The following is a 138,910-nucleotide window of genomic DNA, read 5'->3' as shown; positions in this document are numbered from 1 at the left end:
GCTGTATCGGTGCAGTTATGGGAACTGTGTCTGCACGCAAACGCAATTCCAGTTGAAACAGACAGGTCATGTCACTTTTTAGAAAACCAAACAGAAAATTTCGGCAGCGTCTACACCACAGTGACTCGGAGGAAGAGACCGGGCACGACTGCGTGATCAACGTCGCTGACAGGCAGCCCGCAAACGCACCGTCGAGCTTGTCTAAACCGCACGACAAGTCCAATGAAGACAAAACGGAGGCCAAAGGACCTTCGTCACTACTAAGTTTCGGGGACGACGATGAAGGTAGGCAACCCTTTCGTTACTAAACGTTCTTCGTGTTTCGTGCCGCAGATAATGTTTACACCAATACATGCAATAAAATTGCGCAGAGACGGAGGTCTTTAAAGTCAAGAAGTCCAGCTACAGCCGCAGGCTCACGAAACAACTTGAAAGAGAGAAAAGGAAAAAACTCAAGGAAGCTCAAAAGCCTGACAAACCAGAGGATGTCAAGCCGGAGGAAATCAAACCGGAGGAACCGCCTGCTGAAGGAGCAGATGAACTCGAAATTAAGATTAAGGTATTTAAGTATTTCTAGTAACATCTAGTTTTTTGGAATACTGAAGGGGCACTGTCTTGCAGAACACATTTAAGATCCTCAACTCGGAAGAAATCCGACAGCTCGCTGGCAGCACCGACGATGATAGCGATGGTGAACAGGGTGGTGGGATCAAGTTCCGCAAGTACAAGAACGTCATCCAAAGTTTGTTCACTTTTTTTTTTTTTTTTTCCCCGGGTGTTTCGACGTCATCTGGTAACGAGTGTGCAGATTAAGTATTCAGGGCCGTGGTCAAAATGGGTAATAAGCCAAAATAATATAAGATGAAATACTACATCTCTTCAGAACTGTATAAAAAAATATATGTCTAAACTTTTGTCAGCAAATTATATGATCTGCCTTAAAATTATTTCGAAATTTATTAGGTTCTAAGTTTGCTTGTGCAAGCTGAGAAAGTTTAAAAAAACAACTCTCCTCTATAATGTGGCAACGGCCTATTATGCCATTCTCTTCAGCTGTCATGCGATCAGTCGCTTTGAAATAGTAACACCTTATCAGGTTATTTCATTTTTGTTTTTGCTGTATTACAAATGTAGTACTTTATCTTGCCAAGCCTCGTAAAATGTTCTAAACAGTTCAACGCGTGTCTACATTTTTATTTAGGCAGGAACCCAGCTATTCGGCAACGTCAGACCACTTCTAAATTTAACGTGTTTGCATGCTCATGTCGTATCTCCTTCAGGCGGCGTTATCCCGGATGCGGCGACTATTTATGCCCTGAAGAAACAGCGGCAGATGGCACGGGAACAAGGAGATTTCATTCCGCTAGAAGAGGAACATGCAGAGTCGCGTCTGCCAAGGTGACCATTCACGACATGCACCCTGTGTTCACACGAGCGACATTCCCAAAAGTACTCCAGCGGAAGATGAGCAAAACGTCGTCGAGCATGTCTTTTTCGAGCTCTTAAAACCCTGGAGAATGTCTGTGGGTGCAGCCCACAACATACTAGATTATAACGGCCATGGCATAGGCAACGCTTCCCAGCGCCGCATTTGGAAGTTAGTGGTGGCGCTACTGATCGGCCCGTTTATTGCTTCCTCAATTTCTGCAATACTTTGTACTTCAGCTTACCTTAGTATTTTTGTACAATGGGTGAATGCCCCACGGGAGATGCATCTTTCTAAATTTGATTATCATCATCATTTTCATAGCAGCTGTTGCTGTCGTCTGCTACAGTACACGATCAAAATTCAAATTTCCATTGTCCAATCACGGCGTAAATCTTGCGGGCCGACGAGTAGCGCCCCCTGGGAGATCGTGCGGACTGGCTCCTCATAGGGGTTGCCGACTGTGGCGCGGTCGTTATAATCTAGTATGTCGTGGTGCAGCCACGAGGTATTCTGTAGCAGACGACGAGGCTTGATGGTGTCGTCTGCTAGGTAAACAGTACGCAACTTGCAATATTCCAGCGATGTTGCGAATGCTCCACGTAACACGCTGCAGAACTTTTGCGGACATGTTGCTCCCGTGAATACACAGACAATGTGAACATGAAACATTTCACATGTAGGGACGACAATCAGAGTGACGACGAGGAGGAAGGTAGGATTAGCTTCACGGTCAACACGGCAGCCATCGAGAAGCAGCGGGCAAGGGAAGCGCTCGAGCAAGCGCAAGAAGGTACGCTCGTGGCACACTGTACATTGTTGGAAAGTTGTCAAGGTCGTGGACATTCATTACACATTTCATTCCGATGTTTGCAGACCGAGAGTCATTTGTCTGAAGCTTTATCGGAATTTTTTGCGAGCATTATCGTCATGTGGAGAAAAAAAACAAAAAGTCGAGCGCAATCTCACCCCACGGATTTTCTGTGGCCTGACTCACGCAAAAGCAACAATCTTTTCGTTCATTTTCATCTCAACACAGACAGGTGGCGCCAGCATGCAGGATTAGTGCATAATGTTAGCATCCCGCATTGCAGAGCCGTGTATGCCAAAGGGAGTCTGGCCATTAATGGAACATGCCTATACCTGGAGCTCCACCCACTTTTTGACCTCTCTGGCCAATCACTAGCCAAAATACAGTTCGCTATTAACCCCAGGCTATCCAAGCTATATATTACCTGTATTAACTGGGTGCCGACATTTTCGGGAAACTGGATTGGATTAGATTGAATAGGATATCCCCTGACGACCTAGCAACATAATGGATTTTGCGTCCACTTTTAACGGCGCCATCTGGATGGCGAGGGGCACGCCGGGAAGACGCAGAATAGCAGAAGGCAGAAGTAGCAGAAGCAGAAGTGCTTGCTAGCAGAACTGATTGGCCGGCAGAACCGCTAGTTGGAACAGACTGCCTGTATTATACGTATTTTAACTATGAAACATAACAAGACTGAACCAAGAACGGGCAAAGGTGTGTATATGAATAAAAGTATGTCATAAAATGAAAATTTTTGGCCATTTGCAGCGTTTTTCTTGCTATTTGCCTGTGATCGCTGTTGTTACTAGGCCTAACAAGGACGACGAAACATATTATTTTCAGGTAAACATCGACACTGGAGCGTAATTTAAAGGTGATTTGCAAGATAATTGCAACAGAATGTACACTTACGGAATAAAATTGACGTAATTTGTGAAAAAAAATTGTCATGAAATCCTCGCTTCGCCGTTCCAAGCTATGCCGCCATTTTCGGGAAAATTTTGGTGTCATGGCGGCCCTCATAGAAAACAGCAGCCAATGAAAAACGCTCAATTTGATTGACAGGTCGAGCCCCATTTTTAGGCTCCTCCTAATGGCCAGACTCCCTTTGGCATACACGGCACTGCCGCATTGTTATTGTCAGTGCCCCCTGTGTGTGGCAATAATAACAAGGCACGGACACTAAAAAAGATGGCATTTTGTGCGCGATACAGGCTGTGAAAATGCATTGGGTGAGACATTGCTTGATATTTAATTTTTTGTCTCCACATGACCGTAACACTTGTAAAAAATCCCAGCTGAACTTCAGACAAATGACTATCGGCCTGCAAATGTTCATGCGGGATAAACACACCCTTCTATTTTTACGAGGCGATCAAAATGTGTAGTAACCTGTACCCACCAAAGTTAGTGAGATATGCACCCTCGAATGCCTTTCATCAAGCTCTGACATCACAGGAGCCTTGGCCATTCTTATTAGTCTTATTGGTTGTCGTAAGCATGTGAGATCTCGCTCTGTTTATGGTGGGAGTCCGCTACCCCACTTTTGAAGTTGCCTCCTCGGATATCATTGCTGGTTCAGTTTTGGTGACACCGATGTTTTATTAATCTGTTCGCCCCCCTTTTTGGTGAGAAACCTGGAATGTGATGCAATTTCTACATAGCTGCAGATAACTAGGGATGCCACCAGGCCGGTATTATACCGGCACGGCCTGTTATTTGGTCGCTCTGCCGGTTGCCGGTATTTCTGGCTTAAGACCTTTCATAGTGGCTTTTGCTGGGTTTTCCCTTCAACCTTTCACTACAGCTTGAATAAATCGAGAGCACAGACCCAACTACGCAGTCACCAGTCGCTTTCTTAGTTATTCATTATTATTATCATTGTTATTCATTAAGTCTTGTGTTCGGAGGGTTGGCAAGAGCAGTGTTTGTGCAAAGCTGTTGGTGGCTGTGTCGAGCCAGCTAGAACTTAGGCCGTATACAGCCGTCATGGGATCTCCGCCTGCAAAGTAGGGTTTGTCTGCGTCGATGCGTTTTTCAAAGTAAGTGGCAGTCCAATCCGGTTGCTCCAATACGATCCAGTGTAGCGTTCATGCTTGTTTATACATAGCAATTTCTAACATCAGTGATCCAGCCACACACAGGAACATGTTTCCTCGTATTATCTTGAGCGAGCACACTCGCTCTTTCTTTCTTTCTCTGTGTGTGTGTGTGTGCTTGTCCACACCTCACCCACTTTCCCTTGAGCATTTCCTCCTTTCCCTCTATTCTACCTCCTCTCCCTCAGCCGGTATTTTTCGCTACGAAAGGTGGCAACCCTACGGGTAGCCGCCGTCTTTTTTTTGTCTGTTCTTCAAAACATGGAGTGAAGTCTCACAAAACCATTTCAATGACTCCTGAGCAAAACTATTGCAGACAACACAGACGGGGAGAACGAAGACGGGGCTGAGCTGGAGCGCTGGGAGCGGGAACAGATGAAAAAAGGAGTCAGCACTGCTCCTGTAGGCCATATTTTTTTTTTCTTTCTTCCCTTTCTTGTATCGTGCCACTGTCACTTCATAAGTGCTACGGTGCAGGTGATCGTCCCAGACCAGAACAGCTGCGAGATGCCTGCCTACTTTACGTCGCCCGCGGAAGAGGTCAGAGAGGTGGTCAACAGAAAGGACCTCTCCACCGAGGCCATCGTGAAAAGAGTCACAGACAGGTTAGGGGGCGCTGTCGTTGTGTGTTCTTTATGGTAGTCGGGCTCTCTCGAATGGGAGAGGTCCGCATGGTTCTGGGCGTGGGACTCACTGTGGCGATTACTTTTATTTTGTGTGTGTTTCGTTTTATTGTTGAATTTAGTTTGACCCTAGACTGTGCTGTAATGCCAAAATGTCACATGAAAATTCTTGAAGCATCGGCAATGTAAACGACCGGAAGGGTGTAAATTTCTGCCTACAGTTCTGAACTGAGGTAGTTAATACGTACTAAGATCGTAACAGGCTAACAGCATGCAAGACAAGGACAAAAACAGGTCGTGTGTCTCCGTTCTCCTTTCGTCCTTGTCTTGTGCTCTGTTACAATGTTTAATCTTTGTACCGTAATTTCACGCGTATTAGCCGCACTGCAGATAAGCCGCAGGATGCATTTTTAGGAACGTTTTGAAATTTTTATGGCAGATAAGCTGTGAGTAATACGACACAACTGATTTGTGCGACGAAGGAGACTGTAGAGAAGGCCATAAACCCTGTGGTCCATACTTCAGGGTCGGCATAGTGTGCAACAAAGGAGACCAGCTCTGTAGAGTTCTACAAAGATCGGATTGTGTGCTTGTTGGGCTTTTTTCATGGATCGCTGGGTCAGTGATCTTCCAGAAGATGTTGATCACTGTCCGACTTTCGTTAAAGCTGCTTGGGGTGCATCGGCAGGGCAGCGCTGTTCCAGAGACGCTGTCGGCCCTTTCGTTAAAACCGGCGTATGGGGAAAATACCAGCAAAAAAATTGTCATCAGATAAGCCACACCGGTGGATAAGCCATAGAGCACCCGTGAGAAAAGAAAAAAAACTCGCGCATAAGCCGCGGCTAATACGCGTGAAATTATGGTAAAATATGCGTAAAACGAACGGAAAATTTGTCGAGGGGGGCTCGCGGTGCTACTTTACTGTTCATCTACTACAGTCGCCGACCGATTTTTCGGACCCCGATTTTTCGGACGTGCTCGATTATTCGGACTCGTTCGCGGAACGGCCGCGGGTCCCATAGAGTTGATGTATAAGAACGTCCAAAATTTCGGACGCCGTGCAGCTCTGTCGCTCGATATTTCGGACCCTGTTTGCCCAACCCGCGAATTTCTCTCTTGGGGTGACGGAAAATATTGGTATCATCGGAAATTCGTATCAAAAGAAATCAACCAACTAAATATTGAAGCAAAAAAAAATAGGCAGTGATGATTGTTCATTTTCCATTCCTCTGAGTAGAAGAGGTCTGTCGTAGCGCTTTTCAGTCTTCGTTTTTGGCCACGCACGCGAGTCGCGCGACAGCGCTGTAAAGCGAGCTTCACCTAAAGCACGCATGCGTTAGGTGAAGCCGACTTGCGGACTTGATGACGGCGGTGTCTCTGACTGTGTACATTGACGAAATGTCGCTTCGGGAAATAGAAGCTGATGTTACCAGGCAGAGCTGGGAGCGCGTTCGGAAAGCATCGACAAATTTTCCAGCCTATTAGGGCTTAGTAAAGCTTATTTTGAAGCGAAATTCGTTTTTTTGGACTGCTCGATTATTCGGACTTTTGCGCGATCCCCGCATAGTCCGAAAAATCGGACGGCGACTGTACTCCCATCTCGAGCATAATTGAGGTTGGTTAAACGGACACCACTGAAAACTAATTGTAGCGGTCGATTGTAGGCTGGAGACTGTGCAGGAGTCCCTGGCTGCCCACGAGCGCCGCAAGAATACCATACTCTCAGATGTTGATGAGTCCCAGCGTATCAGGGAGCAGCTGGAAACCGAACTTCCGCAGCTGGCAACACGTTTCCAGTTCTTCCAGGAAATGCGCACCTACGTGGACGACCTCGTCGGCTGTCTCGACTCCAAGGTACTGGATCATGCTTTCAGACCGGATTCCAGTTTCCAGGGCCCAACAGGCCGTTGACTTCCACTGCGGAGTACTACTATGGCTAAAGCCCCTGGTTTTCTGCTGTGGTAAATTCAAAGTTCCGCGGCACCGACTCGTAAGTTCCGCAGTTTCCTGTAGCAAGGAGTCAACGGCTGCTTGGAAGGGGGAAACATTTCGTTTTCCGGGATAATGTGGGAACAAAAAGTATTTTATAAAATCAGATTCAGAGCACACTTGTGGCTCAGCATACAAACGTGATATCTTGCGTTTTCCTCTGATACGGTCTGTCGCCTGCAGTCATTTTATACCTGCTGAAAGATCTCTCAGCATCTACAGAGTTTATAGGAACTAGAAAACTAAACTCAACTCTCAGTCTCCCTTGGGCGGTTGTTGTCGTTACATTTCCTTTCGTCGTGGCTCATCCGCCCGTTGAAGAGCTGACATTATCAGTGGTGTCAAACATTGCAGACGTGGCTGAATGGGTTTAACCTACAAACAGTCACTACAATATACGTCCGCTCCAATCTGTAATCAGTACGTTAGAATTACATTGGATCCTTTATTAATGACCAAAAAGAGCCTTACTAGCTTCATTCTAAACATGGACTAATCACTTTATCCTCATTGTGCATTTAATTTTGTTACCTCGTTACTTCGTTATTTTGTAATTTGTTACTTTGTATATTGTTATCTTGTGTTATTACTTTGTCATTTTGTACTGCTGCTGTGCGGTGTACATTGGGAGAGGAGCCTTAGTCAAGCCTCCTTGGCTTTTTGCTTCCGCTTCCAACCAAAAGGAAAATAAAATATTGAATTGAATTAAATTGAAGATGTCTTTAAATTGTTACATAGTTCTGTAAGATATGAAATATTCTGCAAAAAACAGACAGTACTGAGGAGAGCAACAGGTTACATGGGACGAGGCCAGTTCCGCAAAATTTTGCAAAAAGCTAGGGCCTCTGGGGCCTCTTGGTGTACCATCCTTCTGACCCTGAGACCTGTATGCCTACAGTGCCTAAGGCGATTCCCTACTGATGGCCGTGCCTGAGCATACTCTCTGTTCAAATGCTTTTCGAAGGCCATTGGTGAATCTTCTTCCTGGACGTTTTTCGCAGATGCCCATAATACTGGCCCTGGAAGGTCGCATGCTGTCCCTGCTGTGTCAGCAGACGGAGGGTCTACTCCATAGGCGGCACCAGGACATCAAGGACCAGTCGGAGGAGATGTCCCTCGCAAGTTAGTACTATTACCAGTCGTTGTGCTGCCCGTTAGAGCTATATTCGAAAGTGGAGCTTAAAAAAAATCCCTTCTTTTGCATGATTTCTTCAGATGGCACAGGGCCCCATGAAAAATTTTCCAATAAAACTTGCAGTCAGTTGTTCATCACTGAGTATTATATAGCCAGCAGTTTCGCTGTCCCATAGACACTGTCGGCAGTTTCTAAAGGCTTTGCTTCATGAACATCAAGCATGAAGGCTACAGAACTTCAGTGAAACTTGTTGATTATGGACAAATCATAAAACAGTTCTCAGTCACGCACACACACTAAATAAATATTACTCTACTCAAAACCAATCCATGGCTCCAGACTGGTCCTTCCAATCCTATAATCCAATCCTATCAGAACTAACATTGGTCACAAAAAAAAGGGGGCATATTGCTGACCTTGGCCTGTTTGAAACTCTCATAATTCATTCAGCAATGTGTCATACAAGCCACAAATGATGCACGTTGAATTTTTAAAAAATTGTTTTGTTTTTTGTTGTTGTTTTTTTCAGTCAAGAACATGAGCCTGCCTCCGAACGACACCCGCAACCGTAGAGCAGCAGAACGAGAAGGGCGACGGTGAGCACCTGGCAACAGTTCCCCTATACCTTTTATGACACATAAGTATTTTCCTTCCAGAGTTCGTCGGCGCAAGGTCCGAGAGTCACAAAAAGGGACCATGCCACACTATGAAGGGATGTCTACAGATGATGAGGAACCAGATGCCTGTCTTGTTGCTCTATCAAAGGAAAAAGGTGACTTCACTTTGTAGGTTGTGCCAGCTTTTTTGTCATTAGGAACATCTGATGGAGAAGACTATCCGAAACAGTTATTATTCTCATTTTTTGAATAGAAACTAGCAAGCCTTCACAAATTTTGGTCTCACTCAAGACTTTGTCAAGTCGCAGCCTGCTAGCTTTAACTGCGTCTGGGAGTGAGATTTTTGCCGAAGTTTGCACTTCAAATCTGCTTAGCAGTATGAAAACGTGGCGTGTCCTAGCATCAGGACTTATATAATATGTGCCACACATGTCATCTGGCACCAACGCTTGTGCAGAGCCCTGTAAAGAAATTGGTGATGCATCGTCTCATGCAAAGCCAAGCCAAGCCAATGGAAGATTTTGAGTGTCATGATTCCCAAAGCCGCCATACTGGAGCGTTATGCAAGTTATGGAGCGTTATGGAGCATTGACCTGAAATTTTCATCAAACGTTTCATGTTAAGCTCGCTGCATAAGAACGCTTCAAGCTGAGCATAGTTTCTGAATTCCACTGACGCTCTTTCCAAGGCATCTGCAAGTCAAGTAGAGATCAAGTCACATCTACGAATTCAGAGGTTAACGTCTTTTGCACATATTTTTTAATACATCTGCTCCGGTGTGAATATAGTAGAAGTACGGAAAAAATGGAAATACAGATTTTTTTTTCCCCTTTTATAATGAACTCCTTTAATACCCGGGTCACGCGGGGAGCCTAAATGGTCATTTAAACCAACGGCCATTGGACATTGTGTTAGCACCACCTAGTGTATAACGTGTCAACCTCTCAAGGAACGTTAGATCCATTGCTCCTTGAGAGGTTGACACCTTACACACTGCGTGGCGCTAACACGCATGGTTAATGTCCGTTAGCTTAAATGACCGTTGGGACTCCTGTATTGTAGTTGTAACTGAAAGATATGCCATTCCAGAATCGATACTGGACGACACGAGGCACGTCTTCGACGACGTCGTGGAGGACTTCAGCAGCGTGACCGCGCTGAAGCTGAAGTTCGAGAGGTGGAAGATAGAGGAGCCCGACAGCTACGAGCGTGCCTACGTGAACCTCTGCCTGGTGAAGCTCCTGGCACCGTACGTCCGTCTGCAGCTGGTGTCCTGGAACCCGCTGGAAGGCGTCCTGGAAGGGAGTGCCTGGTACGAAGCCCTCCTCTTCTACGGGGAGCCAGTGGCCAAGGACCCCGACCTGTGCCTCATCCCCCGCATCATGGAGAGGGTCCTCGTCCCCAAGCTGTCCGCGTTTGCGGAGAAGGTGTGGGACCCCATGTCCGGGAAGCAGACGTTGAATCTGGTGCGGGTGGCCAAGAAGCTGCTCGAAGACTACCCGAACGTCGGTGGGCAGAGCCCACATGTTCAGGTGGGTACATCTTGCCAGTACTTGGGTACATCTCGACATTGTCATGCATACGTACGACTGGGCCCAACCGCATTTGCGGGTTTCCGTATTCCTCCGAGATCGGGATTAGAACGGGAAAGTGACGACTGGATCAGCGAATCCAACAATCGTAGGCTAGGATTTGAGCTTCAGGAATCCCAATCCCAGTGCCCAAAATGGCGAATCGAATCTTTCTAATCCACCAACCACGTTTGTTCCTTTCTCTTTCAAGTCGGCACTCCGGAGTCCGTCGAAAGCCACATCGACCGACTGGTGTATTCTTTTTAATTTCTTTTTCTTTTTTTTCTTTTTTACACTGCTCTGCACTGAAGGCGTTCAGGCAGGAACTGTTACGTTACAAGTTCAAAAGTACTGTGGTTTTACCTTTGATTGTTGCTATAGCTTTACGGAAATATACATTTTCTCTCGAAACTGAGCTAATATGCGTCTTTCTTTTTTGTTAAACAAATATGTGATATTCTGCTTCAAAACGCTTTCAGTAGAAGTTATTTCTGAGTTTTTTACACTCTTTTTAAAGAAAGGATTCGAAAAAAGTTCGTAAGATTCGTGGATTCAAAGAACCTTCCTTGGATTCAGATTCGCAATATTGTTGATTCGTCCCATCTCTAGATTAAAATATCGTTTAGCGCGGAAAGTTGGGCAAGTTGGTACGCACTGAACGCAATACAACGGAAGAACGCGGACAAGAAGGAGCCAGACAATGCAGGCGCTGACTACCAACCAAAGAACAAACTCCAGTTGTTAGTCCGCGAACCGCAGGAAAACGAAGGGAAATGAGAAGATAACGATGGAATCGGTGATGGAAGTGCTACGCCAAACTGTGCTAATCACGGGGTGCTGCGTCATCCTGCGCCGTAGAGGTGTTCTTGCTGCATTTGCGCAAAAGCGCAGAGCAGGCGACTGCTTCGATGATGCACCTACTCGATGATGCAACGGCCTCCGTTCCGAAAGCGGGTCGCTGAATAAATGCAAATCGCTGAATGTGCCGTGCTCAACGTTTTCCCGGTGCCCGTATTGGTGCTGAAGCAGCACTTCGCCTGTCTAGATTTTCAAGGGGGTTTCGGGTTTTACCCGAAGCGACAGTGATGCAAAATCGGGGGGTAAAATCGGGTTTTACCGAGTTTAACCGTAAACCACGAGGCCCCAAATATACGTAGCCCTAAACGTTCTCCTGCCGTCAGAATATGCGTGAATCTCTTACTACTACTCCTACTGCTGAAACTGCTCTTTCTGCTTACGTTTTGCACCTAGAATAAGAAGCCCCTTTTTCTTGCAGAAATTTTTGTCCAAAGTGGCCGCCAGGATCCAGAAAGCCATAGACGAAGACGTCTTCATTCCGCTTTACCCCAAAGAGTAAGTGCGATGGCCGCAGGAAAACCGTGGTGCACCGTAACACCTACTCAGGACAGCGTCCTGTTTCGTCCAGTCCGTCACCATTCCGAGGGCAGCTTCGGTCAAGGTCACGCGGTGTCGTGTTTTAAAAGGGAGTCTGGCCATTAGGAGGAGCCTAAAAAAAGAGGCTCGACCTGTCAATCAAACTTGGGCGCATTTTATTGGTTGCCGTTTTCCATGGGGGGGCTGCCATGACACCAAAATTTTCTCCAAAATGGAGGACGGTGCTTGGAACAGCGAAGCGGAGATTTCGTGACCAAAAAAAAATTCACCGACTACTTTAACTTCATACTGTGAGTACATATCCTCGTGTACACATCTCCAAAGATCCGCTCCGCCATCATTATTTACGCGAAAATGGGATGTTTCATGGCTAACATTAGGCCTAGTTAAGAGCGTGGCGAGGGGGGAAAGGAGGGGAGCAAACTATTTCTAGAGAAGGTGGTGTTCTTCTACACGTTTTAACAGGGTTTAAACTGGGGGTTTAGACCTACAAAATGAGGCACAGGTGCAGCAGTGTTATGTAAATGTGCCTTTCTGGTACCTTTGTGTCTGCATATTATGGCAGTTCCATGAATAATAGTCGTATAACCTCGCTAATTTGACCTTACGTAATTCGAAATTCTGGTTAATTTGGAGGATTGGTGCAGTCCTGTCTTCGCTTTCCTTCAAGTTTTGCTGCAGTTGTTCATCAAGTAAATATATTTTCGCGGATAAAAGTAAATGACAAGCCCACGAGTTAAGGTAAAGAGAATGGCTATTAACTGGTTAGAAGCATGAATAATTTAATTATGAGACTTTAGGGTGCAGTAGTGTGCACTTCTTCGTGTGCCCAAGTTCGCTGGATTCGAACGCCCGCTTAGGTCAAATTTTTTTTCGCCATCGAGACGACTTCTAGTTAACTAGGTTCTACTGCATTATAACCTATCCGCTGCTCATGCTTGTGTTCGTTTCCAGGGTTCTGGATAACAGGTCCGGGGCACCATCAGCATTCTTCCACAGGCAGTTCTGGTCCTGCATGAAGGTAAAGCGTGAACCTCTGTTTTGTCTCTGTATTTATTATTCTCTGGTCTCTTCGTGACAGTTGATGAAGAACATCATGTCGTGGTACGGTGTTTTGGCGGAGGATCCTCTCAAGGAGCTGACCCTATGTAGCCTTCTCAACCGATACCTCATCATGGCCCTGCATAACTGCATTGGACATCGGGATACGGTGGAAAAGTGTAAAATGGTAAGCGTATGAGAGTGCCTGGACACGAGGCGCGACGTCCCTGTAAATGTCCAGCAGCAAAGATGCATTGGTCTGCTATACTTTGTCTGGGGAGCTGATAATAGCCAGAACGTTTTGTCCTAGGACTAGACCCAGTAAAACACATTTTTTACCTCCTGTTTCGAATCACCGCCACTTCGGGTGAAACTCAAAAAAAAAAAAACAAGAACCAAACTTTTCAAAGCTCAAACTCACCCACTTATGCAGGCACACGTGAGTGCTAAATATGCTTTACGTTCAGGACTGCCACATTGTGCTCTTCTTTCACTTTTTTTCTTTTGGGTCATAATGGCTTTCAGTGAAGAATTCCTCACTGAAAGCCATTCCATGTTCTAAAAAAACCCTTAAATGCGCGCATGTGTTCAGATATCCATCACTGAATTTTGCCATGCAAGTGAGCCAAAACAAACTTCGATGAGGTAGAGTATTGCCCCTGGTGATGAAACTTGCCATTCACCATCTTGTAATAAAGTTGTTGTTGTTCACATGCACATTTAATGTTTTTTTAAAACATGGAATGGCTTTCAATGAGGAATATTTCCCATTCTGCTATCTCGCTTTTGCGCGAAATCCCCCAATTAAAGAGTTAATTAATGAATTTTAGGTAATTATCGATCCTGTAGTAACATACTTTCTTCGAGAGAATGTTCGCCTGGCCATATAACCCAACTGCAAAAACGGCATCTATTTTGCCCTGCTAGTTTTTTAAATAAAAATTCAAGTTTAAATAAAAATTCAAATTTAAATAAAAATTCTGCTTTTAAATAAAAATTCAAATTTAAATAAAAATTCTGCTTTTAAATAAAAATTTGCTGCTACTTTCGTAACAAATAAAAAAGAACACCCTGTATGTAGTGGTAAAGGGTGTGGCATCCTCCACTCCAAGGGCTGCTGAGTGGGATAGCAGATCATATAAGGATAACACATCAAACTTGACCAGTAGTAGTGTTGTTGTTGTCGTAGCATTTTTTTTTTCTGGAAGCGGGGGTGTTGGCAACATTGCTGCTCTTTCCCAGGTCGTATCAATCCTGCCCACGTCGTGGATTCGAGGGGGCCTTCCGCAGTTAGATTTCTTCATCCGTTTCCTGAAGCTGTACGAGCAGCACCTCAAGAAACTATGCTCCAGCGGACAGCCCTCGGAGCTGAACAGCCACGTAAAGTGAGTTCTTGGTTGCTTTCGCGCAGTCGTCATTAACGGCGCTGTTTTGATACAGGGACAGCCTACAAGAGGTCACCACCATCCTGGGATCGTTCACTGTGACTCGTTCCTCCGACAAATAAAATGCAAGTTCTCGTTATCAGGAGGGCTTGTGGGTTACGAAAGCAAACTACTCCGCGGTCACTGAATTAAAGGGACGATCGCATCCGTTTCAGTACATTTCAAAACTATAGCGTCATTTTATTCCTCTTGGACCACAGACCACAGCATCCAAAAAAAAGCACCACGCAAAAAAGTGGCGTAGTTTGGCTGTTATTCTGTGGAGTACACGACTAGAGCAGACGACGGATGCGGATGTCGATTTCGGGTGATGCATCTGGTAATCCGAGAGAGAGAGAGCCCAGTTTCAGTGCACGCTCTACACGGGAGTACTACTGGGACAGTCATCACCCGGACCTTTCGGACGCTCTACTCTACCGCTCTTCTACGACGGTCGACGAGCTCGCTGTGCATTGTGGGTTCTGGCAGCGTTGTTGGCATCGTCGCACACTGTCGCCTGTTGCAGTTCGGACCACAAGCATAGCTCAGCGAGAAGCAAGTCACATATTTTTTTTTTGTGTGTGTGTGCGTCATTCACATTATCAACGTCAATTGAACTTTCATCGCTGCTACTTTCATAACGATCTATGCCGTCAACGGTGAACGCAACAAAGACACAGAGGCAGGTTTAAAAAAGTTTCCCGAATGCGTCACCCGAAAGCGCCATGAGAGTATTTCGGAAATACCCTCTCCGGAAAAACGAGAAAATGGCGCCCCCTAGGAACCAACAAGGGCGAGACCTCGACGAAAGGAACGCCGCGTCCGTGCAGGCGTCTCATAGAGTTGTTACGAGGCATCGAAAGGGTGCCTTTGTCCCCTGAACGCTGCCTTGTTAGTCCTCGGAGTATATCTGGAGTCCTTCGTTTTCGGGTTCTATGATTTTTCAAATTCGGTAGGGGGGAGGGGGGGGCGGAATCGGGTGCTATTTACACGCCAAAATTCCGGGAGAAATCTGGCGCTACAATCTCTGTTTGATATGTTATCGGGGAAGTTTCGGGTGAAACGAAATGCATATGATACACGCCACTGCTGCGGCACTGGGAAGAGAAACAAGAACCTTTATATTTCCACTCGGAACTGGGGCAGTGACTGACCGTGGTGTATTCAAACACTTGCAGGAGCTCCATGAAAGCTCGTCTTTGACTCCTGCAGGAGGGGATTATGAAAGGAGGATAAATGAGCATGTGTCATCTGCTGGGTATTCGCGACTCCAGCGAACTATAGGTGGCGCACGCCGAACCTGGACTCGAGGGTTGCCACTTCCACCGCTAGGTGGCTACGGCTTCGCTGGAGTCGCGAATTGCTCCTGCGGCTGTGTGCCTGCACCTGTTTCTTTGTTGCGTTCACCGTCGACTGCATGGATCGTTACGAAAGTAACAGCGATTAAGGTTCTCACAAATAGCTGTCTTTGCTGATATGATGATTCACTTTTCCCACGGTCTACCTGAAAGACACGGTGAAGGACCGCAAAGATTTTGGGTAGGTATCAGGTTTTACCCAAATTTCTGAAAACTTATTCGGAGGGGAGTGGGGGGGTGTAACTATGGTGAAAAATTGGATTTAACCCATAAACGAAGGACCCTTATTATATCCATGCACGTTGCATTCGTGGGAAAGGATCTGTGCAACAAAGATATTTCCTGGCGGACCTTTCTTGCTTCTGAGCAGAAAAAGTATTTTCGTCGAGTAACGGCATGATCCGATATGCTATCATACGATGTTTGAGATATTAAATGATGTCATTACTTGATGCAAGTAATGATATCAGACAGAAGTCCTGTGTTGGGGGCTAGGTAAGGTCTTGAAGGATTAGTGTATACTCAGAAACAAAAAAAAATAGAATAATACCTGGTACATGCAATCAGAGGCAAATCCGTACCCTCGCCTTCTCTTTTTCTTCTTTTTTTTTGGGGGGGGGGGAGGCAGTTTCTTTGTCTGAGCACGTAGGAGGGAGGGGAGAGAAGGAAATCTCACTTATAAATGACGTAGGGGCTATCGACCCCCGTTTTGGAACCGCCCTTACATGCACTATTGAATGACTGGTGGCGAATTTTAGGTTTAACATGTATGGACAGATATGTTCAACAATGTTGACTTAAAAGTAGTCCCTGTCCATTTGTACGTGAAACAGGTTTCCTCTTGGTTTGGAACGTCTTAAACGGATAGTAGCAGTACCAGCGAATATTCTTACGCAAAGTTTTTCTAACTCCCAAAAAACATTATTACATGTAGTAAAGGAAATTCATGCAGTTTAACAGGTAGAACCTGTAAAAATCTGTCTGACAAGATGGAACACTACGCAACCCGCCTGGGTACTCTGCATGTAAATTAGGGGGGCCCTATGTAAATTAGCCCCCCCTCCCTTTTTGCCCCCACACTGTGACGCCCGTCGTTTTCGGTATGTTTGAAACAACTACGCAAGTACACGTAAATGAGAGTGAAAGAAAAAAATGTTAACACTATTCGGCGACACAGTACTCCATTCAGCGTAAAGTTCTGCGCCGCCACGCCGCCGACACACCCTTCTTGAGACGCACTTTTTTTTTTTCTTTTTTTTTTTCTTTTTTTCTTTTTCACTTGCAGGAGTGGTGTCTCGCGATGATCCCGTCCTTGGACTCGACCTACTCGACGCCGGCGAGTGTGAAAAGCGTGCGCGTAGTAATCTACGTCAGCTGGAGGAGCGGAACGAAAGCAGACGACAGCGGGGAATTCCCTCGTCGGGAGCTTATTTCGAGCAGCACTTGATGAGAGCGAATGCAATGTGGAAAAAGGGGAAAAAATGCGAGAAAAGAAACTGTCGTGCATGTCCCATGTCCGGTGTATGCAACATATAGCTGCATCGCGAATTCGAACGCATCTTGAACCGCAGAAAAGAAATATTTTTTAACGTGTTGTTGCATGATTTCTTCTTTTGGAATGAATCGGTGCGCTTGTTCGGTAGGATCGTTACGAATTCAAACGAGCGCAAGGTGGCTTTCCCGTATGACACCTCTGCCGTACGAGCGGAAAGCCATCAGCACAAGTGAGTGCATAAGTTATAGTGAGCTTTAGTGCGTCGCACGGGGGATAGCGGATAAGGGTTCTACGCAGTGCGCGAAACTCTCTAGGGTTTGCGCGTGCGCAGAGCACAAGGCAACGTACGCAAAGGCGACAGCGTACGATGCAAACTCATTTTGATGAAAAAACATCACCCCTTCCATTTCCTCAGAAATTGACCTCTGAGGGGTGTGTATGTATGTATGTGTTTGTGTGGGGGGGGGGGAGTATATGTAGCCGAGTTGTATTGGGCAATCTCATAAATTTCAGAGTTGCAACCAAGGGGGCGTGGGGAAGTCCCTGTACAGCGCCGGACGTGTCAGGCTGTACCTGCAACCCCAGCAACATTGTATTCTTCCACGATTCCGCTGCTCGTCGAAGCTATCCAGCTGAACTTCGGAATTGATTTATGCCGTTCACCTCAACCTCCCGGTGGCCCCGGCTGTGCTGTCTGGGTGTCTCCTATTTTTCCCTCTCTGTTTGTAAACAAATGACGTCATTGTGTTCGACAGCGCCACCAATTTGGTAGAGTGGAACTACGAGCTCGCGCCCGAAAGGAGCCGATAGCAGCTGGAGCCGATAGCAGACGACACGTACGCTGCTGGCACACGCAGTACTGTGATATTCAGAAGGTTACGAAGTAGCAATTAAGTGGAATCATTTCCCCCTCATTATTGCAGAGCAAGTTATCGTAGAATGTACACGTAATTACACGTCCTAAGTTCACTAGGTGACTCGGCGCGTTATCTGGCATCTTTTGTGCTTTGCCATTTCAAATGACGTCACGCGCCAGGCGTCGGCCCGTCTGTCGTCTGCAACTATGTCTTTCGTGGCTATCGTGTTGTTGCAGATTTCCGCACAATCATGTCGCAGATTGTGTTCCATTACACAACTGTAACGTTTCCAAATTGACCTTGTTATGCAATACGCATTGATACCTGACAAGGTCTCCACAGACGACGAGATAAGTGTTCGGGGCAACGACGCGACATCAATAAAAGTGTTATTCACCGTGTATGTGTATGGACACATGTGCGTACGGGTATCGTTTCTAGCTACCCCATACCCAGGGTTATATGCTCTTTCTCTAACGAGGAATTTTTGAAGGAAATCTCAGTTGGCCACAGCTTCCAATGTTCGCGGTTACTGAGGATTGAGCAATATTCCAGAGACGGACAGCGTGCTTGTAGCTATCTTTTCGAGTGGAGATAAGTCACCACAGGGCGATAATCACCCCGTAACCCACTTTCGCCGCAATGCCAACCTCGAAGGCCTGAAAGAGTCGTCGTCGCCAACGTATACGATCGCGTCCAAGAGCCTCCTTCCAATGTCCTCGGAGAAAATTAAGTTGCCAACAAGAATGCAGTCGCACGTCTTCCCCTGCGCACTCTGCCATTATGATCACAGCGTCGGCACGCTTAACGTTGATGTTTAGCTGTCGTTCATATACACTGTGTCACGAGAGGTCCGCGCTAATCAGTTAGGGTAGATGCGACGGCACGGGTGTTATCCCGCGTGTATTCACACGAGCGATATTCCCCCAGGAGCGGAAGATACGAAAAGCGTCATTGTTTTCTGCTGTCAAATGAACGTCGTGTCTTCACGTACACTGCTAACCGTGGGGAATATCCTGCTACACAGCCACAAGATATTCCGTAGCAGACGACAGGAAAACACTCTGACGATGTCGTCTGCTAAAGGTGTCGTCTGCTAAATGCGCAGTACGCCACTCCCGATATTCGGCACCGTGTGAATGCTCAGCATAACACGGGGCGGCACTTGGGCTCTGTGAGCGGTGCTTTCGCTTTTTCTTCCACTAGAATATTCCGTGAGGATGTCGCTCGTGTGAATACACGGATCGTCACATATGTGCCGTCCCCTCCACACCGGAAGACTCACCTGCCGGTTTAATGAAGAGCGACCACAACGTTATTTTAATGATGATGATGGTGATTGGAAGTTTCATCGCAGCATTGTGTCGCATCCGATTAATTGATAGATTGATACGGCGTCGTGACGTCAGCTGTTTCGCACGAATCAGCACTGGCAGGCAGAATATATGCCGGTTGTCCATTAGCCGAAAGCCAGCAGGGGCGCCACTAGACGTTGAAGGACGGAACGACGGTCTCGACGTTATGAGGAAATGTAGATATCGTCCATGGCAGAGTCGACGTTATGCACGTGCGTCTTGCAACGTCACCGTCGAAGCTGGCGTCGCTTGCATATAATGAGACCCTGCTGATAATAGTCACGATGTAGTCGACGTCGACGTGTTGTCGCATATAATCGCGGTGCACGAGAGTAAACTTGGCAACGAGTAATTTAGAATGCGATTTATTTTCGGCAAATAATATTCACAATGCAGGTGATGCAGCTCGCCTTCAGACCTTTACAACAATGTTGGAGTGCGATTTAGACGGTTGTTTGCTTTCTGCCTTCCGGATCCCCAGGCGCGGTTCGTCACTTTATGTTTGCGCTTCAACACTATGTTCATTTAGTCGCCCCGTGATATGAAATATCGACCCGTTAATTAATACCTATTGGCGATCCCTGCGAGGTTAGGTGCGCAGTACCCCGCGTATGCGCGCCTCAGGTACTGACGTTCTGCACATATAGGTACACGAACTCTCAAATTACTGAAACCTAGAGGTTATCAATCGGTGGATTGTGGCAGATAATCGCACGTAGCCCATGACGCCAGTACATCAGAAGATAGAGGAAACCCTCACTTTTCAGACAACTCTCCAAGCAGCACAACATATTGGCCCAATATTGGACCGATATTGGCAATATTGGCCCAATGTTGGTCCAATCCTGGTCCAGTATTGGACCGGGATTGCCAATAATGGTCCATTATTGTGCCAAGATGTTGTGCTGCTCGGGTCGTTACAGTATGGCATAATTTAACCACTGGCCCGTCGACCTGCATTTGTTAAACTTCTACCTTGGTTGACTAAATCAATAGCTTAGAAGCACTATACGGCGTGCTTCGCAACAGTTAAACGAATTCGTTATAGCTGCGACGCCCTCCGCTCCGCTGCTCTCTTGAGCCTGTCGGCCACCGCTGCTACCAGGCCGGCGCCCTTGCCGCTGCCGTCTTCGGCCAGCATGAGCTTGAACTGCAACCAGGTCGTGTTTGAAGGTGGGTACGTGAAGGAAGGGAGGGTCTTACCGGTCGGTCCGGCGCTAGTACCGCTACGTAATCTGTCATGAGCCTGTGGAATCTCGGGTGGTGCTTGTAGAGGGACCCGTCCACGGCTATGGTCGCCGTGGGCTTGTCCATTCGTTCCAGGAGGACGGCCAGACCTGCGGTGCGGATTGTTTCCGTGAGAAAGGCCGTAAAACAGTGCATAATGTAGAAACATGATAAAGTTCGGCTTCTCTGTGCTGTAAACAGTGCTCTGTGCATTGATTTGGTATTGTTAAATTGGCAAACGGCTCACATATAGCCTTCGCTGACGTAGTCAGGGTATATAGTTTTTAAAATAAAAATAATAATAATTAGTACTAAGTTGACAAAACGGAGTGACAAGACCAATTAACGAGTTTGATAAAAGCCTAACCTAATTAACGAAGCCAAAAACGAATTATCGAGGAACAGAAACGACTGGACAAAAGACCAGCTAGGAAATTGACGCCTTCGCTGACGTAGTCAGTGTATATAATTTGAAAGATAACGAAAAAACTAATTAGTACTAAGTTGACAAAACGAAGTAACGGGACCAATTAACGAGTTTCATAAAAGCGATATAGCGCCTAACCCAATTAACGAAGCCAAAAACGAATTATCGAGAAACAGAAACGACTGGACAAAAGACCAGCTAGGAAATTGACAAAAAGGCGAAATAACAACCGAAAAAAATGTGAAATTAACAGACATAATTATCAATGAAAAAATGGCTAGGAAGCAAGCGAGCTGGTGAAGATGATGCATAATGTAAAAACCCCGAGACTATAGGGAACACGAAGGGACAGACACAAACACGAAGTCTATTTGGGACTTCGCGTTTGTGTCTGTCCCTTCGTGTTTCCTATAGTCTCGGGGTTTTTACATTATGCATAATTATCAAATTTCCAAAACCGCGGCGCTGATCAAAAACGAACCCGCAAATCGGCGACAAGATGGGCTTACAAATTTACGAAAAGATTTACAAATATAGGGAATGACGAAATTAACAAAGAGAGTTATCGCATTGACACAAACGACTGAACAGAAGCAGGACTTACAAATAGACACTAGGAGCGCGGCTCGTGAAGAAGCCACACCGCACACATAGCGAACAATGGCGATGTCGTCCTCCGTCACCCTGATGTATCCCAGACGAGCGAAAATTTCACGGGCCCGTCCTTCGCCGTCCTCCCTGTCGACGCGCGAGCACATATATAGAGAAGGATTTCCAACCGCACGAGACTCCCAGTGAACTTACGCTTCAAGATGGGAGACGTCCGCAGTCGTGAAAGTCCTCTGGGTGCGAAGCGTCTCCGAAGCTCGCCCGTCGAACAGGACCTTCTCCCTCACCAGCTTCACCAGGACGTTGCGTACCAATTCGCCCAGGAATTTGCCGGAAAATAACTTTTCAAAGCTGTGCGACATTTCTCGAGTTCTTATATGGTATCCGTGGAAACTGCCGATTACCTATACTCACGTGAAAGAGTTGACCAGGAGCGAGTTCTCGTCGACAGCCTTGTCGAAGCTGGTCTTCATGAAGTTGAGGACGCCGTTGTCGCCGAATGCGCCCCATTCTACATCGATAACAACCTAGAAAAAAAAAAAGAAGAAGAAGAAAGAAAAGACAAGACCTCGTAGTCCTGTAGGGGGGGAGAATATACAAAACGTGCCATGGTTACCTCGTGAACCCATGTCTTGTCGCCTTCCCACTTCGCTATTTTGTCAACTTTTTCCAAGTAGCAGGCGTTGCTCCCAGTTCCTGTTGGGAAAGAGCAAATACAGCTTACCGCCTGCCTATACAGGGTGTGTGCAGATAAACATGACCCGCATTTTTACATGTAACTCGTTGTCTACTTAGCCGAGGAACTTCCGGTGGCGCACGACGGCGCATTTATGCGTGCGAAATCTGTAGAAAAATTGTGGAAGCCATACCCAGCTTAAAAAATAAACGGAACAACGAAAACGTCGGCTTCCGTGCATCAGAATAGGGCAACATGGTGGACAATAGGGTGTATGTGAAAGGGCAACGTGGTGCACGTAGGAGAGTTGTGTTCAAGTACCGCTAGGGGAGCTATCGGTGCATAAATCGAAACGATGCCCCACATGGATGCTCATCGGCAGTACCCCTAGCGATGCCTGCACATAACTCTTATGCGACTGAAATGCACTACCATGCACTGTCATGACCGCCCTATTCTAATGCATGGAAGCCCATGTTTTCGCGCTCAGTTAATTTTTTTACACTGAGTGTGGCTTCCAGGATTTTTTTGTAGCTTTCGCACACATAAATACGCCGTTGTGCGCCACCGGAAGTTCCTCGGCTAAGTAGACAACGAGTTACATGTAAAAATGCGGGTCATGTTTTTCTGCACACACCCTGTATATATGTTCCCTTCCCCATCGTTCACAAGGTCGTCAGCAGAGTCGAGTAACGTTTCGGAGTTTGAAACACTGAGAGTAGAGATTCTAGCAGACGCACGTATGATCCCGTGTCGTCTGCTATATATGGGCCGATTCGGAGCACGACCTACTAGATTATAACGACCATGTCAGGCGCACCCCTTCTATGCACCGCATTTTTGGAAGGTAGCGGTGGCGCTTCTGATCATCCCAGTTATTGCTTCCTCAACTTCTACAATACTTTGTACTTCAGCTTACCTTAGTATTTCTGTACAAGCGGTGGACGTTCCACAGATGTTTCATTCTGAGGTTGATTATCATCATCATTCTACGCGTTTTCATAGGGGCTATCGCTGTCGTCTGCTACGGTAGTCGTACACACGCTTCTGCGCGTTCAGAATTCAAATTTCCATCGTCCAATCATGTTGTGCCGATCAGTAGCGCCCCTGGCGGATCGTGCGGACAGGCTCCTCATAGGGTTTTCTGATTGTGACATGGTCGTTATAATCTAGTAGGTCGTGATTCGGAGACGGTTTCCCGCAAAAGGGCCATTTCGAAACTATAGGGCCGCGAAACGAGATGCGTTTACAAAATTCCACGTCCACAAATCGATATCAGAGGATTGTTTCGAAAATTACCTAGTATCATCCCGATGGCACAATGGTGGTCCAGGAAGGCTCCTTTAACCAAGGTGCCCGTCGTATCGTTCACTACAGCCACGATGTCGACGTCCATACCCTGCGTTCACGTCCACGCTAAAATCTCTTTCTTATGCCGCGTTACTCTCACTGCTTACCCCCCTCCTGTCGATAGCTTCCTTTAGCAGCTGGACGGCATCTTTTCCGACAACGCCGGAGCAGTTGAAGCTCTTTGTCCAGGTAACGAGTATGCCCACGTTGAGCGCCTTCTGTGTCATCGGGAACGAAAAGCAGAATCCTGCAGACACAGGTCGTGCCATCATGAGGCACTCGTCGTATAACAGATGAAAGACTCAAAGCTTACCCAGAGGAAGCCGTTTGCCAAATAGTTTGTTCTCCTCCAAGAACTTGTGAATGCAGTCAGCCAGGAAATCGAATAACTGGCGATGAATTAGAATGAACGAGTCTTAATATATCTCTACCCGAAAAAACGTCATCGTGACGTTGGTAGACAGACTGAAACCAAAACAAATCGGAAGGGGAGGGCTGGGTTCCACGAATAGACACTTGTTCGCTGCCTCCTATTGAAAGAAAAGTAGGACCAAAGGTCGTGTCCCTTTCAGGGACCCCTTGTTCGCCCCTATAGCTTCGAGCGTAATTCAACTCTACCAAAATTGGTGGTACCGTGAAACACTATGACGTCATTTGTTTACAAACGGGAAGAGGTCTATTAAAGCATCTTATAGTTGTACTATATGGTATACCTTCTCTCCGGCACCCAGGCGAACGGGCTCTGGAACTGAGAAGTACTGGACATGGAAGACGGGTTCGGCAACGTCGTCCAGGACAATGTGCAGGACGCGGAAATTTGTGCCTCCTAAGTCCAGTGCAAGGAACTCGCCCTTCTCTGGTTTAGAAATAAAATAAAAAAAAAAGTATTTCAAATACGAAAGGATTAATTGAGGATGAGGACGGGAAAAAAATTGGTTCTATACAGGTTGGTACCTGTGCCGTCGGGCAGTTCTGGTAGATAAGTGTTCTCCATCTGTAGCGAAGAAGCCTTTTCAGGGTTCTTCTGCAGTCCCAGTTCCAGTTCACTGATGAACACATCTCGGATTTTGGTAATTTTGTGGGGCGAGAGGACTAGTGGTCGGACGATGTCTTCTACCTGTTGATGGGAAAAGCGGGACTTTTTTTCTTTTTTTTGCAAAGGACAACGAGATCCTACCAAAGCTGCTTTACACTATGAGTCCTTGAAGGCAAGTGCAGTCGTAAAGTGCCGTATTTTGCTGAAGAGGCAAGCCGACTTGTAGATCTCACATTTCGCGAGCAATCAAAAATTGCGCCACTCGTGGGTGTAAAAAAAAATCAAATTCGTGGTATTATATATTTTGATGGCATACGTCTTTGAGAGTTTGCAACATTTGTATAATTGGCTTGCGGTCGAGTTAGGACTGGTTACAGGAATTCTCCAAAAATAACATATTTTTGCTAGCTGAACGTGTTTTTCGATATGTATACATAGTTTCGATAAGTTCAATTATAAATATTTGCGTAACAATAATGCGAACTTCTAGAATAAGAATAATCGTATCTTGTATTCTGCATGTAGAACACTTCAATATAGTAATCACGCAAGTCAAATCAAGTAATTTGCTTCATCAAAAGTATCATCCAACGAATACGTTAGTGTATATACGTCGCTGTTGTCGCGTATTAATTATCGCCCAGTTATTACGTTATTGTACGTCGTCGTCGTAGTCTGTTAAATATCGTCCAATTCGAAATATAATTTGACGACATGTGCCGATGCTTCGAGCTTCAAGACTATAGCAATGCTCATCGTAAACGCGGGGGTCTATACTTCCTACTTCGTAGTAAGGCTACCCTGTTCCTCTTAATAAGATTGTGACAGATATATGACAATGCTCTCATTTAAAACGTGCCCGCAGCAAAGTTCCGTTCTATGAAACTATAACGCACACGACATTGCAAAATATGCCTACTAGGGGCTACCCTAGTAGCAAGATGTACTTTCGCTCCATTGCTGCTATTTTCCGACACATTATCCTCCGGCGTAGTGATGATATAGCCGTGCTATATCCGTGCACGATTATAGCAGACGACCGCGCATGCATTCGCTTGCAGACGACAAATTGAGCCTGACTGAGCCAGCTGGCAACGTGAGGCAAGTTGTTCATAAATGGCAAACGGAAGTGAGACAACCTGTGTTGTTATGATAGTTTGTATTACAGCGGGATTTGACGGACAAACAGCGTCGTGAATAAGAAGTCTCGTGCCACTGCATTATGAGGAACACTGCGGTCGTAAGTCAATGTCATCAGGTATAACGTTTTTTCTTTTTCGTCAGTTGTTTGCCACGTTTGCGAAAGTTTTTTCACACTTCGGGTGCAAAATAAATATATTTTTATACTAAAACATCATTTAGACCAATCTATATTAATATTATTGCACAGTATTAATGCGAGCGCGCTCGTCTGCAAATGTAAAAGTGGAGATCGCGGTAAAATTTACAGTTCTTCCTCAAAATCTGACGACATTCCTTCCATAAGAGAAATTTCACGTTGGAAACTTGCAAGCGGAAGCACCCGCCGACGAGAAATGTTGCTACACGAGCCGCTGCAAAGTTGCGTGAGAGTCGATCGAGCACTTTCACAAAAATATTTCCTAACATTCCGCTTTCCGCAGACGCATTTTAATCGCTTACCGTTGCCTGTTTGCTCGGGTCGTCGAGCGTGAGCTCAGGGTAATGAAAGTTTGCCTCGGACAGAGCTGACCACGACATGTCTGCGTCGCACGACACAACACACAAAGTTGTTGATTTATTTTTCTTCCCTTTGACGACGCCGCATGATTACTTGCGCCGCGTGGCGCCGCGGTTGATCAGGCTAGTGGCTCACGTTACCTGCACGGACCAATCGGAGCGCACTTGCGCTGCGCGGCTCCTCCATAAAAACAGAAGGGTGGAAAAATGAAAACGAAAGCAGACGAGAATGAAACAGACCTGGCAGACGACACGGATCAACGCGGGAAGCACCGGATTGGAAGTTCGTCTGTCGAATAGGACACGTAACTGCATTTTTACTAACTCAACTATTGCACGAATTTGTTTCTCCGATATTTTCCCGACGCTTTACCGAGATATTTCGCCAGTAAATGAGAGAAACACGCGTGACCTGCTGAATTGGCTCGGACACACGGTGTGCGCACGCAACCTTGGTATTGAAAATTATCGAAAGCGACCATGAAATTGGCGAAGGAAAACATTCGGAAAATATTTTTGTCGCGACAAGTTTCTGCTATATCTAAACTTTAGGAAAACAAGTTGGAAGATACGCAATACGCATGATTTTCAGGATTTCTTATTTCATTTAGTGGACTCATTCACCAGGTGGACCCCGCTTGTTTTATTTCATGTTTTGTGTGGTTTTTCTTCTTTTCTTTTTCTATGCCTCTTGGTCAACTTGAGATTGGAAGTCGGCCCAGGACGCATAATCTCCCCATCCCCCCTCCTTCCTGCTCAGTGGCATAGCCAGATTGGGGGTTCAAGGGGTTAAAATCCCCCACCCACCCCGAAATGGGTATAGTCCAATAGGGAGAAGGAAAACAGGGGTGAAATCCTCTCCCCGTGTAAAGTTTCCATAGAAGAAATATTTTATTGTCGACCTCACAGAGGTGGGAAACGTCACGATTGGCGCCCAGAGGTGGGCACCCTCACGAGGGCGTGCGAGGGTGAGGCTTTCCTCACCCTCACTTCACGATATTTGAGGTGAGGGCCAATTTTTCTGGTGATGTTTGAGGTGAGGTGAGGAAAATTTCAAAAAAAATTTTTGAGGTGAGGGGAGGTGAGGAAAAATTTTCAAAAAAGTTTTTGAGGTGAAGTGAGGGGAGGAAAATATTTTTAAAAAATTTGAGGTGAGGAAAATCTTTTTTAAAAATTGTGAGGCGAGGAAAACTTTCAAAAACATTTTGAGGTGAGGAAAACTATGGGAAACTTTTTTGAGGCGAGGCGAGGGAAAATTTATGAACGCGCACTTTATGAAAACTTTTCCCGCGCGTACACGGGATATCTTTCCTTCTTTCCGCAGCTTCTGTCTCTCATCTGGGCGGGGACTGCCCTCCTCTCTCGCCGCTGATCTGACGCCCGACTTTGCGCGTCATTCGCATACCCGCAACTGAACCTCAATTTTCGCGCAACTTTTACGGGTTTTCTGTGATTGACTAGGCCAAATCCTCCAGCAAGAAGAAGAAGAAAAAAAAAGAAGAACGTTACATTGACTAAGCAATTTCATGAGTTCAATTTCGAAAATGTATTTCAATGGCAAATTGATGAAACTATTTGTATTTGGTGACAAACTAAATGTCCAGAAGAAAGTTGTTTACCCCATATTTTTCCGTTAAGCCGTTTTGTTATAATGGTCAAATGACAGGTTTCGTGCCGCACCCTATATGCACTGACGCTTGAGGTATATGCATTTACATTGGCAGTCACTCAAAGCCAACGCGCATCGAATACACAATCTTCACATCGAATACACAAATAGCTTTAAACAATTGAGGTGAGGTGAGGTGAGGAAAATTTCGATTTTTTTAGGTGAGGTGAGGAAAATTTTTCAATAAAAATTGAGGTGAGGTGAGAGGAGGAGAATTTTTCAAAATTTTGAGGTGAGGTGAGGAAAATTTTTCAATAAAAAATTGAGGTGAGGTGAGGAAAAAATTTCACAATTTTTTTAGGTGAGGTGAGGGAAATTTTTCTCCCAGAAAATTGAGGTGAGGGCGAGGCTAGTGAGGACAAACGCCCACCTCTGCTGACGCCCCATGGGGGAATGTGTGCGACCGGGGCCGACTTCTAAGGGAACTGCGCTGACAGATGTCTGAAAGCGTCCGAAGAAAATACAGGAAAAAAAAAACACCAGACAGCACAGCCGGCACCGCGGGAGTCGAACCCGGGTACCTCGTCCCAGTGTCGACGACCTCTTCGTTTTTGAACATCGTATCCCCACCACCACCCCTAATAGTGCTGCTATCTGCCACTTTGAGGTCAAGAACAACAACATCATCGAATCCACCTCAGTTATGTTATGGTTAACCATAGTTATGTATGATATCCGCTCGACAATCTCAATACAAGCTCTTGAGTTAGCGAGTTAGTTCTATAAATCTGGAGAGCCTAGAGGCAGAAAGCTTAACTATATATACTGTCCCTTATGCTTATTGTTAGTGGGCTGTACCGCCATTTTCTCGAGCTCCCTGACTCACTGTCGCTGATATTGAAAAAAAAAAACAAAAAAAACAGGCAAACAAACAAACAAACAAAAACAAAACCTAAGGCATTAAAACGGACTAGAGAATTCATATTTACTATATAGAGGTGAAAAAACTAAAGTACACGTTGCGCTTCAAAATGGTAAATAAATCAAGGAAATAAACCAGGACCATGACAGTAAACAAATTAGACCAAATAGTATAAAACTGCTCGCAGGTGGTACATATATAGGCCGTGAGAAAGTTATGACGTCAGTGTTTCTTCCTTTCAGCATTTTTCATTTTCACGGTTTATTGATGGATAATTAAACGAATCGGAAATTTCCAGTTTCATTTGACGATTTGAGAGCGCCAATTACACCCTCCAACCATATCAAATAGAATAGCCAACGTAGGCAACGCACAACGTATTACTGTGTTGCCACGCTCTACCTATTATTTTTTATATTAAATCTATCTTGATGCCTGCGCGTCCAGTAGACTCGTAACAATGCATATGCGCAAGAGTCTTCCCCGTCACCGCTTTTTACTGCTCCTTGTATAAAGCAAACTGATGTGGCACCTCGTACTTGTACTGGAGCGACTGGTCCACGTACTTGTTGACCAGGATCGCGAACATGAACTGCGCCATCAAGTAAACGAGAGCCACTTCGCAGACGCGTGACCAGAAGTAACCGGTGAGGACCCGGCAAGGCATGGGCCAAGTCTGAGCCAACATGAGGTCAGTCTTCAGGGTTATCCAGAAGGCGACGCTCAACAAGAGCACGAGGCCCAAAGACGTCAACGAGTGCGACACGTCGCCGTAGACGGCCTGCATGTACGCCACCAGCGTGGACGCTATCCCCAGATGCGTGACGAGGACCCTGTTGTAGCCGTTCGGGTCGCCCAGCAGCAGCATAAAGTTCATTAGCGATAACAGCGGGCCGCCGATGCAGAGAACGACACTGGAACGAGCCCAGTCCAGCAGGTGGACGCTCCAGACGATGAGCCAGGAGAGCATGACGAGTCGACTCAGGTGTAGCACGTACACCACTCGGTAGTGGGGCCTCAGCACGGTCATGAGCTGGAACGCGCTGTAGTAGATGCAGACCCACCCGTAGACGCGAAAATAGTAGGCTTCTTCCAGCGGCATCAGCACTGGCCCCTCTTTGCTGTCCGTTTCCTCTTCCAGTCTGATCTTGCGCAACCAGAAGAAGCCGCATACTACATATAGCGCGTTCACTAGCGTATTAAACGGCATTTTGATGAATGGCGGCAAGCGGTGCGCGAAGACGCTGGGGTATTCGCCGAACATCTCGAAATCGACCTCGACGTCATAATCGTCGAAGATGCCCCACGCTGCGAGCGTGCATATGATAGCGTATCCCACGGTGACGTTGAGAACCGGCAAGAACTCGGTGAACACATGCCACATGTTTGGGGAATATTATAACGCGATAGGCACGTTTCAAGACTGCCCGATCATAGTCGGACAGATTCTAACCTTTTTCGAATATGCCGCCTTGCAGAGAGGGAGAGAGGGAAGCAACGACATCCGGGCATCTCGGTGGTAGTTGCAGACCGCACTCACGTAAACCCGTAAATAATTTTTTATTTTCAAGTACGCGCATATTCCTCATAAAAATTTAACCAGTATTTATAATTGCGTATTATGTAAAGAACCATGCACGTTTTGTGACAGTCTACCGGTTTCTGCTCAGATATTTCGCGTTGTTTATCATACGGGAATTTGCGTCTCTTCGCCAGCATTGTGGGTATGATTCAAAATGGCGGCACCCATATTGAAGTGGAAGCGGGTGACAAATACGACAGGCCCTGCTCCTCGGCCTCGTCATGGCCACCGAGCTGTCGCAATTAAAGATTTAATGATCGTCTTCGGTGGAGGTAACGAAGGAATCGTTGACGAACTCCATGTCTACAACACATGTAAGTTATGCGGAGTAGCTTCTCATACCGTGCAGCATACCAATATGGCGACCTGTATTGTCTTTGAACACACGCATGCAATCATCCGCTAAAAATGTTTATGTAGTATTGCTTCCAAGTCAGGCGGCATGGAACGCTGTTTTTACCTCTTCCGCGCACTGTGTTTATGTTATTTACACTTTTGCTGGTCGTGTTTACGCTTTTAAAAATTTACTTCGAGCATCTTTTCCAAGATGGCGGCGCCCTATAGGCGCAATGGGAAGTTTTATATCCGGCATTTTGAGCGATCAGGCAGTGTAAAGCGTTCGATACAACGGGAACTAATCGTGGGTGCAGTCGTGCAAATACTCGATTCGCCTCACGATTTCTACGACGTATACTTTTTCTACGAGACGATTATCGGTCGGTATAACAGACAGCGACCTCGGCAATATGGCGTCTGTCTGTTCGTAACATGTTCCTATCGTCAGGGCAGGCGCGCGCCAAGGAAATCTGCGCCCGACTGATTAGCTTTGACGTCTGATTCGCATACATTCCTCCCTTGGACGTTTCAGTGGGGTGCGCGCACACCATGTCTGTTGGTAGTGAGGGGTTGTTTTCGTTTGTGAGTGGCGATGTCTGCATGTAGTGTCTCCACAGGAGCATTTTTTCGTTCAAGGCGCTCCATTTTGAGAATCCTGTGGATAGGCTTAACTTGGCGCCACTTTTTCTAGCGTAGTGGTTGCTTGAAAAACAAACAAACTAGAAGTGCGGTAAACGGCAGTCTGCCCGAAAGCAAGGTCGTGTAGTGCTGATGAAGTTTTTATGAACTACAAGGCGGTTGAACAGCTTTGGCACTGGCAAATACGTACAGGCATTGAGTTGGGCGTGGTGGTCTGCTATTTCGCGACTGTTGGCAGGGCGGGCAATGGGCGCCCCGGTCTGTTGCGTCAAAAAGTCGCGCGCTGAGGAAGAAGAAACGGCTAGATCTTTCCTTAATACTTCTTTTTCACTAGACTTTATTGGGTCCTAACTTTTAAACGTAATAAAAACTAACGAAGACGTAGCTCGATTGCGATTCTAGTTGAACAGCCGTGGTAGTAGAACTTTTTCGGTTTCGGTATACCTTAACAAAAAATTGCAGACGACAGATTAAAGTTGCAGGACTAGGAGTGGCATGTCAAAATTTTATGGAGATAGTTTTCCCAATAAATTTATCGTTACTGTGTAGTAATCTGTGTCTGTTCTTTTTCTTCTGTGTCGGTTCTCTCTTTTTCTTTGTTGTCTTTCCAAAAATGAACTGAAATCACTTCGGATTGCCATGGCCCATGAAGAGAGTGTTTCTGATACACTCGATAACATCACAAGAAGAGGCTTCATAAATTATGTCACGTGCGACGCTACACAGTGAATGCAGAAGTTTCAGTTGAAATACAGGAGTGAATTTTACAAGAAGTGTGTGTTTTACAATAAAGAAGGTAGGAAATTATAGGAAGTAGCATCTTCCTGAAAATGAGATCACCATTCGTCTCTGTCCAGTTCTGACGTCATGCAAATATCCACTTTGTCAACATGAAAAAAACAATTGAGTTAAGGAGAAAGGACATTTGGGGGGGATCAGCAAATACCAGAGCTTAGTGCCCTTGCAAAAACTAAGATGTTCATGTCAAGTACGCACCAGCTTGTTTCCATACCATAATTTTATTGAAATCAATTATTTATTTTGAGGATCATACACTATGGAGCACAAATGAAATTGAAATTTCTTTCTGAGCGCAAGTGCTCGACGTCCAGTGTTCACATACACTGCTAATCGTGGGGAACGTCCTGCGACAAAGCCACAAGACATTCCGTAGCAGACGACAGGAAAGATGCCGACTGTCGTCTGCTAAGTGCGCAATGCGCCACTCCAGATATTCCGCACCGTGTGAATGCTCAGCATAACGCGGGACGGAATCTGGCCTCTGTGAGCAGTGTTTTCTCTTTTTCTTCCATTAGAATCTTCCGTGAAGACGTCGCTCGTGTGAACGTACAGCTTCCAGCGAGACTGTTTTTGTTTATTTGCAGCGACCAACCAATGGTTCGTGCCCCCCGTGAAAGGAGATATCCCTCCAGGGTGCGCCGCTTACGGCTTTGTCTGCGATGGCACCCGCCTGCTCGTCTTCGGAGGAATGGTGGAGTATGGGAAGTACTCCAATGAGTTGTACGAGCTGCAGGCCAGCCGATGGGAGTGGAAGCGACTGAAGCCACGACCCCCACGGGGGCCGCAGGGGCCCCCGTGCCCCCGTCTCGGACACAGCTTCACTCTCATCGGGAGCCGGGCGTACCTCTTTGGTGGTCTGGCCAACGACAGCGACGATCCCAAGAACAACATTCCCAGGTACGACGATGATGATGATGATGTTGAAGGGGGGTGGCCTCGACTGAGGTTTCATGATAATGTTGAAAAAATTGAAAAAAAATCTTGAAAAAATTCCTAAAATTGAAATTTTATTCGCGGTTATTATTGGAACAGAGCTCCGATTGCTTCACTCAGAACAGCAGAACACCATTCTAGAAATTTACGGTGGTCAGCGTAATGGCAGACGACGGATCTTCAGAGTACGAGAGACTAATTTCACTCTGAATATGATGCACGTGCGACTCTGTTGTCCTCCACCAAGCTTCACCCGAATCTCTGAATCCATGTCAGCTTTAATATAGCTGAGCGTTTCTGCTGCTGCTTGCATTCTGAAAGTGCCTCTGTGCTTAGCAGCCCAAAAACAATTCAAAGCTCTGCTCCGCCTGTATTTTCTCTAGTACGGGTGAATATTCCGCGACACAGGAGACGTTACTGCCTGTCCATGAGTTCCTACCTGATCACTTTGTTTAATAGCTCCAGCATGCTGTGTTCAGAAATCAGATATATGTAATAATAATAATAATAATAATTTTTTTTTTTTGTTAGTGCCCAAGAATGGCCGCTAAGGCCATGCTATTGGCGCATATAATACACATAATTCACAGTGGATACAATACAGACATAAATGCACAAATAATTATGTGCAGACATATATATAATATACAGTGGGATACTAACAGAGGTACTGTCAGGGACACTTCTAACTTTCTACTCGTTTCCGTGGCCGCGCTCCGATAAGCGCCACGCTAGCGGCCAAGGTCGCAAATAAAAAGTGGGCTCGTCCAGGGGTGGCCGGGTGCCGACAAGATATCGCATTGCCCCACGAAGGCGTTGGAAGGACTGAGTAAAAAACAATAAAGAAAAACGTAACAAGGGAAAGCAGACGCGATAACAAAGCGCGATCATCTTGCTCCTTACAAAACAGGGCACGGCAAGTGACAACAGATTAAGATAGTGATATAATTCTCTCTCAAACCGTCTGCTTTCCTTTTGTTACGTTTTTCTTTATTGTTTTTACACGTTCTTCCCAACACATTCGTGCGGAAATGCGATACCTCGTCTGCACCCGGCCACCCCCGGACGAGTCCACTTTTTATTTGCGACCTTGCCCGCTAGCGTGGCGCTTATCGGAGCGAGACCACGGAAACGAGTAGAAAGTTAGAAGTGTCCCTGACAGTACATTACAAACATAACTTGCATACGTACTTACATATTTACAGACAAATATACCAACCTTCTGAATGGCTTACGCTTTACGGGACTCTGATTTAAAATTAGCGAGCGAGCAAAGTTGACCATGTATGTGATCCATGCAGGTACCTCAATGATCTGTACACCCTTGAGCTGCGTCCCTTCTCAAGTGCCATGGCCTGGGAGATGCCCCAGGTATTTGGACAGCCTCCTCCTCCCAGGGAGTCCCACACTGCGGTCGCCTATCACACCAAGGACGGGCGACAGGCCAGGCTTATCGTGTACGGAGGCATGAGCGGATGCCGCCTGGGGGATCTCTGGCAACTGGACGTCGGTAGGCTCGTCGTTTCGTTCTTTGAGAGCCTTAAAACGGCACCGAGGCTAAGAACGTGTCTCGTGGCAGAATGAAAGAGAACAAATACAAGAGGGACAGGGTTTAAACAATTCACAGTTCGTTGCACTACGTGCTAGAGCCCCTAGCTTTCTGCAATTCCTCAAAAGTTTGCAGAGTTGACCTCGCAGAACCTGCTGTGCCCGCAGAATTGTCAGTTTTTTTTTTTGCGGAATATTCGATGTGGTGCAGAATTATTTCGGTCGATCTGCGACGTTTTCGTGGGTTATTTATTATTTATCTATTAATTTTATTATTTATTAATTAATTTAATATTTATTCATTCATTTTTATTATTATTACACTCAGAGCAGAAGCAAGCAAGGCATCGGGGTTAAACCGCGTATGAGTCGCGACTTCAACAATAAAGGCAATGAAGGCACTGATAACGCCACTTATAATGGTGTCATCAGCGTCTGTGCACTTAAACAGACGAAAGGAAATTCGAAGACAGCAACGTGCAAAGAGAGATCGTACACGGTTGACTCTAGTCTTCTTTGCAAAGATACAAAAGGCTGGAAAAGCGTGCAAGACAGCTCGGTACGCAATCTCGGGAGAATGCTGGATTTCTTTTCTTTTGCTTGTTTTGTTCTTGCGCACAGAATGCAGCCGATTTGTAAGTCCCACTTCGTGGAAGAGTAGATCTTCCACCGCAGAAAGTTAGGGGCCTCACTAAGCACGAAAGAAGCCACAGTTGCCCTTTCCCTCTTCCCTACTCCTCCAGAGGAATGACAGTAAGGGGAGGCCTCTGGTGGGTCCCCGCAAACGATTTCCCCTGACGATTGGACATACACGTCTGCGCCACCGTGTCTCGAGATGAAGAGGGAAGGCATGAATTTGCATTTTCCTTCTGGCTTAAATCTCAAACAGTGTCGCAGACGAACCCCTGTTCTGTTTGTACCGCTTCCAGAGTAATAGCATCTTTCATCCCGAGATGAGAAATGCAGTGATGGCCACTAATTACTTCTACAGTAGTGTAACTATAACTACTAACTACTTCGCGATGGAGTAGTCTAACTAGTAGTTCAACTACATTTCAGGGGAGGTAGTTAAAACTACTTCTTTAACTACTGAAATGTATTTTAACTACATCTCTAACTACTTAACGTTGTCCATCAACACCAGTCCCCTTCTACAGTGTTCTCGGACACCTAAATATGATTCACAAGCAGCGATAAAAGTGAAGATTTAGTACACATGCACGGCACAATTGCTCTACACCTCCGTTCTCATCAAACAAGTAGCTCGAGGTAAAAGTCGGAAGCACAATCGTGCCGTAAAGCTTGCGGCAAAATCGGAAGTAGTTGGCGCCTGCAGTAGCCTAACTACTGTAGTTAAGTAGTTGAACTAGTAGTTGCACGCTACATTTCGGCAAGTAGTTGATAACCACTTTTTAACTACAATCAGGTAGTTTAACTAGTAGTTTAACTACACGTAGTTAACTACTGGCCATCACTCGAGAAAATGTTTGCGCTTCGGTGCCCCTTTAAAACTTCGCTCGCGCCTCTCGTGACGTTTTTTTGCTTTCTGCGTCTTCCGCCCAGAATCCATGACGTGGGCCAAGCCCGTGGTGACCGGCGTTCCGCCGCTGCCCCGGAGCCTCCACTCCGCCACCCTGATCGGCCAGCGGATGTTTGTCTTCGGCGGGTGGGTCCCCCTGGTGATGGACGAGAACAAGGCCTCCACGCACGAGAAGGAGTGGAAGTGCACCAACACCCTGGCCTCTCTGAACCTGGAGTCCATGAGCTGGGAACAGCTGGCCATGGAAGTCTTCGAGGAAGCAGTCCCGCGCGCGCGGGCGGGGCACTGTTCCGTGGCCATCAACTCGCGCCTGTACATTTGGAGCGGTCGGGACGGCTATCGTAAGGCCTGGAATAATCAGGTGCGTACCCGCTCCGTTCCCGGGCCCGCGCTAATTCCCGCCCCGCGTAGGTGTGCTGCAAGGACCTGTGGTACCTGGAGACGGAGAAGCCTCCGGCTCCGTCCAGGGTCCAGCTCGTGCGGGCCTCCACGGCGACGTTGGAGGTCTGTTGGGGATCCGTTCCTACGGGTAAGCGTGTGTGTGTGTGTGTGTGCAGGACGTATTGGTGCTGCCCTTGCAGGAGTGCGGGCCTCTTATGACTGGTGTAACTAGTGAGACGCTTTGAGACGTCAGATTTTGAAACGAAACGACGGAATATTGTGCTGTTCGAGCGGATTTTTGTCGGCTTTGACGGTCATTTTGCCCAGCGAGATATTCTTTTGCGATGAATTCTATTAGATAAAATGGTTAAAAAGCAAGCAAGCTGGTGGCTAAGATCCATGACGAAAAAGAGACTTTGAGACTTTTTGAGACTTTGTCTTTTGTCGTCTGTTTTTGTCTTTTTCCCAGTCTCGGGTTTTCGTCATGAATTCGATTATGTTTGCTTGAGGAAAATATGCGTGTGAAGTACAGTAAACTCCCGATAACTTGGAAGTCGTAAAGACCGGAAAAAATTTGGAGTTAAGCGAACAGCGAAAATTACGTTGCCACGATGTTACCACAATGCGCTATGTTATGAAACATAATAAAAAAAGCGTTACTACAGTAATAGGGCTCGTAAACAATTCCGAAGCTATTTATTTTTTAACATCCAGCTCCCACTCCAGCCAGCTCTCACTGGCGTTGTGAAAGAAGTTTCGAACGGGAATGTTTTCGACGGCTCAACATCTGTCCTCTCCAAACACTGGAAACGCGCGTCTATTTCTGCCGCCCGCTCACGACGTCGTGTCGGGCATAACCGAGTGAGAATTGGCCCTTACCATAAGCTTGTACATACAACGAGCCATGGAAGATGCGAGCTTTCGGCACGCTACACTGAAAAAGTAATAAACAGTCGTAATACGAGGGATTTTCGGCGTGTTCAACCACCTGGTAATTGTGGCATGCTAATTTAGACGTGCTTTGAAATGGTGTCAAATATGTTCTGTGGGCAATGAAAAAAAAACAAAAAAAAACTAAGAGGGGTGGGTGAAATGCGGCGCTTAGGATTGCAAAGGTTCCCGAACTCTCATCTATGTCAAGTGCTTTCTTGGCGTCCAAACCTGCCAGATAGGAGCTGTTTTTGACGCGCACTGGACAGAAAATTTTGACCGAACCGTCGTATCCAGTACATGCATCCTACCTGTCTTACACTTCTCGTTTCTGCCTAAATGTCTTCCTTTCGTGGGCGTATCCATCCCTTTATGCGCAACGTCTGATTCTTGACAGCGGACGCCTACTTGCTGCAACTACAACGTTACGACATGCCTCCCGCAACGAGCATGGCACCCTTGGCTACAACACCAACCAGCACCCCTACGCCTGCACCTGCGCCAGCTCCAGCACCTGCACCAGCACCCACCATGCCAGCCCCGGTTGTTCGTCCACCAGTAGTGACTCCCCCGCGCGCCCCTGTCATCTTGAAGCCCCCTCCGACCACCCCTGTCGCCAGGGCCCCCGGTGAGTTGCAAGTGAGACCCGCAGCGTGCTTTGGGCATGCTCAATTTGTGCTGGGGTGTCCAGGTACTGTGACGCTGGTGAGGACAAGATCCCCTGGGGTTGCGGGTCAGCAACAGATAAGGGTCATAGCGACCACTCCGACGGGGCAACAGGTGGTGAAGACCGTCACCGGAACTCTTCCCGCAGGAGTGGTGAGTATGGCCCAGGGTGAAGAAAGCCCGTATAAGCTTCTTCGAAAGTTAAATGAACCAAGAAATGGTGGTATCTTGAAACCGTGCTTCATAGGATATTCAAAAAAGTTGCACGACATTTCCCAATTATTGTGCTCCATAAAAGATTTGTCATATACTTTGCGTAAACGATAAAGATGCAAAACTTATACCAGGTGTTTGCACTCTGAAAGCAGTTCGTGCACGACACAGCGAGCACTTTCATTTTGATTGATTTGTTAAAGGGGCACTAAAACGCAAAAACAAATTGCTCTCGAATGAAAGTCTGTGTTTCAATTACTATTGCGGTTCAGACAGAATTAGTTCACACAACGCTACCGTTAAGAAAAACTCGGTGAAAACAGAGCAGTCTTTGGCAGCGACAGATGCAACCCCCAGGATGCAGACACTGGTGGCATCCAATGAGAAAGCAGGAGAAGCGCCACCTAGCGGACTCCAGCAAAAGCACTCGATGAATGACAGTAACGGCAGACGACAGGTATATTTTGCGCTGACCTGAAACCAACGCGAAACTTCTCCTTCGTGTGCTCAAACAGCAACAGCACTGCTCGATTCCACAGGGCACATCTACAGCGGAGAAGAATATTCAACGTCTAGAAGGGGAAGAGGAAAAAGATACTATCGCAGGAGTGGCGCGAACGAAAACAACGGAGACATCGGGAAATGACACGCGAGTTAGGTTATTTGTACAATCCTTGAAGCGTGTCTCGCGGAAGAAGGCATGAAGCAGCTTGACTTGTTCGCCGGCAATCATTCTTTCCTCCGCCATTTTGAAGACCGCGACACTAGCGCTCCTACAGGTAGTTGGAGAGGCGAACAGTTTTGAGTGTAGCTTTGTCACTGATTGAAGGTTTTGAACTGCGATAATGAGTACGAAATTAATACAGCTCATAACGTAAGTTGAAGTAGAACTTGCGTTTGCATTTTAGAGCCCCTTTTTAACCATGTGGGGAAACCAGTGCACTTGTCTGGACTTTGTGACGAAACTCTCTGCCCCGCAGCAGGTGCAGCAGCAGCAACAGCCGACGTCGACCGCTCCGCAGCAGATGTCCGGAATGGCAGCCCTGGCTGCGGCTGCAGCGGCTACGCAGAAGATCACCACAGTGAGCACGGCCGCCCCGACGACCCCCCAGGGCATAAGGGTCGTTTCTCCGTCGGTGCTGGCGCAACAGGGGGTCAAGCTGAGCACCATTCAAGGTGAACGAAGGTCGCGGATAGCGTAGGGGCCGTTGTAACGTAAGTTGTCTCGAAGGTGGAACCACGCAGACCGTGAGGCTTGCCGCCCCCGGCACACTTCTCAAGACCGCGGGGAAGCAGATAATCACCGTGCAGAAGGGCAACACTGGTGCCGCTCAGCCTCAGATAGTCACTCTGGTTAAGACGACCCAGGGCGTAACGTTGGCAACAGTGAGTCTCTTTTTTTTTTTTTTTCCCACCCGTTGAGGCGTTGTGGTTCACGACTCTCGTCCGCAGATGCCCAAGGTGAGCCTGATACAAGGCAAAGGCGGGGCGGTCCAGGCACAGCAGATACAGGCAAGTCTGAACGTGTTTTCGTATGGAGCAAGCGCACGCGTGTGATGAGACACGTTTGGCTGATGGACTCACGGGGGATTATTTACGTGAATGCGTTTTCGTACATTTGTTTCCCTGCTTGCTCCAAAAATATTGATAGAGCCTGAAGTTTTAGGGTCTTACCCGATTCTTCCCCGAATTTGGAACCCAAATTGAAGGTTCACCCTTTAGGGTGAACCCCGATTTTTACCTGGAAAATTCTCACTGGGATGTCTGGAAGAATGCATTAACTTACTTGTTTGGCAGCAAATGCAGTTACATCACCGTTTGCACCAACCCATTACAGTTAGTTTGAGCAACTGAGCCCGATTTCTCCCCGAATTTAGCATACCGGGAGTTTTTTCACCCGAATTTGCGTGAATTTAGTGCACATGTTTATTTACCCGATTTTTACCCCCCGAATTTAGAAAAAAATATTTCCCGAAAACTTCAGACTCTAAATATTGACCAGGTGCACGGTAGTTTTAGGTGAAGGCACAAAGTTCATGTTGTGAATCTGTGCATCTGATCGCATTGGAATGTGTAGAGCCTGAAGTTTTGGGGAAATATTTTTTTCCTAAATTTGGCCGGTAAAAATCGTGTGAATAAATGTGTGCTTCAAATTAGTGCAAATTCAGGTAGGGAAAACTCCCAGTATGCTAAATTTGGGGAGAAATCTGGCTCAGTTACTCAAACTGATTGTACTGGTTTGGTACAAACGATGATGTAACTACATTTGCCAAATGAGTTAGTGTGCTTTCCTGCTGACTTCTCAGTGAGGGCAATTTGTCGGGTAAAAATCGGGTTTAACCCTAAAGCTTCAGGCTGTAGCAATTTTCTATGTGGGCCATGAGATCCATTAAAAGAATATACTTTAGTTTCAGTCCATCGCAACCAATGAAATCCATTCATTCCAGTCATACCAAAGGTCTATTCTCAGGTGCCGTTCCCTCTCTTTTAAAATAGAGGACTGGCGTTAAGTGAGCTCCGATTGGTTCAGTTTTTAAGCCCTGCAACATTTTTACAGCCCGTAAAAGGACGCCGTATTTACCCGATTCTAACACGTGCACCATTTTAGCAGCATCCGAGCATAAATGTAGCTAACGGTAAAGGACAGGAAACAGACGTCCGTTTGGAAGTGTCTGAAACACATCAAAATAGCCATGTACATCCTGATGTTCACCTGCTCAGCTAAGCATATCCTCAACGTCCACGGTGAGGAGAGGGGAGAAGGGCGTTAAAGAACACGGGGCTGCACTTAGGGCATCCTCTCGGATACATGTTTTAAGAGTCAGTGATGGCAAGCAATATCAAACTGCTCAACACATTCACGCTAGCGACATTGCCTGCAGAAGTGGAAGACTCGAAAAACGTCACAGCTTTCCGAGCACGAGTGCTCAACGTCCAGTATGCACGTACGCTGATAGCCGTGGGGAATATCCTGCGACACAGTCACAAGATATTCCGTAGCAGACGACGGGAAAGATGCTGACGGTGTCGTCTGCTAAGTGCGCAGTATGCCACTCCCGGTGTTCTGCACCGTGCGAATGCTCGACGTGACGTGGGACGGAACTTCGTCTCTGTGATCTGTGCTTAGGCTTTTTCTTCCGCCGGAATATTCCCCGAGCATGTCGCTCGTGCGAGTACAAAGTTAGTTGAATTCCACGGCGTCAGGCGGGGCTTCGTCGTAGGCGTTCGTAGCCCTTTTAATGGCAGCGATGTTAACGAATCTGATGCGCAGGGCAAAGGCGTGATACCTCAAGGAGCCACCATCGTGAAGCTGGTGACGACGCAGGCTGGCGGAACAAAGCCCACCGTGGTGACCGGCAGTCCGGGCGTGCAGAAAGTAATGACAACGGTGCTGCGTACAGTGCCCTCTAATCTCGTGAGTGTCGCCAAGGCAGGGGCCACGGGCACCACCACCCTCTCGCCCGCGCCTCGACAGCAGACCATCGTCATAGCGGCTCCCAAGGGACAAGGTATGTTGGGGACAGCAGTCGATGGGGGGTGTACGCAGCTGGGCGTTGAACCAAAGTTTGTCGGGTCAGACTCAGCCCCGCAGCGAGGTGTGCGTCGGTTCAAACCGGTTCATGAAAACGTCACCTGGTTCAAAACTGTTTCGCTGAATGAACCATGTGTAGTAAATCGGGCACTATAATCCCTGTTTGAGATGTCATCAGGGGAATTCTCGGGTGAAACGGAAGGCGTATGAAGCAACACCCCCCAAGCCACTGCCGTGACACTGGGATGAGACACAAGAATCCTTATATTTGCGCTCGGAACCGGGGCAGTGAGTGACCGCAGTGTTCGAACACATGCCCGAGCTCCATAAATGCTCGCCTTTGACGCCTGCAGGAGGGGGATCATAGAAGGAGGACAAGGGAGGCAGGTTAGGTTAGGTTGGGTCGGGTTGGGTTGGGTTGGGTCAGGTTAGGTATACATCTCGGCCATGTAGGTAAGGTAGGTTGTCACGAATAGCTCCCTTCGATGATATTACGATTCACTTTTCCGACGTTTTACCAAGCATGACAAGTTGAAGGACAGCGAGGATTTCCGGTACATATTAGGTTTTAGCCGAATTCTTGAAAGCTTGTTCGGAGGGGAACTATCGTGAAAAGTCGGGTTTAACGCGAAAACGAAGAGCTCTACCAATACAGTATCTATTAGAGTCCGGAAAACACTTGTTCCACGTTCGTCCGTGTTAATGGGAACGCTACTTATGCTACCGCAGATTACAGGCGGCTCTATCACAAATGAGCAGCAAAAGTCCACTCGGAGTGACGTTAAAAAATATACTGCAGTTCAGAGGACACCGGATAGGCGGTTTCAACGTTCTTGAACCGTTATTTGAACCGGTAATCTAAATTTCTTCGACCGGCTCCGTTCCGGGTCAGCTGGAAGATGGCGTCAGCAATATCGGTTTGACACTTTGGTGCCAAGGTCCTCTGACGATCGCTGGTTCATGGCATCTGTAACGCAAAGGAAAACTTTCCTTTTTTTTTTTTTCATAGCTGCAAAGACAACATCGGTGCTACCAGCTGGAGCACAGCTCAACACAGTGACTACTGCAGGAGGTGTGAAAATGATAGTGGTGTCATCCTCTGGGCTTACTGGACAACAAGCGTTCACCATCATCACAACTGCTGCACCGACACGTAAGATTTGTACTTCGGTGCACTTGAGGAGAATCTCTTCGAAATAGGCGTAATAAATGTACAAGGTGCGGAAAGGTGCAGTGCCGCGTGAAATTAAATGACGAAGCGAAAAGATGTGCTTGCACCATGCATTAGATCACAGGTTGTGAAACCACCCTTGAACAGCATTGGAAAGTCTTGTGGAGAGCCCCAGGGCCGGACCAACGTTGGCCCGGCTCACGTACTTGTAGCAGGCCGAGCCACTTGAGTTACGGTGGCGTCAAGGGGGAGGAGGTGAGCAGCTCATTGCAGAACCGGGGAAAGCAGTCTGTGCAGCTCAGTTTTTGAGAACTTGAGCATTGTAACCTGCACTGCAAGGTGTGTTAAATGCTTACAGGCCATATGAATGTTGCTCAGCAAGTTGTTCAGCTCTCGGATAACGAACGGAAATTTAGAAATGTTCATCTCTTAAACATCCATTAAAGCCTAAACTTCCTCAGCTATAATGTTGGACGCCCTTCGCATGGCGTTCTTCGAGAAAAAAGAAAAGCCGCAGAGTACCTTGTTCCGAACACCCCCCAGTCTCTCGCATTTCGGGGTGCACCGCAGCACCCTAATCGTCACTACAGCCAATATTGGTGGGAGTTAAGATAGTGACATAATTTAATAATAATTTTAATTAGGTAACGCATCGTTACCTAATTAGCCAAGTATCTAATTAATTAGGCCCAATGAAAAATTAGTACTATACACGGCTGCTAACACCATTCACGTAGAGCGCTCCATCTTTCTTTCGTAAATCCTGGCGCACATTGGTTGAGACACATTTTTTAATTTTTGTATATTATTTTATTTTTATTTTTATTTATGTAGTTTTGTAGGCACGGTACTTTATCGCAGCAACCCTGTGCGACCCCGCGAGTCTGATGATGTGTGTGCCGCGTTGTTTCAGGAACTCAGATGAGTAGTAGCGTATCATCACCCATCACCATCACCATGCCGAGCACCCGGACGCTGCCGGCCAAGGGCACCATTCAGCTTCAGGGGGCGGGCGCCCAGCAGGTGGTGGCGCTGCCAGCGCAGGGCCTCCTGCCCAGCGGAGCCATCACCATCCAGAGCAAGCCGGGCACATCGCCCGCGCAGAAGGTCCTCACCATCGTGACCACCACGGCGGGGCCGCGGACGGCGGGCATCACGCGGCTCGTGCAGAGTGGCCAGCAGCAGCAGCAGGTGACCGTGGTGAGCACCCAGGCGCTGAGCGGCCTGCCCATCTCGGCCACGTCCACGGCGGGGGCCAAGGTGATGATAATGGCCAACCAGAGCGGGACGCAGGCCGGCGGTGTGACGTACGCCACCATACCAGCGTCAGCACTTCGGCTCGTAGAAGCGGCGGGTAAGGGGGTCTGTTTCCTCCGTTATCTCTAGAGCCCGAAGGTCTTTGGGGAAATTTTTTTTTTCGAATTCGGGGGGGGGGTAAGCATTGGCGGTGTAATTGTTTTGCTGCCAAACAAGCTAGTGTTTCAGTGAGGGCATTTTGCTGGGTAAAACTTGGGTTTCACCCTAAAGAGGCCACTTCACTTTGGGGCGCAAATTCGGGGGAAGAATCGCGTTGTACCCTAAAACTTCAGGATCTAAGTATCTTTGTGTACAAGCTTTTTTCTTTCTTTTGTCAGATACAAGAGGCCTGTTGAGAGTGTCCCTCAACTTGAAATTACGACTCAACCTTCTCTTTCTAATGTTAGCTAGTGTTTCTGGAATTCACCTTGCAACCTAACGTTATTGAAAAAGAAGAACCGCGGAAGGCAGTGTAGATGTTTTAATCACCTTAACAGGAGTCATGGAAAGATTTACTTTTACTGTACCCACTAATTTACTATATAACTAAGGTCCCTGGTTGTGTGCTGCGACAAATTCAAAATTCTGCGGCACCGACTCGTAAATTCCGCGATTTTCATGCGGCTAGCAGGGAACGGCTGCTTGCAATGGGGAAACACCTTATTTTCTCGGATAATATGGGAACAAAAATATTTTATAAAATTGCAGATTGAAAGCACTGTTGTGGCTCAGCATTACATACATGATATCTCGTGTTCTCCTCTAACAAAAACGGAACTTCTGTCACCTGCAATGATTTTATATCTGCTGAAAGATCTTTCAGCATCTACAGAGTTTATAGGAAGATTATAGGAGATTATAGGAAGGAGCTTACAATACATGCCCTGTGGAAGTTACAGGACATCCCTTTTTTTTTTTTTTTCTCTCTGTTGTAGGCATTATTTAGAAGTCTTTAAAGGCAAACTCCAGGCATCAAATCGAAGTCCCCCACTGCCACCGTTAAACTGCACACGGGAGGGGCGCCGCCCCTTCCTCAGGCGAAGTATGCACAATAAACTTGAGCTAACGTTATCTTAAGCTAACTACAATCTGTCTGTGCTGGTCCTGCAGCATGATCAGTTTCGTAAAGCAGGCTTCACCTCATGCAGGGAAGCTTTAGGTGAAGCCCACTTTCGGGAGGTGTCGTTCGTATTCGGCGAACGGTCTATGGTTGATTCGTCGAACGGCGGATAGTTGGAAATCCGAATATTGGGTATTTGATTCGCGAATGAAATACTTCGAATGATTGATGTCTGATTCGAATTCGAGAACTCGAATATCCGCACACCCCTAAAAATAAGGGATTCCGTGAAATTCTGTGCCAAACGAAGGATTCCGCGATGTTTTGCAGAATCGCGGGAAACCCGGGGCCCTATATACAGGGTGTATGCTATAAAAGGTCAGTGACATTTTCGCGCGTGACACTATATCTATTTGAGAGACGGACTTGTGCTGCCATACAGTGAATCACTTATGCCAGAGAAACCTACGAAAAAATTGTGGTTACCATTCACTGCGTAATAAGGTAAACACGGCCACGGAAACTTTCGTCTTCATGTGTTTCCTATGCGCAATACCGATGGATGGAGGTGAAAGTTTGCATGGTCATATTTATTTTGTTACACAATGCTAGGTAACCACAATCGTTTCGTAGGTTCCTCTAGCATAAATGATTCACTTTGAGGCAGAGAAAGTCTTTTCGTGATAGAGGTATAGCATCAAGGAGGTATCACTTTTTGCACGAAAATGTGACTGACGTTTTATAGCATACACCCTGTATATAACCAACAAGGCTTAATGAAGACATTAGTTGTCCATTCGCTCCGCCCAACGTAACTTCTACCTTTTGAACTCCCCGTACGTGCGCAACCGTCATGGTGGTTACAATGTCGAACGCTTTTTTTTCAGGCATGGAAAGCAGCAGCGGAGGGGAAACAGAAGAGCAGACCATAGCCGTGGAAGAAGCAGCAGTTCTGGAGGGAGACCTTCAGGCATAAGCCCCGCACTCCCTCTCCCACAGTACCTTTTTTTTTTTTTTTTTAAATATGTTGAATTTGCGCATCATCTCTTTTAGTTGTTAACACATCCGTCATTGTCTTGTCAGGAAGTTATTTGTATATATGATTCTGGCCGCATGTAAATAAAGGTATTGCATTTCCCCTCATCTATATCGGTGTCTCTACGGATCACTCATTTATAGGGTCAGTCAGCTGAACTTATGCGTGGATGGGACACTTCACTCCAAGACGCGTTTTGGAGTAACTGTAATTAATCGGTTTATCGGTAAGTAATGGTAAATGGAGTAACGGTGTTCTGAGGTTCCTCCATGATTATGTTGTTTTATAGAGTGTTTCCCGAAAGGCATGCTCGGGAATTTTGATGCGACCAGGGACTTTCCAGCACCCCTAAGATCCCAAAGAGAGATCTTGAACCCCTGCCTGCGAGAAGAAAAAACCAGGAAAGCTGTAAATATGGATGTCGTACCACACCCACCCCTCCAAGACGAAAATCGTGAGACTACCCCCTGGTAACCCATCAAATGTGTATTGTTTTGGAATTAGAACCTTAAAGTGCTGACAAGCAAAGGAATGCCAAATCAATGAACTTTTTTCACAACGCTCTGCGCATGCTCTATGACTCTGGCGGCGACGAAGGAGGTTCCCTACACATTCAATAGATGGCGCCAGCTGTGCTTTGACGCGCGCGCGATTGTGTTTTGCTGTACAGCCGACAACAAGGGCCTGTTGCTGAGATGATGGTATTCGGCTTTGCGTCACGTGGATCATGACTTTTTGACAGCCAGGGCTAAACCACCATAAAATGCGTCGCGGCCGAACTGGCGTTGTTGTTCCAGAGGAAAGTCGAGAATAGTCTTGCAGCTTTTCGCGAACGCCACCTGGCAACACTGAGCGAATTCTGCTAAAACTATCATGGCGGTTTTGCAGGCTTAGCGCGTTTTATTTGTACGAAGTTTATTGACGTTTTTCGATAATCATGGAATACATCAACTTTCCCGAAAACAGTAAGTACTTCGTTTAATATGTTCGACAGTATGGTTTGAGGTTCCTAGTATCCGTCGTCCAAGCATCACTTTCGTCGTATGTATTGTCAGTGAAGTTTAGGAGGGAAATTATCATATAACCCTTTCGGTAGTGACGACTGCTATTCGTTCAAGATATGCTCAGATGTGCAACATATGCACGAATACGTGCCAAACTAAGGGGGGAAACTCGTGCAAACGGCGGAAAATGTTATTACTGTGTTTGTGAACGCGTACATTTCGTCTCCAAGTAATCTGTCGCGCTAAACGTCTTGTGCAGGTATCTTACAGTCCGAGCTTGCTTTTATGTTACTTTATTATAGCTACTGAGTAACTGTAAATCTTGTACCGTCAGCCGATCCAGCAGGGTCGCAAGAAGAGCCCCAGCAGGAAATGTCCGAAGAGGCACAACCAGAACAGGATGCACCCCTGCTAGCAAACACACCCTTGCAAGACGAACCCACGCAGGACGATATCCCACAGGACGAACTCCCGGCGGACGAAGCCCCACAGGAACAGCCTCCTCAGGAAGAAGCCCTGCAGGACGAAGCCCCCCAAGATGTAGTCCCCGAGGAGAAACCCCTCGAAGAAGAACCCCCACAGGAAGAGCTGCCGCAGGATGAAGCCCTGCAGGAAGAACCTCCGCCGGACGAACCCCAGCAGGCAGAGTTGCCGAAGGAGGAACCACCGCAGGAGGAAGATCATCCCGCAGAGGGCGCTGTGCCAGACACCGACATTCCGCAGGACGCCGGGCAGGACCAGGCTGTTCCGGAGCAGGATCCCATGCAGGAGGCTGCAGAGGACACCCACAACGCCCTGCAGGATTCGTCGCAGGAAGCCATGGACACGACGGAGCCACCAGAGGACGAGGCCATGGCGACCGAGGCGCCCGTAACTGCGGCGGCCACAGAAAACACAGGTGCAGCGATTTTTCCTTTTTCCCGCGTGGGATCTGGGTCTACACAATTTTTGCTTTCTCTCACAGACTCGTTGGCCACCCTGGCGTCGGCGGCCATGTCGGCAGTGACGCCCACACCCAGCGCAAACACCAATGGGATAGCGCCTATCAAAGTGGAAGAGAAGAAACCAGTAAGTGGCAGGGGCACCGCTGGATGTGTGCAGACAGTGTTGCCGGATCTCATTCAGTTCAACTAAGTTTCATCCTTAGGATGTGGAGATGACAAGTTCCCATCCCCAAAGTTCGTCCGATCTCGTGTTTGCCCGAGCATCTGCAACTGCGGAAGCAAACGCTGATCTTTAGATTTTAGTTTATTTAATATTTAGGCGCTTTTCTGGTGAGATTATTAGACCGAGCGGATTGTTGGCCAATTCCGGACATAGTACGTGTTTCGCAGACCGGTTTCTGAACGCGATCGTCCCTTTAAGTTCGTGAAAGAGGTCGGGAGAGCTGATTATGTTTTGAGCTCGTGTCGAGCACAGTTTTGAGGCGCGCACAATTAATGTTCGGCTGCAGTTGAATGTGTCGTGTTCAATTCAGGTGGAGGCTAAAGTGGTGGTTCCAGCCAAGCGTGATGGACTCTGGTACGATGTGGGCATCTTCAAGGAGACTTCATCGCTCGTCTCCCACTTCTTCTTGCCTTCGGAGCAGCTGGAGCGCAAAGATGACGTGAGTTTTGCTCAGCTAGTTTCGTATCGGGAATAATGCTAGCGTATGCGGGTATGGGGCAGGTACATAAATACCAGTGATGGCCAGTAGTTAACTACATGTAGTTAAACTACTAGTTAAACTACCTGATTGTAGTTAAAAAGTAGTTATCAACTACTTGCAGAAATGTAGTGGCAGCTACTAGTTAAACTACTATTTCGAGTAGTTAACTACAGTAGTTAGGTTACTGCAGGGGCCAACTACTTCCGATTTTTCCGCAAGCTTTACGGCAGGATTGTGCTTCCGACTTTTACCTTGAGCTGTTTGTTTGATGAGAACGGAGGTGCAGAGCAATTGTGCCGTGCATGTGTACTAAATCTTCACTTTTATCACTGCTTGTGATTCATGTTTAGGTGTCCAAGAACACTATAGAATGGGATTGGTGTTGATGGACAACGTTAAGTAGTTATAAATGTAGTTAAAATACATTGCACTAGTTAAAGAAGTAGTTTAAACTACCTCCCCTGAAAAGTAGTTGAACTACTAGTTAAACTACTCCATTGCAACGTACTTAGTAGTTATAGTTAAACAACTGTAGAAGTAGTTAGTGGCCATCACTGATAAATACATACATGAGCTAAGATCAAAGCTCTCTTTTATTCACTTAGTAAAACTTTTTTTTTGCCTGATAAAGTAGTGGTCATAGGCGGAGGGGGGATAACACCGTTGATGGCCGTTGCATTGGGTAGCCCCTGCAACCCGTCTACATGGGGGAAAACGTGAACGTGTTTAGCGTGCAGATTCAGGTCTGCACCTCGTTGTGCCTCATAGTGATAGTAGCTCTCATTGATAATGAAGTTTTCCGGTGCACTACAATGATAAAATTGACCTAAACATTGACATAGCGTAACCCGTAATTATAACTAGGGCCCGACTTATTACAGTTGTACCACATCACACCCCATGTTTACCCCCCCCCCCCCCCCATTCAATTCAGCAAAAGCAGGGTTTAACCAGATATATCCCCAAAAATTACTGGACCAGGGGATCCGAAGTCATTCGCAACCAACATGGAACTTTGAAACTTTTGACTTTTGAAACTGTTGTAAATGCATAAATGTGATCATACAAACTGTCGAATCACATTCCCTGTCGCCTCTTATATGCGTGGACTAAATATTGATCATGATGGCAGTTGATGTTCCGAGGCTGGAACACATAGAAGGGACAGCCGGCTAACCTTTTCGGTGACTTCCTTCTTTCTTCGTAAATACGTGTATTGATATTCTGTGTCTGCCAATGTGTCGTGCGTTATGCCGTGCGTTATGCCGACGAAGGTCGATTACACCCGAATCGTTGAAACAAAATATAGCCAAATATTCACCCCCACCCACCCACCTGATACTGCTGGAAAATATGACGCGAAAATGTCAGGCCCCAATTTTAAGCTAGGGCCTGATCTTTTCGGGTTTTATTCTTTCAGCAAAATCAGGGGGGTTAAATATCGGGTTATATTTTGCTTCAATAGTTCGGGTGTAATCGGGTTGAACTGCACCTGATTCAGCCCAATTCTGGTTGAATCACGTTGAATCAGGTGTAAATCTTCGGTTTACAAGACATAAAAGTGGCAGCAGGGTCTCTGGTTTGACAGTCTCTGTGAGCCTATTTATGCATTTACAACACTGTTTCAAAAGTTCTGCGTTACTTACGATGACTTTGGATCCCCCTGGTCCACCAGTTTTCGGGGAAATATCGGGTTAAACCCCGTTTTTCCCGATTTGAATCAGGGGGGTAAATATCGGATGTGATCGAGTATAACCCTAAAAAGTCAGGCCCTATAAAAAAAAGCATTGTCCCCGTGTGACACCGCGGATGCAAAAAAAAACACGAGATCTCGTTGCAGGACGTAGACGTGGTGTCTGTGCCGGACCACTCCATGCTGCAGAAGCAGGAGCTGCTCCCCGGCACGGCCTACAAGTTCCGGGTCGCCGCCATCAACGCGTGCGGCCGCGGGCCCTGGTCCGAGGTGTCCGCGTTCAAGACCTGCCTGCCGGGCTACCCCGGGGCCCCCTCGGCCATCAAGATCAGCAAGGGCCCCGACGGGGCGCACCTCTCGTGGGAGGCCCCCCAGGGGAGCGCGGGGGACGTGACGGAGTACTCCGTGTACCTCGCGGTCCGGTCGGCCACCACGGGGGAGGGGGGGATGGGCCCGGCCAAGACGGTCACCTCCAACCCGTCGCAGCTGGCTTTCGTGCGCGTCTACTGCGGCCCCCAGGCGGCGTGCACGGTGCCGTCTGCCTCCCTGGCGTCGGCGCACGTCGACACCACCAGCAAGCCCGCCATCATCTTTCGGATCGCCGCGCGCAACGACAAGGGCTACGGGCCGGCCACCCAGGTCCGATGGCTGCAGGGTAAGTAGGGCTCTTTGTTTTTGGGGTGTTACGATTTCTTTTTTTTTTCAAATTGGGAGGGGAAAATCGGGTGTAATTTACGAAATTCGGGGAGAAATCGGGCGATACGATCCGTTTGGTGTGTCATCGGGGAATTCTCGGGTGAAATGGAAGGCGTATGAATCAGGGTGTGTAGCAACCTGGAAAATGGGAAATTGTCCGGGAGTTTGGCCAAAAAGCAGCCGAAGTCGGGGGGCAAATCGCAGACAAGTGCTGTGATGAATCGCGTGTGCCTACCGCCGGTTGAGCGGCGATGCCGCAGCAACATTGCCGCGAGTAGCAGTTTGCCAATACGTCAAGCTCTGAGGCAGAAAAGTGAGGGTGGCCCCTCGCTAATATACTTAATAAATTGTCTGTTTGATGAGGGGTCTGTATCAAAACGTACAAGCAGGCACCAAGTTCCGTTTGAAAGGTGTTGAGCCACAAATACAGGCAAAAGGCTGCCGGTATCATCTTCCTACCGGCAACCGGCAGAGCGAGCAAATAACCGGCCGTGCCGGTATAATACCGGCCCGGTGGCAACCCTATTCACCGCCCGGGTTTTCTCCCAGTCTGTTTCCCGATTTCCTTGTCCCACACGTGACCTAAGCACTAGAGTAAGCATCGAACCGAGGTCGTACGGAGTGACCTTTTTTGAAAGGGCAACTAGTTGCAGTGCTGACAACAATATGGGACGCAAGCGAAAGCTGCCCTGCGGCTACGTCGAGGAATACTCAGATTTCGAGGAGTTCACATCGGCCCGCGATCGCGATGGAGAGGTTGTCGTACGTAAGTACTGCCGCATAACAGTGAGCACTACACGCGGAAAAGGTGCGTTTGGAATTGCGGAACACCTCAGAGTCGTACGAAATGTATCATTAAGCTCATGTCTTTTTAGCGTTGAAGCGATAAATGTGACTACTGCGTTTTTTTCTGTACAACTGCGTGAGTCGTCAGGTTTTCTCCAAATTTTGCATATTAACTGAGCTGTAAATCATACACTCCGAAAAACTCTGTTTTTGGAAAAAAACCATGAACTCCGAAAAACATCCTCCGGTAACGCCCAGAAATGAACTCCAAAAACCCGGAACCCTAGTTATATAATGTAGGTCGTGGTTCATACGTGCACAGTTCCTACGACTGCCACTGGGTGGAGACACTAATGGCGGTGCCCATTCGTTGTTTCGCGTTTTTGTGTATATCTAGGTGGCGTTGACATCACTTGTGAAACAGAGCCATTTATAGGGAGAGTTTGGCCATTCTTTGATCTTATGCCGCCTCGTGGGTGGAGTCGTCGTTGTGCCGCCCAAAAAGTCTTAATCCAAGCAGAATCCGCTTATTAGCCATCTGGTGCGCGCCATATTGGTGCTGTCCGTCAGCTTTGTTATCGCAATGAATGTAATCTACAGGAAGAACCGGTTTATGACCCACAGCCGCCTGTGATAAGCTGGGGGCTTTGTTGCCAAACTGAAAGAGTTCAAGGACGAAGGGCTTTCGGAGGACAATGTACGCACGTGTCTTTCCGCCTTCCATCGTAAACAACGATCAGCATCAACGTGGCGTCGGCGACCGGCTGACAACGGGACAACAATAGAGCACGGTGAGGGAGGTGGCTCAGCCGTGACGTTGCAATGACGCGCTTTGAGTTAGGCTCCTCCTAATGGCCAAACTCTCCCTATAAACGGCTCTGTTGCGAAAGTCGTCGCGTCGTGCCTGACTAAAGCAACTCATGAGACACGTATTTCAGATGGGATGAACGCCACACCTGGCCGCGGAAACATTGGAGCCAAGAGGCCCGGCGACGGGTGAGATGCGCGCCGTTTTCCTCCCATCGCTCAGGCTAACTCCTCCTCCTCCCATTACAGGAAAGTTGGCTCCTCCAAAAAGGTGAAGAATGAAGAGACTTGAATGGCCCGTTGGATCTGAAGTTTTCCACCCTCTCCAGAACCGGCAATTTCATCTTTATTCATATACATTGTTTTGTTTTCCCAACCGAACATGTCTGCACACTGTACAGCAACCATTTGACGAGAATGTCGTGTTGACAAATAAACCCACCCCCATTACGAGATGTTGCGGCCTCTTGGGGGCTCTATCGGTAGAGCATGAAGTTTTGGGGTTTAACCCGACTGTTCCCCAAATTTGCACCCCGAATTGAAGGTTGCTTCCTAGGGTGAAACCCGATTTTCACCCGGTAAATTTCCCACACTGATATGTCTGTAGGAATGCGTACTATCTTATACCCCTGTCACACGGGCATTTCGATCCTTCTCGAATCCGATCTGCATTGAACTTCCCGAGCACGCTCGAGTTTTGACGCTGCTACACGGCCACTTTCAATGCGCATTGAATGGTTGACATGTGCAAATGAATAAACGGAACTCATTAATTTCGCGTTTCCTATATAACAGCGATATTAGTGGTAATTTATCGTATACCGATGTAAGCATCATTTGTAGCTTCGCGCGTATGTCCGTCTTAAGTTATGACAGTTCACCGGGGTCGAGGATGCAAATGGCGTCCGTCGATCCGTCTTGAAATTCTCAATCCTGTTATGGGAACTGTCTTGAGTCAAGGAGGATCAAAGTTCGATCCTGCTTGGAAGCGGCCGTGTAGCACCATCCGATCTGCATTGGGTTCAAGCAGGTTCGGTCGAGCAGGATTGAAAATGCCCGTGTGACAGGGGTATTAGTTACATTTTTCACACGGTAACTTAACTTGTAACGAGTTCTTTTTGACGGGTAACTTGTCGATCTATGATTGGAGTTGGCCACGAGCGATCTGTTCACACTGCGGTATTGAGAATAGTTATTTAATGGCAATGAACTGCAGTTTCGGAGAACTATCTGCCAGCCCCCTCGAGCACGCCTATGCAGAACTCTGAGAATAGTATGTTCCGCGAATTACTTTAGCAAGGGGTCAGCGGCTGCTTGAAGCGGGAAGCACTTTATTTTATTGGATAATGTGGGTACAAAAGCTATTTCATAAACTTACAGATTGAAAGCACTGTTGTGGCTCAGCATTACATGATATCTTGAACGTGCTTTGTTATGTCAGATTATAAGCCGCTGGGCGTCAGGCGGGAAAACCAGTGGAAGTCTATTGCGGCCCGTGGTCACTCTGAAAGGCGAGACAAGTAGGAAGTTCCCTGATTGGCCAGCTGGAATGCATAAAGTTGCATTTTTATTGGTCCTGTCAATTTGACCTGCAATGTGTGTGGCCAGTGCTATGTGAACTATCTCAAACTGTGCGTTCTATGGGGAGCTACTGCCACATCACTCTCGATTTTTTGGACTCCCGTCTTCGATTGGGCGAAGTGGACTGTGAAGAACTGTATCAAATTCTTGAGTCCTGAAAGCTGAGCACCTGGGAACAGTGGGTCCTAATAGTAGGTTATCTTCATGGGGATCAACGAAGCTTTGGTTGCACATTTAATACCCCTGTCACACGGGCAGTCTTCAATGATCATTGAAACCAATGACCACTGAAAATGCCTGTAGTGACACCAAGCGTGTGACGCGTCAACTTCCCAAAAGGGTATTGGATTCAATGTTCCCCGACAGGTTAACACGTTACACGCAAGGTGGCGCTACACGCGTTTTCAATGACGATTGGTTTCAATGATCATTGAAGAAGCCGTGCTGTGCCGACAAAATATGCCAGACAACCGGGCAAGTAAATACTTCCGTGACCCCTGCCAAACCGAGTCACGCAGCTAATTGGACGGAGGAGTGACTCCACAACACCCTCGACTTCCACGAAAAGCGCGTGCGTTCTGCACTTTGCTGTTCCGGATTTTGTGCTCGCTTTAGTCACAGCTGGACATGCCAAGCTGGATATTATTCGCTGGGTCACTGGACTGCATAAAAAGGCCGGGTCGGGCTCGATAAAGTCGACCCGTGCAGAGCGAAGTTCAGCACACGTGTTTCGATCTTATGATGATCTACGTTTGTAAGGCCGGAGCCTTCCATTGCTAAGCGGCTAATATCAGCTCAGTGGCCGTCGGCGGCCTCTGCGATTCCTCATCGTCATCGGTGCTATCCGCTTCGTTGCCACCACCAGCAGCAATGCCCGCATCAGTCGGACCCGCCATAGCTTCGACAGCATCGTCGACATCGGCGTAGTTGTTAGCACTCACATTTCGGGGAGCGATGTCCGGAAACTCCGACAGGTCATGAAGCGTCCACGTGCACGACAGGCTGCCGAACGAACGACATATCGCTTGTCGCTTCTCACTTCGCCTTCTTACACCCAACACCGTGTGTGTGCTCCCCGTGCTCCTTCCGTTCACCAACTCCCACCCTCCGTTGCCTACGAGTGTTCGGAAGAAGCCGCCTTTTGCAGGGGTCGACATTCGATATAACGGGTGTTCCGAGGTGCGGAACTTCGATAAAACCGCATGTAACTTTCGAGGGGATAATTTTGATCGGCCGATATATCGGCAGAAATTTGAAATATGCGAGTGATAATGGGGGCGATCGTCCCCCCCCCCCCCGAAAAAAAAAATAAAAAAAAACGTTATGCATTGGTTTTCTCTCTCTTCCCTCCCCCACTACGCGCTCCGACAAAGAAACCGCCTCTCCCCCCCCCCCCCGAAAAATATTCGTATTCCGGTTCGTATATGGTCCGAAATTCGAAAAATATTCCGGTTCATATATGGTCTCTTTGCCTCACTGGCAGGACCCGACGGACTTACAATCCGTTCTCGGTCTGGGAAGTCCTATGCATATTGTTGATGAGGAGCCATTCAAGATCGAACACCATTAAGATGGACTCTACGACGTTCATGTGCACGAGGTGAGAGACCTCGGCCATCGGACGCAAGTTCACCGGATGCCACCAGCGCATGCGCCGCCGCACTGTTTCCAAAAACAGAGGAAGACGTCGTAGCCGACAAGAACCAGCAGGAAAACTTGCGGTCGTTGACGGAGACACCTCCTTGCGCAACAGTTAAGCAACGCACGCAAGGACGCTGCAACTACAGACAGTGCCGTCATATTGTTGCCAGGAGAAAACACGTAGTGGTTTGTATCGATGGCGTCCGCTACGATCATGGTCGTCCATGCAGATGCGAAAGCGCGCCTTGTTAATTTTTTTAATGTAAGACAGGCGTAATGGCGAGCAAATCATTCGAAACCTCCTGACAACATTTGGTGGCATCACTGCAAAATCGAGGAGACATGCCGTGTGTTCACAACGAGCGACATTCCCAACTCCAACGGAAAGTGCGTCAAAGTCAAACGTCATAGCTGTCTGTTGTCACGTCAGCGTGAGTGCTCGACGTCATGCATTTTCGTGCTCTTCTAGCCCTTAATTAACTATTGGGAATCGGCTGTAGCTCAGCCACAAAATATTCCGAAGCAGGCACGACAGAGCCGATACACGAGCGACATCCTCAACGAACACTGCTCACGGAGCTGAAAGTTCCGTCCCGTGTTATGTTGAGCATTCACACGATGCCGGAATATCGAGAGTGGCGTACTGCTCACGTAGCAGAAGACATTTAGCAGATGGCACCGTAAGCGTCTTTTCCTGTCGTCTGCTACGGAAGATCTTGTGGCTGTGTCGCAAGATATTCCCCGCCATTAACTGTATACGAGAAGTCACGTAACAGCAAAAAAAAAAAAAAAAAAAAGAAAAGCGCGGGACTCTCGCTGTAGTTTTCTGGGGAATGTCGCTCTTGTGAATTGTGAATATGTGGATCGCGTCGTCTGCTATCTGTGCAGTTCTCGATATTCCGGCGCCGTGCGAATGCTCCACATAAGGCGCAGCGGACTTCCGCCGATGAGCAGGGTCTTTTCTTTGTGTGTGTGTGTGTTTTTTCCACGTATGAGTACACGTTATATTAATCCCCAATGTGCTGGTCAGAGGACGCGCACATTCGTTTGCAGACGACAAGCCATCCCGTCTTTTATAGGCACACAAGCCGTTGCAAGCCTTTGGACCTATGGGTATAGCTGGCAATTTTTTATGGGGACGTCGTGCTTTTTAGCTCTGGCGTTGCTTCACCCGTTTTCCCAGAAAACTGAAGGTGTTATAGGCTTCTTGGCTATATCATACCTTCGTTATCACCCTTGTATTTCTCTTGTGCCGAGCTCATGCGACGTCCTTTTCTGCGTACTGCTATCTTTCCAACCACCCATAAAGCTAATAAAGATTATCGATTATGGATTACCACTCATTGAAGCTTCGACATGACCGAGGATAGGTGAGTGTAACCGCTTGCCTTGCCCACATGTGAGGCATTTTGACTGTTCGGGTTCTTCCCATACACTGTGATTATAGGTGCAATGATGAGGAGGACCAACTGGCCACGAGGTTAGTGGACATTTTTATTTTCCTCTGGTGTATTTTCCGTCCATTTATTATTCGTGCTTTTTGAGAGTTACACTTCTGTTGACGACATGTTCTAAACCAGGCGCGGATAATGGGAAACCTCTTTTCTTGCCTAATGTGGCTTAACTTTGTAAGACAGCTAAGACCATGAGCGACGGCACAGTGGTCGGTCTCTGCGAACCTGAGAGTTCCTTAAACGCGGGCAGGAAACTCTGCACACCGCACCCTGGGGTCAAAATCGAATTGCTGACGTCCTCGGTTCAGATCGGACCCGCAATGTGGGCCCTTCTCTTGCCTTCGGCAGTTCATGTGCAGAGGCGGGTCCAAGGGGGAGGGGGGTTCGCCCCCTCCCCCAAAACAAAAACATCACACATTAGACTATCCCCTCGCCCATCCCTCGCTATATGCGCTTCGAAGAAGTACCCCCCCGCCCTTAGAAAAAAGTGAGGGTCTGGATCCATCCCTGTCCATAGAGATGCAGTACGTCGTCCTGCACGAGGGACATCACACACAAGGGGCTGAGGTTTCGCCGCACCTCGATCCACAGACCGGCCACTGTGGCGTTGCTCATGACCACGGTATATAGTCTCGCGACATAAAGCCACGACCTATTCACATTGCAGAAGTGAACGTGTGGCCATCAATGTTGAGAGCAGGAAAGAGGTCGCGGCTGACGGGGACAAGAAAGCGGACGATGACTGCATACGCAAAATGTCCATCCTGCCGGTGCCTTCCAGCGGAGACATCGAGGACGACCTGTGGTTCGAGGAATCGATTCGTGCCACCGCGCTCCAGGTGTTTGTCCCCTTCATGGCAGCTGGTTTCGGAACGGTCGGAGCCGGACTTTTGCTCGATATGGTGCAGGTATAGTATTCGTGAAGAAACCGGAACAGAGCAGCCGTGAAAAACGCGACGTCCTTTTCAGCACTGGCCAGTGTTCCAGAAGGTGACGGAACTGTTTATACTCGTCCCAGCGCTGCTCGGTCTCAAGGGCAACCTGGAGATGACCATGGCTGCCAGAATGTCCACTCAGGTACCCTTTATGGTCATTCTTAGTGGGGCCTGTATCGAGTTTAATTCCAGGCTAACCTGGGACATATGGATACTCTACGAGAGCAATGGAAGATGGCCAGTGGTAACATGGCCCTGGTGCAAGTAAGGCGACGAATTCGTGCTGTGTACCGGAGGTTCATGGAACGCCCCAGCACAGATTACCGTGCAGAGTTATTTTTTCTTACGTAGTGCCAAGCAACGGTCGTATCCCTTCTGGCATCCATCTTCGCCGTCATGATGGGCTTTATCACGGAGCACACTTTCGATATTGGCAATGCCCTGATGCTCTGCGCAAGCAGCCTCGTGACAGCTAGCGTCGCCAGTCTCGTACTAGGTACCGGAACAACTGGGAATTTCAACATCGCTGCAAGATGCAATGCTTCTTTTTTAAACATCAGCGAGCTCGTCCATGGTGGAGCCCGAGCGTGAGCTACAACAAGGGCGAACTCAAGACACGAGTGTGCATCTTGTCTTGACCAGTCTTGTGTTCGTCCTTGTTCTTGTTCTTGTTCGTCCATCAGCTTGACTGCATTTATGCTATTTTGTGGAGTCTGTCCCTCAGTTCTCTGTGTTCAAGGAATCAATGACGCAGGATCCCTGATGATTGGAGTGGTGATCCTGTCTCGGAGATACCATATCAACCCGGACAATGTATCTATTCCTATAGCTGCATCTCTAGGAGACATCACAACGCTGGCTCTTTTGGCTGGTTCTGGGAGCTTGCTCTTCAGCGGCACCGGTGAGCCACGGATTCGAACCCTTGACCTTAGAGCGAAACGCGATACTATTACGAGTCAAGAGCGCCTTTATTTATCGGAGTGGTCGTCGTGTGTCACCTATCATTTCCCTACGCTGCCGTTTTGGGGTTTTCATCGGTGTATAGCCCCCGAAAAAAAAAGGTTGCAGGAAGACACACAGAGACCAGCGGCATATGGCAGAGCGGGTTCAGGCATCAGGCATGATCCAGGCGGAGCCAAGGTCGTGCTGGAGACTGGGAGGTGCTGGGTTCGAGTCCTACCACCGACTGTACTCCTCTGAGGTTTTCTCTGGGTTTTCCGAAGATTTTCCAGACGAATGTCTGCACAGTTCCCCCTGAAGTCGGCCCAGGACGCCTACTAACCCCCCTGTGTGCCACTCCTTCTTGCTGTACTCTCCCCATCTGTCCACATCTGTACGCCGCTTCTTATAGCCACAGTTGCTTCGCGGCGCTAACGCGAAAAGAAGAAAAAAAGGAGACAGATTTGATAAAAGAGCTAGGATTGCTGCGAGTACTATGGGAGCTTCATCAATAAAGAGGGGAACAGGAGGCAGTTGCGTAGAGAGAAAAATATTTCGGAAGGGGTTCTAGGGAGAGCTTTATGGGGGAGGAGAATTTCACCTTCTCCCGAATACACTACCAAAGGTACGGTTTAGGAGTGAGCATTGAACCCTTAAACCCCCCTCTGGCTACGGCCCTCGCAGGAGGAGTGACAGCACAGGGGCAGGTCAGGAAGCGCAGTTGGACTCCAGACCAGTTCCTGATAACCGCCATTTGCGCAGAAATTGAGAGGCATGTGGTTTATCCAGACCCCCCCCCCCTCTCCTACACCCTCAGATGTTGGACCACCCCCTTAATCTCTTTACTTTCCTTTTTTACTCTGTGTACTACTGTTACGATATAACTGCACCCCCAATTTTTTGCACCCTACCCCGAGCATGCGCGGTTCTGGATGAACTGCTGCTGAGATGTGACCCAGGTTCGAATTCTCAACCTCAGAAACAGATAAGTAAACAACGGCTGTGTTATCTGGGTGTCTTCCCCAAGGGCGGCTTCGACACCCCATGAGAGCTTCTTCATGGGGTGTCCAGCCTTGGCCAGCATGGTAGATACACGATCTAGGTAAAATGAACACTATGTGAAGACAGAAATTGAGGAAGGGATCAGGACATCCTGACCCCTCTTCCCCTAGATCCGCCCTTGGTTTTCCCCGGGTCTTCCACAGACACCGGCAAAGACGCAGGGCAAATGTCGGCACAGTTCCTTGTAATGGCGGCGCCTCCCTCACTCCGAACAATATGCCACCGCAATGGCAACGGCACGTCGCAGCCAGCACCGCCCTAAGGGAAGACCTGTTGTTTCCAGAGGACGTACGTCTCTACGTGTGCGTCGTCATTTTCTTCATCCTGTTCATCCCGTTGTGGGTTCTTATCGCAAGGAGCACGACGTACACGTCCCAGGTACTCTGGAGCGGCTGGATACCCATCATTTCAGCAATGGCCATATCGAGGTGAGACGCAGGTACGGTGCTTCCTTTCGCACAGATATTGTGCGCAGAAGTTGCATACACGTGATCATTCAGCCTAGGCGGCTGCATCCTGGATATGACGGTGCCAACGTTCGACAACCTGGCTGTCTTTCAGCCGGTGATTAGCGGTATGCGTTGATCGTATTCCTCCACGGGCACACGTGCCACAGAACGTGCTTCTGCCGCCGCCGTTGCCACCAGGTAGCGCTACGTGATATGGTTTTCCTCTCCCTTTGGAGCGTGTTTTCTTTTTTTTTTTTTTTTTTTGGCGGCTTCGCCAATTTGACACCGAAGGGCTATAGAACAATCCCCCTATCTCTGCGATCCCAGAAGGAATGCAACACGTGCTGCAGCTATGTTTGCAGGTTACGTGGAAGCCACTACATAGTTCAAGCCGAAACTAAAATCGGCGAAAACTCGCTTCGGACAATGTATTTGTGCAAGATGCTTGGAGGCCTAGTGTAATGGTGCAGAGTGTGCACGAGCCAACGTCCACTCGCGGGAGATGAAGTACCTAATCAATCTATTTGCTTTGTTCGTTCAGTTTTGCCCAATCTCAGGATTTTAATTATGGGATACGCAATATTGTACCCTGCCACCAAGTTCCAGGCTCCTCCATTCGGGATCGAATCGGGTACCTTGGGATCGATCAATATGTCACGGGAGTTCCCAGGATTTAGGGGTGGGAGGCAAATTGCTTCCAGTGGGACGCTAAGCGTGAAACCCTTTCTTTTTTCACGTCTGATGACCTATGAATAAAGAGTGAACACTTTTCACAAGTGACCTTGAAGCTCCAAGGGGGCACAGTCCCCCTTGCCGCCCTTTCGGTACGCCGCTTGGGATCAGGTACATACTTATTGTCTTGTTCATGCTGGTCTACATGGTGACCCCCACGCTCAGACCTCGGTGCGGGCGAGAGGGGGATCAACCGCGGATGAAGCCTCGGGGCCCGGACCTCTTCAAGGGCCCGCTCGATCTAAGGTCCGACGGCTGCTAGTACCAGGATACGCAAGGAGGGGGCTCGTGCAGGACTTATCCCCTGGGCCCGTAACTGCCCTCGCCGACAGTGCCCGTGCTAAGTCGCTTCTTCCCTGCTTCGGCTATATTCGATCAGCGGCAGTGACAAAGCTGGCGCAAGACACTATAAAAGACAATGCTAAACTCTGAATAGAAGCCCTTGTCAGATGGCATTGAGCCAAAGAACCCCGACTTCCTCAATTGTATCAAATTCATTGTTGTCACTCTTATCGCGCACAGCCCGTTGAACATCACGATAAGGACAGTGGCTATAGGCAGGCAAACCCTTACGTATAACGTTACGGTACCATTATTTTATAAGGACAGTGGCAGCGGTGAGGCGCGTCCTGCCACGCGTGTGCCCGGACCTTCCGTGTTATACATTGGGGTATACATAGTGGACGTCTTTGCAGGTGTTGCTGGCAACCTAGTAGCGATTCAAACCAGCAGACTGTCCACCTATCTTCACCAGAGAACCAAAATAGGGACACATCCACACGCGGCAGGCGTGTGCATTGATCCTTGCTCTGCCTTCTTCGGAAAAGGCCAGTCTTCCCTTTTCTCAGAAAACACTTTTTAAAGTGACAGTCCGGTCGAAAACATAGGTCTGGGAAACACCGCCTTATGATTTCTAATACTCCTCACAACAACTGTGCACAATATTTCAGAAGAAATCGTATCGCACGATTTATAATCGACTTTTTTCTATGCCGCAGTTGGTCCTGAGTAAAGGCCGCAGCGAGCTCTCGCGTGACGTGCATAAGAGCAATGCCGCACGTGACTTGCGCATGCCTGTTTGCGCGATAGTTGATTGTTGCGTGCTAGCATTTGTCCATTATGATGTTTTTGAGTAGCAATCACGTGTTATGTAGACTAAAATGCAGAGTAGCGTCAATGTAAACACAGGTATCACGACGTAGCCTTCTGTTCAGTACACTCATAGACAAGAACACCTCTCTGCATTCCCAGCAACGGCGCAGTCCTCCGCTCCACTTTGTCCATTGGGGACGTCATGCTCACGTGACGGCTGACGTACATAGAGGATCCTTGGGGCAAGGAGTATGCGAGGAAGAAAAACGAAACCGGATGTCTTCAGAGGAGTATTTTTTATTCGATATCTCGAAAACCACGCCATTTTGTGAGCTGAAACTTTCCACCCAGCATGTAAGCCCCAGTGGCAGTCGGAAAAAATCAACTTCCGGTTTTCCCGGACTGTCCCTTTAAGTAGCCTATTTATAAAACAACATTTCGATGCAGGACGGTAAGTACGTAGGTGCCGAATTTTCACGGTGACGTTATAAACGGTCTACTGACACACGCTAGTGTCACTGACGTCCCTGTCCACGTGGTAACGTGACGTGTCCTCTCCCGCGACGCAAGTTTTCCCGCTCTAACTTCCCTCTCCCTCGATTTCCGCTCCCACTGCCTATGGGCTGCCCCTTGAGCCAACGCCATCTAGACAGATAAGGCCTGCTTATTGCCTCCTCTCCCTCCTTCGCTACGTGGACATATAAAGTCAGAATTCGTCTGCTAGTGCGATTCGCCGTCGTGCGAATTCAAGGACTCGCAAGTGATTGCAACTAACTTGGAACCTGTAGACCTGAATCTCTTGACAAATATGGGCCTCTACCCGAGAAACGTCATCATGACGTTGGTAGACAGACTGAAACCGAAACAAATCGGAAGGGGGAGGGCTGGGTTCCACGAATGGGTACTTGTTCGCTGCCTTCAATTGAAAGAAAAGTATAGGACCGAAGGTCGCGTCCCTTTCAGGGACGATCGTAATACCCTCAAGACCGTGGCTTTCGGGCGCGGCCTTGTTCGCACCCCTAGCTTTTAGCGTAGTTTAGCTCTACCAAATTGGTGGCGCTGTCGAACACTATGACGTCATTTGTTTACAAATAGGGAGAGGTCTATTGCAACACGCTTTCCAGAAAATTCTTGGGAAAGTTGTGGGACCGTTTTGCACTTTATTTTAAAGTTTTTTCATTTAGTACGCTGGTACGTTCAATCACTACTCGCAGACGACAGTCGTTCGTCTTCATGGCCACGACCGCTGAAAAAGCACGTTCGTGATTGGCTACCGCCGTTGAAAACACGATCCTGATTGGCTGACTCTTAGTTGTTACGTCACGTCGACGAGTAAGCAGGCTTCCTCTATCTAGATCACGATCTAGATGTAAAGTCGCTGGATGTAGCCTACATTCGGTGACTTTATTTAGGTGGTGGTGTTTGAGCTGGTTTTCCTGCGAGTCGTAACGCCATTGGCCAGATGTTCGGTGACGTCGCGACTCACAGGATGCACGTCTGCGGAGAGCTAGCACGCGTTTTTCCATCTTACGCAAATCGTGCAGAGATACTAAGCCGCCTCCACTGAAGAAGAAAGTCTGCGTGTCGATTATCAGCAGGTAGATACAAAGTGCAAAGGATGTTCCCAAACTAAACGACACTTCAACCGTATTTCCTCCTGCGATCCACAAATCTAGTCGTCAAGCTACCTAGTCCAGCTATTCCCCCTCTCCCCCAAGCCGACATTCAAGCGAAGAAGAAGAGCATAATCCTGAGTGGTGGAGGAAGAAGAAGAAGAAATGTAGCAGCAGACCACATATTCGGGCGTCACGAAGCTCCAGAACGCATCTACTTCTACTCTCTCTCTCTCTCCATGTTACGGCATAGACCTCTCCCTGTTTGTAAACAAATGACGTCATAGTGTTCGACAGCGCCACCAATTTGGTAGAGTTGAACTACGCTCGAAACTAGGGGGCGAACACGGTCGCGCCCGAAAGCCACGGTGGTCCCTAAAAGGGACGCGACCTTCGGTCCTACTTTTCTTTCAATAGGAGGCACACGAACAAGTGTCCATTCGTGGAACCCAGCCCTCCCCTTCCGATTTGTTTCGGTTTCAGACTGTCTACCAACGTCATGATGACGTTTCTCGGGTAGAGGTCTATTGCATTGATTGTTTTCCCACAGAACGCATTCTGCATACAAGACTGTAGTGACCAGAGGAGCACTACTCTAACTACCCCATGAACTTGACTACCCACTAAGGAATTATTTCACAAGCCGTCCTCTCTGGCTGACTCTTCCTGTCAAAATAAATAGATCCCCCCCGAGGAGCACCCATATATTTTGATATCATATCAATCAGATTTCATTTTCATTCATAATCAATGCAGGTCGCAATGCCAGAGCTGCCCGCGTCCTCATGATGATGGTTCTTCCTGGTCACCTTGTGTTCACCTACACCATCAGTTTCTTGCGCCCCACCCGCATGGCAATCACCCCTGTCTTTCTCCTGGTCTACTTCTCCTCAGCCATAGTCCAGGTACGGTACACAATCACGTGACCATGAGATGACAGACGATATCTCGCGACGACGCAGGTGTTCGTATTGCTCTACATGTCCCGCTGCATGGTCTACTGGATGTGGGGACGTAAGATAGATCCCGACAACGCGGCTATTCCTTATTTGACAGCCTTGGGGGACCTCTTCGGGATCGGCCTCCTGGCACTCTCCTTCCACCTACTAAGGTCGATAGGTGACGTCAACGCGTTACCCAAGGAGCTGCGTTGATCATCTACACGATTTGAACCAAGTTGTTCCGAGGGCCCTGTCAGTTATACTGCTGTTGCATTAAAGGGATACTCCAAAATGCGTGTTGGAATCACTGATGTGAGGTGAGATCAGTGGTTGGAATATGGTGATGTTTCCGTAAGCGAAATGTTTCAGCTGCAAGAGATAGAGATAATTTGCTTTCGGGTAATCCTCCACCTAGGCACTATTCCACGTTATGAACATTGTAGCGGCGGTACGTTGTCAGAGTTATTTTCCTGACACCGCTACGAGTCGCGGCAGAATCCTACCGAATTAAAGGCATTGTAATCTAATTTTCCTCACGCTGTACCCTCCCAAAAGATTGCTTCTCTGCATGACGCGGAAGTATCATAAAATTAATTTCGAGTTTTGAGAAGTACGACGTCATAGTGTGCCCAATCTGCTACTCGCCTGGCAACATTGCTCTTCAAAGGTCGATTTCCATCTCCTCACTGTACCACGCTGCTGGCAGTCTTCCAATGCGGCGTGGAGACCGGGGAGCTGCACGCGCTGTTGCTAGGAGACGGACGCTAAAACTCGCTATGACGTCACCTACTCTTGGAGAATCCGAAAGTATGAAGTTTCCCGGGTTCTTTTGAAAATTCGTGGAAGAACGTTGTATTTCGCTGACGCAATTTATACTTTTCCTGCTGTGTCTTTGAGCGATGTTGATTCCTAACACGAAATAAATATATTTTGTTAGTCCGTGGTGACACTTTAAACATAAAACAGCTTGCCATTGTGCATCGGTTGGTCATATTTAGGCACCTTCCAAAATAAAGAAAATACAGTATCTCCAATCTGCCCATGGTCACACAAATGTGCTTTCAGGAAGAAAACCGGCCCAGAAGTCGAACAGTCTGTTTTCGAAATAACGCCGGCTTTCGTTCTAATACTCTTCCCTCTAGAATTAGTTTCGAACTTTTTTTGTCAGGTTCTCCAACATATCTTGAGGGAAGATCTAGGAAAGTCCTAGATCTGAGTCACGAAGTTGTTGCCGGTCAGCGCATGCTCAGTTCACACCAGCCTGACGCAATATGTATTCATGTGTCATTGCGCTCTGTGTTCTATCCTAAGCGCTCGATAAAAAGTAGATTGTTTTCATATCTGTTCATGGAAAAATGTGTTGCAGATGCCGTCATGCCGTTCCATTGTCTACTTGCATGTCTGCATGAAATGTGCAAGCAGGCGCTCGTCTGCAAGCACTGGCCACCAAAACGTGCATGAACAGACGGAAACCTCTTCATTTCACTGCAACACGTTCTTTTTCTCGCTTAATTTTATGTGGACAACGAAGAGAAATCAAATTTGGCGCTTCTAATTCCAGCCACCAGTATTTGGCGGCGACGCGCCGGCGGTTCCGCGAAGCCTGGCGGCGGTTTCCCTGCGCATTTCTCGTATTGGATATAAACGTCGACGTCACGCCTGACGTCTACTTTCTCCGCCATTTTACCTTTTGGTGACTAGCTGGGGTATTAACAGAGGGTGGGAAGACCGGTGTGGGCACCGTCGGGCCGTTCTGGGGGTCTTGCAAACCCCCTTCTTAAGTGAGTGATTAAACGATCACCGCATTCATGTCTAAAATGTCAGGACAGAGCCTCAGTGACCGCCTCACGGCGGCGAGGCATACCATTGCCGGCCAAGGATTGGCAAGGGTTGTGTGCAAAGCAACCACGGAGGAAGTCATAGGGCCAAAGAAAAAGCACTTGGACTGTAAGTAGACGTGTCCTAGTATTCACTGGCGTGCGTTTGCACTTGCAAACAATCGCGTTGCTATGGTGCAAGCTGCACGTACGCTCGTAAATGTAACTCGGCGACCGTTTAACCCTAACGGGGGGTGTTGAAAGTTGTCTAGCGCAAGAAAATAAAAATGCCAGACACGCTAGGCTGTCGCATGGGCGCTATTTAAGTAGCCACAAACAGTAGGAAGCGTCAGTCCAGGCGAGCTGAAGCGCTTCGCAGCTTGCATGGCAGCTCCTGCGTGCTCTGAATTGTGTAATGTTGTGACATCTAGGTCGATTCCGGCCCCCGTGTTATAACCTGCAAATTGCGTGTTCGAAGGCTTGCTTCGTGTCTGAAATAATGTTCAGTGCAGTTTTTTCCTAGCAGATGCGCTGACTGCTGAATCTTGATATACAAGACGGAAGGTATAGTTCTTGTAGGAGGTGTCGGCTCATCTTTCTCGTCGCCACGAAAAATGCGGTAAAAATAGTTCGAGAGAAAACATGTAAATGAGAAAATATGAGAATGAAGATTACGGGTCTGCACAGCAGATTTGAGATACGATGCGAAGGTCGTCTGCAGTCTTCCGATCAAGCAGCCACGGGGGCAGTGCATACGCAGCAATGCGACATGTCTGGTTTCCTGCTTCTGGTCTGACAGCAGCTCGAAGCGGCAACTTGACGCCACTGGGTGTTTCTTTTCCGGGCAGAGTTTCTCTTTTTGTGTTGTTCTATTTTGTTACGATTCCCGTCATAGAAAGAAAGAAAGAAAAATAAACGTACATTTGGTCGTTCGCAAAACATTAAAAAAATATACGCATCGTTCCTGTTATTAGTGAAAGTGTTGGCAGTGCATGTTGATTTGAGTTTGTAGGGACAGTATCCAAAGTAATGCGATCTTTGGTTATGTCCCAGCTCTTGTGTCTGCATTGATATAAACTTCCTCTGAGTGTTCAATGGAACATAAGTGCAGGAACACATTTCACTAATGAAAGTGCAACAACTTTAATTTATTATTTGCTCTATCCACTAAACACATCTAATAAGTGAAAGGCAACATATGTGGTGGAGCCTTAGCTGTCAAAATAATTACATTTACTCTGTAATACTCCAGAAGTAGCAGACGACAAAATATGTCCACATATTTACTTATGTGCCTCAGAGAAAAGGGAAATCAATCGCATAACGTACACCATACAACAAGGTACATCATGACATTCATTATTGTTTAAAATCACAAACAGAAACATATTCACAGATTAGATAAGTATTCATAGCAGTTAAAATAAGTGACAGTAAATAAGTGAAAATCAGAGGTCGATGTTCATAACCAGTTATGCACCATTTCATGCCATCATGCCATGTGGGTACGCGCAGTAACTGACCTGCAACACAACTACGTATATTGAAGGTATGTTCAGACATGCTTCTGCGCTTTGGGGATGCTCACTAGATGGCGCCACATGTTGAGCATAGAACTCCTTTACGTTTGCCACAAACACTAACACCCACACATACAATGTTACTAATAAGGGATGAGCTTTAGGTTCTTTCAAACCTTGTATGTGTCACACAGTGATGGGGGAGTACCAAGTGCACTACTTTATAGGCACATTTCTTAGTACTCGTACTTTGCTTTAAGTACATTTCTAGTTGAGTACTTTGTATTGTACTTTAAGTACATTTACAATATGGCACTTTGTGCTGTACTTCAAGTATCAATGATGCCAAGTACTTCGTACCTAACATTGAGTACAATTTTGTGGTACTCTACTCATCGGCCCGGTTATTGCTTCATCAATTTCTGCTCAATACTTTGTACTTCAGCTGACCTCAGTATTTTTGTACAAGCGGTGGATGTCCCACGAGAGGTGCTTCCTTCTAAAGTTGATTAGCATCATCATTCTACGCGTTTTCATAAGAGCCGTTGCTGTAGTCTGCTACTGTAGTCGTACGTCCTCTTATGCGTTGTTCAAAATTCAAATTTCCATCGTCCAATCACGATGTAGGTGTTGTGGGCCGATGATTGTCCCACGAGAGATGCTTCTTTGTAAAGTTGATCATCATCATCATTCTATGCGTTTTCATAGGAGCTGTTGCTGTCGTCTGCTACGGTAGTCGTACGTCCGCTTCTGCGCGTTCAGAATTCAAATTTCCGTCGTCCAATCACGATGTAGGTGTTGTGGGCCGATGATTGTCCCACGAGAGATGCTTCTTTGTAAAGTTGATCATCGTCATCATTCTACGCGTTTTCATAGGAGCTGTTGCTGTCGTCTGCTACGGTAGTCGTACGTCTGCTTCTGCGCGTTCAAATTTCCGTCGTCCAATCACGATGTAGGTGTTGTGGGCCGATGATTGTCCCACGAGAGATGCTTCTTTGTAAAGTTGATTATCGTCATCATTCTACGCGTTTTCATAGGAGCTGTTGCTGTCGTCTGCTACGGTAGTCGTACGTCCGCTTCTGCGCATTCAGAATTCAAATTTCCGTCGTCCAATCACGATGTAGGTGTTGTGGGCCGATGATTGTCCCACGAGAGATGCTTCTTTGTAAAGTTGATTATCGTCATCATTCTACGCGTTTTCATAGGAGCTGTTGCTGTCGTCTGCTACGGTAGTCGTACGTCCGCTTCTGCACGTTTAAAATTCAAATTTCCGTCGTCCAATCACGATGTAGGTGTTGTGGGCCGATGATTGTCCCACGAGAGATGCTTCTTTGTAAAGTTGATTATCATCGTCATCATTCTACGCGTTTTCATAGGAGCTGTTGCTGTCGTCTGCTACGGTAGTCGTATGTCTGCGTATGCGCGTTCAAATTTCGGTCGTCCAATCACAATGTAGATCTCACGGGTCGACGAGTAGCGCCCCTAGCGGATCGTGCGGACGGCGCTCCTCATTGGGTTTGCCGATTAATGACCCGGTCGCTATGATCTAGTAGGTCGTGGATGTGACTTCAGCTGTTCCCTTTCCACCCTTCACCGGGGGAGAGGCTGACGAATCCACCCCTGATGTTGGCCACTTGTCTCTCCTCCAGATCTCCTCCATTGCACCAATGAGCCAAACGTGTCAATTCCGCAGCTGGCCAACTTGCTCATAGAGCGCACACAGAACAGCAACTGGGTGGTGGTCTTCAAAGCCCTCGTCACCGTGCACCACCTCATGTGCTATGGCAATGAGGTGAGTGTCCTTCCTTCCTTCCTTCCTAGTCTCCTTGCAAAACGTCCAGAATGAAACAGCATATCTGTCCATCTTTCAGAGGTTTACGCAGTACTTGGCTTCCAGCAATTGCACCTTTCAACTGGGTACATTCGTCGACAAGTCTGGAGTTCAAGGTAAGCTGGCTACGGTTGCTAAACGAGAAGAGAGGGATGGTGCATTTGGCTCGAGCAAATGCAGCTAGCACCACTTGGGGTCGATGTCACTGATGCAGATGGCGCTGCTAGATCGATATACACTGTAGTCTTACTGACTGTTGTGCCGTTAAAAGTCAGTTCATGACTGTTTCGAAAGTCGCGTCGTTTTATCCCTCCAGGACCACTGACCACGGTATAGAAAATCCCTCGTGAAAGAGTGGTGTAGTTTGACCGTTATTCGATGGAACACATGACAAGAGCAGACGGCACATGTTGAGAGTGCTAACCTTAAAATTTGTTTATTTTTAGTATCTATGCACTTTGCAGACGAAAATTAAAAAAAATAAAAAATGGCCAAGAAAATTGTTGGCCAATGTCGAACATAGTGATATCAGTTTCATAGATAGGTTTCCGGATGAGACCGTAGTAGTAGTAGTCTAAGTAGTAGTGTAAGTAGTAGTAGTGTAAGTAGTAGTAGTAGTAGTGTAAGTAGTAGTAGTAGTAGTGTAAGTAGTAGTAGTGTAAGTAGTAGTAGTAGTAGTGTAAGTAGTAGTAGTAGTGTAAGTAGTAGTAGTAGTAGTGTAAGTAGTAGTAGTAGTAGTGTAAGTAGTAGTAGTAGTAGTGTAAGTAGTAGTAGTAGTGTAAGTAGTAGTAGTAGTGTAAGTAGTAGTAGTAGTGTTAGTAGTAGTAGTAGTAGTGTAAGTAGTAGTAGTCACGTCCTATTCCTTTTGTGTCAGGGTGGGCCGTCCCTTTAAACTCCACCAGGTGGTTTTGGGTGCGTAGACAACGATGATGATGATGATTGGTGTTTTTTTGGCGCATCAGCAACATAACACACGTACATGCACAAGTCTTTGGTTGAACGCGTCATGGTCCTCTGTCAGTGATGGGCAGTAGTGCTCGAAGTGCCAAGTACTACGTTAGGTACATATCTGAATACTTTCACTTTACTTTAGTACATTTACAAATTGTGTGCTTTGTACTGTCCTTTAAAGGGGCACAAGAGTGCAAAAGTTTCTGTTCGCGATATGAAAGATTCCGTCGTCACGACAACATAGCAAAAGGCGTTTGTAATTAAAACGCGAATAAAGGTGCCAGTTTGGAGGTTCCTCTTTCCTCCCTCCGAATCGGCACAAAATGTCAACGGGTATGTCACCCCGCACATCAAAGAAAATACATCGCGAGAGCATTGCCCCTTACTGCATGATGAAGTCTCTGCATCATTATGAAGTCCATCTCTTGTATTGTACGTTCCACAGTGCTATTCTAGCCAAAAAATACGGTTTCTAGTGAAACATTCCTTGAAAAAAGAAAAAAATCCGTACATTATCTTCATTGACAGGTGGAACGTTTAATCATTATGACGTATTCATTCATCATTTTGATGTGAAATACCTCATTACACACACCTCACAATCGGTGCACATTGCAGAATGGCACACACTTTTTGTTCTTCTTGCGTTGCATTATGAGTGTATTTGAAATAACGAGCTTTCTGTACACAGAATGTACTACCTGCTTCCAGCAGCCTATGAGACCCGTAAACACCAACCCCTTTGAGTATGTGGTACTCTCTGTACTTTCGGGTACTCGGGCACCCGATCGGAAATTGACGTATGCCGTATTTTTGAACAAGGAAATGGATTGCTTTCCTCCTCCTTCATATTATACCGAGAGATGCAAGGATGAATAAATCGGGAGATAAAAAAAAATAAAAATAGCGCAGCTCGTTGCCTCAGCAGCTGCAAGCGAGAATGATGCCATCTGTTACAGCTCATATTCAAGGGGGAGCACTGACTTGCTGGGCTTCAGAACTGGCATTTGCGAAAAATGCTTACACTGGCATGTAGCCAATCAAAGCATGAGCACTTCATCATATTTTGTCATCACAATACTGAGACACATGGCACTGTGCAACTAACGCTGCAGTGTCGAAGGGGAAAACCACAGCACTAAAAAAAAAAAAGCTAGTGCAGCACCAAAGAAGTGACTATTTTTATTTTTATGAAAAAAATCAAATGAAATGAATGAAAATGCAGGACCAAGGAAGTGACTATTTTTTTTTATAAAATGCAGGACCAAGGAAGAGACTATTTTTATATAAAATGTAGGACAAAGGAAGAGACTATTATTTTTATAAAATGCAGGACCAAGGAAGAGACTATTTTTATAAAATGTAGGACCAAGGAAGAGACTATTATTTTTATAAAATGCAGGACCAAGGAAGAGACTATTATTTTTATAAAATGCAGGACCAAGGAAGAGACTATTTTTAAGTTTATTTTGTATTTCCCGACACACTCGACCATAGTCCCGTTTCTTACACTTGCACAAACATTGCATGTTTGCCATCTTCAGCTATATACCAACTTGCCATGCTTACTGCCCTCACTCAGTTGGAATGTACTTCACACGTACCTGAGAGTGCAATTCCCATCACTTTGTACTTAACCGTTTAGTATTTCAAATCGGGTACTTTGCCCATCACTGGCGCCTGTGACGACGCCTAGCGTATTTCTGGTGACTCTGCATTTCATTGGCCAAATTGAGCTACTAATTTGTTATTTTTCCAATTTTCAGGTGCCCTCGACGTGGGTTAGTTGGCGGCACTCTTTTTCCTTTCGCAGGGGAGGCTGTTTTTTTTTTTTTTTTTGTAACACTTTTTCGTTCCAGCGGGATTCGACATGTCGACCTTCATCAGGCGTTACGCCAAGTACTTGACAGAAAAAGCAGTCTCTTACCGCACGGTGGCTTTTGATTTTTGCAAGGTGAAGAGGGGGTGAGTATTTCTGCAATTTTTTATTTTTATTTTTATTTTTTTTCTTATCTGAAAGCCAGGTTCTTACCTTTTTTTTATGGGTTCAGTACCCCTTCAACAATTTTGGACACAAAGGTTTGATATGTATGGTGAAATTTAGCATAACACATGCATTCCGACGTTACAAGGACATTATGGCTAAGCATAATGTGACCGCAAAAATTCCTTAGACCCCGAGGCAGGGCATTGGGGGGAAAAGAAAAGGGGGCTGTCGGTCAGCCAGTCAGATACGTTTTTTCACGAATTCCAAACGCTGTTACGTTTAATTGACATTTAATTTGTATTCCTTTTGGTTTATTTGTCGTTTTTTTTCTAGTAACTTGCTTAGTGCATTGGACTGAACGCAAACGAGGACGATTTTAAAAGGCGTCTGCGAGTCTCGGCTACGAGTTGTTGTTATTTTATTCTGTTCTTTGTGTTTCGTTGGAGGTGTGGCGGTTAACCGTTGTTATACTGCAGTTTTTGTACTGCCATAAGTTCCGCGACCAGGATGTATTCTGTTCACTGTCATCTCATACCGGTACAGATATGAATGAAAAAATCTCACCCCGAACTCTCTGACTTTGCACTTTTGTTTCGTCATTATCATCAGCGTCGTGGTGATTCATCATTACATCAATGCCATTTTGTGCAATGCAATGTCCAACGCGTGCACAGGCGATCTTTCCTTTCCACGAAATACTTTCAAAGAAATTATACTTATTAGCCATGACATTCCGTCGGCTAGTTCGTGGAAAGATGTGAGCCGGAAGAAGGCAACATTGGAGTAGAAAGTCCTCGTGTAGGCCAATTTTTTTTCCATTCGGGGTACCGTTCCCACCAAAAAGTGGGACAAAACACCGTTCCCAAGCGGGCCGGTGGAACAGTGGGATCATGACCGCAAGAGCGGGACCTGTCCTGCCTAAATCGGGGCGTCTGGTCATATTAGCTAAACATTCTGTAGCATCAGGTTTTGGACTGTGTTTATTGGCTGTTCGCAAGTTTGCAGATGACATCGTTTCTGCCTTCCAGGAAGGAAGACGGGACTCTGCGGACGATGGCAACGGACAAGGTGGGCCATCCTCGGACCTTCGGCTTGCGCCACGTTTTTCATCCTGGGTCTCTTTTTTTTTCGCAGCTCCTCAAGACAGTGCCGGCACTGCAGGCACAATTGGATGCGTTACTAGAGTTTGATGTAAGTTGCAGGCTGCGATTCGCGCAGGCAGAGGCGCCACTAATCTCCCGCCAACTGTTGTAGTGCACCCCAAATGACCTCGTGAACGGAGTGATCAATTCCTGCTTCATGCTTCTCTTTCGGGACCTGATCCGCCTGTTTGCGTGTTACAATGACGGCATCATAAACCTTCTAGGTGAGTGTTGCAGACTCTCTGCTGGATGCGCTCTCCTTCTCAAAAAGGTACAGTGAAGCCGGCAGACAGACCGTAGCTTAACTCAGTTTGTCGGGCAACAGCGATTTATGTTCCCGACTGGATTGCGGCATATGACGACTACATAGCCGACACGTGGCTACGTGATGACACACTGTAACAAGCTAGTTGGTTCGACACTGGCACTGAAGGCGGTTTCCTAAGCTTAAAGAAAGGTATTCGTTGCACTGTCGGCAACGTAGTGAATCCCTGAATCAACAATCTTTTGAAAAATGTGAATCCCTGAATCAACAATCTTTTGAAAAATGTGAATCCCTGAATCAACAATCTTTTGAAAAATGTGAATCCCTGAATCAGGAGACGTAAAGCACAAAATACTCGTTTCTGCAGCCCCTGCGCGTTGTTCGTTGAAGGATTTAAGCCACTGACGAGGTGTCGGGCTTTGTTTGAACTGGAACCGAATGTTGATCCTGTGGGTCACGGAGTTTTGCTTTCCCCAACAATCCCCCCTTGAACTGCTGAGGAGCAGGTGTTGTAATCATGCCCCTCATTGGATTTTCTCAGAAAAGTATTTCGACATGAACAAGAAAAACTGCAGAGAAGCCCTGGACATCTACAAGAAGTTTCTCATCCGCATGGACCGGGTGGCAGAGTTTCTCAAAGTAGCAGAGGTGAGTGGTGTATCCTCGGAAATCCTGGATCCCGGCGGAGCGGGAGTCAAGAGCTTACCCCTCCTCCCCCTTTTTTTTGCAGAACGTCGGCATTGACAAGGGTGACATTCCGGACCTTACAAAGGTAAGCCGTCGTCGTTGATCTTATTCATCCGCAGTGAGGTTGAAAAGAGGGATGTCAGACTAATACCGCACAGACATTAGGATACGGGAATGCCCTTGATGCTTCCACCCTCTTTTTGCAGTACTTTGATATGTCGTTAATAAACTTTGCTGCCTGCGCAGAGGTAAGCAACCCTGTTCTTTCAGGTGCAGCGCACACGGTACGTTGAGTGCTTAGTCTACGTGGTATTATTACGTGGGGGTGCACGTGGAAGTGTTATTACTGGAAGGTCGTGCTGCGTGGGTGTAACAAACGTGAACACTTGTGAACACTGGTGTTGTCGATTCGAAAATAAGCGAGTGTTCTTTTGGCAATTATGAGAAAGAAATAGAGATGAATACGGGAATGAAAATTAGTACCCTGCACTTGTACCTGCGGGTGCACGTCCCGCAGCAAAGTCATTGGTTGCAACCCGCACATCCCGACCCGTACCCGCATACGTACCCATTGCCGAATATGTGTGTAGGTTCCAGTTATGTCACATGACTGTCAGAAACAAAATGAAATACGAAACGATTTATTGATGCTGGGAACACGTTAGAGTGGCCACTTTTTCAACGTGTCTGTCGTTGACGACTGCTGATAGGGTTGCCAGCTGACTAAAGCGAAGCATACCAGATATGGCGCCAAAAGATAGCCAAAATTAACCAAAATTAGCCCCATGTGGCAAACATAGAGTAAGCATGGAATGCTGTACCAGTAAATGACAAAAGTGAGAAGTCAGTATTTAGGCCAAATGTTCGCAGTGAATCGTGTTGTGCACAAAAACCTGACTGTCTGGCTTTACGCCTGCGGGTATTGCGGATACACCCGCGTAATGTGCGGAGGCAGTGCAAGTTTACCCACGCCTTACCCACAACCTGTAATTGCACAGAATTGTGTACCCGCGAAGAACGAATTTGTGCGGGTATCCGTGGGTACACTCGCACCTATCTTTAAAAATGAGTATTGTAGCTGTAGCAAAATTGCTATATTTCTTGTGCTGCTTAGTGAGTGTGCAGAATATTTGAGTGTAGTTTGTGGCAGGCTCGTACAGGCTACTCGAAAGAGGATTTAAGTTACTGAGTACATACCATGAAACAAAGTAACTGAGTAGGGTACTAAATACTCAACCTTGGGAAGCATTTGAGTACAATACTGAGTACTCAGAAAAGTGACTCATTACATATTCAAGGTGCCATCAAGTGAAATTAATGTGTTTGTGACTGTAAAGTACATAAATCTTGAAATTTACTGTCAAACAAATACGAACAAAGCGAAGATGAAAACGGGTACCACATGGATACTCTCGTTTTCCCATCGCTATCGTCTTGGTGTAAGTTGTCTCCTCCGCGGACATCTTGCGAAATACATAATGTTGCTCTCGTGGATGCCCGATGTTGTGCTCAGAGGAGGAGGGAGAGAAGTGAATAGAAGTTACTGCAAAAAAAGTATTTACATTAAGATACTATATACTACTTTGTGAGATGCTAAGTTATTCCAAAAAGTGTTAGCCAAAAGTGTTTAGCTATCATGAGATTATTGTCCTCCTCCTCCTGGCTTCCTCCTTTTTTTTTTCTTCCACTGCTGAGCATCATACTTTCCCTACTATAGTGAACTTGCTCCATCAAAATTTCAACAGCAGAAAGGAAAAGCCTTGGAAACATTTGAGAACTGAGAAGTTTCGTTTAAAAAAAAAAAACTTATGTCAACGAGAGAAAGGCTTAGCTTAATTCAGTAAGTGCCTCAAATGTCTTCTTGCATTGCCTTGTCATGAAAGAGGCAACATGCGTCTGTATGGTGTACCAAGTTCCGGGTGACCTTTTCTGTAAAAGCTGGACACACCAAGGTTGTTCGACTCGTGAACATAGCAAATTGCGGAGCGCTTGATGCAAGAATGATTTGAAACTACCGCGCGCCTGGCTCCGCAAATGATGTAATCGAATAAATGGTAATACAACAGTTAACGCAAAACTTGATGAAAGATTAAAGTCGCTGAAAGGGTTAGCCAGCTGTAGGACTCGAACCCACATCTTCTGGATTACCGGTCCAGGGCTCTACCAATTGAGCCAATAAGCTAACACGCCTCTCCAGCGACTTCCAAGGGTGCGTCGTCTGAAGGGATAGACCAACCACTCTCTCTCTCTCTCTCACACTCATCGTCCTTTCACTCTTACATTTTTGCTCACTCATACACACATTCATACGACGGGATCGACGCAGGCGGCATCGGTTGGACATGAGACAATTGATGTTCTGAGGTTGAACACAGGGACATTCTTAGGCACTTGAGGCTTTGTTTGTATTTGTCCTTTCTATGTGTTCCAGCCTTGGAACATCGATTGTCTCACGTTCAACGCAAAACTCATTTGCGACACACAGCTCAGCAAGCACGACAAAAACCTCACCGGAACAGTTTTTTTTTTTACAAAAAGCCGCGCATCCCGTTCCCACTCAGTGACGCTCATGGGGGTGGGATGGGGGTGTTGTTCAGGCCCCCAGTAGCCTATTGGATGCCCTGGAGCAACACCTGGCGGCGCTGGAAGGGCGGAAGGGAGCGACAACGACCTCGGCCTCCACAAGGTGACGTTGTACCACCCGTATACCCGTTCCTTTTTTTTCGAATGTGCGGTGGGTTTCTGTGGGGTCTCTCCGCATGACATCAGGGCTAGCAACCTGGCGAGTGCGGTGACTGCGCTGTCGTCGACCAGCAGTGCCTTTGGGACGGCCGGCGGGACGGGGGACATGAAGGTGGATGAGGTGCGGAAGGCCCTCGAGGAAGAGGCCGCCATCATGAACCAGTTCAAGGTGAGTCCTGGACTCTGGCAACCTTGTGCGCCAGTGTCATTGTGTGGACTAACGCAGGGCTCCTCTTTGCAGCCAGCAACACACGATGCTGAGGTGAGGGCTTTGGCCACGGGATGTTTTTAAAAAAAAAAAAAAGTTTCTCAGAGGGCAGGTCCCCTCGGTACCCATTCCCCGTTTCGTCCCCCCCCCCCCCCCCCCCGTTCCGTTTCGAAGCAACAGTCTGGTATCGAAAACGAAAGCCGATTCGACGCGTCCTTTCCTGTGGTGGTCGGAGACACACCAGTCAGAATGTTTCTAATTTGCGGCTATTTATTCGTAATTCGATTTTGTGCTCGGTGGCTTTGCTGCTGAGACATTACTGTCAGTTTGCTTCAGGTTCTTCCTCTGCCAAGTACAGATTTATGACAAAATTTAGGGATTTACGTTTTGGCGTATCTCAAAAGGTTCCCGAGACATCTTTATCTCGTCAGCGCGCCCTTGTGGTCTGAATGTGAACGTGTGATTTGCTCTGCAAAACTCTAACAAAGTTTGGCATACGGCATCTATGCGTGACTCACAGTGGAATAGATCTTGACACATTCGGAGGTTCCAGACTGTCCCTTTAATTCCTTTTTTTTTGGGGGGGGGGGGGGGCAGGGGAGGGAGGTTAGGGGCTCAGAAGGGGAAGATTGCATCCTGTTTTGGCAGCCTGCATGTGGTGTACACAGCATGTAGAAAGACCAGTGGGGGTTTTGGGTGTTTTATCTTTTGATCCTGTACTTCCCTTGTGTCTTCCGTACTTCATTTTGCACTTGCTTCTATATCCAAATAGAAGTCTCCGTCAAAGCTGTCTTCCTTGTGACTTCCAAACAGGGGACAATGTGTCTGATGTGTAACACCAACTTTATTAAAATGAGCAACACTCTACCCCATAGCTGGCAGCAATCGCCCCACAGTGAGGATGTGTATTTGGAATTGCCCGCTATCCAGAGGCCCTGCATCAGGGCTGTCTTACTTCACATGGATGTTCATGGATGGGCTGTCTTTGTTCATGAAGCTGATGATGTACTCTTTGTTCCTGTTCGTGTGCTTGGAACCATAGGCGCAGACCTGGTGGGGGCTTGCGGAGCCTCCCTGGAACTTTCCCGGAGGGGGGAGAGGGGGTGTGCGGGGCCCCCCTCCGGAATGTCGACCCAGCTGACACATAAGACAAACGTTTCGAGGGACATCCTAAGAATTGCGCGTTTCGTACCGTTGATCACGAAAATTCGGTAAAAAAAATGTCTCTCAATGTCACAATACAGAATTCCCGACACGCTGCGTACGAAAAAAAAGGGGGGGGCAGGCGTCGTGGGGCCCCCACCGGCAGATCGAAAACTCTCCGCCTGCACTTCGAACCAATTTGTCGGATCTGGCTAGGTGCAAGACCCAACGCAAGCTCATGACAAGACGCGAAAGGTTGTGTCAGGCTATCATGGTTCCTCTAGTGGCTGATCTGTGAAGTCTCAACACCTTGCATGAGCTCGGCTCGAACGCTACTTGAGGACCGTATTTTTGCGCGCGATAACAGGTTTAAAAAAAAAGAAGCGCTACGAAGTATAGGTCGTTTTCACGGAACTCTACTGTGCCCTGCCAGACCTGTTTGCCCGCAAGGCCGTTACGACGCACGATACTCTTTGCAGGAACGTCACCTGAAAGACACGGTGACGCTGCAGACGTCAGACGGAGGTGTCGGAAGTAGCAGCACAAATCCTTTCCTGTCGTCGCCGACAGCGGATCCTTTTGCGACCAGCAAAGCAAGCGACGACCTGCTCTGCCTGGGGAACCCATTTGCTGATAGCGTACAGGAACAGCCGCAGACAACGACGACGACGTTTGCCCAGTTCGCCACCAACGGTACATACTAGACAATCAGCTCCAGCATTGTCTGCATGCAAACTTGTACAGTCTTACCCTCGTTAATACGACCAAGGCTGTTCCCACGGATTTTGGTCATAAAGCAAATTTTTGATATTAACGAGCCAACACGCGTTATGCTCCGCGTAAACCTTTCGTAAAGGCTCTGTCTCATTTATTGAATATGCAGATATTACGGGCACAGTATTTCAATTGAATTTGTTTTGTTTTACCGACAATTTATTACGTATTTTCAACCTTACCCGTTAAAAGCCGTCAATATGTAGCTTTTCCGCTAACTCAGTTGTGCGGGCGATGGCAACTACGTACCGCGCGTACGTCAGCCCTGGACCACTGGACTTGTAGATCAGGAGGATGACTTTGTAGAAGCAGGGTCCTGAATGCAGCATTCACCGCACGTACGTTTTCCCGGGGCCACTGGACTTTTGGGCGAGGAGGATGACTCGGTCTGTGGTGGACGGCCACAATAAAGGGGAAAGAACGTACAAGTTCGCCCCCAGTTCGTCCCCGGAAATGTTGGTCATGGCCGGTTATCGAGTTGTCATAATAATGAGGGGCCTTTACACAGGACCTCCACTGAGAAAAAAAAATGGTGCCCCGGAAAAGTGGTCTTAAAGTGAGGATGTCGTACTAACGAGTGTCATATTAACGTGTGTCGTTCCAGGTTTCATCTCGTCGCAGCCGGCTACGACACCGCAAGGCAGCACGACGTTTGTGTCTGACGCTTCCTTCGCCGCCGCCTTTGGAGGGACATCTTCAGGTAGGTTCCCTCCGAGGGCCTTCAAGAAGTCTTCTAGGAATGCTCGTTGTAACGCGTGGTCATTCCCACAGTCAGTGGTTCCTAGGGTATTGCACTGCATGGGTCTAGACTTATCGGCCCCACTCTGACCCTATTCGAAGTCTCTGGCCCGAAGGATAGTGTGATCCGGGGAGAAGGGGAGAAACTGGCCAGAAAGAACTGGACAGTGAACGACAGCGACAAAATGTCTGTCGTGATTTAGGTCGGCGGGAAATTATCTAATTGGACCCAAAGCCTGCCTGGACTGACCCATCCCACAGGCCCAGTTTGCACCTGGTCTTTGGGCCAGCCCAGGCCTGTGCTGTGCCCTACCCCGGAGTGTTCACATCTTTCATGTCTATGGGACCTTTAGCACTGTTGGTAGTTGGGCTAGGTGGTAGCGTGGCATTGTAGACAGTATGCAGCAAAAGGACAGGGACACACACACAGAGGAACACACAACACGATGACTGCAATGTGACACTGATTTGCAGTCACCGTGTTGTCTTCCTCTGTGTGTGTCCCTGTCCTTCTGCTGCATACTATCTACCATGGGACCTTATCAAGAATAGTCTTCCTGTTCTGGCCGCAGTTGTAATGCATTGGCTGACTCTAGATGACTTGGGCGCGACGTCTTCCACCACCCAGTAATATGTGTAGGGTGGCATCTAATAGTAGCAGAGCCCTGTCTGTGTCTGAGACAACCCTTGTACCATCGATGAGTGGTGACACTTGATGAAAACTCAGCTAGTGAGCAGTGTCAGAGTTCTGTTTGCATGGCTGTTCTAGCGGACCACTCCAGTTGTGGTTGGCATCCGTATCTGTGGCTGTAAAGTGTCCTCCTGCGCTGTCTTGTTGCGACTTCTTTGTGAAAGTTGTTTCTTTGGCTCATTCGGTGTTTGAGAGCTGCTTGACGTTTCCTAACTCTGGGCTTCTCTTTTCCTTTCCAAGCTGACCAGGGAAAATCAGGTTTGGTGCAGTGTTCTATATTTGCTTCCTGGAGATCATTGTGCACTTTGATGGGGGGGGTCCTGAGTCCCATAAGCATGCACATTTGCACGCATGACACATCTGCTTTCTAGGCACCCGTTTTGCCTGCTTGCAGTATTTTCACGTGCCATATTAAGGGTGTCGTGAAGCAGCACCGGTGCAGTAGCGCGAGATTTGTAGATTAAATAGCTTGAGTGATCTGTAGACTTGCATCACAGTTTTTGTACCAATTGGTCCCATAGTTCGTTATAAAATTAAAATAAAAAATTACGAGTAACACTGCGTTGAAGATCACTGTTGATACACTGAAGGGTAGACAATCCGGTGAACTGGTAAGTGAAGATTAAAGAAAGTGCCTCGGAATGAGAGCCGCCGATAGTTTGAACAGAGACTGTTCTTCCTCTGGGCACCGCCCTAATCATCGGTGTGGTATTTAAAGGGCTATGGATGACATGTAAAGGGTTCATGGGTATTGTAGGTCAATGGCCTAGGTGGATAGGAAAAATTGATTGAAAAATTGCGTGGAAAGAAAAAGTCGATTAGATAGAAAGAAAAAAATACTTTTCCAATCCAACCCTTTAAATACCATGCCAGTGATGAGGATGGTGCCAAGAACAAGAACAGTCTCTGTTCGAAGTGTTAGTGGCTCTTGTTCTGAGGCATTTCCCCTTAACTGTGTTGAAGAGTCCACCGATTGCACATCGCTCGCAAGTATGGTTGAAAATTGCACTGCATGTGGACAACACTGGGTCTACGTGTCTGCTAACGTAGCCATCAGAACCAGCAAGTCAGCTGGGAACATAGGTCACCGTTCCTCGACAAATTAAGAATTATTTCCCGCCAGAGGTCGTCCCGAGCCGTTCTGTCACATACTTGTTGGGCAGGGTTTACGAGGAACTAGCCGTGAAAAGTACGCCATCAACATCAGCTGCCTGGCTGCTGCTTTACGGCACCTTTCAGAAAAAAAGAAAAGAAAAAAGTGCCGGAAACAGGCAAAAGGTGGTGGTAGGTTGTCCGAAATCTGTGTGGTTTTTGATTAGCTTAGAATGGCCCACGACCCCCTGGGGGGGGAGATAACTGAAGTGTTCTTGTCGATGGTAGCATCTCCCGTTGGCCTGGTGCTTCCCACTCTGGAAGCACCCGTGGCTCGGTCGTCCTCTCCGTCTCCCACGACAGAACTCATGCGCGGTGCGGGTACGACTCCGATTCTCTCGCACATGCCTGAACCTGGCTTCGGAGACCTGGAGGTTGCTGAGCCGGAGGTAAAGGAAGAGGCTGTCATCTGGAGGGAGCCCTTTGGTGGTGGTGGTGGTGGTGGTGGAGGTGGCGGCAGTGGGAGCAGTCTTGGCACTGGTCTTGTCATTGGTGCTGGCACCACTGCTGGCACTGGTACAGTTACTGGTGCAACTGCTGGTGGCACTGTCCCTGCTGCACCGCCACCTAGTGACTTGTTTGCCTTTGAACGTGAGGAGGTGAAACAGGTCAAACCTCCTTCGGCGCTGGATGACTTAAATTTTGCGATACAGCAAGCAATGGGGGGCGGCAAGGCGCCCCCCCTGCTAGGAACTCCTTTCGTAACACCCGAACCCTTTGGCTTTGGCTCCGGTGCGTCGTCACCGGCCAGGAGCGTTACAGGAGTTTCAGGTGATGCTCGCAGGTTGTTACAGCTGTCCGCGGTCTTCTTTGGAACTGTCGTGGTCTGTGTTTGCAATCGATCGCTGGTGCAGGTGGAGACTCCTTTGGAGACGTCCTCCAACCGAAGGCGCCATCTGGGATGATGATGAGCAAGTCTGGCGGAGACGTACGCACAGGCGGAGGACTCATCAAGGGCGACCTCGACTCCACCCTGGCCAGCTTGGCCCAGAATTTGGACATCAATGGTCCAAAGCAGGCCATGCGCAAGTGAGTGCCCCTGTGAGGTCTCTCGCGTATTCAGCTTCGTTTCTTTGCCACAGGGGGCAGGCAAGATAGTCAAATTGATTTTTTTTGCAGGACAGCGGGTGGTGGTCATCAGTGGGGATCCCCCAAGCCAGCATCTAAGACTGGAGGCTCTAATTGGGCACCTCCCGCCATGGTCCCCATGGCCCCAATGGGTGGACCGCCTGGTGGTCCGGTGGGGGGACCGATGGGAGCGCCGGTGGGTGGACCAATGGGAGGACCAGTACCCGTACCAATGGGTGCTCCCGTAGGTGCTCCAGTCATGGGAAGCATACCCTGGGGCGGATCCCCGCAGCACGCCTTCGCAGTACGTAATACCCTCCCCTATTTTTTTTCTCGACTATCCTCGGGTTTGCTGACCAATAGAGCGAGGGAGGTGGAGCCTGCCTGACTTTTGGTCAGCAAACGCAACGATGGTCCTTTTCTTTGGACATTGTAGGTGCATGATGGCTCTATACCTTCTGCACTGTTCTTGAGGTGTCGCGCGATTCGTGACTACATGAGCTGTGCAATGTTGTCATCAAACAGGGCCAGCCAATGGGAGTAGCACCACCTGTAGGCCAGTGGAATCCACACTTCCCTCCCCATCTGGCACCCCAGCAGCCGCAGCAAGCCTTCCACGTATGAACCCCCCTCCTTCTCTTACGGTTTCATCATCACGTACAATTTTTTTTTTTTTTTTTTTTTTTTTTCAGGGTATGGGCATGCCTCCAGCAGCTCCCCCTCCGGCCATGATGGGGGGCGTTTTCCCTCCTTCGTCGGTCAACGACCCTTTCGGGGCCCTCTGAGATCCCCTCCCCCCGTCCCCTTGCGGGTGCAGCACTGCACCTGGCGCAAAATTCTGCCCCCCTTTTTCCCCTATTTATATTAAGTACATGTATAAAATGTAAATCACGAGCGGCTTCTCCCTTCCTCCCTCTCTCTTTCTCTCTTAGGACGTGTACAGATAATAACGCGAGCGTTCGAGGTAGCGAAAAAAAAGAATAATAAATGTTGTCGCTTGGTGAAAAAACCCCTGATCCACGTTCGGGTGTTGCCATCGCTAGCTGGAAAATGTGGTCGTATGCGTTTGTTTCAATGTAGTATTTGGCTGCACAGTCGAGAGGTGTCTGCTCCGTGTGTGACTTCTAGCCATTCCATTTTGCATCGAATGCTCAGGAGGTGGTGTCGTGATTGGGCGAGTTCTCGGGAGCTTTTTGTTGAAATATTGTATGAAAAGTTTAGGAATGAAAAAAAAAAACTTGGGCTTCGACGAAAGCCATTCAATGGAGTCTGCGTGAAGCCAAATAAAAGTTGCAAATAAAGTTGTTGCCTTATTAAATGGAGAGCTTGTGGAATGTGTGATTCTCTTTCTGCTACAAGCAGTAAGGTGTGAGGAACCTTAACGGGGGTCTTCTCAAGGATTTGAAAAACAAAGTCTTTGAGTCCCCTCTCGCTTCACAGAGGCAAAGCACAACCTTTGTGGTAATTTTGTTCCGGAGTTCCACTCTGGGACTGTGGCACTTAAAGTTACTATTTCGTATAAATATAAAATGTAATTATTTACATCGATGTGAACCTGCATTCAAAGTTTTACAGCGAAAGGGGTAGCAGACGCACAGAAAATACCGCGGCACCGCAAATACCGAAACTCGTGTGGCTGTAAGGTCGCCGCAGGCGTCTCCGTCATTCCGTCACAGTCTGAGAGCTCCGCCAGTAAGAAAAGCGCGCGGGAGTCTGGGGGGGGGGGGCGGGGAATTCCTTAGTGCTGTGCTGAGCAATACAATGTGTGTGCATAAAGTGATGATGCATGAAATGTATGTAAAGGTGTAAAGGACGCCTTGGACGTACGATCGCCATGACTGAGCGAAATAGACCTCTCCCTGTTCGTAAACAAATGACGTCAGTGTTCGACAGCGCCACCAATTTGGTAGAGTTGAACTACGCCCGAAGCTAGGGGCGAACAAGGTCGCGCCCGAAAGCCACGGTCTTGAGGTGATTACGATGGTCCCTGAAAGGGACGCGACCTTCGGTCCTACTTTTCTTTCAATAGGAGGCAGCGAACAAGTGCCCAATCGTGGAACCCAGCCGTCCCCTTCCGATTTGTCTCGGTTTCAGTCTGTCGTTTCTCGGGACAAAATTTCGCTTACTAAAATTCCGCTCACTCTCGTGAGTCGTGAAGGCTGAGAAAAAGAACTTACCAAACGCCACAAAGTATATAGTACAGTAATTTCACCAGCAACACGATTTTGATTTCATAGCAATTTGAGTTTCCGTGGATACTTTCTGGCATAGAGAGTTGGCAACCTTGAGGTCGACACTTGCACACTTGCGGACGCGGGAAAAGCAGTAATGCAATCGCAACATGAACGAGAAATTCCACGAAATTGCAGAATGCTTTCGTTTAAATCGCATAAAACGTTGTCGTCATCTTCTTACTCAGCTAAAGCCAGACGAAGACGCAGCAGGTGAACTCATCACTGTACACAACATAAAAGTTTGTGAGGTCGAGGTAAATGTAAATATTACGCGGGTCGTCTGCTTTGGATGCATTTCACGCGCTACATTACCTTGGTGAAATTCACAGATGCGGAACAGTGAGGTCCAAACATCGCCGTCTGACTTACTGAGGTTGTTTGAACAACTGCAAGGTATACAGCATTCACCATAGAATGGTTATTCCTGTTCGGTTTAGGTTTGCCTAATCCCAGCTGAACACAGGGTTTCGTCTGCGTTACAGACACAACTGACAGTCGCTTATTCAGCCTATCCTGTGGCGTATTCTACAACGAATCCACATGTTCTGAGATACACACAGCTAAGTTAAGACAACACTGTGTTATCCTACTAAAGAAAGGTATGACACTTGCAAATTACGCCTACAGTGGATTAAGTACTTTGTTGGGTAGCATTACATCTTTGTGGTTTCGCACCACTGGACCTTGTCAGAGAAGAGGAACTGGTATCAACTTTCAGGCGCATTGCGGAATGCCTCATGAGTGAGTTGCAGAGACACCTTTGGACCTCTTTCTACCATCTAGCTTTCTTTTTTTTTCTCCCCTTTACAGCAGAGAAGAAAGAAGCACTTTGGTTCCTTAAACTAGCAATCAATGGTTTTGTTAAACGTCTCTTAGACGAAAGGCAACTGAACGAGGGTCTCCTATGGCTGTCTGCTGCTTCAACTGTCAGCATCCCTCAAGAGCAGGTACAGAATATTTCAATTATTGTAGTATACAGAGAAACAAAGGCCAGCTGCCTGTACATGTATTTCCGTGGGCATGTTTTTAAAAGTTTCCAAGCAAAACTTTCCAACTTTTGAACCTATAGAAAAGTAGGTTTACGATGCAGCTGCGAGTGCAGAAACTTGCTGAGAACCCTTCGCCGTTCTAATAGGAAGACTGGCTGCGGGTCGTCCACCAGGCTGACCACTCCTCCTTGTTGTCACTGGAGAGCATCTTAAATGCGATTGGGCACTACGTCTGCGGTCAGCTGTCCGCTGCTGACAGTTCCCTCCAGCAGGTGGACTGTCCAGCTCTTCACCCTCACCTGGCTTATTTTAGAGGTACCACCGCTACTCTGAACATTGTACACTTCAACAAAGTACATTGTATGTACCATGCGGTTCAAGAGGGACTCATCTCCACTCTATTGCGCATGCACTGGTGTTAGTTGGCCTCTCTCACGCGAACAAAATATGTCAGAACACCTAACCTAACTAAATATTGTGCAATAGCCAGTAAAAAAAAGGAACCATAATAATTGACATATACGTTATTCATCTCTAGCTGCACACGTATGGCCAGTAGTTTATTCAGTCGCATAACCGTTCTACACTGCAAAGCTCCACGTAGAAAGCAACCTTGTTCTTGATGCCGTTCGCAGATATGTAGAAACCGTATGACATACTGTATATAATTTACGTATTGTTTTGTAGCAAAACAGCAAATTAGCCAAACTTTAATTTGAATGCTAAACAGCGCAACAACAGAGACAAAGAAGGAACCAGACAACGACATGCGCTCGGGTTATTGCCAGATAGAGGGATAAGCGCACTAGAGAGATATACATACGCATATACATTTCCCTTTCACTTTTGCTTTCCTGCGGTTCGCGGAGTCAACTTCGGTGGTCAGCCAACGCCTGTGTTGTCCGGTTCCTTCTTTGTCCTCATCGTTGCGCTGTATTATGTTTAGAGCCTGAAGTCTTAGGGTTTTACCCGATTCTTCCCCGAATTTGCACCCCCGAATTGAAGGTTGTCTCTTTAGGGTGAAACCCGATTTTTACCTGGCAAATTGCCCTCACTGGGATGTCTGTTGGAATGCACTCATTTACTTGTTTGGCACAAAAATTCAGTTGCATCACCATTTGTACCATACCACTACAGTTAGTTGAGTAACTGAGCCCGATTTCATCCCAAATTTAGCATACTAGAAGTTTTTTTCACCCGAATTCGCACGAATTTAGTGCGCACTTTAATTTACCCGATTGTTACCCCCCGAATTTAGAAAAAAATATTTCCCGAAAACTTCAGGCTCTAATTACGTTCAGTATGTATCAGTCCACGTTCACTCACTTAATTTGATTTATGCAGTTTAGTTCCTTATAAAAAAGTTCAAGTGAACAAGGTTTTTCTTGTTCATTCCTTTTTGGGCGCACAAATATCCTCCACGCGTCCTGCAGCCCATCTCGCGTGGGAGCGGAAGATGCCGGTGGACGCCGCGGTCGTGGATTCGGTGGGCGGGTCGTCCTTGTACAACCTCGCTGGTTGCTGGTTGGCTGGACAGGTACCAGTTCTCTCTTGCCATTGGTGGAAATATTGCCGCATAGTAGATTTTTTCTCGCACCTAGGAGAAGCTGGCGTCTGCCCTCGAGTATTTCTACATGGCCCTGAGGCGAGACCCACAAAACCTGCTGGCACTGTGGAACGTCGCGACATGCTTCAGAAGGAAGGGGCTACCAGACATCGAGCTTCTTCGTCTGCTCTCCGAGGTTTGTCACGGGTCAAGCTGCGGGGACGAATTTGGGATTTATTGCACAAAAAATTCCGACACGGAGTATACGCTCGGTAACCAACCATCGTCCCGAAGGACTTTGTTTCCTCCCCACGATGCGTTGAAAACGTGAGGCGTACGCCCTTTTGTGACACTTACGCCATTGCGTTAATTGTCATTTAAGCGTCACACAACAAATCATGGGAGAGAACAATGTAGTTCAAGATAATGGTTGGCTACGGACATCCGGTAGAGTTCTTTTTTTTTTTCTTTTAGTGCGGTGTAAGCCTTCTGTTATTTCCTTTCACATGGTAATCGCGAAAGATTTTTACTCGATTTGCAGGAAGCTTTCAAAATGCGTCACCAGAAGGCAGTGCTGCTGTGCAGCGTTCGCAAGCTGCAGGTGTCTCTGGGCACTGTAACACCCTGGCTTTCGCTGCTGTATCACATTGCCTATCACTTCCAGTGTCGAGGGCTCTACCAGATTGCGGCCATACACTACGGACAGATATGCGAGGCCTTCCTGGACGATCGCTGCACCAAGGTCTCTGACGAATCTTTCGCAATAATGGAGGCAGAAAACTATGCTCTATGCTATTGTAGAAACATGCAACGTAGATGCTCTATCTGCTTCTTCTGCGAACAGTTACACAATTCGAAACTTTCTCAAGGGAATAGTACTTTCCCCCGATACCTTTCATTTATTTGTTCGTTTATTGATGCTACTACAACTAACAATTCCTACTTACATTACAATTACTTCCATTACTTACAATTACAATACTACTTACAATTACAAGTATGCTAGGTGGCCTGGCCCTGTGGATCCGGCACACAGTGCATCCGCTGCACTTTGATGATTTTCCTGCCGTTTTGGTGTCCGCTGTTTGGTGACGGCACGCTTCCTTCGAGCCGTGATTGTTCAAATTATCCGGTGCCAATCTAACGCCCTAATTATCCAATCTAATTATCTGCTGCCAAATTAACGACCCTTCGTTCCCATGGACTTGTGCAGACGTTTGCCGGGACCGTGCGGATCGTCGGAATCTCCGAATTAACGGGGGTCGAATTATCGAGCTTTTACTGGGTATCGAAATCGCAATTCTGTGCGTCCTTGTACAGCTCGTATCCAAGCTAACTTGAACGCCATTTCCGGCCATCGGTGCCCGCTGGTTCTGAGCAGAAATGACGGCAGAGGCCGTTTGGGTCATCTCATTCCGGTTAGAGGGGTGTGCGTCATGAACGCGCTGCCCAGGGTGTCTCTCTTTCTGCGTTGCAGGTTGCAGTGGCGTTCAAGCTAACTTCGATGCGAGCTGTACAATGTTTTTTTTTTTTTTTTTTTGAAATCTGCTTACTCGGTGCCTTTTCTCCAACGTCTCTACACCTGCTTCTTATCAAAGAGCGGGGACTGAACCAAGAAGCATGATGTATAGTTGTGCGAAACGATATTCCCGTCATTCCCACCAGGACGACTCCTCCGTCGTGGACAGCCTGCCGGTTCCTGCTTTGCCGGAAATCGTAGAGCAGCGGGCCTTCTGTTTACTGAAGAGCGGTCTGTACGAGAGCTGCCGCGACGTCTGCAGTGCGACGATTGCGTCGAACGAGCTGCCGCTGAGGTTCTACCGAGGCGTGGCTCTTGCTCGGCTGGAGAAATTCGATGCCGCCCTCGACGACCTTCACTGGTGAGGTCTTTTACTGTCTGGCTCGATCAAAAAATTATTTTAAATGTTATCGCAGTATTTTCCTGATCACTTTTAAGAATCCTCACTGAGTTCGTTCTATCATGCCCAAGTTTATTCGGTAGCCACGCTACGAAACTTCATTAATTTGGTTAATTTGAACTTGATTGCTTACTTGAAATAATTATTTGAAATTATTTATGGCTCCGGTATAATATGGGGATCCCATTCATATCAAGTCGCAATGAAAAAATGACTCGATTAATTTGTATTCTCTGTTAGTGAGGTTAGTGAGGTACAGTTAGTGAGGTTTACACGTGTTTAGTATTCTGAGGACTAAGACGGGCACAGATATAGTGACGACGGAACGTTCCACGAAGTCACTCGGGTTTCACAGGATGGCACAGGAACGTAGGATGGAGGATGATGTTGATGTGGTGTATCTTCTCTCTCTCACAGTATATTTTATGTATCATATTATGTATGATATATAGTGTCTCTACTGTAGATATAGGAAGTGACTTTTTAGGGTGAATCCCGATCCCGCCCGGTTATCCCCCCGAAATTGACCTTCGTATATATATACGTATATATATATATACATATACGTATATATATATATCCCATGTTTCAAAATCATTAATTTGAGCTGGTATCAGGCACTCGTTGTGTAAAGAGAAGCTCAGTCTGTGACGTGACCACATGACGTGACACAATAAGCATGTAGCATAAGTCATAGCATTGCACATCAACAGTAGGACTTGTTGCAAACTTGCCACATATATATACATTGCAGAAGGCACTGCTGATTCTGGTATGTTTTTATTTTATTTTATTTATTTTTTTGTAATTTTTACCGAGGATGTAAAGTCAGCTGATGTTTTTTGGGGGAAAATTGGCATTGAACATGATCGAAACCCAAATCAATTTGTGGAGAGACTTATGGGGTAGAATATATGCCAGATGGTCGTTAAATAATAAAAATCAATAATACATTCGATCCTATTCTGTCTGTGGTGCCCCACGTGAATTCAATCCCTACGGAGTCTCAATCCCTAAGGAGTCAATGACACATGAAGTGATGCCGTTAATGCAGCCATTTAGAGAGCAGACGTGTCTAATAACGAGAGCAAAAATTGCAGCGTCCTCGGGAAGCTGGATCCGCAGGAGAAGCTGTTTTGGTGTCAGGTCCATGTCAACGTAGGGCTGGTGTACGCCCTGCAGGATCGACTCCATGACGCTTTCGACCATCTCGGCAGAGCTTTCGACTCGGCGCCAGGTTGTTTGCTCTCTTCTCGTTGCACTACAATTATATATCCTAGAAATTTTTAAACAAGGGCTCCAAGTGGAATGTTTTTCCCACATGCCAATGTTGAAATTTCCATAACTGTATGAATGAAAACTATTGGTGCTTGAATATTGTGAGCAACTTTCCTCTTGTTGTAGTATTACTCTTTGCTGGCATTTAACTTGTCCTACTTTGCGCACAGGCAACATGGACGCTGCTTACAGTCTGGCATTCCTTCACTCACGATTCGGCAACATAGAAACGGCCCAGAACATCTGGGCAAAGTTCAAGGCCACGGGCAACACGAATAGTGCACAGGTGGAAGAACTGGAAAAAACCTTAGCGTGCACCACAAGGTGACGCTGAGTAAGATGCGATGTGTGTTTCACGAGACTTGGACAATATAGTTCGCAAGTTGTGCATTGCCTGCACAAAAGCGCTATGTATCTCGTTCATCTCTCTACGTGTAAATATGTCGTAATTTGTAAGTACATATCTGTATTGAATGTGCATTGTACATCCGTGTCTTGCTCACGTCTGTTACGTGTATTTTATACGTTCTTTTCAATCATAAACGGTTATAAAACTTTGGCCATGTCGAATAGAGTTACGATGGTTTGAGAGCGAGGACAAATTTTGGGCTGAAAGGAGTGTCATAAAAGCTATGAGTAGGGATGTACGATTATTGGGATGCCTTTGAATGACAACTCGAAAGACTACTATATTAGATTCGATCGTCTTTCTATAATTTTTTTTTTAGTTATTGTTATTTCTCTACTAACTAGACGTGGAGTAGCTTGTCTCGTGGCGGGTGTGCTTACATCTAAGTTTTTTTCTCCTACCACCACCATCATCATCATCGTCATCGTCGTCATCATCATAATCATCATAATTGAACTGAAGTGATATGTCTCACAAACAGGATATATTCAAAAATTCCATTTGTAAGTACAAAAAAGTGCCAGAAGCTGGTCATAAAAGAAAGTGAGTGCTGCTTCACACTGAACTTCTGTACACAAATACACACAAAAGTGTGTTGTGTGTGTGTTTTTAAAATGAAAACCAATAAAAAAACACAAGGAAAGCTGTTTGTCGCTTTGTTGAGTTTCCTTTGGCACCTGAGGCAAATTTCGAGGCGCTTTTTCATGTACTGTTTCACCTAAAAAATAAGCTGCATGATCTACTGAATGTTGCGCTTCACATATACTAGAGTTAATTTTGCCGATAACTGAGCACTTTTTGAGGAATATCATAGGACTACAAGCTTCATGGCCCAGCTCTGTTAAAAAAAAAAAAAAAATTGAGCTCCAGTTTACCTGGGAAACTTTTTAGAGCTTATTTTGACTATAGCTGTGTTAATTTCACTTTTCAGTCTGAGCAATTTCTGTATTCTTTCTGTTAAAAATGGGGAAGGCATTCTTCGTTCTGTTTTTTTCTTTTTTGGAACTCAAATTGTCCTGACAATTAATGCTTCCGATGAGCAGCTGTGTGCACGTTTATTCGATCAACACTTTTATTTTGTTTCGTTAGGTTGTCGAAGGTTATGTTGGCAGTCTTTTCTCATCGCAAGCCAATGAAAAAATAAAGATATATTTGTCCATCTACAGGGCCAGGGTGGGGGAGGGGTGGATGTCTTAAAGTAGCACAGAAGTCATTTTTAACACCCAGTTTTCTTCTTATAAAACTGTTAAGTTTGCCAGTAAGATGCACCATGCGAAGTAATTTACACCACAGAGTCATAATTATCGCAGAAACTGAATTTAAAATATGCCGCAAAAAGCGACCGTGCGCAACGGTGGTGAAGAGCAGTACCAGCCTGTGATCTGCCTGGAACCTCGCGCTGACGCTATAAGGACTCGCTCGCTGATTGGCCTAAAAAAATGTTGTCTGCTGCTCCGCTGTCGTCTGCTACTCGGCTGTTCGGGGTTCTGATAAAGCCATTCTCCTTGCTCGGTAAAGCTTCGGGCGCTCCTTGTATCCCCAATTCTCCGGGAAAACTGGCAAAACAGGTTTACGGCGGCAAAGGAACAATGCGCTGACCCCCACTGATCGGCAAACCAGAACGAGTCTCCTTATGCCGTCATCGGTGACGTGCCATCATACCTCCTCATCCTCGTTATAGCTGGAGTGGCGAGTTAAGGGTGAAGGCGCGGAGCTATGTTTATGTGAGTTTTTTTCTGGGAAACAAATTGCACACATCAAAACCTTTCGCGCTATTCGGTATAATGACACACACACTTTCATCAGATGTCTGAATCTGAAATTTTTTTGGATGGCCCTCTGTACTCCTTTAACTAACGTAACGTGTACCAAGCAGCCCAAGCAGGTTTCGAAGTGCTCTACGCTCCCCTTGGATCGCCAGCGTGGTGCGCATTTCGGATACGGCGGCAAAACGAAACTAACCGACGACTATGGAAAATAAGCCAAGCGGCCAAGCCAAGCCGCTAAAGTAGCCGTGTGCCTGTCAGCAGTCTACCGTGTTGGTCGTCTGTGTCGGGAACAATGTTTAACATCAATAAGTTATTAAACCGAATATCTGACCAGAAGGTGAGCTCTTCATACGTCAAATATATAACTCTCTACCAGTGGAAAGCAGAGTTCCGTCTCGTCTGCAGGTTTCGGCGTCACCAACCACTCCCCCGACATCCCCAGACCCCCCCAACACGCAAGATAGGAACGACGAAGGCGCTGAGGTGATGCAGAAAACTTTTGTTCCTTTCGTGTTTATTGTTTCGCGAACGTCCCTGAAATGCGCGCCCAGGGCAGTTCTGAAATGGTGGTACCCAAGCGAGACTCGGCAGACGACCATACGTTGTCACCGAACTTATATGGACGTAACATTCCGAAACGAAAACGCTCCACTCGATGCACAACCGATGCAGATGTACACCTGAATGATAGCGACAGCCGTTGTGCCAACAAAAGTTGTACTAATGAGGTGTCCGTAAAGGCCGGCCACTTTCTTGAGCAGAAACTTACGAAAGTGCATATTATGTCATTTTTGTACTGTTTTTTTCAGGGTTTTCTATGTCCATCATGTATGAGAGCCTTCCCCTCTGCTGAGGCTCTTCAGGACCACTACGAGACGAGTCACACAGATGCGGTTGGGGGCAGCACTTTCATCTGTCCAGCCTGCAAGATGCGACTGGGATCCGAAGCCGCCTTACAGAGCCATTTCGCCAGGCATCACATCTCCAAGGTCCTCTCTTGAAATGTTTATTTTGGCCACCACGCGAGTGTGCACTAACCGTGTGTTCACACGAGAGACATGCTCGTGGAATATTCCGTCGGAAGAAAAAAGCGAGAGACCTCTCACAGAGACGAAGTTCCGTCCCGTGTTATGTTGAGCGTTCACACGGTGTGAAATATCGGGAGTGGCGTGCTGCGCACTTAGCAGACGACACCGTCGGTGTCTTTCCTGTCGTCTGCTACGGAATATCTTGAGGCTGTGTCGCAGGATATTCCGCACGGTTAGCAGTGTACGTGAACACTGCGGACGTTGAGTGCTCGCGCTCGGAAAGCTATGACGTTTTTCGCGTCTTCCGCGGGGAGTGTCGCTTGTCGTGAACGCACGGTGAAAGTGGTGTTCTCTGCACAAACATTTTCTCTCTCACTGAAGCAAGCATATCATGCAGCTTGCCCGTTAAATTCCGCCGTTAAAGACCGCACGTTGCACATAAGCGTGATTTCTGCTGTAGCTTCATTGACAGAACTCGAAGGGGTCGTTTTCTGCTGTCCCGTAAAATTGTTTGCTTTCTTTACATGTAAATATGTGAGGGAAACTTGCTGAGCCTGTATGGGTCGACAAGCATTTTTCCCGACATATTTCCCGGTAGTAGACCAGCTATACAAACTGTGATGTTGAAGTACAGCTCCCTTCGAAGTTAATTAGAACACCGGAAAAAATTCTGTCTCATTTCCGAGCACCATAACAGCTGCCCCGGGGGCACTGGCAGAATGTTAAGTGAACAAAACCCTTTCCTTAAACTAACAGATTAATTTTTGTCCGATTAAAATTTCCTCGTGGCCCCAAAGGTTGCTGTAACCGGGCTCAGGAACAGGACCGCATTTTTTCCCCAGTGTTATTATTAACTTTGATGGGGGCTGTACAACATGGAGCGTACATAACAGCAACGTGAATCCCCCAGCCGGGGCTGGAGCACGGTCGCCCTGGCAGTGCTCGGGAAGGGTAAACGGAGAGAGTGGCGAGGGTGTCATGATCTTGGTACGCCCCACAGCAGATATCACTGCTCGCTTTGGTTATGGAAGTAGGTCTGTTATACGTGCGACCCCGAGAAGCATTTGCCATGAAATATATCCACCAAGCAAAACTGCCTTCCCATTCATAAGTTGTTAAGGCCCAGACTTAACCATTTAAAGGTGGTGTCCGGACAAAAAATACAGTTCAACTGAAAGCGCGATCGGAATAGTGAGTGCTTGAAATACATGTTACCGGGAACATTTTGTTTAGAAACAGTTGGAAACATTAGAAAATGATTTTAACCGAATTTTGCTGCCGGTTGCGCATTCCATGCCAAACTCGGGCAATAGTGTGCGGGGACCAACGTCGCTGAAGTCGGTCATGAAGGCAGGCTGTCTGTCACAAAATTCGGTCTTCCGGCTCGCTGGAGTTCCGTCACTGGAAGACTCTAAGCAGGGAAGGGCCGTTTCAGCCGGAAGCCGGCGGTTGGTTTTTTAATTTGATGTTTTTGATGTTTTGTGAAAAAAAAAAAAAAGAGAAAAGAAAACATGAACAGATTTTGCGAAACTGTTTCGGTATTTTCTTCTCGGAAGGCATCTCCAAGCGGATATCACATTAACTTCAGAATTCCGGATTCCTCGCGGACACCATCATTAACATTAATTGCGCAAGGTAATGATGCATAGTTCGGTGGTTGCCCATTGTAGACCTTATGTTTGCAGTAAACTTCTTGATGTCTGCGTGACCATGTTATCTTTGGACAGTGATTATGCAGAGGTAGATGTTCTATCGAAACCTGACTTTTGCTTTCTCTCGTTTTTCTATGACCCAACAGGAAGAGAGGTAAGTTGTACAAAGTATGGTTGCAGCTGGCTCTGGAGGGATTTCGGATTTGTTCCAGCAATGGTGAAGACACTCTCCGACAAGACCTGTCTGAGATGGACACCTCGCTGAAGGTATGCGGACGGTTAGATGATGAGATGAATTGTTTAAAAATATTTGGGCAGGTTGGTCACACGTCTCAAAATCGATAATCCTTTAAAGGAGCGAGGAAGCGATATATAACGCGCCTCAAAACACAGCTTCGTTCATCAGGCACCCCCATGCCAGGAGCCACCATGCGCAATATTATTGCTGAACAGTGTTTTGTCACTGCACAATTTATTCGAACGTCACCAGAAACCAGCCACACCAGAATGGTGTGGCGCGACCTTGGAGGACCCGGCTCTGATCTCTCGGTGTGACGTAATTGATTGGTGTGACGTAGCATAAGTGCAGTGAGCAGGCACGAGTTCTCATTCCCCACTGAAAATTCGTTCCCTATGGACACTGCACGGTGCTACGCGTTGCCATACCCGGTTTAACCTGATTCTTCCCCAAATTTGCACCCCGAATTTGCACCCCGAATTGAAGGTTGCCTCTTTAGGGTGAAACCCGATTTTTTACCCGGCAAATTGCCACCACTGAGACGTCTGTGGGAATGAACACTAACCTGTTTTGCAGAAAATTCAGTTACATCACTGCTTGTATCAAACCATTACTTTCAGTTTGAATTACTGAGCCCGATTTCTTCCCAAATATAGCATACCGGAACTTTTTCAACCGAAATTCGCATGTTTATTTATCCGATTTTTACCCCCCTTTCAAAAAAGATATTTCCCAAAAACTTAAGGCTCTGTCTGTCTATCAACTTCAACACCACTCGTTCACTTACGTACTTGTGAAGAAATTGAGGGACTTGTGGATAAAAAACTTCCCGCATGAGATGGTGGTTAGCCACCATCGTAGTTTTTGTGCAACAGTGCATGTCATTCACTGCACAATCCGCTGTAGCCGAAAATAAAAACTTTACGTGAGCATTGCAACGTCTGGGCGCAATATTGGCTTTACATCGGTAATACTGGTCCAGTATCCAGTACTAGCTCCAGTGGCCTAGTGGCTACGGTGACAGCATTCCATGCCGAGACTGACCCGGGTTCGAATCCGGGCACTCGCTGCGCTGTCTGGGCATTTTCCCGGGTTTTCCTCAGATGCTTTGAGATCGATGTACAGATGTACAGTTCCCCATGAAGTCAGCCCAGGATCCACAATCCTCCCGAGCAACATGCCACCAGGCAAGCAGGCAGGCTGCTAGGAAATAGTGTGCTACAACCACCACCACCATCGAACCAGTATTGCCGATATCTAGCCAGTGTTCAGCCAATATATTGTGCTGCTTGGGTAGAGATGAGGGCTTTCACTTCTCCTTTAAGAAGTGACGCAGTGTTGTGCGTTTCTGTGAAAGTTTCTTAGTAGCTTCTAGGTCTTCCTAACAGTTTCTAAATGCTTCTAAAATATACTACTGCAGTTTCTAACAGTCTCCGAAAGGTTTGAGAATTGTTAATTAACATTTCTAAACATCTTCAAAAGCTTCTCGAATGGTTCCCAATGGCTCGTAATTGGTTTTTACAGTGCTGTAGTAGACTTTTAAAAAAAAAATTTCGGAATTCACGACTGCTTTCTCACAGTTTTGTATCAGTTTCTAAAGTTTTAAAATCTTCTAACAGCTTCATGCAGTACTTAAATTCATAAGCTAATACTTCCTAGAAGTTTTTGTTTTGTTTTGAAAGGCTTTTTAGATAGCTTCTAAGTTCTTTCTAAAATGTATAGAAGATTTTTAACAGCTTCAAAATAGTTCCAGATAACCTTTTGAACATTTCTAAAATATACAAAGAGCCACTGCTTCTGTTGATGCTAAGCATTTTGTGGGGCCAAGCGCTGTGGACCTATCTCATTGCAGGAGGAGCGTTGGTACACTGAAGAACTCAAGAAGGAAATCTCACGTCTGCAGGACATCGTCCTGGAAAAAGCCACTCCTGATATGGTAGGCAACCAATACATCTCCTTGTGACGTAAATTAACAGCTGTACTTTGTTTAGGAAGGTGCAAAAACAGAACGACATGGACAAATAGACACAAATGTAACAACAAGTCAGTGTCCTTTGGTTCTTTGCACCTTCCTAATCGTGCACCAGTTCGCCTGCGCACCCTCCTTATTATCGATTATCCTTTGTTGTTTGCTTTTCCGTGTGTTCTGCGCATGGAAACATTGAGATAAGGCTGTACACTAGCCACACTCTTAAAAAAAAGGGAGTACTTTAACTCCTTTTTTTGCGACATATATAACACCCTTTTGGAGAGTACAATTATGCTCAAAAGGGTGTCTCCTCACTTCCTGGAGGGAGTAGCATAACACCTTTCTCCCTACTGGAGAGTATAATATTACTCCCCGGCAGGGAGAAGGTGTTATGCTACTCCCTTGAGGGAGTGAGGAGACACCCTTTTAAGCGTAATTGTACTCTCCAAAATGGTGCTATATACGTGGCAAAAAAAGGAGTTAAAGTACACCCTTTTTTTTAAGAGTGCACTGTACCGTGTACCCGCACGAGCAACATTCTCACCGGAATATTCTAGTGGAAGAAAAAGCGAAAGCACCGCTCACAGAGCCGAAGTTCCGCCCCGTGTTACGTCGAGCATTCACACAGTGCCGGAATACAGGGAGTGACGTACTGCTCACTTATAGCAGACGACACTTAGCAGACGACACCGTCAGCGTCTTTTCCCGTCGTCTGCTACGGAATATCTTGTGGCTGTGCCGCAGGATATACCCCACGGTCAGCAGTGCACGTGACAGAGGAAAGCTATGACGTTCTTCGCATCTTCTGCTGGAGTATCCTGAGAAATGTCTCTCGTGTGTGTACACGGTAAGTGTCGTCTGCTAGTGCACCAACACACCACTCCCCATATTCCTGCACCGCGTCAAAGCTCAACGTAACACGGGACGGAACTTTGACTCGGCAGTGTTTTCGCTTGTTATTGCGTGATAATCTTCTGTAATTATGTCGCTCGTGCGAGTGCGCGGATACCAGACTGGCAGGACTTCCCCCCCTCGACTTGATACGGGGCCCCTTTTGGACAGATAGGACGCGCGTACCCTCTCCCCACTACCCCTTCCACTGTCTTGGCATCCAATCATTATGCCTTAAAGGGGCACTAAAATGCAAACACAACTTGCTCTCAAAGTCCCACGTTTCAATTAGCACAATTCAAACAAAATTAGTTCACACAACGCCACCGTTTAGAAGAAAAACGCAATGAAGACAGAGCCGTCTTTGCCAGCACCGAATGGGATTCCAGGAGGCAGAGATTGGTGGCATCCAATGAGACAGCAGGAGAAGCGCGCGAACACCTATCATTGGGTGTGTGGATTTGGAACTGGTCCGATCGTGGTGTTCCGTATATGCCTGGCGTGATGCACACTGCTGCATTTTTAACGTAGCGTGTAACATAATTTGAAGTGAACTTGCTTTTGCATTTTAGTGCTACGACAGCCTCAGCTTGGTTAGTTTCTAATACACATAGAAGTTTTTTTCTCCTGTGATAGAATTCAGACACATACACGCACAAAAATTCCTTCTCTAGGCAGAGCAGGAGATGCTTCATTCGCAGATGAAGGCCTTGGAGGAGGGAAAAGCACTGCGTAAGAAGCCTTTTTTTCTCCTCTTTTCACCCTCTTTTCACACTTTAAAGGGGGCTGTGACACTTCTATTGATAGATGTGCTTCATTAAACGCCAGAATGTCACGGAAATTTTTTTTTTTCTACTCGTCATACTTTGTGAGAAATAAAGCTTCGAATGTACGTACAACACAGGGTCTAATTTTAGAAGGTGGGAATGGCTATGACCTCATTCCCATTTGTACTTGTCACTTTTGGCTGGAGACCCTAGCTTTCTGCTACTCTGCAAAATTTCGCGGATCTGGTCATGTCTTGTCGAATCAACTGTTTCCCTCGGAATTGTGAGTTTTTTTTGCAGAATACTGTTCAACATACTACGGAATTATGTAAGGATTTCAATCGATCTATGACATTTTTGCCCTTTAAAGGAGTACGGAGGGCCATCCAAAAAAATTTCAGATTAAGATATCTGATGAAAGTGTGTGTGTCATTATACCGAATAGCGCGAAAGGTTTTGATGTGCGCAATTTGTTTCCCAGAAAAAAACTCACATAAACGTAGCTCCGCGCGTTCACCCTTAACTCGCCACTCCAGCTATAATGAGGATGAGGAGGTGTGATGCCACGTCGCCGATGACGGTATAAGGAGAACTTGTTCTGGTTCGCTGGCCAGTGGGGGTCATCGCCTTGTCCCTTTGCCGCCGTAAACCTGTTTTGCCAGTTTTCCCGGAGAATTGGGGATAGAAGGAGCGGCCGAAGCATTACCGAGGGCAAGGAGAAAGGCTGTATCGGAACCCCGAACAGCCGAGTAGCAGACGACAGCGGAGTAGCAGACAACATTTCTCTAGGCCAATCAGCAAGCGTTCTCCTTATAACGTCAGCGCGAGGTTCCAGGCAGGGCACAGGCTGGTACTGCTCTTCACCACCGTTGCGCACGGTCGCTTTTAGCGCCGTATTTTAAATTCAATTTCCGCGATAATTATGACTCTGCGATGTAAATTACTTCGCATGGTGCATCTTACTGGTCTACTTAACATTTTTGTAGGAAGAAAACTGGCTGTTAAAAATGACTTCTGTGCTACTTTAAACAAGATCGATGACTGCATTGCCTAACGCGACTGATACCGCTGGCACTCGCACGGTTGTACAATGCGGCGACGAAAGCAAATTTAACGACGGGAACGCGTGGAGAGAAATTGTCATAGTTGAGTCTAATCTTCGTTGTGGACTGAAAAGTATCGAAAGGCCGGAAAAGCGCGCGGGACTAGTTGTTTACCGTGGAGAATGTTGCAACATTTTTTTTTTTCTCGTTTTTTCTTGCCTGCGGATTCCATCTCGCGGAAATGTTAGCTTTCTACCGCAGAAAGCCGAGGGCTTTACACTGGTGGACGCACCTGCTGTGATGTCAGACCTGAATGGAGTATTTGTGTTCACGGTGCGATTTTTTGCGCATCTGTTACCCCTTAGCTGTAAAGCTTTGGATTCAGGCTCGTACCTCTGTCAGACGGGCACATATACGGCCTTTGAGGTTACGGCATTAAGAAATGGCCGTAAGTTAGGTACGGCCTTAAGCTCTGGGAAGCTGCCAGACGGTATTCGTGAAGGCGTCTTGTCGATGACGTCAGCATCGATGAACAAGTCTGTGAACGTTGAACGTAATGTAGTGAAGTCACGTTTTTTTTTTCCTTACTGAGAGTACACGAAAACAACGTTTTGTTGGTATTTTGAAAATACAACAGCAAACTACATTTGCTTTGAAGTGCTATGGATATTTTTCTCAACGGCGTCGGGCCTTTTGGATGCAGACGACACGGTGCGATGCCGCGTGCAGTGGTTCGAGGGTGTCACTACGAACTTAACACCTGTACAGACGAGATAAAATCTGAAGCAAAGTGCAAAAATTCCAGAAAAACGTGAAAAAAACAACAAAAGAGATGACAACATTACGTCGGGTAAAAAAAATTTCATTTAGAATTGAATTAAGTATGCGAAATCCCACTTATGTGGCGCTTGGTGACGAGGCTTGGGCAGTTTCGACGGGATGCCGTAAACTGTCTTGTGCGAACGCCGTTGCCCTCCTATCTCAGTTTTGTCGCAAAAGGCCGTATTGCTGACCGTCTGGTAAGAAGTTAATGACAGTATGCACTTACGTCCGCGTCCGTTACGGCCGTAAGTGCGCCCGTCTGACAGTAGTATCACATCCGTGCGAGTAATTGTCGTCTGCATTTATTCGACACAACATGGGACGAAGTGTTGCAACCCCCTTTTACATATGTAAGGCCCATTGAACGTACCAGGTAAAAGCTCTCTAAATGATTTTGCTGTGCTTGCATCATGCACCTATAGCTCACCTTATCAGACAATGAGATAAGATATCCGTTAAAGACAAAGAATAATGAGAACAGTGGGCAGTGTACAACGCGTGAGCCTGCTGTGCAGACATCCGGTTGCCGGCATAGTCCTGATTTCTGCGTGAAATTTTAAACGTGTAAAAGTGCGGAATTGTTGAGGTACGTTTTGGAATGAGCCTCATTTGATGTGAAATAATTCAGCAACTTATAGTTGATCCCGCTGCAAGCTTTGTAATTGACGATCGTAGCAGTGGCTTGAGCCACAGTTTATCAATGCTCGTGTTTCATATTTAGGTGTCCAACAACACTACAAGGGATTGATGTTGACGGACAACGTTAAGTAGTTATAAGTAGTTATAGATGTAGTTAAAATACATTGCAGTAGTTAAAGAAGTAGTTTTAACTACTCCCCTGAAATAGTAGTTCAACTACTAGCTAAACTACTTCATCGTGAAGTAGTTAGTCAGCTGGCTCCAAAATCTGGTTCAATCAATCTTCTGATGTTTCCAACCGTTTCAAAACTAAATATTCCGGTTACACGTATTTCGCACATCCACTATTCCAATTGCACCTTCAGTTCAACTACGTGTTTTGTGCGTACACACCTTTAAAAAATTGCATTCAAAAATTGCATTCAAAATTGCATATATATACATATATAAATACATATATAAAGGAGAGGAAGGGACCTTAGAGTTGCACAGCATGAGCAGAGCGCAATTGATATTCCAAAAGGTTCCTGATAAGGATTGCATTCAAGTTGCCGTTCGCTGTTATTTTCGGTGTTTAGACACATTAGATATCGGTGTCTGATATCAGTTGTCTCGTATCAGTCTGGCCAGTGTCGGTCACTCACACACTGTGGGCACCTGTCGACAGGTGATACCGCGTGGTCCTTACTAGACTCGGCGAAGGTCAGCAAGTTTAATCATTTTATTCCTAAATGTTTATGACATTAAACGCGACGTTTAATTTATCGCAATGCTGCGCGAGATCCGGTCATTTGACTTAACCATAAAGAAAAACTGGTTTCAGTGTCCCATTAATCATTTCTGCATGATGCAAAAATTTTTATGTTTTTATAATTTTTTATTTTTGTAATTTTTATTTTTGTAAAAAAAACGATTTATTGGAGCGGGTGACCTATTTTCCGCTAATGTCCGACAGTAATTTTTTTTTTAATTTAATTTTCCGACAGTAATGTCCGAAGTGGTGTTACTGCGCCAGCAGCTGGGTCAGATGGCGGAGCAACAGGCAACACTGGTCAGTCATCACTCAGCCGCGGCATACATCATTCTCTAACTCTTTCTTCAACAGATCAGCGAGAAGGAGCAAGGAGACAGGTAAGGTGGTTCTTTGCACAGGGGGTGCACTAAACTCAATTGGTGAGAGCTGTTCACCAATCGGGTAATAGTAGTGATCAGCTGGTGAGGACAGGTCATTATTTGCAGGGTGAAGGCCTCCGCCGCCTTGGAGGAACTGGAGCGTGAACATCAGAATCTCAAGATGGAGCAGGTTGCACTCCAGGAACGTTGTACGCTGTAAGCCAATTTATGGAACACGTTGTTCCATATAGTGTATTGTATTGTACTGTTGCGCGTTGTAACGTGTTCCTGTATGGCGTTACAGCAGGCTACCGCTTGCAATAAGGTGCCGCAATAACTACTATATGTATGTTGTCGTATAACATGCACTATGGGAAGATGCTTCAATAACATTGTATATTGTATTGTAACATATGCACTGTAATGTCCAGTACACTACAGTGCATGTTATGCTATGATGCATACCATACCGTCTGCTCTAGTATACTGATGTCTACCATGTAGTACCATGGGGTATGTATTATAATGCTATACTATTACATACCATGTGCTTCTGTTGTACCAGAATCGGATGTAAAAAAAAGTCAAATTGCCTGGTTCTTATATGGTGTATAGCGCTTCATTTATGTTAAAATGACACGGTTGCACATCATAATTCCACTTTCTTTCAATTAATCGGTTATCTTACCAACCGCACTCAATCCGTCTGATGCAAACCTTTACCTTAATTTCAATTTGAACCTTACAAGTCCTACTTCTAACTACTTCTAACAGGTTGTGCATAGCACCTGGCCAATACTTGGGGAAAAAAAAAAAAATTGGCTCGTAAAACATGTAAATACCCTCTGCAGGTTACAAGAGGAGAAGGGCAGACTGGAAAAAGCCTTGGAGAGGGCTCCCAGACAGGAGGAAATCGAAAGGTAAATATTTGGGGGAGTATCCAAACTGAAGGGATCATACACTTTGTTGTTAATAAAGTGAAAGCCCCGCCCCCATAAATTTTTTGTCTCGACAGCGGCAAGTTGTACAACAAATAACACGCTTATCTCTCATAAGAACATTTATTGAGCAGTGAGCATCATAGCTGACCACTAACGCATGCAAGAAGTGAACTGCTTCAAAGAGCTTGTAACAGATGAATGAGTGACGTTGACCCGTGGACCATGTGCCCTGCAAGTGGCGCCATGCTGTGTTCATGGCAGACAAATTTTCAGTGGGAAATGAGACATTGCAGTTGCTGTCCACATTGAAATCTCGTATTCTGCCATTATCCGTGGCAGATTTCCATAGGCTGGCAGAGATATACAAAGACAATATTTTTATTAACTTGCATGACATAGAAGTAAAGTGTCTACAAATCGAAAATATACTTTTAGTTAAGCATCACATGGAACTTTGTGCTGTCTTAACAGTAGCATAACATATATAGTGTGACGACAGGAAAATTATCTGGTGTTTTTGCAGAATTCTTCAGTACTACATTACATTACATTAACATTACACATTACATTATAACATTACACTACATTACATTACACTACATTACATTACACTACATTACATTACACTACATTACATTACACTACATTACATTAATCTTTGCACCCTTTTTTCCCCAATTGGGAATGTTTACTCATAACACACTTTGCCGTGAGGGACGCGCTGGATGGGATATCGTCAGTGGGAGCAAAACAGAAGTTAGTCAAGACTGGATGGATAGTGCGCTCAACCAGTGTTGCCAATGTGCGATGTGTGATACACGTTTGTCTTCCTCTCAGTTAGGTGGTGTCGGAAAGGGTGTTACGAGCCATGGATACATCCATCTCAAAGCTGTGTTCCTCTGTCAAGCTTTGTAGTTCCAGAAATTCCACACAAAAGCCCCAGATTCATCGATATATCTTCAATTCTGAGCATTTTTGTGGATTTGCAAGAAAATTGTGGGCCTTACTCTCGATGTATTGCTCGATGAACGAAGCAGGGTTTTGAGCAGTGCTCATTTCATTGCTCCTTCGATGCAGTTTGAAGGCTGCCCTGTCGGACCATTCTTCCAGCAGCGGCGTCTTGCAGGGAGCTCTGGAACAACACATGGAACAAGTGAAGGAACTACGAGAGAAGCTGAAACAAGTGAGCCAAAATGGATGACGGGGGGTTAGCAGCCGGTCGATGTCCTAGGGCTTGTGTTTTCAGGTCTGATGTTTTTCGAAGAATGTGGGTAAAAATCGGGTTTTATATAAGAAACCTTTAAAACAAGGTGAAATCAGGCGATATTGGGTGGGGAAAAAAAATGAGTACTTCTCATATTTTAGATTAACGCGAGATGCAGAATAGCCATGTCCAGTGTCCATATTGGCATCTGAGTTGGCACTTTGCCGAGTTAGTTTTCAGTGTTCTTTGGGTTTTACGCTGATTGATGATGATTCAAATCTGGGAGAGTGAAAACAGGTTTTATTGTGTTTAACCCTGAAACACTAGGCCCTGGGTGCCATACTTGCATTACTTGCCATACTTCCTGGGTGCCACAAAATTATGTGTTGGTGCATTGTGATCTATGTTATTGATGCACCATTAAAATTCCAACCATCGTCAGTCATCATCAGCCACAGAATTTTTACTGTCAAACGTCCGTGCTTGTATTGAACTCGATATACAATATGTCCAGAGGCAAAATTTGCAGCCTTTCCTGCGCTTCGTTCAACGTTTTCATGCATTCACACACAACGGAGTCCTGCCTTCTGCATTAATTTTGAGTGATAACGATAGGGCCTTGTCATAAAGCAACAAGGACAAGTCTAATTGCTTTGCAGTAGAAAACTCAGTTTTCTCAGTGTTACATTATCACGAGGGTTGCAGGTTGGCCAAAGGTTACATGTTGCACACAAGTATGATTGTGGCTGTACCATTGCAGCTTCTGGACTTGGACGTTGGGAGAGGGCAAGCTTCAAACTCTCTCTCTCCTTCCCAGTTTCTCCCCTCTCAGCCTCTCTCTTTACAGTTTCCATTACAGTCCCTGCAGGGACTGTCACAGTTACTATTGTGTTGTCTTCAAAGGAACATTCTGGAGCGTCTGATTGATTTTAGTATTAGAGTTGTATTTCGTTGTGAGCTATAGACGTACATGCGATATGTAAAATTGCGTCCAGAAGAACGTCATGGTCTTTGACCTAAAAAAAAAAAGAAAGAAATCTGGGTTAGGTTTTGCGGTGGCATAAGCACGAGCAAGCACACCTTCAGGGACGCGGAATGGAGACAAAGGTGATTGAGGACTGCTCTAAGATGTGGTAGAACATGATTCGAACCACGGCTTGATTGTGTGGCAGAGTAGAAACCGAAAGGTACCCACAGTGATGTCACTGCAGCTAAGGTGCTGGCCATGAAATTCAGTTACAAATAATTGGCTGCAAATTTGATATAAAAATATAATATATTGAATATAAAAATTCGATACAGTAAAACCCGCGGATAGCGATATCGCGTATAACGATATCCCTCGTAAAACGATTGTTCATGATTTTACCGTCAAAATATACATTGTTTCTATGGGGAAACGACCCGCGTATAGCGATGGAGACCGCGGTTCCGAGTACTCGTATAACGATGTTGGACGCTGTCCCGTGCGTGTAACCTCCCGGCGACAATCGCCGCGATAAGATGCAGTAGAATCTCGATGATACGAATCTCACGGGGTAGCGGAAAAAATTTGTATAATCCGAAATTCACATCAAAAGAATTAAACCAAAATAAAAATTGAGACAAGAAAATAGACGGCGACTGTTCATTTTCCAATACTGTCAGTGAAAGAGGTAGGTGGTAAAGCCTTTCTTGTCTCTGTATTTGGCCAATGCTGCTCAAGTTCGCGAGATGATTCAAAAGGGCTAGCACATGCTTTCCACCCGCGAGTTGCGCGACAGTGTTCTAAAGCGAGCTTCTCCTAAAGCACACAGGCGTTAGGTGAAGCCGACTTGTGGAATGGTAACGTGTAGTGTTGCCAGAAGTTGTCCTGCTATGTTCCCTGGTTCCCTCCACGAGTTCTGATCGCTGCTTTCCCAAGCCGTGTGCGATGTCACACAGCTTCGCGTTTTTTTTAGCATCTGTTTCTTTTTCTTTTGCTACACGCGGGGTGACGCGCGACTTTTCGGGGACGCGCTATTTACGTCATCCCTCGTTTAACTATGTATCCCATATAACGATGGATTTCGCGATTACCGTCAATATCGTTATACGCGGGTTTCACTGTATATTGAATATAAAAATTTGATATATCGAATGTAAAAAAGGTTAATTGAAGCAATACTTGCTCATGATACGCTGCCAGGTATTGCCTAGATTGAATATTGTTGCTTGATCAATATTTGTACCACTTACCAGTGTTATGTTTGCCAGATTTGCGCTAGTTTAGATATCTTTATCCTGTTTTTTTTTCTTTTCTTTTTTCATATCATTAGTAGCTTGTTGCCTGATTGTTGTACGAGTGTACGTTTTTTTTTTTTTTCTTTTTAGTTTGTCGTACTTATCTGGAATTACAGTCGGGTCGGAGAGTCAGGTGCCTCTGTCAGGGACCTTCCCTTTTTGCACTTGATCCTCACTTTCACCAAGAAAAGTGAAAAATAAAATAATCATAATAATGTAGAACGATTTTGCCCAGTGACTTTTGGACATGATAGGAGAGCATTCTGGCAGTATTCCTTTAGCCTCGGTTGGAGCTCGAAGTGCAAAATGAGTCTGTAGCAACAGTTGTATGTACCACAGCAAGAAGACCTGGAAAAGAAACACAGACAGGAACTGGAGAGATGCTCCGAAGAAATGCAGAGACTTCGACTCGAAGTGGAACACAAAATGTCTCAACTGTCTTCAACCTCCGACTCCCTGAATGCTGAGAACATGAACAATCAGCTGCTGAGTAGTCAACTAAAAGCGGTAATTTCTTCTCCAGCAACTGCAGTCACAACGTTTTTTTACAGTTACAGGTTTTAATACTGTGTGGTGCAGCTATTACTCAATTCAGTTGGTATTGCCAGAGCCTTTTGGACCTGCTTTAACGATGCCTCGTCACGACAGCTGCAAGCAAAGCTGGAAGCGATGGAAGCAGAAAACATCAAACTGGGAACAGCCCTGGTGGATCAGCGCACCGCAATGCAGAGAAGCTTGCAGGATAAGGAGGAAGAAAATGCGGCGCTGCTTCGTGAACAATCCAAGGTGGCGTGGTATTTGTACAGGCTGGTAAAAATAGGGTAGAATCTCGATGATAGGAATCTCACGGGGTAACGGGAAAAATTGGCATCATCCGAAGTTCGCATCGAACGAATTAAACTAAAATAAAAATTGGGGCAAGAAAATAAACAGTGACTGTTCATTTTCCATTACTGTCATAAAAGAGGTTGGTCGTAACGCTTTTTCCGCCAGCACCATTACACGCAGCTTTGCGGTTTATTGTCGCGAGGGGAGTAAAGGGGTCAGGACAGAGATAAGGTGATAAGGTTTGGGGGTCGTGTAATCTCTTTGATATTATCTTCTCCAGCATCACCAATGGGTGAGTCATTGCTTGCATTGCGCAACGCGGATGTAAGGGAGTTTATGGTGAGTATGGTGAGGATTTTCCTCCCATTTCGAACGAATGAGAAGCATGACTCGCGCGCTCTCGTGTTACGGGGGAACGACCTCTGTCGCGCCCTCGGCTCGTTCGTATCATCCGTAAAGATAAGATAACACGTTCGTATGATCCGTGGAAAGAATAGGCATTCCAGCCGGGACTGGAAAAGAATTCGTATCATCGCGAAATTTGTATATTCCGTGATCGTATCATCGAGATTCTACTGTAAGTGACACCGTTGAAAGCGCAGTGCCGTCCAATCAGGGGAACACGTTGAGAAGCGTTTACCGCACAAGCCAGAGAGAAGGCAAGCTCACGGGCCATTTGCTTTCCTCCTCTCTGGCTTGTGCTGGCTGCGAAAGCGCTGGAGATGAAGCTGGCTCGAAAACGGTGTACGGCATTGAAACGACTGCATCGGTGTGGCAAGAGGGAATTGCTGTTTTTTTTTTTTTTTTACCGCATTAAAAAATACGGTGGCAGTCGTCGAATAACTTGCCGTTTTTGAGCCGACGGAAGCCCTTTCGTTCTTTTTCCGTCAGGCGAAGCAGGACCTGAAGGAGAAAGATACACTGCTCGCCAGCGCCCTCGAGCAGCTGGAAAAAGTGAAGGCGGACCACACTGCACTGGTGAGTGTCGCGGCCGAGAGACCCGAATAATCCGAGCGCGACGACCTCTGTCAGGGCGCGTCCAATGACAGCCTCAAGAAGGAGTCCTGGGAGAAAGAGAATGAGGTGCAAGGGTTGAAGAGGCAGCTGGAAGCGAATGCCACCAGGATGGGAAAGATGGACCAAGAGACGTCCAGGTTGAGGGACTCCCTGTCGAGGCTGGAGGCGGAGCGCGATCAGCTCTACGCAAAGGTAAGCGAAAGGCGTCCTTTGTCCTTTGTGAATTTAGCAAAGGTTGCACATTTTGATCCCGTCGTAAAAATAGAAAATGACGTCTCTAGCGCTTCAAACTTTGCACACTGATAGTCATTCGCCTCAAGTTTTAATCACATTTTTTTTTTCAAATGCTATCACTATGTAGAAAAAAATTAGAAGTAAAGCAAATTCTCACCCCCATGCATTTCCTATGGCCCGTACCTCCCGCAGACCGCCATTTTGTTCCTCCGTCTGCTTCACGTTCACGCCACCACGTACAGGTGGCGCTGCATGGAGACGAAGCAAAATCAGAACTTATGGAACAGCCAGCAACCAGATGGACCAGATGCAGGATTTTGAGGCAGCGCCACCTATACGTGGTGATGCGAATGAGAAGCAGACGGAGGAAAAAATGGCGGTTTGCAGGCGGTATGGGCCATAGGAAATGCATGGGGTGAGGACTTGCCTTGCTTCTAATTTTTTTTCTACAAAGTGATAGCATTTGAAAAAAAAAAGTGATTAAAACTTGAGGCGAATGACTATCAGTCTGCAAAGTTTGAGACGGAGACGTTATCTTACATTTTTACGACTCGATTGAAATGCGTAACCTTTGCTAAATTCACCCTGTAAATTATGGGAATGGTAGAATGTTTAAGTGACGCTCGAATGGTGGAACCTTTGTGTGGAATTCTGTACGTCGAGAGTTTGAATGTGCATGAGCAGGTTAGCAGGAGACAAGTGAGTGAAGTGACTGGCATACATAGAGCCTGAAGTTTTTGGGATTTTTTTTAAATTTTTAATTCTGGGGTAAAAATTGGGTAAATAAGCGTGTACACCAAATTCATGCGAATTCAGGTGAAAAAAATCTTCCAGTGTGCTAAATTCGGGGGAGAAATAGGGCTCGGTTACTCAAAGTGACTGTAGTGGTTTGGTACAAACGGTAATGTAACTGCATTTGCTGCAAAACAAGCGAGTTAGTGCATTCCTGCAGGCATCTCAGTGAGGGCAATTTGCCAGGCAAAAATCGGGCTTCACCCTAAACAGGCAGCCTTCGATTCGGGGTGCAAATTCGTGGATGAATCGGGTAAAACCCTAAAACTTCAGCTCTATGCGTACAATTTCTGCCATATTTAAAGCCAGTTTCTGAGCTGCTCTGGGCAGTTGAAACGGATGGCACCATGCAAATCCCCGGTGATGTTTTGTAGTGTTTTCAACATTGCACCAGCTTACTTTTTACTGTTTTTGCCATTTACAGTCCATACCTGTTTACTGCTCTTTCTGTTTCACATAGATTTACCTACTTTAACTGTGTATAGTTCCAAATTGTAACCAGTTCTCACTGTTTTTGCCTCTTTTTCCTGCCTGCTGTTCTGCGTGTTTGAGCTGTTCATACCTTCCATTTACCATTGACTATTTCTACCCTGTTTTCACCAGTTCTCTGTTTTGTCATTATTGTTTTTGCCATCTGCCGTTACACGATGAAAGCGCTATGACACCTACACAAGGAAGCATGATGTATTTATTTATAAATAGTATGATGTATATACGGGCAAGCTGGTGGACAAACTCCATCTTGAGCAAGCCTGATCATGTTGGTTTAATGCATTTGCACTAGAACCCCCAAGTTGGAAAACTTTCATTGTCTGTCAGATGAGCGTGTGAAGCCTCGTGCCGAGACATAGGGTGTTAGATATGGGAAGAGAAGTAGATAGTAGATTCAGATAAGTAGGTACAGTAGTAGATACTTTGTAGATAGTAGTAATATAGTCGTGGTAGTGATAATTAGTGATAAGTGATAATTAGTGATTAATGATGAATGATGAGTAGTGATGATAGTGGTTACTGGTAGCGATTAGTGGCTAGTTGTAATTAGTCATTAGTGATAGTGATTAGAGGTAATTTGTGATTAGTGATAGTGATACATAAGGGAATACATCGAATGCTACCGCATTTTCGCCACATTAGCTACATTAATCGTCCTCCAAGTGTTTTCTGTGTCGCCCATTACTTGAGCTTTCTCAAGATGGAGACAACTCATCGGCGGGTTGCTCAAATTTTTGGCCGCGCTTTCAGATCGAAGCGGGAGAAGGCTCGAACGCTGTCATCCAACAGCTGAAAGAGGAAAACGTAAGTTGCAGCTGGAAGAGCGACAAAAGCGGGCATCTCTGACAGCAGCCCGTACCGCAGGCGTTGCTGGTCGAACGAGTGGGGTCGCAGGAGAGGGCAAACGTGCAGGCGAACGACGACGCTCAGCGCAGGATCGAGGACCTGCACAGGGAACTGCAGGAGGCCTCCACGCAGCTGCAGATGAAGGGCCTCGAAAACGAACGACTCTGTCAGTCAGTAGATTCGCTGCAGGACACCTGCACGGCAAACGAAGCGCGTCTAGGCAAATTGGAGTCGGATCTTCGTCAAGCAGTGAGTCGTCGCAGCGCTTGGCGTCGATAAGGTCCTGAATCGGCCTCCCCTTTCAGCTTGATTCCGTGAACCGTTCCGAAACATCGAGGGCACAGCTGCAGGCGGACTTGGACAAGTGCAAGGCACAGCTTCAGGAGAAGGCTAAGGACCTAGAAGGAATTGCTGAAAAATTGCACAAAGTGAGTGAGATGCCTGCAATTTTTAAAATTTTTTTTTTTCAAGTTTAATCCAAGTTGGTGGTTCTCAAGATAGCCGACATGTTGCCGATGTGGCCTAACAGGCTTCTGCCTTTCCTGGCAGCTTTCTGCCTAAAAGTCAATAAGCATCTGCTGGACTGCTTTCGTTTCATATGGGTGTTTCCTTGCTTTTGAGACATGCTCTACTACATTGGGTATTGTAGGTAATCATGTACAGGCCTAGTATTTAATAAGCTTCACCACAGTCTATGTACAGTGAACCCTCGTTAATATGACCCCCGATAATATGACGTACTCACTTTATGACCGTTTTTCTTGGGAACCGTTCCGCCGGCATGTAAATCCATCTCGTTAGTATGACAATCCGCTTATCCGACTATGACTGAGATTTTTGTCACAAGTAGGGTCAAACGCAGGTATTATATTCTCGTTATTATGACCACGTCACATGACCCACAGAGTATCCCCAGGGAGAGGCTACACGCATACCTCAGGAAGAGGGTGACACGTGTTGAAGTAGGGCACCAAGGTTTGGGATGACTCCCGATGTTGTTGACCTCGGAATTACTCGTAGCGCTTTTCGGACTGCCAAAGCACTGTAGTGCTTAAAACAGCAGTGACCACGAGACCAGGTCACTCTGTGCTGCTGCTGCTGCTGTTGTGCACCTAAGAATGGCCGGAACGAAGCGGTTTCTGAGATCAGCAGATGGTGCGTTTCTCGTTAGTATGACAATTCGCTTTATGACCAAAATCTGTGGGAACGGTGGTGGTCATATTAACGAGGGTTCACTGTATTGTCTTGAAGAAAGCAGGGAACATGGCCCATCCATGTGCCTTTGGAGGGCTGTGAGAAACGTTTCAGCTAAGGAGAGAGGCGGTTGCCGCAGGTGACTTCCCTGCAGACCAGCACGAGCAGCGAGTGCAGGGAGCTGGAATCTGCACTGACGAGCGAACGCCAAAAGAGTGGCAAGCTCCAGTCTAGGTGTAGTACCCTGGACCAGGAGCTCTCCCACAAGAGCAAAGAGCTGGCCACACTCACAGCCGAAAAGACTACCCTGCAACTCAAGCTGGAGGAGTCAGCCAAGCAGCTTAATGCCCTGCAGCAGAAGGTGCGGGTGGAAATTCTCTCATTCGTATTAATTTGAAGTTATTTGAAGTTATTTCAGTCCAAACTAAGTGTGTCCATACATGCTTGTAGACAACCATATTGACTTTATAGACATTAGTATTAATGCTTTTGAATGCTTAAAACGTCCCAGTTACAGCATAAGGTGCTGCTACCATCGCCACCTGGTGTTTTGTGGATGCGGTTATAACTGTCACTTAGGTTAACGTAACTGTGAATGTCAGTTAATGCTGTAATTGTCGTAAAAGTGGTTTGCAGTGCCCAGTTAATGACATTCAGTAAGTACAGGATGTAGAGGGAAACATGCTCACCTGTTCCTTTGAATACATTTTACAAGTGCAGTTAAACACCGATTTAACGAAGTTGCAACGCATCCGTGGTACTTTGTTACAAATTAATTTTCCCACTTTGTCGGCAAAAATAGTCTTATTATGTGTATACAATTCTGTGTTGTTGATCAGAGTCTAATAGTGGTAGAAAACATGAAACAAAGAAACAGCCCAGAACTTCAAAGGTCCAGTGGTGTTTGTTGTGGTGTCCGACCTAATGGTACGTTTGAGCCCCACCTTACACTTTTTCCCATAGAGCTTGTCAACCTGGCCGTATTACCCACGTTCAAAAACGGAATTTATGCTGTTCTAATAGTTTTTCATTAAAAATCTGCATCGAATTGAAAAAAAAAAAAAAACTGTATACATTTGTAAAGTCATCGGTATAATTTATTCGGAGCAGTAACCCTGGTAGAGTTCACAGACTACGATTCGTACCATCCTTAGTTGCCGTACCATCCTTAGTTACCATACCACCGTAGTAACCGTACCATACCATTACCGTACCGTAGTAGTTACCGTACCATACTGTTACCGTACCGTAGTAGTTACCGTACCATACTGTTACCGTACCGTAGTAGTTACCGTACCATCCTTAGCTCGAACGCACTGACGTGCGATTCGTTCCTCCCTTCAGCATCATGAGGTGAACCAGTTGAAGAAAACACTGGAGGGTCGTCTGCTAGATACGGAGGAAAAGCTGCGGGCGTCTGAGAAAACCTATCTGGAAACACGCCGCCAAAAGGAAGAAGAAAACGTAAGCGTTGAAACCGAAGCGAACAGTGGTGACCTGGATGAGGTTCTTCTCTTTAGGCCAAGTTGCAGGAGCAAATGGACACTCTGAAGCAGGAAGCTGAGCATAACATCCGCTCACTGGAAGAATGCAAGCGTGCACTGGAGCTGAGCTGCTCGCAACTTGAGGTGACATTTTTTAGTAACTCGGCAAGCCTAAAAAAATTTCAGTCACACATATAACCAGGGTTGGTAGACCCACAGATATTTCATCTTAAGCGAATAACTTTGTCTCCAAAAAGGAAAAATTGGAAGACACGGCAAAGAACCTGGGCAATACCAAGGAAAAGGTGAGGCGTTTACATGGCCGTCAGTGTTTGTTCGGTGCTTGCTGGCTCTGTATACTATACAAGGAATTGGAATTTTGTCTTTTTTTTTTTTCGTGCTTGTTTTTTTTTTTTTTATAGGCTCAGCATTTTGAAGCTGAGGCGAAAAAGGTGCAAGCGCAGCTGGAAGAGGAACAGAAAGCGTCTGCCCTGTTGAGAAGCTCGGAGGATGCGCTCCGAAGTACCGTGGACACCCTGACGTCCAGGACAGAGGAGCTGGACAGTGCTCTCTCCGAGTCCCGCGCTAAAACTGACACGTTGGGGTCCGAGCTGGCGCAAGTGACTGATGCCAGCAGTCGCCTCAAGGGGGAGCACGAGGCAAGGCGTTCTTGGCTTTAGGTTTCTCTTTAGCTTTTGAAGTTCTAATTCTTAACTTCTAAGGTGATTTATTAGTAAGAGCACAAAATGTAAGCCAAGCCAAGTCGACTGATGAAGAAGAAATGCTGTTTCTTGTGCGCAGAGCTTAAGTTCGAGAATGGTTGCAATGGAGTTGCAACTTGAGGAGTACCAAGCGCTTTCTTCAAAGTCGAAACACGAGCTGGAGCAACTGAAAGCGGAGCTGGAAGCGAGTCGTCTTGACGTGCACGACCTCACTCAGGTGTGATCTCTTAATTTTCACCGGCAAGCAACGTAAGACAGTTTATGAAACATTTTTACGGATGTATGTAGTTCCGTATCGGGACCACTGGCTTTTTTTAAAGAAAAAAGGAATAAAAACAAAAATAAAACGCTTTTACGTGAAAGAGGAGCTAATTAGTAACGAAACTAAACAGGAATGACCCTCGTATATTGCGTGAAACGTATAAAAATTAAATTTTATGGCCCGTTTCTTGAAGGCGATCCGCCACCTTTACCGAGGACCTTCCGATCGAACCCGAGGCACCAGTCTCGACGTCTGCACTGCCTAGTTGCATGTCTGGGGACCCCTCCAATCTGTAGAACCTAACCTAGACTAACCTCACTAAAGTGAGGTGATTTAGCCCAATTCAACGACCTACCTCTTGCAAAATGGCCAGTTTCAAGTCCGTTAGGCCTAGCATATATCCATATCCAATACTATCCATAGTATATATCCATATCCAAATCGGCTACTCACTTGGTATTCGCTTCGGTTTTCAAACCACTGTAGACGACCTGCAGCCCTGCGTCGTTGATTACGTAACGCCACCACGCAAGGCATGCTGACGGGCACTATCAGCTTTATCGGCCTATCAGCCGACGCATTTTTCCCGCTTCTTGCCAATCAGAGCAAGATACAACCTCGAACCGGTCTTCTCGGGGCGCCACATGTTTGTAGACAGAAAGTCGTCTATTCGCACGGGTCTAGAAAACATATTGCACTTTTCTTTCTGCTTTCCAAGCCCTCTCAATTGAATGTATTTCATGCCAATGTAATGCCGATGAATGTATATTGCACTTTTCTTCCTGCTTTCCAAGCCCTCTCAATTGAATGTATTTCATGCCAACGTAATGCCGATGAATGTATATTGCACTTTTCTTCCTGCTTTCCAGGCCCTCTCAATTGAATGTATTTCATGCCAACGTAATGCCGATGAATGTATATTGCACTTTTCTTCCTTCTTTTCAAGCCCTCTCAATTGAATGTATTTCATGCCAATGTAATGCCTGTGAATGTATATTGCACTTTTCTTCCTGCTTTCCAAGCCCTCTCCATTGAATGTATTTCATGCCAATGTAATGCCGATGAATGTATATTGCACTTTTCTTTCTGCTTTCCAAGCCCTCTCAATTGAATGTATTTCATGCCAATGTAATGCCGATGAATGTATATTGCACTTTTCTTTCTGCTTTCCAAGCCCTCTCAATTGAATGTATTTCATGCCAATGTAATGCCGATGAATGCATATTGCACTTTTCTTCCTTCTTTCCAAGCCATCGCAATTGAATGTATTTCATGCCAATGTAATGCCGATGAATGTATATTGCACTTTTCTTCCTTCTTTCCAAGCCATCGCAATTGAATGTATGTCATGCCAATGTAATGCCGATGAATGTATATTGCACTTTTCTTCCTTCTTTCCAAGCCCTCTCAATTGAATGTATTTCATGCCAATGTAATGCCGATGAATGTATATTGCACTTTTCTTCCTGCTTTCCAAGCCCTCTCCATTGAATGTAGATGGGTAGAAATCCAGCGAACCGGTAGAGATGTAGGAAGGGAGTTGCCTCAGGACAGAAGCCGCCGATATTTCGAACAGAGACTGTTCTTCTTCTGGGCGAACAGTCTCTGTTCGAAATATCGGCGTCTTCTGTCCTGAGGCAACTCCCTTCCTACCTCTCAATTGAATGTACTTCATGCCAATGTAGTGCCGATGAATGTATACTGCACTTTTCTTCCTTCTTTCCAAGCCCTCTCATTCGAACATATTTCATGTCATCGCAGAAGAGGGACGAACTGTTGACCAAGGTGAATTTGTACGAGGAACACATCTCAGCTCTCCAGAGCCAAGTCCAGTCCCTCTCGGAAGAAAAGGTGGTTCCCACTTTTAAGATGAGACCTTTGTTAGATGTTGTTGACGTCCCATTTCAGAATGCTCTCGAAGGACGCCTCCATGCGGAAAGTGCCTCGTGGGAGACAAAGGCTGCCCAGCTGGACTCCCAGTTAGCGCACCTACGAAAGCAGTATACCGCACAGACAGAGCAGATGGCGAAGGTAAATTACGGGTGTCTTTAACGCACCCATGAAAGCTGTATACAGCCGAGACTCGTTGACGTGACCACGGCTGTTCCCGCCGATTTTGGTCATAAATAGGGCCTGACTTTTTCGGGTTTTATTTTTGGCCAAATTCGGGGGGTAAATATCGGGTGATATTTTTCATTTGAAAATTCGGGTGTATTCGGGTTAAATCCCGTTACGGCATATTCTGTCGTCAGGAATTCGGGTGTATTCGGGTGATTTTTTTTTTGTTTAATAAAAATTCGTCTTAACATGGAACTAATGTTTAGCAATGTTATCAAACTTTATTTTAATGCACGCTTACGAGTGTGCCATGCGACCCGGACGTTTTCGGGTAGATTCGGGTTAAACCAGAATTTTACAGATTTCGTTCGGGGGGTAAATATCGGGCGGATACGGGTTTAACCCTAAAAAGTCAGGCCCTAGTCATAAAGCGAATTGTCACGTTAACGAACGCCATCGTGTTACGAGTCGTACCACGCGCTCTACGTGAGACTTCGAAGAGTAGAAAATGTACGTAAGGTGGAAATGGGATACGAACATACGAGACATTTTAAAAGAATGTGTAACACTTAATTTTCTTGGGAAAAGCAACGCTTAGTTCTGCATCTTGCCAACATCTGACGTTTTCTTAGTGCCGTTCTCAATCTGACGCATACGTGCTCCTTCATTCCGGCAGTCAGCTCCGTTCGTTTGCGCTTCTTCTCAGATGTGGTTGACGAATGCCGTGTGACTGCAGCAGGTCGGCACGACCGTATGACCAAGGACGCTGCTCTTTTGAGCGTGTCATCCCGGAAAGGGGGATGGTCGTTTTGGCCGTTACATGTCAGGAGAACCGTGGGTTCAGTGGCTCAGCGGACATAGTAAAGGACGAGGGTAAAGTACACGTATTTGCCCCCCTAGTTGTGCTAAAAATAGTAGTCATTGTCATATAAACGAAATTTCATATTAACGAACAAGACCTACATGCGGAGGGCATTGGGAGGGAACGGTTCCAGAGAAAAAGTGTCACAAAGCAAGGATGTCGTGTTAACCAGTGTCACATTAACCAGTGGCACATTAACCAGTGTCACGTTAACCAGTGTCATATTAACGAGGTGGGACAGTGCTTAGGATCTGACATTTTCGGGTTAAACCTTGGTTCCGCCCTATCGTTCCCTCCTGGATCAATATGGGAAAAGTGTCAGTTAAAGCCGATTTCTCCCAAAATTCCAGTAGAATATTACGTTGTATCGTGTATCACGAACACAATTTAGTAGCAGTCTGCGCAGACGTCCGACGAAAATATTATCTGAGCGTAACAATAAACTATAATGCGAAGCACATTTGGTGCTACAGCATGTAGTGTTTATGATCATGAATTGTGAGGAATACATGTTTGACCGATGTGTGCACCCTCAACTGCGGGACGCTCGCTGGCCAGAAAAAAGGAAAAAAAAAAAAAAAGAAAAACGGTAACCCGACAACACCGGATTGTATCGATAGCACCTGACTTCAAAATAAAGTTGAACCCTGACACAGCAAAAATTCACGGGGAACACGATTGCGTTGTACCGAACATTTCTTTCTATCCAGCCCGACAAAATATGGCAGCCAATTGCAGCGGGGAATACAGATTATTTCGCTGTATCGCAAATCTCATTGCACTGTAGTGCTCCGTCATATCGAGGTTTGACCGTAGCACTCGATCTCCCCTCTCTGGGTACAGGAAAAATACATTCAACCTGAAAATCTCAGACCCCTTAGAGTATTCTACAGAAACTGAACAGGCGGCAAAGGTATAAATTAAAATCGTTTTCTGAAAGCAGTTCTCGATCTTGTACGACCTTACAAATAGGGCCTGACTTTTTCGGGTTTTATTTTTGGCCAAATTCGGGGGGTAAATATCGGGTGATATTTTTCATTTGAAAATTCGGGTGTGTTCGGGTTAAATCCCGTTACGGCATATTCTGTCGTCAGGAATTCGGGTGTATTCGGGTGATTTTTTTTGTTTAATAAAAATTTGTCTTAACATGGAACTAATGTTTAGCAATGTTATCAAACTTTATTTTAATGCACGCTTATGAGTGTGCCACGCGACCCGGATGTTTTCGGGTAGATTCGGGTTAAACCCGAATTTTTACAGATTTCGTTCGGGGGGTAAATATCGGGCGGATACGGGTTTAACCCTAAAAAGTCAGGCCCTACTTACAAAGTGAAGAGAAAAACAGAGTGAGTGTAAGGAACGTGATTTGCGCAGGAAATTACTTCCCTGAAGGAGGCGAGGCAGTTGCTTATTGAGCAGAAGGTGGACCTGCAGGGGTCCATGGACGCCCTGCGTGCTGAGAAAGAGGAAGAACGGGAACGGTTTGAAGCTAAGGAAAAGCAGCAACAGAGCGAAAACTCGGCCCTGAAGGGTGCTCTCGAGAAACACAAGGCACAGCTGGTGAGAGACTTCTCTTTTTTCTTTCTGTCCTCGTTCGAGGACAAACTGTCAGAAAATGAGGAAGTTACCGTATCACCTTTCAGTTTCGTGACCCGAATTTTTTTGTGATATGGGTGGCCAGGACACGTGTTTGTGACGACTAGGTTTTTTTTGAAAATTCTCTGTGCTGAAATTTGTGGCTCAATTGACTTACGTTGTGCTAAGTCCATGACTGCACGTACTGCCATTAAGTAATTCCACTACAAGTGATTCCTTTTTCCTATGGAGGCCAACATAAGTGAGCATGCCTTTGTGATTCAAAGGATACCATGTGGTTTGCATGCTTTAAACTGCTCCAAAACTAAAGTTTTGTTGCTAAAAAAAATTGTTCCAAATTACTTTTTGAGGGTGTGGTCACTGTGCATTTCATAACAGGTAACCTTGCACGTGCTTGTGCTGCAAAGAAGTCCAATCCTTACTAGAGACCACCTGTGATGATAGTTTGCGATTATATCATAGTTTTTAAAGTGTCAAACCTTGCTAGTAAACTTAAACCCTTAAAATTCGCAAGCTTCATGGTTTCTTCGAGGTCTTCGAAAATTACAAGCTTGCAAACGTTAACAGTTTAACAGCAAACGGGGAAATTTCTTGAGTAAGTTGTGCTACTTTGAGTGATGTAATGGTGGCAAATTAAAATTTGGGGAAAATAAATGGGGAAAGTGAGCGTGATTGGGAAGCGGCGGCACCAAATGGAGAAATGTTGAGAGACAATGGGGAAGCTAGGGAATGAAATGGGGAGCCAGCAACGGGGGAAAGCCACGGGGACAAAGGAGTTACGCGGAGGAATACGTGCAGGAGGCAGAGTGTGCCAAGAGAAAGGAGCTGAGCAGCGAGCGGGAGAAGGAGAGAGAGACGCTGGAAGCGCGCATTGGCGCCCTCTCCGACAACCTTGACACCTTCCGCACCGACCTCTCGAACGAGAGGCACAAACGGGAGGCTGCCGACGCTCGAGTGGACCAGCTCTACGGAGATAAATTGGGCAAGTAATTTTCCATTTTCGTACCCACTATTACGGCAGTTCGTACGACAGGGAGACCCTGACCGGTACGTTCTGTAAGCGTTCGCAGCATCACTGTCGAGACGCCCATTACTACTGAAGGGTTGTAAAGCAACTCTCCGGCATTACTGGTACAGTGCATGCTTTTTATTTTTGCTGCAGAATTGGAGGCAAAGCTGGAAAACACTGTCGAGGAAAGGAGGGCTCTGTTGGACAGGTATGGGACCGCATACCTGGTGTTTCATGAAGATTTCCCGGCTGAATAATTTGTAAACAGGTGGCGCTATCGAAAGACTCGCTTTTCAGTGATCATCCCTGATGCATCAGCCAAGAACTGAGTGGTGAGGGGCGTGTTTGCATGTGCTCATTATGAAATAATGCTCCTAACTTCGAAATTTTACTTCAGACTCTTTCGCAACCTCTGTTTTACCGATCGGGACCTTCATTGCAAAATATTGAAAAAAGAAAAGAAAACAAAATACGTTGACACTTATTGGTGTATTGGAGTTATTAATTTGTTTTGGTAAAAAAAAAAATTAAATTTTAAATGAAATAAAAAATAAAATTTTAAATAATAATTTTTAAATTTTATTTTTATTTTATTTTTAAATAATAATAATTTAAATTTTAAAACTAAATAAAAATTAAAAATTAAAAAAGGTTAAAAAAATCACAAAGTGGCAACATGTTTCCGTTGTGTGTGTGTGTGTATTTTTACTGGAATGCTTTTCTCTAAGGGTCCCAATCTGTAAAACGGAGGTTCCAAAACTGTCCGAAGTAAAATTTTGAAGGTATTAGTCTTATTTCACTAATGAGCACATATGCAAGTGAGCTGCTCACCGCTCAGTTCTTGGCCGATGTCACGGGGGCGATCAGCGAAATGGACGCTTTTAACGCTTAGCACCGACTGTTTACAAATTATTCATACCGTGGCACCCTGGGTGAAACACGGGGCAAAATGTAAGTGCGTGGAGTACCGTTAATTTTGCTGCATTGCCATTTTGCCCAGGTGTCTCGGCTCTGAGGGCGAATGCGACCAGCTGCGCAAGACCACGTCGGAGCTCCGCAAGAGGCTGGACGACTCCGAGGCTGCACTGCAGGAGCTAGGCTGGGAAAATCAGGCATTGCAGGTTGGCTTTAAAAAGCAACTAAGCATAGACTTTTTTTTAGAGGAGTAGAGGATTTAAAAGGGGGAGGGGGGCGTCCCCCCCCCCCCCCCCCCCCCCATACGGCCATGTTCCCCATGTAAAAACCCTATCTCCTGGATGATGCTGTGCCGCAAAGCACGATATTTCCTTAGGATCCCCTACAGTTCAGATGCTTGTGTATGACGTAGCACATTCTAATGAAGTTTCCTTCCTTTTTTCCCCCTGTGTCTTAGTAAACGTCTTTAGTTGCAAGTAAGCTGTTGTCCTGCAAAGTTCTCCCGTGTCTTCGTCGCTTGTGCTGCTTTTATGATGTGCCGCTACCAACTGCCCCACGTCGCAAGCGTAGTTTAATAAGCCGAGCATTCGTGCTCCGAACTTCACTAATTATCGTTACCTCACGTCAGACAACGACTTATCGCAAACTTGCGCGGTAATCTTAAGGATGCTAGTGGCAAAACGGACGTTGCAAATATCGTCTCGAAGACTGCCCCAGATTTTGTTTTATGTCGACTCTGTTGCCACGCGATAGAATTGTCAACATCCTGCCACCCCTTGAAAGAACGTGGGTATGACCCTGTACTGAAGCCACGGCAACGGGATATTGGTTTGTAAGTTGCGAGCGCCGTACACAACAAACACTGTTCTTTCTACCAGATCGAGAATGCAAGGCATCAAGGTCGCAAATGGGCTGACGACTCCCAGGTCGCAAACTGCATGGACTGCCAGAAGCCCTTCACACTTACCATACGAAAGGTTGGTTTATCATACGGCTACTCTATCGGATAGGCTAATAATTGGGGACGTGCCAACGGAATCCGCGAATCCACGAACCCTAGGCAAGGATTCGAGATTTGCGAATCCGAATCCAAGTGCCCAAAACAGCAAATCAAATCTTTGGAACCACGTTTGTTTCTTTCATTTTCAAATTGGCGCCTCCGCAGTCTGCCGAAAGCCTCGTTTGCCAACAGGCAGGAACTATTACGTTAAAAGTTTAAAAGTAACCTGGTTTGTGCTTTTGATTGTTGCTTAGCTTTATGGAAATAATTCAAACTCGAGAATTTTTGCATTTCTTGTAGTTGATGAATAATATGTTTAAATAAATTACGCTTAAGGAGAACTATACGGGGTATATTTTCTTCCGAAAGTTAACCATTATTTAATTTGTTTTTCATTAAACAAATGCATCATATTCTGCTTCAAAACACTTTTCACTAGAAGTGTTTTTTTTTTCCTCTAAAACTAAAAATCTTAAAACTCTTTTTAAAACCCTTTTTAAAACTCTCTTTAAATAAAGGGTTCGAAATATTCGAGATTCGTAGAAACTTTCCTTGGATTCGGATTTGGATTCGGATTCGAAAAATTTTAGATTCTTCCCATCTCTACTAATAATGCGGCAATATCTTCCATAATCAAATGTCATTTTGCGATTAGAGTAGCGGCGGATTTTGTCTGTGCACCTGTTACGCAGTCCTCACTTGCACGAGGTGATTCACGAGGAACTTTCCTTTGCCCAGCACCACTGCCGGAATTGCGGCAACATCTTCTGCAACGAGTGCTCGTCTAAAAGTGCCACCATTCCATCTTCCAAACGGCCGGTCCGAGTGTGCAACGTCTGCTACACGGAAGTTACTAAATGACTTCGATCGACTCAGTATTAGAGTTATTTTTGTACAAAGCTCTTCTGTAGAAGATACTTTTCTTACAATTGCTGTCAATGATTAGAAATATATGTGGACACATTGCTTCGTGTGAAGTGATTGAACTAATAAAATACGCCGTCATCTCCACTGGCAACGTGAGCAACATTGGGTGACTTTGCTGCACTGGATAGGATCCTTCGTCTTGGAATTAATAATTACGATATAAAACTTGCGATAAAATTTTTTTTGTTGAGTGTTTGGAGCTGGGTACCTCAGCTTGTATTCGAAACTGGTAAGATAACAAATATTTTTATCTCCTTTATCTAGGTGAATAAAGATGTGCTGCGAAAGCAACAGAAATCTAGACTGCATCATAAAGGCTTATTTAAAAGCGTGTGCTGTTGGGCTAGTTTGTATACAAGCGCGAAGAAACGAAGGTGGCAAAGGGAGACACAGGCAGGCGCGAACGTTCGTAACTGTAAGGGCCTCCGGGTTTGCGATACCGAAACCACTCTAACCTGTAATGAAAGACTGATTACTGCTACAATTTGCCAAACAGACGAACATTGCTCGTGCTAGTTACGCTTACTTAGTTAATTATACTGTAAATGTGTTACGATACAGTATACAATACAACTTCTGGTGCCGTTAAGCGTGTTACTTCCTGCGACGCAGCTGATACGACTAACAGCATGCTAGCAACATAGGTGGCTGGACTGGCTTGGCTCGACTTCGCTTCGTTATATCCAGTCCAGGCTCTGTTCGAGAGTTCGAAATTGAACGGCGCTTGTTTCATGGTTTTCATGCTTTTTCTAGTATAGTGGAGCTCATCATCTATGCGAACTAATGGTGCTTTCTACGCGCTCCAGTACTTGATATATCTGGTGCCGAGGCCGACATCACTGTGGTAAGAAACTTGCCCCTGTTTGTTGCTTGTTTTGCAGGCAACCGTTTTGAGGCTGGAAAACACAAGCTGACAAACACAACACAACTCCTCAAGGAACATCAACGTCAAACTAAGAACGTAGGGTTTGGTGCATATCAATACCCTTGTTAGCTGACTTAGAGACGTAATGTTTGTTTTGAAGCAGCGTTTGTTGTTGGTGCGCATGAGTGTGAGGCGTCATTGTATTCCGTTCAAATTACGGTGCTAGCAGAGACAGCACACAGCGTTCGGTTGCGTCCCTCGCTTTCGGTGAATATGTCGAGACGAGTTCGACCTGTGCGTGTTATGTAACAGCACCAACAAACATTTTCTAGATGCACTATCTAATGTGTCATCGTCAGGGAGGACAGGACGAAAGATACTGTAGTTGCTGTTGTAATGGTAAAGGGTCGGTACAGCACATTTCCAGGCTATTGACAGACCAAGGACAGAGTGACCAAGGGCGGACCTAGGATTTTCCCGAGGGGGGGGGGGGGGGGGTTCCTTTGTGGACAAGTGCCACGTGCATGCTGATGCTGGGATTGGTCCACTGAACCCTATGTTGAAGTCTGGAATTGAGGGGGGGGTTCGGACCCCTGGACCCCCCTCCCCAGTACCGCGCCTGAGAGCGACGTCCGCTAAACATGCGTGTGTAAAGGACAGTGCTTGGCATGTGCAATCGATGTCTTTCTACCAAATCTGACAATAGTAAAAAAAAAAAAAATTATTGGCGCATGTTTGTTTCGGCTTTTCCAGTTTAAACCCAAAATGCAAAACCCTATACTCTGAGACAATAAATAGTGTGGAATACTACTAGAACATATATACTAGGTGCCAGGCAGACAGGGACGCAGATTCACATTTTTGTTAACGTGAATGAATGAATTTACGTGTTTGTCTCAGAAGCGCACAAATGTGCTCTATGGACACAGTCCCCAACCAGGGGCGGATTTAAGTGGGGCCGCTGGGGGGGGGGGGGGGGCGACCGCCCCCCCCCCCCCATACGGTCGTGTTCTCTATGTAAAAACCCTATCTCTTGGACGATGCTGCGCCGCAAAGCACGAAATTTTCTTAAGACCGTGCCCCCCCCATGACAGACCCTTAAATCCGCCCTTGTCTCCAACGAATGTTTTTCCGACAACCTTCAGAAGTTTGAAGGATGCGGTTCTCTTTTTTTTTCGATTTTTCGCCAAATTTCGATTTCTGAGGCATCGTGAACCCATCTAATCCAAATCGCAAGTGTCTTAATGTGAGTAGCCAAAGGTCACCCATTTGGGAGCTAATTGTCCTGAAGTACTATATTACGCTCAAACGTGCACATTAAAATATCCCTCATTTGAGCAACATTAATTATAGACTGACCACTTCAACTTCGGTACTGTGCACATCTGGCAACGGAAACATTTTGCATCATTAACGCATGAACGAAACCAATGTGCAGTTTTCAGTCAGCATGGCCACCCCGAAAGAGAGGGCACTGTCGTCCAAATGCCTGGTGGTGTTGCTGCAGTCCCTCGTCGGCATGGAAACCACTGTGGAACTGCGCAACGAGTGCATTGTTCAGGGAAAGATCGAGAATGTTGACTGGTGAGGTGAGGCGCACGGTGAGAGCCGTATACTGAGACGACGTTACACCCAGTTACATGAACGTGGACATGACAGACGCCCGTCTGACGGCGCCCAACAGCGAGGAAGGCCACCAGATGGAGCAGTTTTTTGTGCAGGGACAGCAGATCCGATACGTACACATTCCGGACGAAGTGGACGTCGGAGCCACCATCGCCAAGGGGCTCTCCAGGCTCGTAAGGGAGGAACCCAAGAAGGTTACCACCAGGAGGCGGCCAATGCCAAGGTCGAAGAGCACTAAATCACGAGAGAGGGAGCGTTCTTTGCAGAAACTAAAAAGTTAATTTTGGTGATCTGTGGCACTGCAAATTAATTACACCAGAAGTGCTCACTTGGTAATTGCGGAACTTTGGCTATACGTTTACTCAGGTTAGGTTAGGTTAGGTTGGGTTGCGTTGGACTCGGCACGGTAATTAGAGATGGGACGAATCCAGAAATATTTCAAATCTGAATCCAAATGCAAGGAATGTACCGTGAATCTCGAATCCTTTCTTAATGAAGAGTTTAAGAAGCCGTGGGAAAATTACTTCTACCGAAAGTTGTTTTGAAGCAGAATTTGATAGCTTCGTTTAATGAAAAACAGATTAAATAATAATTTACTTTATCGAGAAAAGGTACCCATAAACTTCTATGGGAAATACATAAACTCTCGAGTGTGAATTCTTTATATAAAACTAAGAAACCATGTTACTTTTAAAGTTGTAATGCAAGTGTTCCTGCCTGAACTCTTTCATTCCAGAGCAGTGTAAACGAAGAAGTCCGAAAATGAAACAGAGTTTTAAATTAATGCAGATATTTGTTCATTTTAAAAAGAAAGAAGAAGGCGTGGCTTGTGGATTCGAAAGGTTCATTTTGCCGTTTTAGACATTTGGATTCCCAAACCTCGAATCTCTGCATAGGATTTGTGTATTCTGTTGGCCCATCCCTAATGGTAACTATGCCAATAGAAAAGCCCGAGTTAAGTCTTTCACGTATGCCTTTCGGTTTACCGAGAGAAAACAACGAAACAAAGTTTATTCCTCCTGTACAGCCCTGTACGCCTGCACCAGGTTCCTTGCCTGGAGCACGGTGGGCATGTCGATCATGGCACCCTCAAACGTGAATGCCCCCTGGAGAGAAAATGGGTAAAGCTCAGTAGTGCAGGGTCTAACCAACTCTACCGCCTACCTTCCCTTCCCGCTGGTGAACGTCAAAGTGAGCCAGGAGCCTGCTCGCCCAGTCCAGTTGCTCTGCAGAGGGAGTGAAGGCCTGCTGTACAATGGGCACTTGCGCAGGATGGATCACCTGCTTTCCCGTGAAACCCATTTGGGCCCCTTCGAGGGCCTGCACCCTCAGCCCTTCTTCGTCTGAAAGGGAGAACAGTTGAAGTGCGTGGCGGAATCCAGAAGGCATTTCCAGACCTTTGAAGTTGATGTGAACCATGTCAATGGCTTGCAGTTTGTAAGCCTTTGCCAGGAGCACCACCTGTTGGCGCGCCATGAGCACTTCCTTGGCGTCTTTGGTCCTCGTAGCACCTGAAGTGGAAAGAGGTCCGTGCACAGCATGATGAACGTGAAACAGCTGTGTAATTTTAAAAGCAGAGCCCTCTGGTGAGCACCAAAGGCATCGCCTGTTAATTCATAGTGAAGGTTGTGATGTATGCCTGGCTGCAGCAGCACTGTGGTAACCTCCGGCACCCTAAAGATGTTGACTTCAATTTCCACAAGAGACAAGAGCTTTCCAGAGGACTGGAATACTGTTTTATACATAACCTTACTCCTTAATGCTTCCATAAATTTCGAACTGGCTATGCTCATACGCAAAATAGTTGTGTTGCATTATATTTCAGTGAAAGGGGGAAGGGTACCTATGCTGGCGGTAAAGTCGTCCGAGCCGAAGACCAGTCCAGCAAGCCTACAGATCTTGGTGCCGTGCTCCAAGATATCACGGAGGTTTACCAGTCCCAGGGCACTTTCAACATACAGGATAATTTGAAACTTTGTATCTCCTAACCGTTCCACTAGCTGAAAAGAAAAAAGAAAGTCAGTCTGGTAGACCGTTTGAAGTGATCACATGTAACATGCGTCGAAGTCACATGGATACTCTGTGTCAGGCCGTGACTAGTCAAACTTACCCAGCTGACATGGTTTTTGTCTTCGACCTTAGGGAGCAGTAACGTCTGAGGCAACTTTTGAGCACTCAGAACGCACTTGAGGTCGTCCTCGGCAAGTCCGCTGTCCACGGAGTTAATCCTGACAGCGACGTCTGTCCTTCGGGTAAACTCTGTGTTTCCCAGGACTTTGCGGATTGTCTCCCGGGCTGCATCCTGCCACAAAAGTGACGTTTTTAAAAGTCTGGTGTGCATAGTGAGGCTTTGGGCCTTTGATGATTTGTGGCTTCAGCTTTAAAAACAGCTTTGGCTATTTGATATTACTCGTGGATCATGCAGTAGGAGTATCTTTCTTTTGTCAGTGTATCAAAGGTGTGTTAATTTATGTTACTTTTAGCCACATTCACCTTAGGTGCTCATCAGCTGTGGCAGACAACATGTGGAATGAGGAGTATAAAATCTTAACAACCCTATTGGCTTATCCAGCACTCCCAAGGAAAGGGGGGAGGGGGGCAGTATTACAGTTATGTCCATACCGTCAACATATTACCGACATGTTAGGAGGGGCCGCAAAACATTTCAGGGTCGTAGGGGTGGTCTGGGTCCAAAATATCCAAAATATTATGGAATTGGTGACTGTACCACTACATGGTATAAAGCAGTATCATACGTTTGAAATACAATCTGTTTTGCAAAGCGTAAGCACTGTTTCTTAGTGATAAGTATACCTTTTGATTGATTGCTACACCGTCCTCACAGTCCAACACAACACAGTCGACGTCTATCTTTTGAACCTTTGCGATCTTTCTTTCGTCGTTGCCAGGTACATAAAGCAAAGCCCTTCGCGGAATGTATCGTTCGCTGACATTTCCTCCCGTAGACTTGTTTCGCAATGAAATGTTGGCAATTCGGTTGATACTTTTCGTAAATGATCTCCACGGCTGCATCTTGTGTGATGCACGCAAGAGCAGACCACACAAATCTGTATGGCTTCGGAAACGACTTCGGCTTCGGCTTGCCCTCCATCATGGTATGGATTTCAGTTTCCTTTTCGAGGTTCGTGAACATTGCATTTCTGGGTGTAATCGGCATGCAGTTCTTTCGCCGCATTCCCCTTCCTCCTTTCTTTTTCTTTTTGTTCACGATGTCTGGTACTCTTTTATTTTTTTCTCTCGTGAAGTTGAAGCTCCCTCCAATCTCCGGCTGGACAAAAAAGTAGAGATCTCCGTTTATATAAATAACAAGTTTTACTCCGACGTTTCGTCCGTCATGCGACGGACATCATCAGTGTCAAACTGGATGAGAGATTTTAAACAACCGGTCGCTATTTAAGGAGATGGGAGTATTGTTCGGGAAGGGGGCCACGGTTTTTGTTACACACCGAGGGGAGCCAAAGGTCACCGCGTTGTTGAAGTCGAAACAATGTCCCGTGTCCCAACAATGCTCTGTAAGCTCCGTCTTAAACCGTGTGGCGTGGGTCGCGTTCTTTATGTCCCGTTTATGTTCTTTGAAACGATCCCGTACCGTGAAGACCACCACCCCCCAAAACGTGGTTGCCACGGTTTCGGTTTTGGGCCATTTGCATATCAAAATTCAGGGATGGATATTTTAATACACGTACGTGTTTCAAAATTTTTAAACGTGGTGTGGATTTTAACTAGGGCAGTCTCCCATATCGGTATCTGGCTTTTGTTCAAGACGTCCTTATTAGAGTTAATTAACGAATTTAATTGATTTGTCCTCCTTATTAGTGATTGTAGTCTTTCTTGGAAAAGATACGCGCCCGTAGAACTCAACTGTGAAAATGACGTGCTCTCGTGGCTTTTTTTATAAAAATTTGTCCAAGCTGGAACACACACACACAAAATAAACGGGGTGTCACAAACGCATACTTCGTGGTCGTAGCCATTTTTAATAGAGATTTTTTAAAGAAAAAAAAAAAAAACAACTAGGACTACGTGTACATTAGTTTCGCACTTACGCGTACGCGAGTGGAGGAAAATCTTATCTGCAAGGTATTTCCATAATTCACTAAGATGTATTTTTTTTTTATGAAGCTGTTTTTCTTTTTTTCGAGAAACAGAAAGAGCAGAATTGCTGGCAATCGGTTTAGATATGAGATGAATCCTTCATCTATATGCTTCAAATTATTATCCACAGAGGTGATTAGTGCACCGTTTCAGGTTTTCCATTATGGAGATACCTCGCTCGCACTAACTCGGAAGTCGCAGGGGAGTCCTAACCTAACCTAACCTGACCTGACCTGAAGGAGAGCACTGCGGGACATGGAGTTAGAGATTGAGAAGTACGGCATATACAAAGAGGTCCTCCTCGGAGGGAAAATTCGGGGGGGGGGGGGGCAGAGCCAGCACCGTGAAAACTCCAGGAGCGGTGGACTGTTCCCCCTGCCCCCACATTCCGATTTATACCGAAACTAAACAGGAGTAGCTTTCCAAGCTAGGGCTCCGGAACGAACCGACAACAGTAAAAAACAATAAAGGAAAAAAAAATAAGAAAGAAAAGAGAGGAAGGAAGCACAAAAATGGTATATTCGCTTGAACCGCAACGGGACAAAAACATTGCAAACACGTTTTTCTTGTGCCGGCCAACCGGCATTTAGCAGCCTTTCTGAACCCTGATGTGGATTACAGGCGCAAATGGGCAAGCAAGCCTCCTCGCTGCCCACTTTTTGACGTTTTACGTCGTTTGAAGTGCAAATTGTTGCGCCACAGCCATTTATAGGGAGAGTTTGGCCATTCTCTGATCTTTTGCCGCCTCGTGGGTGGAGCCTATTTTGACGTCAAAGTCGTCGTTGCGCCGCCCAAAAAGCCTGAATCCAAGCAGAATCCGCTTATCAGCCATCTGATGCGCGCCATATTGATGCTGTGTGTCAGCTTTGTTCTCGCAATGAATGCAATCAACAGGAATAACCGGCTCATGACCCACAGCCGCCTGTGATAAGGGGGGTTTTGTTGCCAAACTGAAAGAGTTCAAGGACGAAGGGCTTTCGAAGGACAATATACGCACGTGTCTTCCCTCCTAGCATCGTAAATAACGATCAGCATCAATATGGCGTCGGCGACCGGCTGATAACGGGACAACAATAGAGCACGGCGAGGGAGGTGGCTTAGCAGTGACGTCGCATGACGCGCTTCAAGTTAGGCTCCTCCTAATGGCCAAACTCTCCCTATAAACAGCTCTGTGTTGCGCCTACCACTAGCGCCACATTCGCGTTCAAATTGCTCCTCTATTGAACTGTCCCTGTCGGCTCGCATGGCCGCGCCCATGAAAACGGCAATCAGCTGTTCTCGTTTTCTGGAGTGTACACCTCCCTTTGTGTACCGCGGACTGACTATGTGCTCAATGAGTGGTTTGCAGTGTGTATGATTGATGTAGGCCATGCCAACTACCGATGAACTTTGCAGAGTGTGCAATGATATCTTTTGTGAACGAGACAAACCTCAATATATTCCCACGTAATTTTGATCCTACAATTAATTGAGTTGAGGGTTTCAGGTATTTAGGTGTGCACATCTCTTCCGATATTTAGTGGAAATCACACAGTAGTTACGCATCATCTAAGCCTCTTAAAAAAATTGTCTTCTTGAAGTGGACACGAAAACTACCGTTCGCAGACAGTACGCTGCTGGCATACAAAACCATTGTACAAAGTGCCTTAGAAACAGTACAAATGACATCATACTGTTCATCATAAAAACAAGTGACATCACACTGTTCATCAGAGCCACCAATTTGGTACAGCTGAGCTACGCTCAAAGCTAGGGTTCTATACCAGCTTGCCTGCACCCTCTCCCTTCTTTATTGACTGGGTGCTTCATGTATGCATAATGTTGTCAATGTCCAACAGTACCTACCAGCTCCGGTGGCGCAGCGGTAACGCGTGCGCCTGGAGACTGGGAGGTCCGCGGTTCGAATCCGCGGGCCGGCTGTGCCGTCTGGGGTTTTTCCTGGGTTTCCCTCAGATGCGTAATAGGCGTATGCCGGCACAGTTCCCCTGAAGTCGGCCCATGGACGCAGCTATCCTCCCCCCGAGCGGATTCCGCTCGGTCTTCCACTTCACCCTTTCCTCACCTCCTCTCCACCACCTTTCCCTTCCCGAGAAACATGCCGCCTAATCAGGCAGGCAGACCTCTCGGGTACGGTAGCTAGAAAGGGTGGTTGTCAATTAGGGGACAGTACGTCGAAGTCGTCACGTGATAACGGCAGACGGGTGTACCTAATGGCACACACCTGAACGTCTCGATGTGATAACACATGCCATGCTGTGGATGTTCGTTCGTCACCTCATCAGTAAAGCGCGTGGGCGTGTACATTCCCAAGTTCGGTGAACAAGAAAGTAAATAATAAAAAAAAAAAAACGCTATCTCGTCTACTTCTTGCTTCGACAGACGTAAAATGAAGGGGTTCTCGTGGAATAATATTCCACTGGTGAAAATATTTCTAACATAGAGTGAGATCACTAGACAGCAGAATGGTCCCTGTTGTGGTTTCACAGTGTACTAAGGGCCACAACAGATTTTGTTCGTCAGTTTGTGATACTATACGAGCGACTCGAAAGTATCGTCGATTCGCCTATCTTCACCTGCTGAGAATCTTTGTCACAGTTTTGCGGCGTTTCGAATGAAACCTGTGCGTCGTTCCGTAAGTCACAAACCGCAAGACATGCCACTGCCGTCATATGGTACAGGTCCCGACAAAAGTTTACGGAACACGCGAGCGGTGTATTTCCTCCTCGGTATGACACCCTTGCGGCAAGCGGAAGCTGGCGGAATCAGACCAGTCCATTGCCTCAGAGAGGTGGCCGACTCCGCTCTTGGCGACACACAGCGGTAGTTTCGGTATGATTACTGTTGCATGTGCCCCCAAAGTGAGTTGGATTTTACTGCTGTGCTCGCCAACAACACGTGATTCAACGATTGTTGAGACAGGGAGCTCGCCGCTATCATGGTGATAACAAGGATGAATCATGGTGGCAACACTTTACGGTGTATTGCTTTTATTGGAAATGTAGACAAGAGAAAGAAATATATCTTGTAAACAGTTACTTTATTATGGACGACGCGTGACGAGCTGATTAAAAATTGAACTCTGGCATTGATAATTGATTGATTGATAAACAACTGATGTTGAGTCACGAGTTGTTGACGAGCACAACAGTTAAATCCAACTCACTTCGCCGGTACATACAACAGTAATCATACCGAAACTACCGCTGTGTGTCGCTAAGAGCACAGTCGTCCACCCCTCTGAGGCAGTGAACTGGCCTGATTTCGCCAGCTTCCGCTTGCCGCTAGGGTGTCGTACCGAGGAGAAAATACACCGCTCGCGTGTGCCGTAAACTTTTGTCGGGACCTGTACTGTGTTAATGCTCGATAGAATAGACTGCTGTATAGAGTTTCTTGTTTCGTCGGGCTGTCTCAGTTCAAAAGCAAACAAATAAAAAAGCAGTGAAGGCCAGCCGCGGTGATACCTGCAACAAAACAACTGATAACGAATGACTCGTGTCCTCGTTTGTCCGTATAGCATCCCGAGCACTGACATTCGCACACCAGCGCTTTTGGGGCAAACTGTAGTGGAACATCACGTGACTTAGGAAAATCCGCCAGAGCGCGGCCCTATCGCGGACTTCAGCGTCACTGGAGCATCCTTCATTTTTTGGGTACCTGAAAAAACTTGCCGATTGGCACACCCGTATTTCTAGCTCACCATAAGCCAGCGTTTCTAAGGGCCAGTTCTCACTTGGGGACGCCAGACGCGGCGTCGTGGGCGGACGGCGGAAATAGACGCGCATTTCCGGAGTCGGGAGAAGAGAGACGTCGAGCCAAAGAAACTGCCATGCCGACCTTCTTTCACGACGTCGGCGAGAGCTGCCGAGAACGACAGCTGGCGACCAATTAGGTGACACAGAAAGGCCACGCCTCCTGATTTTTCGTCTGCTTTGGACGACGGAATGCCACTGTTGTGGGAACATGAAAATCGTGCGCGCTGACAGGGCGGCGGAAATGCGCCTCTACTTCCGCCGCCCGCTCACGACGCCGCGTCGGGCGTCGCCAAGTGAGAACTGGCCCTAAAACGATGATAAAACCTGAGACACGGAACAGAAAAAAGACGACGCGACACGTTCCGTGTCTCAGGTTTTATCGTCGTTCTACAATGTACCAGCTCGCCTGCACCCTTGAACTTTTACCACGGCGTTTCTAAACAGGAAAAATTGGAACTCATAGAGGAACCCAACCGCCGTTTTCTGACGTACGATGACGTGAAACGCTTGAAGCGTCTCATTTTATCTCTCAAAGGAACTCGCGTGTTTCGAGCCCTTGGTTTCACTGGCCGCGTCCTTTGCTTCCACTCTCAGGGCGACGCCCGACGCCGCGTCATGAGCTGGCGACGGAAATAGACGCAGACAGTCGGGAGACGAGAGACGTCGAGCCAAAAAAAAAAAAAAGAAAAAAAAAAACTGCTTTCACGACGTCGGCGAGAGCTGCCAAGAACGACAGCTGGCGACCAATTACCGTATTTTCACGCGTATTAGCCGCGGCTTATGCGCGATTTATTTTTTTCGCGGACGCTCTGCGGCTTATCCGTGGGTGCGGCTTATCTGGTGACTATTTTTCCCTGGTACTTTCCCCATACCCCGGCTTAAACAAAAGGGCCGACAGTGCCTCATGTTTTTCGGAACAGGACCGCCCTGCCAGTGCACGAACAATACCGAACAGGGGCAGGTCCACTCCACATTCGAGTGGACTAACCCGTCAATCCACGAAAAACACGCAACAAGGGCACAATCCGATCATAGAACACTAGAACTGACCTCCTTTGTTATACATCATGCCGACACCGGAATGTGGACAGGGTTTATGGCCTTCCCTACGGTCTCCTTTGTCGGCAGACCCACAGGAAGGGTTCAATACACCTGACATCGGGATAAAACGTGGTCAGCTAAGCGTCAGTTCTCATTTGACGAGAGCAGCAGCATTCGTGGACACGGGCACGGCAGTTAGAGGTGAGGCATGGCTCCAACGCTAAGGCGCAGCCACGACAGCGGCTTCAAACTAAAAGTCGTCGACTTCGCGGACAAGTACGGGAACAGGGCAGCTGGCAGGGAGTACGGCGCTGACGAGCGTTGAGCATCTCTATTGATTTTGTATGTGCATGACTGGTTTAGCACACAAAGCAGTCGCGTCGTATTACCCGCGGCTTATCTGCGAGTGCGGCTTATCTGCAAAAACATTTTCAAAATGTTTCTAAAAACGAGTCCTGCGGCTTATCTGCGGTGCGGCTAATACGCGTGAAAATACGGTAGATGGCACAAAAAGGCCACACCTCCTGATTTTTGGACGACGGAACGCCACTGTGGTGGGAACATGAAAATGATGCGCGCTTACGGAGCGGTGGAAATGCGCCTCTATACTTTCGCCGCCCGCTCACGACGTCGCGTCGGGCATCGCCAAGTGAGAACTGGCCCTCACATGCGTTCCCGGCATAAGGCGCGATGTGATGCAATTGTTGACAGACTGTCGGTTTCGTACTAAGTCCCTGGACATGCAATCATCGAAAATTCGATGAAAAAAAAAAAAAAAAAACTACTGCGATTTCAGCGTAGTTCTTTTTTTGACTTTGACATTGGCACTTTTTTAGATTTTGACATTTGAACTGTAGAAGCTTCAGGCTTCTCGCTGGACATAAAGTTTCGATCGGCTTTTCAGTCCCTTTAATTTAGCGAGGAGGGGCTTTGGCGCGGGAAGAGTGGCAGGTGGCAAACTAACAGACGCACGCAGAGTCGTGCATGTTCTCTCCGACCGTGATTTCTGTCCTCGCGGACGCAAGCGAGTAGTTTCGGTTGCTACCGATTTAATTTAGATTGTGGCCAACCACAGCTCCGGCTGATCACGGAGGAATGAACGCAAGAAGGACATCGCAGGAAATATTTCGAGCGCAACTTTGCATTCCTTCTTCCGATTTCCCGTCGGTGAACTACTAGTAAGACAAATTTGATGCTTTCTGCTCAAGGAGACAATACAGGTCTATCGTGTGAAGTGCACAAAGTTACTTAATAGTCTTCGGGGTGTTTCACTGTGCAGTGCTGCAATCTGTGGCTATCGAATGCCGCTAATCAGATTACATGTTCAGGTTAATTGTACTAGTTGTCTCTGACGTCGCAGCTATTGATTTCCTGTGACTTATGAACGCTTGTGACACATACGCATTGATGTTCAACCAGGAAATCGGCCTGGATTGCCCGTGCACAACGCTCTCAGCAGAATGACCTGGCAGACATGAGCTCAGAAGGAGACTGTTGTGCGCAGGGTGTCGAACCGAAACGTTTTTCGTTCCGGTTTTCGTTCCGGTTACATCATAAACGATCCGGTACCGGTTCTGCTCCGGAGCAAAAAAATAACGGTTCATACCGGTTTTTAACCGGTTTCGCTTTCTGGGAATACTCATCCCCACAAAAAAAAAAAAAAAAAAAACAATGTTGCAAAATGCAAACCCGTTTATTCAGCATACATGGTACTTAATATTAAGAGACAGCTGTGAAATTGGTAGCTCCTGGTTCCTGTAGGTTACTGTCTGTTCAAATGGGCTTTCTCATTTCTTGAAGCGCATGCTACAAACTGACTTGTTTGTCGTGGTGTCATCCATAAAGTACTCTCTTGCTGGGTTGGAGCGATTGCGTCCCATCCGAATGTCTGTTGCTACTGTCTAGCCAGCAAGCACCACCGCACGAGTACGACGCAAATCGAGGAACACCTACACTCACAAACGCCTCGACGGCTCCGTTTTATTTTCTTGGTGTCCTGTCCACAAAAGAGTTGCCACTTTGCACGGGCTTGCCCTCGCGTATACGTAAATGTATTCAACTTAGCTGCTCTCAAACAAGGGACGCGTTGCGCGACATTACCGATAAAGAAGCTGTTATGCAGCCCCCTTGTTGTTTAGTTGAGGAGAGTTTGGGGGGATCAAATTAAAAGGAACACTACTGCACATTGCTAGAGAGTCACATGTACCTCGAAGTCTGTGTGCGTGCGCGAACGATAAACCATTACAAAGGGAGCCTAAGGGTCATACTATACCGACATACATTCCATCGTAACCGTAACCCTCGAGTAGTGGTATATATAAGATCTTATAACAATGGGCCGCTCAGGTTACAT

At 46.6% G+C, this 138,910-nt stretch overlaps 10 protein-coding genes across 22 annotated transcripts in view; 7 read left to right on the top strand and 3 right to left on the bottom strand.

Annotated features, from left to right (window-relative positions):
- The window catches only part of LOC135387902 (PAX3- and PAX7-binding protein 1-like), a 14,342-nt gene extending 30 nt beyond the window's left edge, over positions 1–14,312 (top strand). Inside the window, exons 1-17 of the mRNA XM_064617113.1 lie at positions 1–285; positions 372–559; positions 622–742; positions 1,281–1,398; positions 2,110–2,219; positions 4,656–4,741; positions 4,817–4,944; positions 6,627–6,816; positions 7,953–8,073; positions 8,616–8,682; positions 8,743–8,858; positions 9,793–10,235; positions 11,551–11,627; positions 12,624–12,690; positions 12,751–12,897; positions 13,953–14,095; positions 14,151–14,312. The exon at positions 1–285 is cut by the window's left edge and continues 30 nt beyond it. Of these exons, the coding sequence (XP_064473183.1) occupies positions 69–285; positions 372–559; positions 622–742; positions 1,281–1,398; positions 2,110–2,219; positions 4,656–4,741; positions 4,817–4,944; positions 6,627–6,816; positions 7,953–8,073; positions 8,616–8,682; positions 8,743–8,858; positions 9,793–10,235; positions 11,551–11,627; positions 12,624–12,690; positions 12,751–12,897; positions 13,953–14,095; positions 14,151–14,217 (2,406 nt within the window). The 5' untranslated portion in view covers positions 1–68 and the 3' untranslated portion in view covers positions 14,218–14,312. The remainder of the gene's footprint in view (positions 286–371; positions 560–621; positions 743–1,280; positions 1,399–2,109; positions 2,220–4,655; positions 4,742–4,816; positions 4,945–6,626; positions 6,817–7,952; positions 8,074–8,615; positions 8,683–8,742; positions 8,859–9,792; positions 10,236–11,550; positions 11,628–12,623; positions 12,691–12,750; positions 12,898–13,952; positions 14,096–14,150) is intronic.
- Positions 14,313–19,548: 5,236 nt separating this feature from the next.
- On the bottom strand, positions 19,549–26,346 carry LOC135387901 (hexokinase-2-like). The gene is made up of 12 exons (XM_064617112.1): positions 26,166–26,346; positions 24,443–24,605; positions 24,202–24,344; positions 23,802–23,877; positions 23,596–23,735; positions 23,438–23,537; positions 22,079–22,158; positions 21,877–21,989; positions 21,658–21,813; positions 21,458–21,591; positions 20,403–20,536; positions 19,549–20,349 (listed from the first exon to the last, which is right to left on the bottom strand). The coding sequence occupies exons 1-12, from the start codon at positions 26,241–26,243 to the stop codon at positions 20,242–20,244; spliced, it is 1,425 nt and encodes a 474-aa protein (XP_064473182.1). The 5' UTR covers positions 26,244–26,346; the 3' UTR covers positions 19,549–20,241.
- Positions 26,347–28,802: 2,456 nt separating this feature from the next.
- On the bottom strand, positions 28,803–30,281 carry LOC135389834 (transmembrane protein 187-like). Its single transcript, XM_064619870.1, has one exon. It carries the CDS (start codon positions 30,135–30,137, stop codon positions 29,250–29,252), a length of 888 nt encoding a protein of 295 aa, XP_064475940.1. The 5' UTR covers positions 30,138–30,281; the 3' UTR covers positions 28,803–29,249.
- A 197-nt stretch (positions 30,282–30,478) lies between these two features.
- Positions 30,479–53,504, top strand: LOC135387715 (host cell factor-like). The gene is made up of 21 exons (XM_064616813.1): positions 30,479–30,649; positions 32,696–33,008; positions 34,346–34,554; positions 36,156–36,493; positions 36,544–36,661; positions 37,841–38,071; positions 38,135–38,262; positions 39,303–39,498; positions 39,554–39,708; positions 39,775–39,834; positions 41,594–41,831; positions 42,864–43,007; positions 43,939–44,379; positions 46,269–46,351; positions 46,465–46,474; positions 47,756–48,319; positions 48,386–48,489; positions 48,899–49,027; positions 50,910–51,417; positions 53,183–53,240; positions 53,301–53,504. Exons 1-21 carry the CDS (start codon positions 30,490–30,492, stop codon positions 53,341–53,343), a joined length of 4,230 nt encoding a protein of 1,409 aa, XP_064472883.1. The 5' UTR covers positions 30,479–30,489; the 3' UTR covers positions 53,344–53,504.
- A 3,898-nt stretch (positions 53,505–57,402) lies between these two features.
- On the top strand, positions 57,403–66,429 carry LOC135387900 (solute carrier family 41 member 1-like). Its single transcript, XM_064617111.1, has 12 exons — positions 57,403–57,643; positions 57,721–57,753; positions 58,395–58,635; positions 58,697–58,804; positions 58,855–58,926; positions 59,014–59,158; positions 59,417–59,563; positions 60,947–61,091; positions 61,164–61,237; positions 62,540–62,671; positions 65,306–65,454; positions 65,512–66,429. The coding sequence occupies exons 1-12, from the start codon at positions 57,630–57,632 to the stop codon at positions 65,701–65,703; spliced, it is 1,452 nt and encodes a 483-aa protein (XP_064473181.1). The 5' UTR covers positions 57,403–57,629; the 3' UTR covers positions 65,704–66,429.
- Positions 66,430–67,156: 727 nt separating this feature from the next.
- On the top strand, positions 67,157–85,528 carry LOC135387899 (phosphatidylinositol-binding clathrin assembly protein LAP-like). 5 transcript variants are annotated; one of them, XM_064617106.1, is made up of 21 exons: positions 67,157–67,437; positions 70,477–70,619; positions 70,699–70,774; positions 73,376–73,390; positions 73,469–73,574; positions 74,625–74,664; positions 74,731–74,787; positions 74,851–74,962; positions 75,545–75,651; positions 75,734–75,775; positions 75,897–75,938; positions 78,288–78,376; positions 78,460–78,601; positions 78,674–78,694; positions 80,263–80,476; positions 81,162–81,257; positions 83,367–83,909; positions 83,993–84,167; positions 84,258–84,510; positions 84,732–84,824; positions 84,899–85,528. In XM_064617106.1, exons 1-21 carry the CDS (start codon positions 67,299–67,301, stop codon positions 84,989–84,991), a joined length of 2,598 nt encoding a protein of 865 aa, XP_064473176.1. In that variant the 5' UTR covers positions 67,157–67,298; the 3' UTR covers positions 84,992–85,528. The 5 variants fall into 5 exon arrangements, with proteins under 5 accessions (XP_064473176.1, XP_064473178.1, XP_064473177.1 ...); XM_064617108.1 differs by lacking the exon at positions 75,897–75,938 and having other exon boundaries at positions 67,158–67,437; XM_064617107.1 differs by lacking the exon at positions 78,674–78,694 and having other exon boundaries at positions 67,158–67,437.
- Positions 85,529–86,103: 575 nt separating this feature from the next.
- On the top strand, positions 86,104–92,731 carry LOC135387898 (uncharacterized). Of its 6 annotated transcripts, none has more exons than XM_064617104.1 (12): positions 86,104–86,700; positions 86,770–86,833; positions 86,923–87,039; positions 87,092–87,181; positions 87,251–87,387; positions 87,576–87,745; positions 88,834–88,966; positions 89,031–89,171; positions 89,640–89,717; positions 90,641–90,855; positions 91,995–92,131; positions 92,343–92,731. In XM_064617104.1, the coding sequence occupies exons 1-12, from the start codon at positions 86,548–86,550 to the stop codon at positions 92,498–92,500; spliced, it is 1,593 nt and encodes a 530-aa protein (XP_064473174.1). In that variant the 5' UTR covers positions 86,104–86,547; the 3' UTR covers positions 92,501–92,731. The 6 variants fall into 6 exon arrangements, with proteins under 6 accessions (XP_064473174.1, XP_064473171.1, XP_064473170.1 ...); XM_064617101.1 differs by having other exon boundaries at positions 86,106–86,700; positions 87,254–87,387; positions 89,517–89,717; XM_064617100.1 differs by having other exon boundaries at positions 86,107–86,700; positions 89,517–89,717.
- Positions 92,732–94,593: 1,862 nt separating this feature from the next.
- LOC135387897 (early endosome antigen 1-like) lies at positions 94,594–125,241 on the top strand. 3 transcript variants are annotated; one of them, XM_064617097.1, is made up of 32 exons: positions 94,594–94,687; positions 94,756–94,833; positions 95,160–95,339; positions 97,177–97,297; positions 99,121–99,204; positions 100,803–100,860; positions 104,386–104,450; positions 104,505–104,530; positions 104,639–104,728; positions 105,364–105,432; positions 106,531–106,636; positions 109,259–109,426; positions 109,568–109,705; positions 110,639–110,725; positions 110,780–110,956; positions 113,033–113,086; positions 113,147–113,377; positions 113,434–113,556; positions 114,462–114,683; positions 115,667–115,786; positions 115,843–115,950; positions 116,064–116,111; positions 116,229–116,465; positions 116,608–116,745; positions 118,552–118,641; positions 118,699–118,821; positions 121,085–121,270; positions 122,105–122,288; positions 122,469–122,523; positions 123,316–123,436; positions 124,109–124,207; positions 124,969–125,241. In XM_064617097.1, exons 3-32 carry the CDS (start codon positions 95,239–95,241, stop codon positions 125,089–125,091), a joined length of 3,552 nt encoding a protein of 1,183 aa, XP_064473167.1. In that variant the 5' UTR covers positions 94,594–94,687; positions 94,756–94,833; positions 95,160–95,238; the 3' UTR covers positions 125,092–125,241. The 3 variants fall into 3 exon arrangements, with proteins under 3 accessions (XP_064473167.1, XP_064473168.1, XP_064473169.1); XM_064617098.1 differs by lacking the exons at positions 94,594–94,687; positions 94,756–94,833; positions 95,160–95,339; ... (1 more) ...; positions 99,121–99,204; positions 100,803–100,860 and adding an exon at positions 103,252–103,346; XM_064617099.1 differs by lacking the exons at positions 94,594–94,687; positions 94,756–94,833; positions 95,160–95,339; ... (1 more) ...; positions 99,121–99,204; positions 100,803–100,860 and adding an exon at positions 104,033–104,101.
- A 579-nt stretch (positions 125,242–125,820) lies between these two features.
- On the top strand, positions 125,821–127,938 carry LOC135387896 (U7 snRNA-associated Sm-like protein LSm10). Of its 2 annotated transcripts, none has more exons than XM_064617095.1 (3): positions 125,821–126,001; positions 127,468–127,606; positions 127,659–127,938. In XM_064617095.1, the coding sequence occupies exons 2-3, from the start codon at positions 127,473–127,475 to the stop codon at positions 127,927–127,929; spliced, it is 405 nt and encodes a 134-aa protein (XP_064473165.1). In that variant the 5' UTR covers positions 125,821–126,001; positions 127,468–127,472; the 3' UTR covers positions 127,930–127,938. The 2 variants fall into 2 exon arrangements, with proteins under 2 accessions (XP_064473165.1, XP_064473166.1); XM_064617096.1 differs by having other exon boundaries at positions 127,461–127,606.
- Positions 127,939–128,629: 691 nt separating this feature from the next.
- On the bottom strand, positions 128,630–130,735 carry LOC135387895 (citramalyl-CoA lyase, mitochondrial-like). Its single transcript, XM_064617094.1, has 6 exons — positions 130,463–130,735; positions 129,759–129,950; positions 129,492–129,648; positions 129,046–129,159; positions 128,813–128,991; positions 128,630–128,754 (listed from the first exon to the last, which is right to left on the bottom strand). Exons 1-6 carry the CDS (start codon positions 130,679–130,681, stop codon positions 128,659–128,661), a joined length of 957 nt encoding a protein of 318 aa, XP_064473164.1. The 5' UTR covers positions 130,682–130,735; the 3' UTR covers positions 128,630–128,658.
- Between the last annotated feature and the right edge of the window lie 8,175 nt (positions 130,736–138,910).

The sequence above is a fragment of the Ornithodoros turicata genome, chromosome 3, assembly GCF_037126465.1.
Source record: "Ornithodoros turicata isolate Travis chromosome 3, ASM3712646v1, whole genome shotgun sequence".
Classification (NCBI taxonomy): Eukaryota; Metazoa; Arthropoda; class Arachnida; order Ixodida; family Argasidae; genus Ornithodoros; species Ornithodoros turicata.
This window is presented reverse-complemented; position numbering and strand designations above follow the sequence as displayed.

Excerpts from the sequence above, each read along its gene's own strand:
- LOC135387898 (XM_064617100.1), top strand. The coding sequence starts at position 86,548 with ATGAACGAGAAATTCCACGAAATTGCAGAATGCTTTCGTTTAAATCGC. Across the intron at positions 87,040-87,091 it reads TGTTATCCTACTAAAGAAAG|CATTACATCTTTGTGGTTTC; the intron begins GTATGACACTTG and ends TTTGTTGGGTAG. Across the intron at positions 87,388-87,575 it reads TCAGCATCCCTCAAGAGCAG|GAAGACTGGCTGCGGGTCGT; the intron begins GTACAGAATATT and ends CCGTTCTAATAG.
- LOC135387901 (XM_064617112.1), bottom strand. The coding sequence starts at position 26,243 with ATGTCGTGGTCAGCTCTGTCCGAGGCAAACTTTCATTACCCTGAGCTC. Across the intron at positions 23,736-23,801 it reads TGGCAAACGGCTTCCTCTGG|GATTCTGCTTTTCGTTCCCG; the intron begins GTAAGCTTTGAG and ends CTGTGTCTGCAG. Across the intron at positions 22,159-23,437 it reads TGCCATCGGGATGATACTAG|GAACTGGGAGCAACGCCTGC; the intron begins GTAATTTTCGAA and ends CTTTCCCAACAG.
- LOC135387895 (XM_064617094.1), bottom strand. The coding sequence starts at position 130,681 with ATGCAGCCGTGGAGATCATTTACGAAAAGTATCAACCGAATTGCCAAC. Across the intron at positions 129,649-129,758 it reads ACAAAAACCATGTCAGCTGG|CTAGTGGAACGGTTAGGAGA; the intron begins GTAAGTTTGACT and ends TTTTCTTTTCAG. Across the intron at positions 128,992-129,045 it reads GGTTCACATCAACTTCAAAG|ACGAAGAAGGGCTGAGGGTG; the intron begins GTCTGGAAATGC and ends TCTCCCTTTCAG.
- LOC135387896 (XM_064617095.1), top strand. The coding sequence starts at position 127,473 with ATGGCCACCCCGAAAGAGAGGGCACTGTCGTCCAAATGCCTGGTGGTG. Across the intron at positions 127,607-127,658 it reads AAGATCGAGAATGTTGACTG|TTACATGAACGTGGACATGA; the intron begins GTGAGGTGAGGC and ends CGTTACACCCAG.
- LOC135387897 (XM_064617097.1), top strand. The coding sequence starts at position 95,239 with ATGCGGTTGGGGGCAGCACTTTCATCTGTCCAGCCTGCAAGATGCGAC. Across the intron at positions 123,437-124,108 it reads GGGAAAATCAGGCATTGCAG|ATCGAGAATGCAAGGCATCA; the intron begins GTTGGCTTTAAA and ends TCTTTCTACCAG. Across the intron at positions 124,208-124,968 it reads TCACACTTACCATACGAAAG|CACCACTGCCGGAATTGCGG; the intron begins GTTGGTTTATCA and ends TCCTTTGCCCAG.
- LOC135387715 (XM_064616813.1), top strand. The coding sequence starts at position 30,490 with ATGGCGGCACCCATATTGAAGTGGAAGCGGGTGACAAATACGACAGGC. Across the intron at positions 39,499-39,553 it reads CAAGCTGAGCACCATTCAAG|GTGGAACCACGCAGACCGTG; the intron begins GTGAACGAAGGT and ends GTTGTCTCGAAG. Across the intron at positions 48,490-48,898 it reads AAGTGGAAGAGAAGAAACCA|GTGGAGGCTAAAGTGGTGGT; the intron begins GTAAGTGGCAGG and ends TGTTCAATTCAG.
- LOC135389834 (XM_064619870.1), bottom strand. The coding sequence starts at position 30,137 with ATGTGGCATGTGTTCACCGAGTTCTTGCCGGTTCTCAACGTCACCGTG.
- LOC135387899 (XM_064617106.1), top strand. The coding sequence starts at position 67,299 with ATGTCTAAAATGTCAGGACAGAGCCTCAGTGACCGCCTCACGGCGGCG. Across the intron at positions 75,776-75,896 it reads ACATTCCGGACCTTACAAAG|TACTTTGATATGTCGTTAAT; the intron begins GTAAGCCGTCGT and ends CTCTTTTTGCAG. Across the intron at positions 81,258-83,366 it reads CTTTGGAGGGACATCTTCAG|CATCTCCCGTTGGCCTGGTG; the intron begins GTAGGTTCCCTC and ends TGTCGATGGTAG.
- LOC135387900 (XM_064617111.1), top strand. Across the intron at positions 58,805-58,854 it reads CTGCCAGAATGTCCACTCAG|GCTAACCTGGGACATATGGA; the intron begins GTACCCTTTATG and ends GTTTAATTCCAG. Across the intron at positions 62,672-65,305 it reads CTCTGCCTTCTTCGGAAAAG|GTCGCAATGCCAGAGCTGCC; the intron begins GCCAGTCTTCCC and ends TAATCAATGCAG.